Raw genomic sequence first — 144179 nt, 5'->3', positions numbered from 1 at the left:
AAGGTTGCCAAATACTTTAACATTTGTTGAGAGAAAAACGATATTTAACCCTTACATACTGTCCATATTCTGACTCATAATGAGTCTCCACAACAATCCACATTCATAAATTCCCCATCAGTCATTAATAAACGTTAGATTAATCCGTCTGTTTAATTAATCTTATGGAAAAAAGACATTTTCATAATCACAGGTCAAACTTGTACATTTGCATATATATAAAAATGTGTATCAGCTTCACAAAACATTTAAAAAATGCATTTTATCTCCATGTTTGAGGGTCATATAGGATGAGTTTGGTTAAAATAAATGTGTATAGGGTGTTTTTACATCTTTTAAATGTAAAAAATGGGTCTAATTTGACCCTGAACAGTATGTATGGGTTAAAGATGTTACATTTTCTGCAAAATATACTTGCCATTGTAATTTAAAACTATTTAAACATCTAGGAGAAAGGGTTGACATGCCTTAACTTTGAACAAAGAGTGGATTAGATTTAAACAATATGAATCACTTTAAAACTCTCAACAATAATGAAACATTTTGAAGATAAGAAGCATCGCCCTTCATGTGTCAGGTGTCGGTTTGCTCCGTCAGCTCACAACAAACTCAACATCTACTCACTGAAACATGAGACTGGATATGAAAAGCAGATATGGACACTGGAATGAAGTGTCCCCGATATCAGAGATGAGATTTGAGGTCAGGATTTGGTCAAAGCACATGTCAGATCCACACAGGAGATCGCTCTTTGCTTCTTTTGCCGTGTGACAGATGGAGAGGAGGCAGCAGAGGGTGCGGGTTCACGAAACAAGGGGAAATAAGGATCAAATCAACTAAGTGAGCTGAGAAAGAGGACGGGACTGGGATAAAAGGAACTGGGGAGGGGATGACAAGGTGCATGCAGAGGAAGAGCGTGTGGGGAGATAAGATAGTGCAGATGTAAAGAGAAGGGAGGACAGAGAGGGAAGAAAGGTAATTTGAGAGAGCAGCAGAGGAGGTTGAGGCAGGGCTGACAGTGGGCCATTCATCCTCCATGCTAGAAGAGACAAACTGCTGGCAGAGGAAGACAGGCCCCATAAATCACTTGGCGGCACACACACACACACACATACCAACACACACATACTGACACACACATATATGCATGCAAGTGGGAGTCACACAGACACAAACGTGGCCACACACACGCACAGAAATCCACATGTGAACAGAAAACATACATCTCCAACAGCTTATTTCATCGAGGTCTGCCTGTCGTTTATTCATTCTGGGCATCCGGGTGTCTCAACCCCCCCAGACCCTAAAAACTTATTTTCTCTTCCTTTTTTCCCTTTGGTACAGTGCAGGAAAGTAACTAAGTACATTAACCCCAGAATTATTACAAAGTACATTTCTGAACATCTTGTACTTTAACTGAATATTTCCATTTTATACTACTTTATATAAATCTCCACAGTATCTGACAGCTGAGGTTACTAGTTATTTTTCTGATTTAATTTATTGTTACTTTACTTTCTTTAACTTACTTAACTACTGACATTTTTTAGCTTGAACTCTTTTTTTTAAGTTCGAGCCAAAATCTTCCAATATTTTACAAAAAGAGAGAAAAGTCAAAAAATAAATGCAACTTCATTTTGCACAACTGCTTCTTCTTCGCAGCACCCCGTTAATCAACTCACAACCCCTCAGGTTTATCTGAGAGGTCACGAGGCCAGACCTCCTGGGAATCAGTGAGCTAAACTACTTGTAACTATATATATATAAAGTAGATTAAAGTAGCTCCACCTCAACCAGCTACTGCAGGAAAACGCTGCTAATGCATTGATGCATCGGTATTAACAATCTAATAATGTTTATATGATATGATATATATGATATATGATAACAAATATCATTCACGGAGGCAGATGGCAATGTTGGTCTGTCTGTTGCTCCACCACTTTGGTCCAGACTGAAATATCTCAACACCTTTTCTATAGATATTTATGATCGATTGAGAATGAATTCCAATGACTTTAGTGAACCTTTGATGTTTCCTCTAGTGCTACCATCAGGTCAAATATCTCTACATGTACTCAATAGATTGGCACAAATATTTGTACATGTTCATGCTCCTCAGATGATGAACTTTCCCTCTTTGTCAGATGTGCTTCAAAGTGCTTCACAGTTGATTGACAAGATGATAATAGGACGGAACAAGTGTAGACCGAAGACAACGTAAAGAAAAGGAACCAAAAGGATGAAAGAACAAATTACAAAGAAAAAACTGAGACTAATGACCACTGTCATTATCAGGTCAAATATTTTAACTTATCCAATACTCTGATTTATGACCACTTACCTGCAAAACAAATGGCATTGTCTCAAGTGTTTAGTGCTAATTAACAAATACTAACATGCTAAACTAAGACAGTGCACATAGTAAAGATTACACCTGCTAAACATTAACATGATATCATTATGTAGACTCACAGAGCTTACTTTTCATATGTATTTTTACTTAGAAATGATTTTGAATGAAGGGCTTTAACTTTAATTACAGTTTTTGACACAGTTTTATTAGTGCTTATACGCAAGTGAAGGATCTTAATACTCCCTCCTCTGCTTTGGTAGCTCTATTTCTGTTGTTGTTGAAAAGAAGAGCATGTGGTGACGGGAAAAAGCAGCAAAACATTCCTCTAACCTTTTGGATTTTCCGCTCACAGTCCAGTAATACTTAGCTGGCGGTGATGCGGCCAGGGTGTTCTTCCCCTCTGCCAAGGCCGGCCGCTCCGTGACTGATCGACTCTCTCTCTGCGGCTTCTGTCAGTCACAAACCTCCCACTTTCCTCCCCCGCCCAGAGAGGGTGAGGAGTGCCAGTTCCTCTTCGCCCAGCCCTGACCTCTGTGCTGACATGCATGGCGTGTTTTGACAGCGGGCCACATGCTGACCACGGCTGCCGGGCGAGTTGGGGAGTGGCTGCGCTCGTGTTTTCACTGGAGGATGTTCTTTTTTATTGTTATTTCAGTGAATAATAAGGTTACGGACCCTTTGTGAAACAATTAATTAAATGGGGTGAGGATATTATTCACTCAACAGCTTCATGTGTGACAAGCTGCACAAAAAAACCTGCTTTTAAAGAGCTGCTAATCAAAATTGAATTGGTTCACTATCATGGATATTAATGGAGACGTTTAGTGCTGGTTTAGGCTTTGCAAACCTGCCAAAGATTTAGTTTCTGGAGAACTACTGAATCCTGTGAGAGTTTCATATAAACCTCAAGTAAAGCACCAAAAGATTGATTTGAAACACATCTGTCACTCAGTGTTGTGAATACTGTTTTTTTTCCTTCTGTTACTTTGGACACGCTTTCACTGTTTATATAGTAACTCCAGCTATAAATGATTATGAATATACAGTATCTACAAACATAGATATTCACATATATGATAATTTAAACATCTGAAAATATCCCTGTAATTGTATATCATTGTTCTCCACGTCAGTCGGACTAAAATATCCTCAAAGTGTTCATGTTCTTGCTATTATCAAAATTTTAAGGTAGAATAAAAGCTTCAAATTAAAGCAAGGATTGGTCCTACTGTCAGAGCTGTGGCCCAGCAAACAGCACCTGTTTCTTTAGAGGTATTTAAATTATTTATGATTCAATTTATCTTAGTGAAAATCATCTTAAAAAAACTAAATTTGGAAAACCTTTGTATCCCCTCTGCAAAATCAAAACATGACATGCATGATGGTTAAAAAAGATTCAATGAAAACTTTTCCCCCCAACTTTTGGACAACACAGCATTAGTCATGGACTTGTGACAACATGTAAATGGATATTCCAGTTTATTTCAACTTGGGGTTATTATTTAGAGTTTTGGTCATCACCCCTTTCAGTAATAATAACATTGAACTCTGGGAATGCAGTAATATTGTTAAAAACACATTCAATGGAGCAAGAAACCAAACAATCATGCTGGTTTTTAACCTCTGCAACATTAGCCAAGTTTATGTAGAAGAAAAAGTAAAATGAAGACCAATCCTGTCCGTTGTAAACATCACAGTTTACCGACTTCATGGTTCAACTTTGACCTTTACTTACTGTAGTTTTGTCTCAGTCTACAGACAGTTCAGGTGCTCATTGGAGGTTTTAATGAATAAAGTGGTTCAGATAATCCACGTATCCTCTTGGCTTGTTTACACCTATGATCTTCTGATTGTTCATTTCTAGTTTTGTAGGACTTTTGTTGCCTTAGTGACTTACTTACTTTAGTTAGTATGACATTATCATAACAGAATAAAATGGCCAAAGCTATTAAAATTTAGTTTAGTTTAGTTTGGTTTAGTTTATTTGGATCCCCATTAGCTGTTACCCAGGCAGCAGCTACTGTTGTCCATGTTAAAATAAATACAACCAATTACAATACTCATATATAAATAAAACCTAAGTTGTATAAAACTTAGGTTTTTTTACTTTTTCTATCCAAACATTGCTTAAAAGTACACAGGTGTTCTTTTGGGTGTACGTAACAAGCATTTATGTACGTTTTAAAGTAATTCTAATCAATATCTTTTATATATAGTGGATTAAATGTGAAATGTGTAGCTTATAAAGGAGCGTTTGGCCATTAAAGAGCTTGGTATTTCTCTCATGACTTGTTGGAGACCAAACCAGAGCCAAAAAGAGAGTGTATATTACATAAACATAACTCCAAATAAAGGCCAATGCGGTTCTGCATCAGCTCGATTTCTAATGGTTTCCCAACTTTTTCACCATATAAACTTTATAAGATGGTAATTCACACTGCCCCCTGGTGGCCAACAAAATCACTCATCGCAGCTTTACGTATATATGAGTCCCTACATACTATAAGTCTTGCATAGAAAAGAGTACCGTGACATTATGTGCAAGACCATCTACTGTATATATACACTAACTGAGTGACTTTATTAGGACCACCTGTGCAATATGGTGCAGTCCGATTCAACAGCTCTGCCATAAATTATACTTTTACGAAGCTTATACATTGTCAGATTCTGTTGACATTGTCAGAAAGGCGATAATTCTACTTTATGTTTATTATTTAGGTCATAGTGGGTGGTGGTGGTGTACTTGGAGTGTTCCTAATATTTTGTCCACACCATTAACATACATGTCAGTGTAGATTAATCTTCATTGACCCCCTTTAGATAAACTTTGGTAGTACTGAACTGTATATAAACCTAATTTCTAGGAGACAGGGTTGATAAATATATACAGTAAGGTTTGTTTGCTTCACATATACAGAAACATGAAGTGATGATTTATGTCCATATACTGACTACTTCACATTACGACTCACAGCATGTTAATGTAAACACATACTATACATGTGTGTTACTTGTGTGTCTGAGTGTGTCCTATGTGCACACTGAGTAATCCTATTATGTGTAATGAATGCAGACAGCACTGCAACAGCTGGTGTTTTAATAGTGTACAATATGACAGGGCCTCTGTATGTGTGTATGTGTGTGTGCACAGTATGGTGGCTCTCATTCATTGTGTTTACAGCTAAAACAGGATATAAATCATTAGTGTGACCTAGGTCTTAACCCGAGCCATGTGTAACCTTAACACAACAGCTCTATAGGCAGCAGCGAAGAGCGTGAATGTGACTCACATTAGTAATGCTGCAAACTGTGGAAGACTATGTGGTGTTTTTGCGTTAAGTGTGTCTTCTCTGTACATGGCGATAAAGGCAAAAAAAAAAAAAAAAAAAATGAAAGCTGGAAGTTAGGAAGGCTGTAAAATATATTTCCATGTAATTAAAATAAAGAAACGGCATCTCAAGAGACCAAAGAACAAACAGCATAATTGTACAGAACATATAAATCCCATTTGGGCCTCAGAGTCTTAAGATAGAATCTCATAAATTGTGTTGCATGTGATCTATCTCTGCTCTTCAACTACATGTGTGCCTATTTTTAAAAGTGCGCTGAGGAAATACCATTATGTGGATATATGCGGTATATAAAAAGCTTTAAAATGAGGACAAATGAAATCGTTTTGGACCAGACGTCATATTACTGCCAGATATTCAATTTCCCCTTTTGTGCTTCTTCTTCTTCTGTCTCTTATTTCTTCCTCGTTCCTTCTCTGTCCGTCTTTAAAATGGGTCAATGATTCCCTTCTTGACCTCTCCTCCGTTGCCTTCGACCATATGTGAACCAGCGGGGTCGGGTCAGGGGTGGTGGGTGAGCACGAGGTCAAATCTCATTAGAGTCGAATTTTCCCAACTTCACCTTCCCTGTCCTCCTCCTCCTCCTTTTTTCTCTACTCCGCCCTCCTCTCCACGCTCCAGGATTCAACCATAAGGGTGACGAAGACAGACGCTGTGATCTCTAGTCTCTCTAATCAGTCTATGCTTTGATGATCCCTCACACATGGATAGGAGAAAAAGTTTAAAGACGGGAGTAAAATGGGAAAAGGAAGTAGAGCTCCTGTTGAATAATGGTAGCCTTCCCGTTGTCTTCAGTCATTGTCCTGCCCTGCCTTGAATCTTTATGTTTGAGTTTTAATATTTAAATAAGGGATACTTGCACTTTGTGCTCCTTTTATGGCAGAAATACTGATAATTATAACTTCAGCAAGCTCATTTTAAGCTTTCTGTCCAGGCATATATGCAGGTTACAATGATAACGGTGGAGGATTACCACTTAAAGTATTCATAATAAGTTTTGAAACAATGGGTCCTTGATATAAGACAGAAGTAGACAAAAGCAACTTTCTTTAAATCTCTCTGTCAGCTGTTAATTTTTGCTAATTGAACTCACTCTAATACTGTTTAATTTGTTTAACCTGCATAATTTAGGTTTGTATGGCAGAGATACAATTTAAGCTTTCCTTTCAGGCATATATGCAGGTTACAGTGATAATGATGAGAGAAACAACGAGTCCTTCATTTAAGACAGAGGTAGACATAAGCAGGTTTCTTAAATCTAGCTGGCAGCTGTTGAGTTTTGCGAGTTGATTATTGTATTACAACCTACATAATTCAGGTGTATATGCGTCACCGAGGGTCTCACAGTTCAAACTAACTGTTGAACGGAGGATGAAAGATCAGTTCATGCAAATGTGTCAAACTGAACCCAAAAGTATGACAGCGTGAGAACTTTGAACTTAAAATGTTAAAGTATGAAAACCCAAAGTACAGACAGGCTACTTGTACGTTGGAAAATAACCAGAATTCCTGAGACCTTTTATAATGACAACCACCTGCGAGACGAACATCATGTTTTGTTTGAATGTAAGTATAACGAATTGTAGAGAAAAGTGCATACCAAAATATTATTTAAAAACTGCCCATCTATGTTTAAATTCATTTTGTTATTAATATATCAGATACGACAAAAGTTATGTTTTTTTAAAGTAACATTTGTTGTTATATCATTTTTTTTGTTATTATATTCTAAGTTCTGTTCATGATCTTGAGTCAAAATGAATGAAAATAAATTAAAATGAAAAGATAACTGTCACTGAGCAGATTTTTATCAGCTGAAGCTAGCAAGCGAATGAAGCTTATGCAATCTTTAGCATGAGTATACTGTAAAATATGCATTTGGTGGCCACATTTATCAATCAATATGTATTTATATAGCGCCAAATCACAACAAAAGTCATCTCAAGTCACTTTTTATATAGAGCAAGATTAGACCGTAGCCTACTACTTAAAAATGTAAAGCTAAAGCTAAACATGCTAGGCAAACAGTTAGCATCTTCACCAGTTGATGGTACACATGGAAATAAAGAAACATCATTGTTCTTGTATTGCAGTGTAGCGATTATTAGTCTTAGCATTATAAATATGATACAGAAATATAAGAAAACAATAAACCGGACATTGAGATATGTCTAGCAGCAAGCATTTCTTTATTTTTCTCTCATATTTGCTAAAAGCTGAAGCTCACCAACAGCTCATGCTGGCATTCAAAAACGCAGCAAAACACAGGACAATCTGTTAAAGTACGGTTCACTTTTAATTAGAGTAAGGACTAACCAATGTAGTTGGCAACCCAACACTATCAAGGGTAACGATGCCTTTGGTTGCTGGAGTATAAAGTTCCTTCAATCCAGTAAAGAGCTGCTAATGTTAACCTAAACTTGGATAGCGTCCAGAACTTCAACACAGCGGGGAGATACTACACAATGAATGTATGAGTCATGAACAGAGCTTAACTGTGCCTGTAACCCCATGAACTAAGGTAGTTACTTAAAAAAAAAAAAAGCGTCTTAAGTCTTGGAAGTAATGTTTGTTTACTACTGTCGGTATTAAGCTAGTTAGCCGCACATGCTAGCGATTGCTACTCATGTTAGAGCTAAAGCAATAAATTACATGTTTGCTCTTGTGTTTATTGTTCTGGGAAAAAAACGTCAAAAAGGCGACAAATTAAGCTCTTTTTGATATTCTACAATGTATTTACTGATATAATGTCGGACTGTCATGTTACAGGATTCAAGGTTGACATGTGCTAAGAGCTACAAGCTGACATCTGCTTGTCAAACATGCCCAAAAAAGGCCATCTGTACCATAACCTTTGTTTGCTAAGGTTTTTTCATTTGTTGTTTGTATTATTATATTATATTTCTCACATATTCTCACACTGGACGGTCACTGTTTGGGTAGAAGTTTAAAGACCAGTTTATTCAACGTACAGCAAATAGTCTTGTGGTTTCATTTCACGTTTTATAAGTTAAATAAAGCTTGTGTTTTGTTAGTTTTCACCTTGCCAGTCAATGGCAGGCAGAAAAGACTTTGCAATTGTTTGGCAGTGCAGTCACAGCCAATTACATGACTCAAAAGGAGAGGCATTAATCAAATCTTTAGTACAGTGGCAGACATCAGATTGCAGAAGGCTCCAAAACAAATATGTCACTGTCAGTGAGGCCATACAGGAGGCATTTAGGAGATTGCATTAAGTCGATGGCTCAGCTGAATAGCAAGCTAAGCTAATGTGGAACAGGGGCCTCTGGAAACTATTTGCTTGACATGGTGGGAGGCGATGGGAAGAGAGTTGTGGAGTGAAGCTGCCCTTATTCTCCCATCCCTCATTTTCTATCTCTTCCTAATTCTTTTCGTCTATTTTTCCACCTTTTGTCTTTTATATTTAAGCCGACAGGCTGAACTGGAGGGCGTGGGATGGCCAGTGGGGGAATAAGGATGAGAGAACAGAGGGAAAAGGGAGGAGACAGATGAAATTAGATAAAGACAAGCAGCAGGGTGAGCTGCAATGAAAGAAACAATAATAGGGAATGTTTAGTGGAGGCGAGAAGAGACAGCAGTTCAGTGTTAAGTCAGAAACAAAGGTATGGAGTATTTAGTCAGTGCACAGAGGGAGAGAGATGGGAAAGGTGGCTTTTTCATGTGCTTTTTAATAAAGTAATATTTGTTTTTCACTAGGATAAAGTTGAGATTTGTAGCAAAACATCTATGAATCATTGATATCGCTGGAAAGCCTCCCATCTTACTGCCTCTTTGGTCTTTTACTGAGAATGTGTCTCTCTGCACATCTTTGTAGTGTCGTACAAATTAGGATAACCATGTACACTATCGGACAGCCTCTACTCAAAGGTATTCATGGTGTTGCACTCGGTTGTATATACAAAAAGTTGTATGTCATCGTTGTGTAAAGAAGGAAAAAGAGAGCACCTGCCTACGTTCATAGCTCTTGTACACCCGGCCAATTGCTGCATTAAGGTGGGCGTAATTATCCAATTGTCTGTTACAGACAGTTAGAAACATTGTCAGACAGGCCCGAAGGGGTTTACTGATGTTGTTAGGTGATCTAACAAGCACTTCAGACAGTACGAACCAGCTCAGAGTCCACAACAAAACAGGGAAGCACACATGAATAAAGCATCCAAAATAACATTCATTATGATTTAAGTTAAAATAGAATAATGTTAGTTAGCTAAATCAGTAATAAATGCAATGTGTGGGTGAAATGGAGGCTCTGGAGGCCTGGAAGGAAGAGTAGAGAGAGATTGATTAGCCAGCTAAATAGGCTGAGGCTCAAACCACCCAGGTGCAGGTAGTTTCCTAACGTCCTCTCCAGTCCCGCCCTCAGGCTCCTAGGCCAGGAAGCTGAAGCAAAAGGGAGACGGAGAAGTCACAGTATGTCAAAGCCAAGGTGTTTATAGCTCTTTCAAATAATCTAAATAAATTAGAAATGAAAGTATTTCCTTAAGGGCATTTTGAGATGTGTTTAGTCAGGTTGAATCTGACTCTGTTTCATTTTCTACCTTCATAAGACTCATTTTGGCAGATCTGAACACAGCATTCGTACTTTGTAGTGGACCAAAACAACCTTACTTGGACCTTTTTAGGATGTGGTCTAGTCCAAAACTAACTCTTTAACAGTTGGTCTGACCTCAATCTGACCCAACTACAAGGTTTAATCTACAAGTTTGAGCTAAACGGCTCCCGTAGCCAAGTGTACTTTGCATATTGGATGCTGATGGAGGAGTGAAATTGAATTAAGGTCTGACCTGGCCTAGTGCAACAAAGTTTGATGCGTTTTTGATATTTCAAAGCTTCTTCAGGACCTTTTTCCTGTTCCTGTGTTTATGTTTTTGCTCTGGCTCCAGATACAACCAACCATTAAACAGTGACCGTTATCATGTGGTTTTTGGTGATACATTTTAGTTCACTTGGATTTTTCTGTGTAAAAAGAAACCAAAAAGAGAAGATAATCTATAGGTTTGAAAAAGCTCTAAATCTAACTTGGCCTCTCTGAGAGTATATCAGGTCCTGCTGTACACTGTGGAGGATGAAGAGTTGGTTTGGACCGGTAACAAAGATGTCAAACTAGCAGTTTAACCTGTGCTGTGTAGGCCTGACTGAGCTAAAAAGAGATGAAATGTAAGTGTAAGCATTGAATGAAGCCTACACAAGTGGTTTCACCTTGATGACATACAGTAGGGACAGCATGGAATGAGTCAAACAGGGAGTTTATGGATCAATAGCTGTCACAGCTCAGGAGTCCTGTGATCTGTAAAGCTGCCTGCTTAAAAAGATTATGACTACACTGTGGGTGTTGTGCTTCTGTGGTTACGCAGTGTGAGTGTGTGTGTGTGTGTGTGTGTGTATGTGCACGAAACAGAATAAATTACAGGGTAATGATATTAAAAGCACAAAGTCGTTAAGATGCCAAGTTAAGACACAATAAATCCAGTCATGGCTTCTACAGCCTGTCCCCACACTGGGTAATTAAATTAGATTTATAAGCCATATTACATCAGTGCTAGATACTTCATCCACCCTCAGCTCCTGCACTGTTCCTCCATTTTGCCCCGCTTTATTAGACGGCCTGACAGTCGGAGAAAAAATATGGAGGAATGTTCAGGTCCTGGGCTGCGAGAGTGGTGCACCGGGCACTCTGTCTTCGGCGGTGTCAGTCGTGTCCACTGATAATATATTAAGCGCTCCACTTCTCGGCGGAGCAGGGCAGTAGCAGGGCTGCCTATGACACAGTCAAACAGCTTTATCATCATCCATAGTCCCTGCTGCTACCACCTTATCCCAGACACCTTCACCAACTACATCAGACTCTGGAGGTTTTTTTAGCACAAAGAGACCTTAGACAGCCGGTAAAATGATACAGAGAGGGTTAAAGATGACTCTCCTTCCATTAAAATAATGGCAGTGTCAGTCTTTTTAAAGGAAAACAAGATTTGTTAAAGCTCTCTGGCAAACAAAAGACTTCTGACTTTTGTTTGGCGGGAGCAAAGGAGGACGTTTCAGAGCTATTAAAGTCTGCAAAGGGAGGAGGTCGAGTGGTTGGATGAGTCAATGAAAAGGGGGAGTTTGAATGGGATGTTTCCCGTTTTCTTTCTCATTCTCAATGTCAGATTTTTGTAACCATGACCCCAAACTTTCTCTAACTGTAACTAAAGCAGCATGTTAGCAGACAGGCATTCAGACAAAGTACTGAGTGTACTGTAAGTCACCCTCAACACACAAACACTGAAGTTGAACCCAATAAACAGAAGAAAAATTGACTTGTAGCGTGAAAAATATGCTTCGGGTCGTGGTAACATGTGTACAGCTTGAGTTAAATGCAAGCTGACACGCGGCTGTATTGATTGAAATAAAAGCTGTCTTTCATCAGAATCAGGCACAAGATAGACGGAAAATGCTGTGTCTGTGTCTAAGCTGCAAACTGAATCGAACCTACAAAGCTACAGCTATTAATTAAGGTTGTGCTATAGATTAAAGGTTCAGGTCATACAATACTTAGATTGCCGTTTAGTTTGTTGGATTTGTTGGATTAAAGCTACAATATGCAAGTTCTGGGAAATAGGCTATCTTGGAGCCTCAGTACATTCACATTTTGATTGGTAGTAGTTAGATCCCACCCCTGATTTTGGGCTCCTTTGATTGGTTAGTATGAGTGAGGCCCACTTAAAAAGTTAAGAAAGGTTATAGCTCTGTACTGCAGCCAGGCTGTTCAATGAACCTGAATCACAGAAGCCTTGGATAACATCCCTCCTTGTTAAAATAAACTTTGGGGCATACTTTAAACTGATAAATAGACTTGTGGCCTAAAAATGCACTTCGGTTGCAAGGAAACGGAAAATATTACAAATTATATATCTTGTTAAATGTTTTGGATTTCTTGGGTTAAGTCAGGAGTGTCAAATATATGGCCCGCACCCCACAACTGGCCCGCCAAGGGGTCTAATCAGGCCCACTGGGGAGCTTTGCAAAGTATGAGCAGGTTAAACTGTGAGGAGCCTACTTCATTCAAAATGCTGCTTCATAAGTTTTGTCCATCCTTACTAATAATACAATGCTCTGAAAAAACACATAAATACATATTGTGGTCATATTTAAAACATTCAAATATAAACATTGTGCAAAATATTGTCAATCAGCAGCTTCTGTGCAAAATAATCTATAATAGACTGAGATATTGTTGAACATCTTTTAAGACATTTCAGGCTGTTTATCTGTTTTGTGAATAGATGACTTATTATAGTAAAGATATAATATACATTATTCATCATACATTATTTTATAGGTTTTACTTACTGGCCCATTTGAGATCAAATTGGGCTGTATCTGGCCCTTGAACTAAAATGAGTTTGACACCCCTGGGTTAAGAGTTGGTTTTCCCAAGCTTTTAAATCGAGCAGATGTTTTTCTGTTTTATGTTCCCTTGTATTTGTGTCTGAGATTTCTGGCTCTGCTATCCAGATAAATCAAAGACACAGTGGAAAAGAAGTGTTGCTATCGAGACAAATGCTTCAAAATTTGAGGCCTTAAAATAAAATAAAAATCTGAATGATTTCATACCATTAGAGATACAATAAGTGGGGAAACTTATAATTTGTTTGAGTCGAACCTTTTAAGTTGAGGCACAGAGCAAAGAATGCCAATCATTTTGAAAAAACATGTAATGAGATAAAAGGATTAATATATGCCAATCAGAGGAATGATTGTGGGGAGAAAATAGCAAACGCATTATTATTATTATTATTATTATGGATGGGGGAGTGTGTGTGGGCGGACACTTATCTGCCAGCATCAGAGTGAATTAGTAAAGACAATAGAAGGTATAATAACAAGTGCAAGATTAATATTATTATATTTGATGTTTTGGGTGTCAGCTGGAAACGTTAACTGGATCTGATGTTAAAACAAGTGGAACAGTATATAAAGAAAAACACAAAACCCCCCCCACTAAAGCACAAAGGAGGAAAAGCCAGATGAAGTGAAAGCAACAGAGAGGGTAGAAGGGACCGAGTTCAGCTATGTGTGGTTGATTTTAATGAGCTGTGGCACTTTTATTATCATTATTAATTAGCAGTTTTCAACCAGCGGAGGGTGATCAATAAGGTGGAGTGAAACAAATTTCAATGGGCCATTGGAATCAATCAGAAAGACTTTTTATCTACATAACTGCCATTAAGCCCCGCTCGTTAGGGCTAACATTAGGAGATGAGAGATTTGCAGCATTTTTAATTGGAACGACATAACTGTGCAGCCATTTTTCTTCCTCTTCTTCTTCTTCTTGCTTTTTTTGCTCTCTTTTTGTTGCTACCTATTATTATTTTTATTATTAGTATATTTTTTCCTTTCCCACCACCAATCTTCCACAAATGTTATTGAGGATGTTTATGCATGCATGCAACACATCACACATGTTACACAAACAGTACGCTCACACCCTAATCCTCCTCACCTCTTAATCAGACAACCATTAAAATGGGATTACAGTCTATCTGTTGAAATTCCAAATTTCCAAGCGGGAGATGTTGTCCTCGTCTACTAAGCTATGATTTTCCCTCTTCAGAAAATGACACAATCCGCTTGACGTGATGAGAGCTTCACCCCCATAGATGGTACATGATTCAAGTGTTTTTCACTATGAACTGAGTGTCTAAATGTAAAGCATGAAGAACTAAAGCTTTTTTACTATCCAAACATCCAAACAATCTCTCTCTTTAGCTTCTCAACTGAAACTGGTAGTCTCCTTTCTTTCTGTTGAAGGAAATATAAATTATAATTATAATGATATGTGTCAAATCTCTAGGTGGGTTGTTTAAAGGCCAGTGTTGCTAAAAGATGTCAACTTCCATGGCACGCTACTGACTGGAGAATGTCATAAAGCTATACACTATATATGTATTTAGTCACACTGGCTCAAGGAATGTCATGTATTACTATCACCACTTTGGTCTAGAGACTGAAATATCTCAATTATCAGATGGATTGCCATTAACGTTTATTAAAACATTGTAATAATTGAGCCCACATGATGTGTTTTAATGACTTTGCTGATCCCCTGATTTTTTTTTCTCTGGTGCCACCAAGAAGTGATTGTAGTTTTTAGTGACATACCTTGTAGGTCTGGGTATCATTTAGAAACTTACAACACCAGTACCAATCTAAGTACCTTTAAAGTGATACTGATACCAACTGAGTACTTCATTCGATACCCATTACACATTTTGTGCCCTTGCTTTTATCCGGTGTAACAGGCGTTTAGTGTAGCCACACTTTAGAGCGTTTAGGTGGCATGTTGGCTGATGAACTGCTAAGAGCGCTAACTCAAATTCACCACAACTTCACCACCACGACAGGTTGTAGCTGCTGTGGCAGTGGGCCAATATTTCGGTATGGAGTACTGATACCCAACCCTATTACTATTCAACAAAGCCAAGCTTGCAGTTTCCCTGTCTCCAGTCTTAATGCTGCTGAGCTATGACAGAATAAGCTCAGCTAAGCTAAAATAACTGTAGCTGTATTTAAGTTCAGATATCCAGCCTTAGTACCTGCACACTGCTAAAAATGTTCAGAAACCTTTAATTTCACATTGATATGACAACTTTTACTATTACTTTTACCCTGACAAAGACTTAGACCAGACATGGTGGTCAAAAAAGGCGGCTTAAATGTTGTCATGTCCATGTGGAATTAAGTAAGACTCGGTACTCTTTAAGGTATCACGTACCGATACCCAACCCTTCTACCATTCAACAAAGCCAAGCTTGCAGTTTCCCTGTCTCCAGTCTTAATCCTGAGTTACGATAAAATAAGCTACGCAAAGCTAAAATAACTGTAGCAGTGTTCTCATATTTAACGGTACAGATTCGAGAGTCTCCTAGTCCTATTGTTCGTCAGCAAAATGTCGAACTATTCCTTTAAACTTAACATAATAACGTTATCTCACTCTTGTCTTGGGTCTCTTTTCTTTTACTCAGTTTCACCTCCTTCGTTCTCTCTCTTTCTTCCACTCCTCTCCGTAGCAGTGAGCAGTGGAGGGCTACTTAGCACACAACAGTTAATACCTGTCTAATTTATTAGCCTCCAGCCCCAGCCCTGAAGGGCCATTAGCAACACACACTGACACAGCACACCGGTCTGTGTCGTAATTTATTGTCTTATTACAGTGCTGCAGCGGCATCAATTAATTATCCATTAAAGCGCTGCTGTCCCAGGATTTATGGAGGGGACTGTGGGGGCTGAGGGAGATACAGTAGGAGAGAGATGAAGGAGAAAATGCGTAGATATGAGGAAGAGGAGGAGGAGGGGGGTGAGCTGATGTACTGGAGAGGATGAAGGATGGATGGTTGTTTTTTTGGGGTGCGCCCTGCTTTGAAAGTTGGGATAAAAATATAGTTTACTAAAAAAAAAAAAGGCTTTAAATATAAGCAGCAGCAGCAGCAGCAGCCACAGAGTCTGCTGATCATAGTTGTTGTTCTTGTAAACAAATTATAAGTCACATTCTCTGCTGAAATATAATCTTTGCTAACACTTTAATTTCCAAGAGGTAACGCATCATTTACTGGACATACCGCAGCCTGGTCTGCACTCTCACAGCTCAAATGTTGTCATAAAGAAGGGAGAAGAAGAAAAAAAAAAAGGGAAAAGGTCTGATATTTGTGAAAAGAGCTATGAGGACGAGGCTGCTGCAGGCATTAACATCATTACAGTTATTGCTCATGCTAAATGAATACGTTCACAGATATTAATAAACACGGCCGTAATATCGAGTCTGTGGGCAGTTTAATAAAGTCAGTGTTACAATCAACTGCACCAGACACCAGAAGATCATATCGACGTGCATGAATGAATACCGGTGGTGTTTAGAGGCATTGAGATCCTTGAGTGACATAGTCAAAATTACTCCTTTAGTAAAGCAGGTAGGTGGACAGGCAGCTAGCCCACTCCAGCTATTTCATTCAAGCCCAATGAGATGAATGGAGAGACTTATTACAGGCCTGAGCCATTGATGCTGGATTTATTTAGCATTTTGTTGGGAACAAATATAATATAAATTGCTTCTAAAATATATAACCTATACTAGCTTTAAAGCTGCAATACAAAAGTATTACTAGATCTGACAAAGTTTTAGAACTAAAACACAGTTGTTTTAATTGTCTTTCATTCTGTAAAGTGTCTTTGAGTATTGTTAAAAGCACTAAAATGTATTATTTTCTATTATTGTCGACTTATCGACTTACAGTAACGTAATTATCGACACCATCATATCTATACAGTATATGGACTTATCATATACATGGACATAACATTGATCATTTTTTTAGCTCCGTATTGCCACACTAAGAGGCTATTCATGTCACATTGGCTAAGCGAGTAGTTGATTTTGAGATTTTTTCTGAGACAGTATATCGTCAAACAAATGTAGTTATTGTGACAGGCCTACGTATTACCTTTTAGTAATGAATTGTCAACTGATCCTACTATTGTCGTTAGCTTTACAAAGTGTTTTAACATCTTTCAGCTCATTGTTTTAGTTCACGGAAGCTGTTAAAACATATGTTAAAAAAGATACAAAAAAGCTCTAAAAAGCCACTTCATACTGACTATTTAGTGGCAAATGGGAAACAGACAATGTTAGTAACTAGCCTGTGAACACAGCAGAGCATTTAGCTACTCTAGAGCCAGAATTTGTTTTCTTCGGGTGGTGGAGACCAAAACAAAGCTAAAAGGAGAGTGACTATTGGACAAAATACATCTCTAAATGAATGCTAATATTTCTGTGTCTCTTATATTAGCAATTATTAGCCAACACGTTCATCATACAAACTTCATAAGATGAAACATATGTCAGTATTTTGTTTAAAGCTTGTTCCACTGACCCAAAAATAAATAGTAAAAAAAATATCCAATGCAACTTTAAGTATACCAAGTAATACTATATGTCATGTTAATAGATAGATAGTCTTATTGTCATTGTATATGCATACAACAAAATTAAAATTTCTCTGTAGTGTAAACATAAAAACACAGGACATTGAATTAAAAATATGACAAAATAAAACACAATATATAATGTATATAAATAATATATATTATGTATGTATGTAAGATCAGTAAAAGTTAATTATAGCTTTTAGATACATTTACTAGAGTTAAATGTACAATATTTGTGCATTAAATGTAGTGAATTAAAAGAATAAGTGTATTTACCTTATTTGAATATCCACTATGAATGCAGTTGTTTTTTCTCTAAATAAGTCATAATATTCATCTTCACATAAGCAGAATACAGTATATAGAGCAGACTTGGTGTGTAGACATCCTCTGAGTACAAAAATAGAAACACTCTTGTCCTAAAAACCTGCCTGTATGAAACATAATCATAGCAAAATATCCTGTCCTCCTCCCTCCTCCTCCTCCTCCCCATCCCCACCCCAACCCAGCATCTTTCACCTAAACACAATTTGTACAGAAAACAAAGTGTTTTTCAGCGCTGACAGGGAGAATGGATTGCTTCCATTATACTCTACAAGAAACACATTCTGTTGAGATGAAAGGGTTGTAAATTATTGCAGAAGGTGCTGCTGCTAACAAGTCTGCTGATCCAGGGCTAATGGGGTTCACATTCACTAACTGCAATCCCGGCAGTGTGACAAATCAAACGCACCCAAATGAGCATCATCATCATCATCATCATCACTGAGGTCCTGGGCAGCAGCATGGTGGCTACGCAATATCTACAGTATCAATCTGAGAAGGTGAGCAGAGGGGAAATTACATCATAATTAAATTAAACACATATATAATACCAGTTGTGCATTTTAGAGGCGAAAGATTATTATTTTATTTTTATTTTAGGCGAAGCAGCTTTATTTATATAGCGCAGTTCTTACACAGGGGCAACTCACATGTGCTTTACATAAAAACTAAATATCAGATGATTTAACAGTAAGAATTGGAAGAATAAAAAAATACAGTTAAAATAGATAAATAAAATCAAAATATAATTAAAAGATAAAAAAGTACAAGCATGAAATATGAGTGTAGCATAAAAAATGATTTGTATTAAAATGAATAAAAGACCATACAGTGCAAATGATAGATTAATAGTTAAAGTGCTCAATCATGAGCTCATGAAACGAGAAATATTTTTAACCTGGATTTAATACCGACACGTTACCTGTTACCTTCTTTTTCACTTTCTGAGTGAGAAGAGGTGAATGATGGACGAGGCAAATCACCGCAGGCCTCTGGGAGACAGGTGAGCATACAGTAGTAGCGCGACTCCAACTGTGTCACATCACTCATGTCGGGATGTGTCAACTCGCCACGGCAACTGCTGAGTGACAGGCGGAGCAGGTGAGACTCACATTATGGGTGCAGGTGAATCAGGGCAGTGAAGGCAGGGATGTTTGAGTTAATCAGGATCTACAGAGGAAGGCAGTCTGTGTGAATGTGGAAGTTGTTCAACCTTTTATTTTTCTTTATTGAACAATATCAAGCTATGGTTGGGAAGGCTGGATCTCGAGGACATTGGTCAATCAACCTGTCAATCACGGTGTAGCCACGCCCTAATGCATACCCTGCTTTATTGTCAAATATAAAATCAGGGAGGCCAAAATGTCCCAAATGAACATCATACTGTATTGAAGAAGGCTTTAAACTAGCGATTGAGACCATAAACACATTTTGAAAACGTTTACTGAGGTTAGAAATCAAGTGAGAAGTTGGTGAATTCTCCATTGACTTGTATAGAGACGGAGGTCCTTTTGACACCAAATCGGTCGCCCCCTGGTGGCCTTTTGATAGAATGCAGTTCTAAGTTACTTCTGTGTTTGCCTCATTTCAGAGGACCAGAACTCCCTGCCTGGTTGCAGCTTCCCTAAAATGAACACATGATGCTTTCCTGTGTCATGCATTAAAGTTAGCTGAGTATCTTCTGAAGGCATCAACATGAGCACTAAAAAAACTATAACTGGCAGTTTCTGACATTTATAAACAAAATCGAGAAAATAATTGATCATGAAAATAATCATTACTTGTAGCCCACGAATTTATGATTTAAATAATCAGATTTCTTGGGTTTTTTTTGTATGGCTATTGGAAGAATTTGCATTGCACAGGGTCGGCTGTGGCTCAAGAGGTACAGCGGTCGTCCACTAATCGAAGATTGGCGGTTTGATTCCTGGCTCCTCCAATCCACATGTTGATGTGTCCTTGGGCAAGATACTTAACCCCAAATTTCTCCCGATGTCTGCACCAACAGTTTGTGAATGTGGGTGAATGTTAGTCTCTGTGTGGTAAACCAGCTCCTGCTATCAATGTATGAATGTGTGTGTAAATGGGTGTAAAAGAGCTTTGAGTGGTCAAAAAAAAAAAAAAAAGCTCTATGTAAGCACAGTCCATTTACCACTAATAAAAATCCGAAACGTGATGGTATAAAAGTGGGATTTGAGCCAGGAAACGTAGCACCAAGCTAACAATAGAAAAGCAGCGTGGCGGCTCATAAGCCCTGTGTAGGCAGATAGCTCGGTCTCCAGCGGGTTCTGGTCAGTGTTTTGTTGGCACGCTGAATGTGACTGAAACATGAAGATTTAATGAATGTTTTTGAAAGAAAAATCGATTTCATGGTGCAGAGGCTTTTGGATTTTACTTTGCTTTTTTTCCCACAAAGTCTCAGTTTCATATTTGAGCAGCTGATAAAAGCACAGAAGAACTAAATTTAGTTTAAAAAGTTTACATTTTGTGGGTTATAACATGGTATATGGTATATGATGACTATATTTTCAACAAGCAGTTGTATGGGCTCAACTGGACATATTTATTCACAAAAGTGCTTACAAATGAAATCCATCAGTGTTTATATAAGTTTACAACACACAAACTATAATGGTACTGCTGCAGAAACACACACGTTCATGTTTTCATCACAAGCGGGGTCCATAACTTCAGCAGCATCTTCTACCGTTTCCCAAAGTCTCCAATTAATTGCAGAATGTTTAAAACTCTGCTGAGACCACATCTCTCCAAGTTCTTCATGACCTATACTATAAAACTAACTATAAAATCTTCCCCACTACCTACGAGACCCTCAATAATTTAGCTCCTCTCTACCTGACTTATCTCCTCTAACGGCCTGCCTCGGGTCCAGCGATGCTTAGACTCTCCACATAATTAAGGGCCGAACCTTGAGGCTTTTCCGGCTTTTTGGCCCCCTTTTTTTACTACCTTTCTATTAATTTCACCCTTATTTTTTATGTTCTTATATTGTAAAACCTCTCCCAGTACTGAACAGTGCTATATAAAACGGCTGTATTAATATTATTATAACTAATATTATTACACACACACGCTTAAATACTGTGTTTGCACAATCTATATAAGTCAACACACACAAACAAGCGCCCACACAGATGACAGAAGGGGGTGTTTATAGTTTGGAAAAAAGCCCTTTGTCTTCCTTTGTTTAACTTTCAACCAAACCAACCCTGACACCAACAAACCCATCATCAGTGTTTCCACGACAACAGCTTTATCATGGTCAGAGTTCACATTCATACAGACGTGATTCCTGTGCCATTGTGATGTCTTTTCATCAGCTTGGAGAAACGCTCATGAGCGCCAATCACAATGGATTCACACGTCCTTGGGAGGAAGAATATATCCAAACATGAAAAAAAAAAAAAAGAGTGATTTTCCTTCACACCTCAGTTGCGCTGACGTTCCCCCCCTGGGTTGCGCAGACAGGAAATGGGAATGACTGCTTCCTGCCTGTGTGAGCTTTGAAGCCAAGCTACGCGGGACGATGTCACGGCGAAGCAATGTTCCTGTGCTTTCACCAGGCTCTTTGTAATGTGTGATTTACAGCTTCCCCCCTTGCTGTTTCATCTGTGATTTAGTGTTTCCCGGTCAGATGGCTATCAGCTGCCTCACTGAGTCTCGCTCTGTTCCTGCAGGACGCGACATGGAAACAACACTGACACCACAGAGAGCTTTAGGCCATGATCAGGACTTTGCATAACAGCATTTTTAAATAGACAGCTATGTAAACATTGATCTACCTCGAGGTAATAAAGTTAAAATAATACAATTTCATACACAGTAATTATAAGTGATGGAACATGTGTGCATAAGTCAAAATACTAAGACAACAGTTTAAAAGTACTCCATTGCATTTCAAATTAAAGTAAATAAAAGGACAGATGTACTGTCAGCAATATACTATAAATATATACTTAAATGTCAAATGTTCTGCAGAAAAATGGCACTTTTAACTGATGTATTATATATGATATTATTGGATGCATCAGTGTGTACTGCAAGTAGCATTTTCCTGTTATTATTGAGGTGGAGCTGGTTTAAACTGGGTTTCTGTTAATGTTAGATCTCTGGTCCATTCATTACTTCATATGTTGGACTTTTCTCTCATACTACTATTGTACTATTGTATTGTAAAAGTACTCCATTGCATTAAATAAAAGGACAGATGTATTATCAGCAATATACTGTATATATATATATATATATATATACTTAAATGTCAAATGTAAAAGTCCTTATTCTGCAGAAAAATGGCTCTTGTGATTGATATTGTTGTGTATTTATATGTGATGTTATTGGCTGCATCAGTGTGTACTATAAGTAGCATTACACTGTTGATGCTGGTTGAGGTGGAGCTAGTCTAACTGGGTTTCTGTTAATATTAGAGCTCAGGTAGAGTGGGTTATCTACTAATCAGAAGGTCGGTGGTTTGATCCCCGACTCCTCCTGTCCCATACTGTATATCGAAGTGTCGTCGGGTGAGATACTGAATTCCACATTGCTCCCGTTGGGTTGTGCCTCGCATCCTGTGCTGTAGCTTTCTGTCATCAGGGTGTCAGTATGAATGGTATGAATGTGTGAAGTAAGATTTATTTATAACATACATATTATTCAAGACAATGACAAGTGATGGCAATGTTTCCCCACTGTTACATTTTTTAATGTGACATCTTAATCTGTAAAGTAGCTCCGAACTATAGCTGTCAAATAAATGAGGTTGAAGAAAGATTATATTTTTTATCCCAAAGTGCAGTGAAGTGGAAGTATAAAGGAAATTAACATATAGTACTTTCCTCTACTCTTTTTTGTTTTTAAAACATATTTTATTGGCTTTTTTTGAGAATATAAAACAGCCACACTAAAATAGCAAGAAATAACTGAAGAAAGCTGTCAGATTACAAAATAAAAGTCTTATTCCACTGAGATAGATAAAGGACATTACATGTTACTTATATCACATGGAGTTACATTAAGAAAGGCAGTGTTGGGTCTAACTAGTTACATTACAGTCATTTAAATTACTGTTTTACAAAGTGGGTTACATCTGAAGTCAGACCTTTAAGATTTTGCTCAGGAGGGTTTTTTCCCCTCATTATAAAATATTTAACATGTTACTGAATACATATATTGCTGTTTTTAATTCTTTGAAATCAATATTTTTTTGAATAATTACTAAATAAATCATGATGTGGGCTTATTTGGAGCACACATGGGTTTAAATGGAGTACCAATTAAGCTCCATGCCAGACTTTATTTTATATTCCAAAAACCTACATGAACTAATGAATACACTTTTATAAATGAGAGGTAAATGTTGCTTTATAAGAAATGATCTATCTTATAAATCATGTCAGTATCCATGACAACACAGCTGAACGTAGATTTTGGTGCTTAACGGGAACATTTACCCCAGGGATGTCAAACATGCAGCCCGTGGGCCAGAACCGGCCCGCCGAGGGGTCCATTCCGGCCCACCTTCCTTCCTTCCTTCCTGCCTTCCTTCCTTCCTTCCTTCCTTCCTTCCCTCCTCCCTTTTGTCCTTCCTTCTTTTGGTCCCTCCTTCCTTTCTTCTGTCCTTCCTTCCTTCCTTCCTTCCCTCCTCTCTTCTGTCCATCTGTCCTTCCTTCTTTTCATCCCTCCTTCCTTCCTTCTGTCCTTCCTTCCATATTTCCTTCCTCCCTTTCTTTCCTTCCTGTTTTCTTTTCGTTCCTTTTATCCTTTCTTTCATCGTTCCTTACTTCCTTTCTTCTGTCCTTCCTCCCTTTCTTCCTTCCATCATTCTGTCCGTCCATCATATCTTTCTTCCCTCCCTCCCTCCTTCCTTCCATCTTTCTTTCCTGTCTCCTTTTCATTCCTTCCTTCCTTCCTTCCTTCCTTCCTTCCTTCTTTTCATCCCTCCTTCCTTCCTTCTGTCCTTCCTTCCATATTTCCTTCCTCCCTTTCTTTAATTCCTGTCTCCTTTTCGTTCGTTCCTTCCTTCCTTCTTTTCATCCCTCCTTCCTTCCTTCTGTCCTTTCTTCCATATTTCCTTCCTCCCTTTCTTTCCTTCCTGTCTTCTTTTCGTTCCTTTTATCCTTTCTTTCATCTTTCCTTACTTCCTTTCTTCTGTCCTTCCTCCCTTTCTTCCTTCCATCATTCTGTCCGTCCATCAAATCTTTCTTCCCTCCCTCCCCTTCCATCTTTCTTTCCTGTCTCCTTTTCGTTCGTTCGTTCCTTTTTTTCTTCCCTCCATCTTTTTAATGATCCGGCCCACATGAGATCAAATTGGGCTGTATGTGGCCCTTGAATGAAAATGAGTTTGACACGCCTGATTTACCCTAACAGCTGAAAACATTGGTTAGAAAATTAGAAAAGTAATCAAATATAATAAGTTACATTACTTTTTAAATAGGGTAACTAGTAATATGTAACCTATTACATTTCCAAAGTAGGCTTGGCTGAAATGTCGTCTATAAATAGTTGCCAGATTCTCTCAAATGTATCCGAGGAGCCGCATATTGTGAATCTCAGTTGCTCAAGTTCATTCATCCACTCTGAATCACTCTGTGTTATAGTTACATCTTTGTGTGTTACAAACATCTCTTTTCCAAAACTAAAGCAGACAATGAAGTTTCTGCTCTGTAGTGTCAGTAAAAGGCCTCGATGATATGATTTGGAAGATTGTTTGACTTTATAAGCTATGAATCATAAAACTTTCTGCACTATTTCAGTGTCCAAAAAGTTAGTTTATTTAGTTTCACATCCAGTTGAGTGTACCAGGATAAATATAAAGTGTTTCTTCTCTTGTTTCTCACTCAGAAATCTAAACAAATCTGTCAACAATCGCATAAATGGCATAATTTAACATGTGGTTTAAGGTTTATTTTACCTTTAGTGTGTCATGCTGCAGTCCAAGCCCCATTTAGCTTGAGAGAAAACATACAATACATAAAAATTCAATTATTTTTACTCCAATAATTTTGTTTTTTTCCATCTCTTTGCATGCCATACTTGCATTTCTCAATATTATTGTTATTTTCTGGCAACTTTACCCTGCTTGACACCGCCTCCACCCTCCGCAAGACACACACACACACACACACACACACACACACACACTCAGCACTTTCCCCTGCCTTAACCTTTGACCTTGTCCCTCTCCTTACCTTCACCTTTTACCCCGAACCCTAACCTGACCATATTTCTTAAAAAACCTATAAATCCTAAACCAACCTTCAATTAAAGCTTGAGGTGATTTAGAGTTCAGACCAACAGCTGTCAACATCTAGTTTCCATTTAATCCAATTAAGACTGCTATGGTTTTTAAATCCTTTTTTTTTTTACCAGTTACTTGTTTTTAACATCTAAAACTTCTTTATGTCTCAGAATTAGTTTGACAGGAAGAAATACTTTAATTAAGATATGACAAGATGCTTTTGAGCGATACTTTCCTCCCTGCTTCTTTGTGAAAGTACGCAGAGTGTAGACATTAAACTCATAATGAAGAAATGATCAAATAAAAAAAGTCCTTGGAAGTTGTTTTTCTCACAGTTTAATTTTTTTTTTTTTTGCTATGAAGTGTCAAACCAACCTAACCTGTATTTAAAGTGTAAACAGAATAATAAATGGATGTTTTACCTCTAAAATATAATGTTGTGCAGCTTCTTAATAATAAAAAAGAATAAATAGTTATCACAACCACACATGTTTAACCCTCCTGTTGTCCTCAGGTCCAGGAAGGAAGGAAGGAAGGAAGGAAAGGAAGGAATGAGGAAGGAAGGGAGGAAGTATGAAAGGAGGAGAGAGCAAAGAAAGAGGTAAGGAGGGGAAGAACAAAGGAAAAATTAAAGAAAGAGGAAGGAAGGAACAGTCAAAAGAGATGGGGTCAGTTTGACCCGGGAGGACGACGAGGAGGGTTAAATGATCCTAGTCGAATTCATTTTATTAAATCATTAATTTAACAGGCATAATGCTCATTAAACAACAGAAAAAGAACTGTAAATTAGTCTAAAAGTATATTTTTTTATATGTTAAAAAACGACACCCAAAATTTGAATAAAATGTTATCTCTTCTAATACAAAATATAATTAATATATGCACAAAGTAATACAGTTCACATCCACCAATCAAAGAACATCACAACACAATGCAGAGACGTTAACAGCGATATAATAATCATAATAAACTTTACTTATAGAGCATGATACAATAAAATAACAACATCCACAAAGTTAGGTTAAAGGACCAGTGTGTAGAATTTAGTGGCATCTAGTGGTGAGGCTGCATATTGCTGCAAAAAATGCAAAAGTCCGTCTCTAGAGGACTCGTTCCCTACGATGATATAGTTCCCTATGATGATATAAAGGACTCATCTTTAGGTAAAGCCATTCTTATTTTCAGGTGATTATACACTAATTAAAACACACTTATAAATATTATATTCCATTTCTGCCAAGTCTGTTCTGCTAGATGCCGTTAAATTCTACACACTGCACCTTTTAAAGGACTAGTATGGATATAGGATAGTATAGGATATAATGGCATCTAGCATTGAGGAACTGAATACCCTTCCCTAGCATGTAGGGGAACCTGCACTGGACATAAAACTCATAAAAAAACACAAAAGTCCCTCTCCAGAACCAGTTGGTTTTGTCTATTCTGGGCTATTGTAGAAAAATGGCGGAGCAGAATGGTGGACCCGCTTTTCATTTCTCATTTTTAGGTGATTACACACTAATTAAAACACACTTATGCATATCATATTCTGTTTCAGCCAACAGATCCCACACAATCTTACAAACTGGTGCTTTAAGTTAAAGAATAAATGCAAAGGAATGTATATAAAAGGATCCATAAAGACAGACAGCTGCTGTGTTAATGCACCATGGTTCCACTCGTAACTTGAATTCTGCAGTATTATGTAAAACTTTAAAAATTAAGGTTAAGATAAACATATTTTACTAAGTTTTCTTAACTCAGGACTTTTAGGTTGATTCAAAAGCTGCTGGGTTTTTGATTGAGAAATTAAAGTTAAGATAAAGTGGTTTCAGTGTAAATCTTGTAGCCTGTTTCCAGCTCATCATGCAAAATCTTGTATTTGTATGTATATATCTCAGGTATATAGGAATAAAGATGGTTTGTAAATAACTGTTTTTATTCTAATAGTTGACTATAATCGAGATTACATCCACATGAAGTGCAAATTTTAACCAAATTTTGAGGAAAATATGCAGAAGAAGAAAATCTTGTTAGTGGGGCTAATTCTTCAGTCTGGTGCCATGTAACCTTTACAGAAAAAGAAAGTTCAATAAGATTTAATTTTTAAAAAGTCCCTAACCTCAAATAATGGAAAACCCTGAGGACATTATGATGTGTTTTTTTGTTCTTGTATCCCTTTGAAGAGCTCAAACTTTTCCACTTCCGCTAAGCATAAAGACTTTTATTCTCTCTATATATATTCTCTAAACTCTTTAAACTTGTAAAGAGTATATTTTTCTTTATTCATTCATTCATTATGTTTTCAATGAATTCTAAAAAGTGTTTGAAAGTTGAAAGCCGAGTTTGTCCTTGTCTACATTAGGTGCTTGCGCTGCGATGTCTTTTAATGTCAGCTAATTAACTTGTGTTCCCATCGAGCTGAATGGTTGATGATCTGTGAAAATACCAGAGAGACAACAGTGGAAATATGTCGAGGATTTTATCGTCCGACCCCTGACAAAGTCTTGACATGTTGCATTTTTAAAACACAGTATATTAGAGTGTTTTCAATAGCTCTAAACCTTGAGGCAGACGCTAATTTAGTTGGAGAAAAAAAACAACCTGAATAAGCCTCAGAAAACCCAACATGTGTAATTTATAATCACTGAATGCAAACACCTCTTGATGTCATTAATTCTTCCACGTTTTCAGAAATACTACGTGACCTCAGTGTCCTTAATGGACTCTTTTTAGATGGAGAGGCTGTTTTCATGTTTCAGGAATTCATCTGCCTTGAGGATATTTGGTCCTTATAAGTATAGAGCTGTACACACCTTGTTCTGAGGCTATGCTGGACAGCTCTTAATGAAACCCTGAATCAGAGGAGACCAAAGTTTGCCTCCTGGGCGTCTGTCCTGTCTCCCAAAAAACTAACACAAACACAGTCACAGTGGCTTTTCTTTCTCTCTTTTTCCCCTCACATACCCCCCTGTTTTTTTCCCTCTCTTTTCATCTTTCACATGTCCTTGTTGTCATTCTTTCAACTCCTTGTCGTTCCCTCTTGTCAGTCCTCTCCTCCCACTCCTTCCTTCGCTGAGTGAGGTGCTGTAGGGATAGAGAGCAGATGGTGTGGCCGCCATACATTTACGAGGCCACTGCTGCTGAGTAAGTTTACTGTTAACTGTTCAAACAGCTCTTGTAAAACCTCAACAACAAATATACTTTTGAAATATTACTCGTACCAAGCAAAAATGCAATCTCTAAAAAAACAGATGGTTGAAAATCCTCCAACAACAGAAAAAATAGAGTGGATTGCAATTGTAAAAGAAATGTATGAAATGGAGAAATGTACTTCTTTGCAGCTCTGTACTGATATACAGACATATCATGCACATTTCAAGCTGTGTTTTTTATATTCTGGGGCTCTACAGGAATATCTTTGCATGATATACTCTATATTTACCTTATTCTGGCCCTTTATGCGGCCCCTCAGTTCAGCCTCTGTCTGAAACAGGCCGTTTTAGCTCCTGTCTCTTTAAGGCCCCCCCTCCTGATGAGCCCACTATGTCCTGATTGGTTAGCTTCAGGAAGCTGCCCCTTGGACAGGGATCCTGAATCTACGTCAACAAACAATCCTAGATATTTGATAGCTCTCTTTATTGATTTTTTCCTTGACAATAGACAGATACAATCAAAATGTTGGTCATCGAAATTAACCCACCCCTCCTCCCCCACCCTCTAGCCCCTCCCTTAACCTCTGGCACCTAGACTAAAAAGAACAAATAATATAAAAGTTAGAAGTTGACTGAAGATAACAGCCCTTGCCTATCGTTTACATACGCATTAAACATAGTAGCAATTGTGAAAAATAATAACTTCCTTTTGTCATGCTTTACTCAAAATGGAAATATCTCAAATGTAACTGCACATATTCGAGCCCATACGTAGTTGCTGTGGGCCGATAAAAAAAACAACTTATAAAAAGTGCACCTTTTTTAAAAAAAATGGACCTTGCATCACCAGCAACTCCACCCCCGCCCCCCCAATCCCCCAACCCTCCACCACCATCTACTGGCCAAAAACACCTATGTTCGAGCCTGAATCCGATCCATAACATTGTAAACTAACTATGCAGAAGCTGGAGCGCTGAAATCCTGCCGTTTGATGTGCACGGACAACTTTTCCAGACGTTCACCTCATGTTTTGGAACTTGGACCATTTTTATAAATATAGACATCCAATTCTATAATAGTATAGAAATAACAGAAGATCACAGAAAGCATGATATGTCCTCTTTAAGAACAAAATGGATATTGCATGTGAATGTGGACATGGTACAATGAGCAAGTATAATGTATAATTTGGTTTACCTCGCCCCTCGAATTATATTTCACCGTTCTGACAAGTCTTCTGAGAGATTTCTTGTACTAGGACTGTGTTACTATTATCATGTATTATTAATGCTTGACTTTCATCCTCCTTCTCTTTGGAATAAATGCAGGAACTGTACGCATAATGATGTGTTTTTCTACAAGGCCAATCCTCTTACTTTTGAATTCTTGTTGAGGAATATGAGAAACTTTAAGTGACTTGAAAGTGGCCATAATTTAATCTTGTGATGGTATATAAGGTGAGATATTTCATCTATTGATTATCTGCTGAATTTAGGATGAAATTTGTATGTGTTAAATAAACATGTGGACTTGTTTTCCATGTGATATTTCATCAAGTAACCCATTGAGATAAAGTAAACCCAGCAAATCTCTGTATGAACTTGTATTATTCTACTAAAATAAAGAAAATAAAGTTGTTATAGAAAAATAAACAGCTGAGCTAACTAGTGATGATATCATTAAAGTATTTGTTAGCCCATTAAAAAAATGATCTGTACACAAAAACATTCATATAAACATTAAAAAACATCCTTTTCCTACATATACTCAGCTGTACTTGTGCAGGAGAGGAAGAAAACTCCCCTAGAAATTCAAGCCAAGATAAACAGAATTGCATTAAATTTTAATAAAAGACGACTATTATATATATATATATATAAAAAGACCTAAAGGAAAGAACCAGGGAGTAGCTATATGAGGACCCAGTAATGAAAACGTATATTTTAGGTATTAAAGTGTGCGTAAATGTCCTGTATGTGGATGAACGAGTGCTTTTGTGTGAGAAAGTCCAGGGCCAGCCTCGTCCTGATCCCTCCCTCTCATCACGGCAGTGTCTGTTTTTAATCTGGGCCTGTGATTTATGAAGGAGCCCGGACTGTGTATATCTCCTCACTTCCTTTCATTTCTCAAATGGTTTGTGCACCGCGGGATGATAGATTTATCTACACACAACCCCTGCATGACTAATTAACTCTGAAATATCAGGGCCAGATGTTGAACTGAAAGACGGACCCCAGAGTGCTTTCTCTCTCTCTCTCTCCATCTTGCTTTTTCAGTTTTCTAACTGTTGCTTGTAATTTTTCTTCTTCGCTCTTTGTCCCTTCTCAACATTCAGCCATAACTCTGCTGATAATATGACAGGCTGTTTTCTGTGAATGTAAATGTTGTACTGACTGAGACAGCAAATCGACACCGTTGGTAGTTTTGATTAGGAAGCCAAATAAATGTCTTTGCCTTAGAGCAGCACTTTTTTTCCTCTTTTTTTTTTTCTTCTTCTTTTTACGACTTGGATTCTCGACACAAAGCTTTACGATAAAACACACCTGGCACTCACATAAATAACTGCACAATGATTACACAAGTTATACATACATAAATCCACATTTTACCTATAATACCTCACTGTAACTACACATTTAATGGACAAGAGTGTAAACGAAGCCAAATATCCATTAGATCTTAAAGAACCACTTTCTTGTTCACATTTGACCTGCAACACTTTTATAATTGTAGTAGCCTGATAATCACTCTGAAATGCCACTTTGTTTCAGTACTTTGGAAGAAATATACGTATTTAATTTGGTATATAAAACAAAATGTATAGTGGCATCAATCTAATCCAGGTTTTTTTGCTGTAAGACTTACAGTAAACCAGCCATATGCCCTTGTGTATGATTACCAACTATTAGATAAGTTGCCATAACATTTTGACAAGGTATCCTACAGACTTTGGTGATCCACTGACTTTCCCTGTAGCGCCACCATGAGGCTAACATTTGTGATTTTTGAATGAAATGTCTCAACAACTATTGGATCAATTTCCATCATTAGATCAGAATTTCTTTGCTTAACAACCAAATATCTGTAAAACTATTAACTTTCCCTTCTTAATTTATACCTTAATTCCATCATTCTTTATGATTAATTTAATAGAATTGGTAAAATAAATAAATAAAATAAAAATTAAGTGATAAGGTCTCATAGTAAGCTGAATTTTGTGTTTAGTGCTAATTAGCAAATGTTAGCACAGTAGATTAAGACGACAAAGCGGCTAAACATCAACGTGGTGTTACTGTGATCTTGTTAGCATGTTGACTTGAGTACACACTCAGAGAGCCACTAGCATGGCCTTAGACTCTTACTGTGTGCTCAAATATTACATAAAACAAATTGTAGAGGTGGTGTGATCACATATGAAGTAGACGCTGTAGGCAGGCTGAATTAAAAAGTGTTTAAACTTGAGCAAAAGATGTGTGCATATCCTGGAGCTTTATGAATGCACTTCAGATAAGGAGAGAAACGTGCAGGTATGCTAGCTAGCTTACAGCTAAGGTGAAATTGATACATTTCAGTCAAACTTCTGCAAATTAAGAAATAAATTGCTTTGCTTACTGTCTTAAAGCGATGGTTTGGCTGGAATTTCGACCTAGCGTCATATGCACCATGACGTTTATCTAATCACCGCCTCAGCCCTTTTTTTTTTCATTTGGTCGTAAATTAGTGGAGTTAGATGCATTGGAAAGTTTGTAAGTACACCAGGAGTTTATTAAAATAACACTTACCTGATGGCTTTTACTCTGTTGCTACTGCTAAAGCTATAAACGTCATCGAAATCTTCCCAATGAATCGATTTATGAGTAAAGACCCTCTTTGTACTACTGTAGAAGTTTGATAACAATCCAGGCATTATTAGTGGGGTAATTTACGAGATACACTGGTGGTCCCGTTAGCGCCTGTACTAAGCTATTCGGCTGATGGCTCTAACTCCACTGATTTGCAGCCAAATGAAAATAAACAGCTGAGGCGCTGATTAGATAGACGTCATGGTGCATATGACGCTAGGTCGAAATTATGCCGAACCATCGCTTTAACACACTTGAAGTCTCTTTAATGGCTGTAGCTAGTTAGGATTCAAGTCGGAGGTCAGAGATTTCCAGGTTGACGCGTTCAATTCAAGAAGCAGCGCGGCTGATCGTGAGAAACTCGTCCTCTCATGTCAGGCAGCATACGAATATCTGCAACATGAGCAGAGCTTAATTGAATACATCAAAGAAATAGAGGAGGATAAGGTAAGAGAGCTGTCACAAAATATTTCACATCAATTTAGTCAGAGTATTACACACAATAGCCGACCAAGCACCCGTAACATTACGTGTTTCTGATTGCTTAGATTCTTTGAGAGTTTTATGCATTCGACACCATTTGAAACCTGCTTTTCTTGGACGCTGCCGTATTGAGTGACGTCAGAGCATCTGCTTCTCTGTGAAGTCGGGGTGCATGAAATTGGCCTGAGCTTCGACTTCGAAAACTGTTCCATCATAATTTTTAGTGTAAGAAGCAAGTTGGAGCTTCTCCAGTCTCAAGTTCTCTGGAACGCGGCATTAATCCTGCATACTCCTTACTGTTCGGCCTTTCCAACCATAAGAAGCACCTCAATAGCCGACTTCAACTCTGAACGAATTGGAGATGGATGATAACCGACATTTCAGCGTGTGTTTACATTTCTACTGTTGCTTTTACAAGGATTTGTTTAAAAATCTTTGCTATCTGTTCATCTTCATTGTGGAATCTGTAGGAGAGCGTTTTGGTTACCGGTATCACTGTGAGATTTCAGCACTGAAGCTGAAATGATGAATGTTATAATAAAGTACACAAGCCAAATGTTTTGGTGATTTCCTTAAACATGGTCAACAGGGCCAAAATTTGAGCAATAACTGGGAAGTTGCTTAGCAGTGAGTGTCCGACAATCTTAGGCTGGATAGAAATAATAAAAGAAATTCATAACATGGAAAGATTAACATTTTCCCTAAGAATTGGAGATGATACTTGGTTTTGATATGACTGTATTACAGTATGTTTGCTGCGGTTGGAGTTCCACGCTGAGACTTTTAAAGTGGACTTACTGAATATATGGAGGAGCACTCATCTCAAAGGACAGCTATGGACATAATGGACCCCCCTCCAACCCCCCCACAACTCAATCTACTAACCCATTTCCTTCCTATTTTTATTGTGAATGATATCCAGCATCTCACATTGTAGTGTCTGTTGTTCGTTTTGTGTGTATATTTGTGCTTGTATAAGTATCGCCAAAAACAAAAAGGTCCAAAAGTTGAGGTGAATGTCTGTAAAGATTCTCAATAAAAGTCAAATGTCAGGGTTTCAGCCTGTTCTGAAGGCTTAGTTAGCTCTACTTTCTCCTCATGGTTACATCAGATTCGCCCATTCGTTCCTTTTTTGTTGCTAAGGTTGTTTCACGAGTTGGTCACGTTGTCCACTCGCGTATTTCAGATCGGACATGTAGGGACATATTCAAGAAATTTTCATTTCAAGTAAAAAAGAAGTAAAATAGTACAACTGTTTCTTTAAGTAGCCTCCGGAGCTGCTACGATGAAGCTTTCTGACCAATCAGGACAGAGTGGGCTCATCAGGAGGGGGGCCTTAAAGAGACAGGAGCCTGTTTCAGAGGCTGAACTGAGGGGCTGCATAAAGGATCAGTATTAAATAAATAAAATGTTTTTTAAAACTGTAAATCATGCAAAGATATTCCAGTAGAACTCCAGATGTGAATGATACGCCCCCTTTAAGATTCAAAGGTCCAGTATTGTAACATGGGTCAACGCTTTTTTTCCACATTCCTCATTTCTCTTATCAGTTAAAATGACAACTCTTGTTTTCCTTTTTCAAAAAGACAGATGGCAAATTTAAGTCTCTTATTTCCTCTTTTCTGTTTAAAACGGGTGGATATGAATTGAGTATGTTAAGTGTCAGGAAAGAGGGAGGGAGCTGCTGGGTAAACCTCTTCCGGGCAGATCCACCTTTAAAAAATGTTTAAAAAGCCTGAGGGGTCTTTCTGACATGCTGACAGTTTGCCATGAGTGACATGTGATATGTACAAATTTCAGGACTAATAAATCTACCTGTCAGAGGAAGGAGACTTGAAAGGGCTGCTGCCCCGCGGCACAGCTTAAATGCAACCGCTGTTGATGAAATTCTGTAGGCTGGAGAATTACAGCTGTCAGGAAAAAACGCCTACATCAGATGTGACGGCTCGCCTGGCTCCTTTTTTCTAACCTGTTCTCTGTCTCACACAGTCGTTTGCCTTTCCTCTCTCGCTCTCTCTCTCTCCCTTTTCTGCAGTCTTTTTTGCACTCATTTCCTCTCTGTTATCACTAATCCAAAATATGTGAGATGAACTTTTAAAAGGAGGGAGAAAAAAAAACTGGCGTGGGAAATATTATCTCTACGATGTGCAGTGGGAAGATTTTTCTTGTTTGTTCTTTCTCACAACAAAACACACACATTCTCTCTCTCTCTATCTAAAAAAAATGAACAAATCTAAATCATATCTTGCACAGCTGTTTTCCTTTTCTATTACTTTCAGCGGCTCTGTTTTTCTTACTGCTTTGAAGTTCAGCTGGACTATAGCCAGTAAGAGACATATTCACTGCTGGTCTATGACAGCTATAAACATCAGCTCACCCATTCCATCATTTGAAGAGAGAGGCATAAACCAGCTGAGCGTGTTGCTGTATTTATGGGTAAACGAGTGGAAAAGCCATTGCTCTCTCTAATCTGTCATAAAGGGGATTTATGGGTGTGTTATGTGAGGACCTTGTTGAGACTGTGTATTGACTCATCTCATGCAGACAGACTCCATGAGGCATGCAAGCTCGCCATATTCCACATCAATGGATGCTTAATTCAATACGAAAAGGCCAAGACAGTATATCGTCAGGTGAAATTAATGACTGAGCATTTGACCTGTGTTCTTTTTATAGAAGGAAAAGATGCTTTTTTAAAAAGATATTATATAACTAATGGTGATTCATTTTGGGTTTTAAAAAGGAAAAGAAAAAAAATGTCATGGGGCTTATAAAAAGAGCTTGTGCATCTCTGTTACCCCCTCTTTAACCCCTCTGTCACCTCGCTGTTGCTCTGCTGCCCATCTCGGTGACCCCTCGGCCCCCTGCTTTAACTCCCAGCATGCCCCGGGGGCTCGGGGTTCACGCCTGGGTCTAGACCAACAAACACAGCCAAAGGTCAGCTTTACTGAGGAGCCCTGTTTTCACCTTTTTCAATTCCCTAAACACTCAGCTGGAAGCAAAGAGAAACTGAAAACTCCTGCGTCCACCTGGATGTCATTTTCTAGTGTGTGTTAATGTGTTGGGGCGACTGTTTGAACATGTGCACGCTGCTGTACTGTATGTGCATGCATGTAGGTGGTTTAAGAGTTATACGTGTTTGTAAAAGTGACTGCATGTGTTTATTTATCTCTGTATTGTAAAGAGTCCTAAAAACTAGCTGCATAAGACGATCTTAGGGTGTTTTTTTAAACCTGTGTTTTATAGGAGCCTTACTTGGGTGTGGATCAAACAAAACAACCACACCAAGACTCTTTTTAGGGGAAGTGGCCTCGGTCTTGTCACAAACAAATTCTGGAGACGCTCATTTTGTGGTGGGAGCGTGATGCAGGCTCAACAACAAGAACTACTTCAGAAGTTTGAGCTACTGGGATGCAAATCAGCACAAATCAGTAGAAGTTGAAGCAGAAGCAGCTTTTCAAGGCGGAGAATGAATCAAGATCCGACCTGGACGAACAATGAAGTACGCTGCTTTCTTGATATTTAGGCCTTCTTTAGGACTTTCTATCTGTGTTTAAATTCTCACTCCTGCCCCAGTTTATATCCGAATAATGAATTAGTGGAAACGCTGATTAAATGCTTTTGGTTCGTTTTGTTTTTTTGGTGTGAAAAGAACTTTTTTTACCATCATGGAAACTGCAATCTTTCTAATTACGTTTTAGTATTTCAGTAAAGCCAATTTCAAGTTCACATTATCACAGTTACCGTAAGTAGGACTCCACATCAACATCCAAGTCATAATTGCGACTGGGAAACTGGGATTCTCCAGTAAGCTCTGATATATTCGAATAATACGGAAATGCCTGAAAACCCAAGAAAACCAAGCATTTTATATTTTTGTTTTATTTTTTTCATGTGAAAAGAATCTGAACCACAGGGGAAATCACAAGTTTACCGACTCATTCACTGACTCAGACCAGAGCAAACACATTATAGTGTTGAAAACATCCTTAGACCACATCTATACTAATCTAATTCCTAAAATGGCATTTTCATGTCCACACTGTTCTTGCAGCCACACTTTTCCAGGTTGTTTTCATAGATACTTTGGTCTAACAGTGAGTCCCTTTTTCTTTGTTCTCTTTTCAGCTGACAACAAAGAAAAACAAAAAAAGTTAGAGGGGAAACTTTGCAGCCATACAGCTACTGGGAGCGTGTCTATGTTCCCCCAGTTTAATAATAAAATAAAGAATTTCACCTGTCTTTCAAGCATTTATGCACATTAGGAAATGGCCATACATGTGCTGTGGGAATGTAGGCCTGAGGGAACATAGGGATGACCCCCAGCTACTTACTGCGCAGCTTTACAGTACCTACAAGAATTTATAAAAGCTCAGTTGTCTTCATACAAAGCGAAACACCAAGCTACAGTTTTAGGTTTACATGCTGGAGCTCAAAACTTTGGGTAATCGTTTGCCTTTTTCACCTTTACCAGCTTTGCCCATTACAGAAATTGTCATCTTTCTAATTACATTTTAGTGTTTCAGTAAAGCCGAATCACACGTTCACATATCAGAGTTATCGTAATTAGGAGTGTACATCTTCAAAATAGCATCCATGTCAATTTCCAAGTCATAATTACGACCGGGAAACTGTGATTCATCTGAAAGCTCCAATATGTCTGACTTGGTACTTTTATATGGAAGTTAAAAACCAAACAACCAACTTTAATATTAGCCAAATTTTGATTTTGTAGTTTTGGTGACAATTAAAGGTGTATTTTAAACCAGAGCAATTTAAAATAAATTAGAAACAGAAAACATGTCTGGATGCGTGGTTGTGGTTGTTATATTTTTGCCAACTACCATTAAACCAAATGACAAACACATTTACAGTTTTTTTAAATGTTGTTCTGGTGTTTCAAAAACAGCTATAATGTTGCTGCCGTATTTTTGCCAATTTCCATTAAACCAAATGACAGACATTTACAGGTTTTTACTTTTTCTGGTGTTTCAAAACAGCTGTAATCTAATTGCCAAGTATGGACGGGAAAAACTGCAGAGATGTAAACGGTGAGTTAATCTGAATTCCTCTTGATCTCACCGCCTTGTCTGTCAATCACGAGGGAGAGGCTGCAAAACAAGACAGGTATAATTTAGCATGACAGCCTTCTGGTGGCAGCTGGGGTGAAGAGTTCACTAAGAGAAAGAAGTGCTGTGTGTGTGTGTGTGTGTGTAAATGTGTGTGTGTGTGTGTGTGTGTGTGTGTTTGAAAGAGACAAAAACAAGAGGATAGTTAGATTTACTTATGAACATTTATGTATAGTCGCACAACTTAACTATAGTAATGGAAGCATCTGACAGTTTGACAGTTTGTAAAACACAGCGGCGATTGTTCGGAAACTTGGGCACGGAGAGGTCAAGTAACTGTAGCACAAGCACATCTATTCAAAGCCTTGAAAAATCAAGTGTGGCTACCCAACAAAACTTCTTTTATTTAGATTCCAGCCCATTACATTGAACGTACTGTCTCTTATTCTGTGTACTGACACTAAGAGAATGTCTTTTGACAAGGGTGAACAGGACTTAAAGCAGGGGATGACCTCAAACTGGGGCAGCACTAGACCATACAGGGTGCTGGGGACCCCCGGAGGCATAACGCTGTGGGTCTATGACAGTCGACGGGAGTGAAGAAAGAACAGAGCGAAGCCGCAAAGAGGATGGGAGTGATAATGCATTCCCACATTTGGTCCATCAAGGTCTGACGAGAAATGGGATATGGCAGCACCTTGGCACGGGGAGTAGAAAATCTGGTTTGAAGCGAGGCGTGGAGCGGGGCCGGTGACTCTACCCTTAGTGGCAGCCGCTTGGGGCTTGTGCTGGGGATTTTGGAGACTTCCCCCAGGTCGCAGAGTAGAGTGGAAACACATGGTTTCAATGTTCGAGAGTGTGACAGCGGTGTCCACAATGTTTCTTATGGTCAGTGAAGAGTTTCAGTATTAGTATCTCAAATGGAAAACCCAAAGTTTCACCAATATTGCCAGTCCCTTTTTACTTTCTGTGCATGTGTGTGTGGGTGTGTGCTGAATTCCTGCAGAGTTCATGGGTAACACTGGCCGAGTGCATGCAAGGTTGAAAACCATAAATTACCTGAGATGTACATGAAGACACCAGCAACCACAGGAGCTTTACAGAGAGCTTCAGATCAGCAGGGTGCAGCTTCATAGAGGGGTCACTGCTCAGTCATTGAGACCAGAGGGGGTAAAACACACACACACACACACACTAACCCTAACCCTACCATATATTTTTAAATAAGTGACCTATTCTGTATCCCTTTAATATAAAAATAAAGGCAACATGAGACAATTTGAAGGCCAATTTACACAGAGGTCAACCTTGACATAAAACGTCATACTGTATATATATATAATATTTAAATATACAGTAGTTAGTTTAATAGTTAGGAACTTTATTATCCACAACTTCACATTTAAGGATAATTACAGTGTTTTTCAACGTGGTTATATTACTCATGTAACGGATAGCAGTGGCAGGACACCAGTGAGCAGTTTGAAAAAGTCTTTATTACAACCTGGTTATTACTCATGTTTTTGTACGTCATGATGATTCATATAACATTTGAATCACCACTGCTGATGTACACATTTTGGAAATGCAGCATGAACACTGATCACAGAAAGGAGTGCAAACCCCCCTTACAGCTTTTTCTCAAGCAGTAATAATAATAAACATAAATAAGAGAATAAGTCCTATGCCGGTTAACAAATCCTGGGTCTGGATTTGTGTGGACATGGTGCAAGATGAAGTTCCCACATCTGCTTCATTTGCACTAAAGCAACACCTGCTGACTAGCTGTCAGGTCTCTTGGATTTCGTCCCATCTATGACCAACTCAAAGAAGCGTAGTAAACTGTGTGAACTGCTCCTTTGTCAAAGCGTCCAGTGCACTAGTCAGTGATTTATGGCAAACCCACATCTTTTATATACTGTAATTTATTGGGATCTGCCCAGAAAAGCATGACAAGCTGATTAAAGTAGAGCAGCGCAGTACATCCTCTGCTCGATCTACTGTAGATCAATGCTTTGTTGTATTTTGATGCTAATGCAGACCCAAATGAATATTGAAGAAGTTATTATTCAGGACTGATTTAATGTGCTCACTCCTTTGAGCGTGAGCAAGCGTGCTAACACGCTACTGTCAAGGAGCAAAATTTGTATTGTGCTGTTTGGCTTTCAGTTTCCAACAGCGACAAAACTGAGACAAAAGTTGACATATGGTAACATAAGGCGGTGGTGCTAGCGTCAGCATACGAGCGTGATCTCAGTAACAATGAAGGTGTAAAGTTTGCTCTGTTCACGTTCTTAGCTCAGCGTGTTAAGGTGCCTTAAGACAATGATTTTTCTCTTCAGCTTTATTAAAACAATGAACATAATATATCCTGCTGGCCAATGTATTTTGCTACATTACATAATGTTTTCTGATTGAAGGCTGGACATCAACAGACTGAGCTCACCATGATCAGAGCAAAGCTGCCATCATTACTAATAAAATGAAGTTACATTTTACTTTAACTCCCCTTATTTAGCATTTATTAGTAGTATATAAGCTAATAAATGTTTTAGAACACACTATTATATAGTTATATGGCAGATACAAGTGTTTATTTGTTAATTACGTCTTTGTTAACAACTATAATAACTATATACTGGTATGGTAGGTTTAGTAAAGTCAGCGACAGCATGATCTGCTGCACTGTTTTGAGCTGAACTTTCGGAAGACGTCATGTTTTTTTAAACTTCCCGTTGCTTGTGTTGAAAGCGCTGTAGGACACTGAGTCACAGGCGGGGAATGGCTGATTCATTAAGCTGCCAAAACCTATAAAAAACCTGGAATATGAAGGTAGTATTAACAAGATAAGTGACCGTCACTACTACTACCTACGTACTATTGGCTATTTTATTTGTCTATTCCATTAAAGAAACATATCACAATATAAAACATCTGTTTTCTGTTAGCACAAGCTCACTCTTCTTTTACTAAGCGGTAACGCCTCCAGTCTGTTCTCTCGTGCACAGCTGATATGTACGTGATGTGTTTACATTACGCAACAAAAGTGCGTATTTAACAGATTCCGTGTGGACAGAAGCCATTTGATGTTATGCAATAGTTTGGCGCTGGCTTGCTGTTGGGACACAATGTCAGACTAATCAGACAGGTGTTTTATTACTGACAGGTCTGGCAGAGTTTCTACAGTCTGTAGTTTGCGTTGGCTCGATCTCCCTTTGCGAAGGTGTGAGAGCGGCCTTGTGAAGCCTTCCTTGAGTTGAGAGACAGGCCATAGTCTCTAATTCGCTCGCTTCACCCCTCAGGGCATGTTGATGTGAGGATTCAGTTTAGGGTGTGACAATGAGGATCATCTGACTCCAATCTGCCAAACAATCATGGTTCAGTACTCTCAGACAGATAGGTAGACAAGTTGGCCCAGACATGCCACAGAGAGACACCGACAATGCCATGGAGGACTGTCACTGTCTGAATTATCGGAATTAATTACGCTACGGGAACCTCTCAGACGCTGGTTAGCTTAATGCCTCTCACGTCACGGAGGTGCTGACAGAGAGATGTTCCTCCTTGTTGTCCTCATCGTGGCGCTCCTCTTCAAAGGTTATCAAACTGAAATTCCAAGGAGAGACGAGGAGGATGAAATAGATTTGAAGAGCTTTGATGAGAGAGGCTTGCGATGAAAGAAGCTTTCAAAGCACAATAGGCTTCTTCACTCCAGTTCTTTTTGCTTTCTGTCCCCGTTGTCACTCCTCAAGATTTGTCAGACTCACACTCTGCTGCTGCAAAAGTCATACTTTTAGCTTTGAGCTATGAAACCGAACTGGTGTAGCAGATTTCACATACGCCGCTATGCCGCATTGCGTGTCTCTTTCTATCTCGCTGTCTTTTTCCCTTCTTTTCTCGCCGCCTTTCGAAACATCTGCCACTGGACCAGCACCAACTCCAGCAGCAGATACCCTGCCAGCCTTTTAATATCGGGAATATGAGAGATGTGAGAAGTGATGAAAGGAGAAAGAAAATAAGTAAGATGTCATCTTTAATGTCAAACACCAAATGTGAGCTTTCATTATGTTCACCCCACCTTGTCTGGCTCCTAAGCAGCCCTATAACACTCCGACACCCTGTCAGGTAGAGTTTAGAGGCTCTGACACGGTATCCAGTAACCCCCCTCGCCAGAGTTGAGTGTGAGCCAGAGGAAAAACAGCAAAGAGAGACAGACAGAAACAGAGAGAGACGCGTTGAAAGAGGAGAAGGGATTGATTGTGACAATGTGGAGCTGCTGTTGTCTCATGTGACATGCTGCTGCCAAGGAGGCCAGATTTGAGATGTTTGAAGGTTACTCCATTGACGGATTCACAATACAGAAACCAGGCTACAGCTTTAAAGTTATATCCTCCATATTAATGCTTTTAAACATTTTTTAAAGCCGCCCACATTTTTTCTCACAGCACTAATTTCTCTGTTTCCAAGTGTGGCAGATAATATAACTGCCTCGAGTGAATGAGAGGTGAATTTTAGATCCGTTTCAAGCCAGTAGAAACACACCAGGGGGCATGAATAGTGGTGAAATTGCTCTAGGTGACACAAATTGAGACGCTATTAAATATCAGCTGGTTTCATGCTCAATTCATGTATAAAAACCTAAGTGGAAAAACCCATATTTTTGAATTTTACTTTATTGATTTAGCCTTTAATAATAGGCCAAAAAAAACAAGCAGCATGAAAAAATACATTCAAAAACATGAAAAGAGAGAAAAAATATCCTCAAAACCATTCACTTACTCACTTCATACTAACACATATACAGTCTATTCCTATATTTGTACACAATACATGTCATAAACTATCCATAACTCAATCTCTGGGATGAGAACATAACGGGAGGAGAAAGAAAAATACACAAATTCATCTGTTTCTGATCACCATTGTGCTCGAGATTATTACCTACAGCCACCACGCTCTTCAAAACAAACAAACTTCAACTCATCATAATGCTCACAGCTATAAATACTGTATATTTAAACAATACACAAACATAGATCAAACATATGATGTTAAAGGGAAACCGCACTTGGCTGTTTTCCGTTAACATCGACTAACGCTCTTCTTCTGCCGTGGTTTAATGTCACTGACTTGGAGAGTTAGCGCCCCCAAATGGTTGTTTTTATGAGGCCAACTCCTAATAATAGCATAAAGGAAACTGTATTTATTCTCATTTCTAGTGAGTTATTTAAAATTTGTGTCACACTTGAAACTTGGCTAATGACATACATAGCTTAGGTATATTTGTGTTGTTTTGCAGTATATACAAGTACTTTATGTGTGGTTAAAAAAAACAACAAGCTTGTAATGTTATATTTGGCACAGATGAACCTCTATGTAAGTAAAACTGCCAGCTCCAGCTCCTGCACATGAGATAAATAAAAGTGTTAGCTTAGTTTACCTTAGACAGACAGACAGACAGACAGACATTTAACAAACTATCAGAAATTATTATCAAAAATTAAAAAGAATATTACACAGAAATAAAACCTTCATTGTGAGGACATAGATGAAGGTAACCATATCATTATATCATTATCATGCCATTGATTTTTGATTGTAATTTGAAGGCAAAGGCAAATATATTTGTACATCACCAACCATCATTTCAACGACAAGACAATTCAAAGTGCTTTACAACATAAAATGCATCAAAACAGAATATAAAAGCAACACATGGCAAAATAAGACCACATTTAAATATGATTAAAAGTGTTAAATTGGAATTCAAATTAAGCTAAAGTGGAGTAAGACAGTTAAAAAACAAGAGAATAAAAAGTTAGAGTAAAGAGGTTATTGTGTGACAGTGTGAGGCACCTGATGACACCACACTCCACATATGTCACACTTTTTAAGGCGTGTTCGGACGGAAAGGGAGGGGATGTCTTTTTGTCATTCGCACAAATTCGACCGTGACACTTTCTGTTTATGCAGCTTGTTTATCTGGCCCAATACAACCTTAATTAATTAACATATGTTAGCTGTAAGCTGATTAGACGCACTGACCCTGCATGTGTGTGTGTTTATATTCAGCTCAACCTCTGACTGAACTTGGTTCCTTTCTTTTCTAAAAGGGTTTACCATTTCCTTCCACTTCTTCTTTTTCCATCTCATCTCATTAATCCCTCGCATAAGCGTCTCCGCCTTGTTTTGGAAACTATACCACTATTGTTTTGTTAAATAGTTGCATTAATAAATGACGGAAATCCACTTTAGCAAAGTGTCAGCCAGATAAAAATGACAGATTTCTAAACAAGTTGGAGGATCACTCTTATTTTGAGATGGTGGCTGTTTCACCTATGACATCCTGACTCTGGATCTCTTATCTCAGAATACTATCCCTCTCTTTTGAAACAGTTTTTCCTCTATCTCGGTGTAGATATTAGCCGCCTGTTTTGCACTTTTCCTCCCTCTCCTCTCTCTTCTCTCTCTTTGTTTTCTGTTCATTTTGCTGCCTGTGCACAAACATGTCTGCTGTCTGCCTGCCTGGCAGCGAGCAGGTTTGAGGCCTATATTTAATCACCACAAGGCTTAACTCCCTCCGTCAGTGACGGCTCATTTGACGTGGCGGCCCTGGGCTCTCTCTTCCCGATTTTGTGCCAAATACAATAACTCCTCTCTTTCGTTACCCTGCTGTATTTTATAATTTCGCTATTTTTCAATGTCAGGGCCAGGCCTTTTGAAGAGTTTTTATTGAATTTCCTGCTGGACCCTGCTGCTGGGGCCATTTTTTCCCAGCCTTCACCGTCACTTTGCTTTTTCCCCTGAAACCATCGCTTCTTTCCTTCTTTTTTCTCTGTTTCCTCTTTTCTATTTCAAGACAAATAAAAAAGAAATTAGGGCGTCATTTAATCACAAATTATGTTTTAAGTGCAGCGTTTCATTGTTACCACCACGTATGTAATAAACTAAAAAACCCTGCGCCCAGCATCAGTAATCCCCCTGCATATTTACTATTAAAGGTTCTTGTTACCCATCTATCTCCTCTGGGTAATATTATCTAACCCTCCTCAGTTACATGTGTTCACAATTCTTAAGCATTATAAATCTTCTGCGGAGCTGTCATGAGTGTCTTGAAAGCATTAAAATGCCTGTTGTTTGACCAAATGGAAAGAGAGTAGATTCAAACAATACTTCACTCTTCCTGTCTCGCAGTTCACAGAAGTTAATGCATTTGGCAGTAGCAGATGCTGTTCTCCCTTCTGAGTTGTGTGAAAGAATGTCACCCAAGTCTAATCAAATTATGGCTGTTATAGCGTACGTCAAACCTTCACTTTAAATTTTAGCCTTTTACCGCTGACGGTTTGTGCACTTTCTTGCTCCCTTTCGGATCTTTTTTGTTGTGATAAAGCAGAGATAAGATCTCAATGAGAGCATGTATGGGGGAGTGTGCTCTTTAATAATGTGGCTATGGATCATATGGTTAAAATCAGCGTGTGGAAAGAAAGGCCTCGGGTTTGTCTGTGTGTGTGTGTGTGTGTGTGTGTGTGTGTATGCGCGTCAGCTCTTGTGACCTCTTAATATCGCATCACATGTCTGATCTTATTCTTGTCTGCCATCTGAACTCCTGTCATGTGCTCCTTTTGCCAATCTGTCACACTTAATCTGAGCGGAAAGAAAAACTTAAGAGGAGAGCCTCCAAGTGCCCCGGGAACGCTTGGGGTTGGGAGAAAAAAAGAAAACGGAGAAACAAAGGAGAAAGAAGGAGAAGAAAATCACAACGGCGTAGCATTTCAGGGGCATGAATGGCATCAATGATTCGCTGAGGGGGATAAATAGGGTGAGGGAAAAAAGGGAGAAAGATGAGAGAACAATGTGTCTGTTGTTCTTTAATCTGAAGTAAATCATCTGTCTCTCTCTCTCTCTGTCAGGTGTTGAGCTCAGATCTCATCGTACAATGCTTCAAGGGTTTGCCCAGCACAGTGCTGCCGTAATGATTTAGTCAGGTTTTTCCCTTCATCTCATCTTCCCTTTTTTCTGAAGCTAAATATTTATCTCTCCGTACACCGGTTACACATCTTTTTTTTTTGCTCTAATCATCCTCAGCATTTCCTGTGAAGAAAAACATTCCTGGCATCAGCGAATTAGTCCAAATAATTTCTCCACGTCCATATTTCTCACTGGTTTAGATTTGTGTCCTTGGAAGATCATGAGAGCGCGGTGGTGAAAGTCAAACGTGTTAAGATTTAAGTCGTTTCAGACATCAGTTCCCTAACGCAAACCATGAGCTCGCTTTGTGTTCGTCTGCCAGATGGGACAGCTGCTCTGGGCGCAGCTGAGCTCAACTGTGCTTCTCTTCTGGGTGAAAAGTTCATTTCCAAAAAAGTGCCACAAATCCACGTGGGAAAGCAGCGTTACCTGAAGTTCCTCAGCCAAAAAAATCAAACGAAAAAACATGTACACAACAGGTGTTTCATCAACTCTGAAACCAAAAAAAATCTTCTTTGTAAGCATCACAAGATTAGTTTAATCAATATTTGTGCAAATGATTCACTTCAAAAACTTGAAATCCAAACACTAATTTACTTACCTTTCATAGGAAGTTCGATATAATCTGAATTCATGAGCTCAGAAACTTTTATTTACTCCAAAAGTCAACTTACCTTTGAATCCAGATGAGTCATAGTCGTGTCTGTTAGGTATTACTGCTGTGTTCACATAGCCTACTTGGTCTGCAGTAAATTAGCAGCTCAATTTCATTTAATTAATAGTTAGACGTTTTGAGAAATACATATACTTGCTGTTTCAGCCGAGAGTTGACTTAGCTGGTTAGCTTAGCTTAGTATAAAGACTGGAAATGGATAAACAGCTAGTCTGGCTCAGTCTAAAGGTAAGAAAATTTAAGGCTGTGTTCAGACCGACATGAGCTCTACATGAAAAAATGCAGCTCGCTCATTTATTTCAGTGGAAGTGCCAACATAGAAAAACCTCCGGAAAAACAACACAGGGTCATCCAAAACAAAAAAAGGCTTCCTGGATCATTTTTAATTGTCTCAAAATACCTTAAACACCTCACAGGACTTTTTTTTGGGTCTGAATGCAGCCAAAAAAACTGACGCTGTGTCTTAAATTTTGTACTCAATGCATAAGTGAGAGTGAGAGGAGTATGGAAAAATGCAGTGTACTACGAATACTCAACACGGTCAAAAAGTTGAGTGTGTAACTAAGGACACTTCTCTCCCTCAACCGTTGCCATCTTGGCAACGTAGCAGTAGGGGAGGGACCACTTTTCAAACAGGAAATGGCAGCTGAGGACGACGTAACAACAATGAACATTGCCACGTTAAACAAATGTAAATTCTACATGTGTTTTTTAGCACTAAGCACCACTATACTGTTGTCCCATATAAGCCATCAGTAGGTTTATTGGTTTAATTTAGCAGTCTGTAATGATTTGGTACCACAAATGCTAACACTAGCTTGCTAACTAGCTAATAGTCATTTCCGGTAAGTGTGCAACAGCCATGTTTGATTTGAGACAACACTAACCTGTCAAAATTTGCGCATTACACAAGTACATAGTGCACTACATAGAAGTGTACTAAGAGAAGTATGTGATTTGAGACGCAGCATGAGAGTTAAAGAAGTCTCCTGGTCAAGAAAGAGTCCTGCACAAAGCACCTTTTTTAGTTAGCTTAGCTTTAGAGATGCTTATAGGCATATTTTGTTGCCATTGGGCAGAGCCAGGCTAGCTGTTTCCATCTGTTTCCAGTCTTTATGCTAAGCTAAGCTAAGTGTCTCCTGGCTCCTGCTTCATATTGACCAGACAGACCTGAGAGTATTATCAATCTTCTTATCTAACTCTTGGCAAGAAAGTGGAGAAGTTTATTTCCCGAAATGCTGAACTACTTCTTTAATGCAGAGTATTTACAACTGCACATAAAGAAGCATTGTAGCGTTTACAAGATTAATCTAAGAGGCTGAAATAGCAAAACGTAGCTGAGAAGTCGTTTCAGTGACGGTGCAAGTAACTCTCTTCCCGTCAACGATGTCATTCACAACTTTACAAGGAGATGAAAATGGACTGAATGGTGCTTTCATTTATAAACACTCTCGGTGTTGCTCCATTCAAAGCCAAATTAAATGTTTTATGAGAGGAGTAGAAGTTATGAACTCCTACAAAAACTGAAAACATGTGGCAGCGTGTGGAGCTGCTCTGTTTGACCTGAGCTATTGGCACCAGCAGCTTGCATTAATACATCCAATTAAACCAACATGTTGACAGAGCTGTATTGACCTCTGCCAGAGGAACTGTTCCTCTCTTGTACCCTCCATCTTCTCCTTCCTGTCAGACTGAGTTGAGGGCACGCCACAAATTGTCCATTTTCAATCCACCTTTGCTGTATTTTATGGCATAATTTTCCCTCCCTGACAATTTTCTTGCACTATAGAGGCTTAAAATGTCCATCACTTTTACATCTCATGACCAGATAATGGTTTTCTCGTGAAAAGAAGTCGTTCATTAATGGCAGCTCAGACAGCAATCAGATAAATGTCGTCAGCGTTTTGTCACTGAGGACTATTATTGTTCTACACGGCACTTTATCTAATGGCCGCCGCAGCTCAATCTGTCACGTATCATTCATCACATGGATTGATATACATTGTAGGGTTGTGCTTTTTAACTTAAACACACATATACTGTACAAAACACCATTGTATAGATTGCCCACTGTATCAGATCCTTTACCCAACGGGAATGTTTGACTACAGTTTGTTTGCTGATTATATGCTTACAATGCTGTTTGATTGCCATTTTATGTCTGTCCATTACACAACTTATATAGGCCATGTAGTAGCAGCTCTGTTGAAAAGTAGATTGATTAGTGGACCAACAGGAAATTATTGCTGACCTTAGTCAAATGATAGTCTCAGTCAAATGGTTTGAGTCATTTTTTAAGAGAAAAAAATATGTTCCAGCTTCTTAAGTTAAAATATTTTCTGGTTTCAATGAAAAAAATTGACTAGGATACACATTTTAAGTTGTATTTTGAGTTTTATGGATTGCTGAGCTATATTTTTCACCATTTTTTGACATTTAATTGATTAAATGGTACAATAAGCAACAGATTAATACAGTAGATGTAGAAAAAATCATTAGTTGCTGCCTTAGTTGAAAGGCAACTCAATGTCATAACGTACTGCATTGGCCAGTCAGTTTAGCATAATTTACACGTTCCTGGTAAATTAATTTGTAATGTGAATGTTATTGTACTGTTTACATTGTGATTCTCATGATGTGAACCGCTGCTGTGATAATTTAACCGCTGTGCTGTGTTTTGGTGTCTCAAAACGTATCTATGTCTCGCTCAGACTGGATTTTCTGGATTTTATTTCATCGTTTCACCTGTAACTGGAGCTATTTAGCCATACCAACGCCTCTACTCGTGCCGGTTTTCATTTTCAGCCCAAATACCGCAGTCTCGGCTGTGTGGATTAAAGAATTTGAGCTGGCTCTCTGGCCGATTAGGCTAGGTTTAGGAGGAGCACTTTGATTCCCTGTGACTCACAATTCAACCTGTGTACTTGTTGGACCAATGCCAAGTATTAAAATGGTGAAATCTTTTGCATCAAATCCAACTTTGCTTAATTGTGACATGCAATTTTGTGAGAGATAACAAGCTGTTTTGACCCTGCAGACCTTTGAGGAAATAGAAAGCTATAGAGTCGTAGCCTATTAGCCGTGCATCCACTTTTCTGCACCCCTGTTCTACTAACTAGAGTATTAACTGCTTCACAAAAGAGGTATGGTTTTAACACTACTATGAGACAGGAGCTGAAATGCATCATTTGAATAAGCCATTTTGGCTATGTAGCTGTAGGGGACGGACCCATTTTTCAAACAGGAAATGGCAGCCGAGGAGAACATCACCGCATTATACAAATGTTAATTACACGTGTTTTTTGCACTAAGCACCACTGTACTGTTGCCAGATATAAGCCAGCACTCTGGTCCCATGAATGCTAACACTAGCTTGCCTACTAGCTAATCATCATTTCCGGTAAGTGCACAACGGCCATGTTTGATTTGAGACAACACTAACCTGCACAAGTAAGTACCCATTGTACTAACAGAAGTATGTCATTTGAGATACAGTGCATGATTTTGGCTAGAAGTAGCAATTCCTGACTGGCTAGCTTTATAGCTGTTAGCTACAGTATAGCCCCTATGTCTCCCAGCTTCTAGGATGCCTTTTTTGTGAGGTATGAACTTAAACTTGAACTTAAAAGATGTTTTTTTGTTTACTTGCAGACAGCCATGTTTGATTCATCTATCCATTAAAAGCTATCAAAGAGCATTGTCCACTGTAGCAAGAAGGAAACTATGTGGAGAGGGAAAACAAGTTAAGTTGTGCAGGTGTGTCCTGAAATGTGTGTGGCTAGTGTAGGACTGTACGCTGTGTGTGTGTGTGTGTGTGTGTGTGTTTGTCTCCCCTCCTCTCCTGTGTGGGTGTTGATATGTCGGCCTCCTGTCGCTGAAGAACACTTCACAGAACTCCATCAAAGGGAAAACAGAAGAACAGAAGAGCTGAGAGGGAGAACGAAGTGGGGGAGGCATCAAAGGCCAATTCTCCCCACTGTTTCCACATGCTGCAACATCCCAGTGGTAACAGCTGACAAGCCCCTCTCTAAACAGCCTGCTCAGATCCTGCCAGCAGGATGCACCCATTCAAAAGCATTTTGCTCCCTGGGCTTTGTTTATTGAAGTGCTGCTTGGACAGCAGGGCAGCATGAAGAGGGGAAATGGGCGGGTAGTCAAAATAAAGAAGGCAACAAGAACAAATGAAGGAAAGAAAGACGGGTCTCCTCTTGTGTTCCCTTTAAATGTGACGATTTACATTTAAGATTTTTGTATTTTTTTGTGGTTTTTGTGTATGTGTGTGTGTGAGCTTCCTCTCATCACCCCCCCCCCCCCCTCCCCTCCTCCATCTCCTCCTATCTAAACCATCTACCAAACACAAGTTGTGATTCTTTTCTGTCGTCACTTCTTGTCACGCTGCTTGAAGTTGCCTATTTGCAAGAATCCCAGCTGAGGAGGGCCCTGAGAGATATTTGAGGTAAATATTTGCTGTCAGCCTTCCAATCATCTCCGGCGAGACAGAAAATGTTTTCTCGTCAAAGACCAAAGCGAGTGCAAGACAACTTTTCCAGATGTCTCTACGATGAGTGAAAACAGAACTCAGAGTCTGTGCTTCATTTCACCTCAGTGAGTGAAAGGTGTGACTTAACATACGCGTCTTCCTCTCATCCTTTCCACATCAAAGGTGTTGCTCAAAGACGGGCTTTCCAGTTAAGCAATACCTCCACTCAGTGTGTCAACAGGTTCTAGCTTCTCAGATTTATTTTCACTTCTTAACCTCCTCCTCCTCTTCTACCCCTCTCTATCCTTCCTTTTGTTGGGGCTTGCTCTGTGTTACTGCGTTGCCTCAGGATGCTTGGTTAAGCGAGAGGAAGACGATGAGCATGTGTTATCTCACGAGCAAGAACGAAAGGTTGAGAAGCACGAAAACAAATAAATGGGTGCGCTCTTATTTCTTATCAAAACTCCCCCCCCCCCCCCCCTTGTTTTCCTTCATCATAGATCCAGTATTGAGTGTCCACTACTACTACCTGTGCGTCCCCTGTCAGACTTTTAAAGATCAAAAATGGCGAGCGTGACAGAATGAGACTGGGTTGCATTCCTCTCAGGTGATGACAGCGATAATCCACAGGCAGTCTGGATGCAGCCGAGCGTAGATGACAAGGTTGGAGTGACACACTGACACACACACACTAGCGCACATTACCTGAAACCCTCCCATTTGCCTCAGGGCCCTGTGTTGGGGGAAGAAGAAGAAGAAGAAGAAAGAAAAAAATGTGGGTCATGGGTGAAGAAAACTACAAAGTCTGTCTTACCGCAGCTTCGACACACACATTCACACTATAAGAACACACATGTGCACAAATAGCTCTGCGTCTTACAACTCTAATCCTCCCTGTCAGACTTTGTGACAACGTGATGGACACATAGAGGGAGGGGGAAGTAGCATTCAATGTTAAGTGGCAGGGTGACAGCAAAATGACAGTCCTTAGGCAACACACACACACACACACACACACACACACACACACACATAAAGCAGAGGCAAAACAATAATCACACAATCCTGTCAACGCTTCACACCCTTTACTGGTAGCATCTCACTAGAGTCGACTGTATCATAGTAGTTTCTTATGTAAAAATAAATAAATAAATACACTTTTTTGGGAAATTGTGGCATGTCTGCAACTTCCTCCAGGAAACGAAACCAAACAAAAGTTTTTAAATATAGATGGTGAATCAGAATTATAATGCTGTAAATCAAAATTATGATATTTGACTTGGACTACCTCATAATTTTGACTTCCTAAGTTGCAATATTGACATATCTCATAATGTTTATTTAGTGTCTTATTTTTGTCTTAGTATCTGATACGTTTAAGTTGAACATCATCTCATAAGTTTGATATATTATCTCATAAGTTTGATTTAAAATCTTGTCATTATCTTCTATTTTGTGCTTTATACTCTCATAGTTTACATTTAGCATCCCCTTTTCTTTTTTTTTCTTTTTTTCATATCTCATAAGTTTAGCTGATAATGATCTCATATTTTCTACTTATTGTCTCATAAAGTTGCAACTTGGACTTATCTCATTGTTTATACTTCATAATGATTTAGTATGTCATTTTTTACTTAATATCTGATACATTTAACTTGAACGTTATCTCAGAAGTTTGACTTAATATCCAAAATGTTGTCATTATATCATACTTTGTACTTATTATGGCATAATTTACATTTATTATCCCATATTTTTTAGATACGACCACATAATTTTGACTTATTATCTCATAAGTTTGATTAACTACCTCGTAATCTTGTCTTATGTCATACTCTTAAGTTTTGTTTTTATCAGCAATTTAGATTTTCTATTATAATTGTGACTACATTTTTGACTGTTATTATAAGTTTGGTTTATTGTCATAATTTTGATTCATTGCCTCATTATTTTTATATTTCATAGATGTCTCTTATCTATGAGTATTTTTATATATATTTTAAATTTCTCCTGGCAGACCTGGGCTTCCATATATACCTCAACTTTCTTCAACAGCTCATTTTGAGGATTGCTATCGTCCTCACCTGATTGCAAGTCATTTCCTGCAACCGGTAGCCAACTGGGACGGATAAAAACCTTTAACGATTGCAATAATGCACCAGTGCTGGGAGTCACAGCTCCCTAATATCTCGTGTACTCTCCACAGGGGCTGATGTGCCAGAGGCTACACCCACATTTGTCACCCTGTCAGGAAGATGGCTGCAGCAGGGATGCTGGTGGGTTCATAAAAGAAGAAGGCTAGATCCCTGGATAGAGCAATCTGAAACAAACAGCTCCTCTGTTGGAGGGTCGAACACAAAAATGGCTTTGATTTATCCTCAGCTCATAAGTTTGGCAGAATTTAAATTCACAAGATCAGAGTTCAAATCAAGGGTGCATGGTTGGTAGTTACAGTCTGAGAGGTTAACAGTAAAATGAGGTGGAATGTGAGTTTCCACAGTCGGCTTTTGTGTCTTCTTTCTCAATGATAGGCATAGAGCACAACTGGAAGTGGCATCGTGTATTTCTTCTTGCTGTTCACATGTTTCTGTGAATGTAATTTTTGCAATAATGAGATTATTGTCAAGACAGGGGAGGAGGAAAAAAAAAACCAGGAAAGGAGCAATTTGAATAGTCAAATAGGACACACACACAGACACCACACACTGCACAGCCCTCTCTTGTTGTATCTTGCCTACTACCACCACCACCCGCCCTGCCCCCCCTCCCCTCCCCTCCCCTCCCTCCTTCCCATCATCGCTACTCTTCCTGCCAAATCATTTCCACCAAATCCGTTTTGATACGACATCACAGCACCCCGCAAAGTGAAGATAATCCTTGACATTTTTATCATTCACCCCCCTTTTATTTAGTCTGTGCTCTGCTTGCCTGTCTTGTTTGCTGATAAAATCTGCCAGCCGATGCAAGCCTTGGCGGATCACACATCAAAAAGGTCCATTTCTCCCCGGAGGGTGACGAAGTGTCAGAATAATATTTCTCTGTGTGCTCTGGGTGGCAGCCTCATTTAAAAAAAAAAAAACTTTATTTCATGGTTATAGCCATTTACATGTTGTTCCTGGCATGTCTGAAACTCCTCCTATTTGATTTATGACAAAATAACTGTAATACAAATAATAATTATAAAATAATAAATAATGAAAGATAAAAGGTTGTTAGGTTGACAGTGATATGGATCAACAAGAGCAATCCAAAAGCAAGGTGGAGTAGGTATTGTGCTCATGTTGGGGGTTATTAAATAACTGTGGAAACCCATTTCTGCCAAGAAGATAAAAAAATAAAATAAAATAAAAAGAACATCATAAAAAGAGAAAGAAAGGATACTAACACTACTGGAGCTGTATGGAGATCCACAGGTGTCAAGTATATAATTGAATCATTATATTAATTAATATGTAATTGTACAATAAAAACATAAATTGATAAAATAGTTAACAGATGAATGCATTAATGAATGATTTAATTAATAAAGAGAATAAATGATTAGATATTTTATTAATTGATATTTAAATGGTCAGTGAAAACATTTTTTATTAGAATTTACTAATTAAAATGTTTAAAAATGTACCAAAAAATACAAACACTGTCGAATAAATTACAAAAAATTGGGGTTACAAACAACATAAAACAACCAATAACTAAAAAAAATTAAGATGTATTTATTGATTGATATTTAAATGGTCAATAAAAACATTTATTAGTAGAATTTACTCAATTAAATGTACAAAAAATGTAGAAAAAATTAAAAAGAAATTACAAAATAATGGGAATGTGTTCATTAATACATTGAATTTCACTATTAATTTGAAAATTCAAAATCTTAGTGATAGTATAGGCTTTAATCTTGAAATTGGAAGGTCATTTCTTTGTCCTTTTCCTTTTTTTTTACCAATTATCAACTGAAAAATGGTAAAATGATACAAGTTCGAGATGTTACAAGCCCTCTGATTGGCTAGAGAGGTAAAATATTGGTCTTCCCATGTGTATTTTTATTTTTTATCATGCATAACTTTTCATCTTTTTTCTTTTTCCTGGCGCGAATTGGCCTCCATAAGTAACAGATGAGAGATTTAATAAAGTGGAAATCGTTGGACTCTTTGATGCATATTATGTTGTTGAGTACATTTCAGTGTGTGAAGAACTGCGTGACTTACTCTACGTTGCACTACTGTGATCCTTTGAGAAAGACGAGATTTACACAACAATAATTCTCCTTGGCTCAAGCCTCGATAAAATATATGGGAGCGTCCAAATAGACTCTAACACTGTGTGACAAAGCTTACAGTGAGATATGGCACAGAGATGAGCTGGGGGGTAAAAAAGCCAAAGATATGTGGCCAAAAAGCCACTCAGAGTCTCAGTTATGACAGTCTGACTTTATGATTAATCTCATCTGTCCATGTTAATACAAAAAACTCCCCTTTATCTTTGAAAGCATTATAGTTTTTTCCTGTGGTCACTGTTTTCCAACATTCGGGGCTTTCCTGTAATAAGGCACAAATTTTTCCCAACTGGTTCAGAGGAATGAGCTGCCCTGGCCAGGCCATGGTTTTGATTTTAACTGCAGCGAGCACAAACACTATAAATTTACAGTCACAAGAGAGAGTTTTTTAATAGGCACTCAACTTTGCAAAGACAATAACTCTCTCAGTCTTACTTTCTCTCCCTGAAATGCTCCCAGTGTTTGCTGAGGTAGCTGAGGCAGCTGGCAGTGCTCAGTACTCGGTCTGACAAGGTGCTTTGAAATACCAATCACCGAGTTTATACAACAGGGAGGACTCGTAAATGTGTCGAGCGGGGAAATATACAATGCCATACTTCAATTTTTTCTGGTAAAGAAGGAGAGTTATGGTCTCAGCAGTGTGTACATCATACAGGTGATATAATATACGCTCAGTCTTGTTCTGAAACCCATTTATCATTACGACAGTAGAGGAAAGTGCTTTTTGTTCTGTTATCCTCATGACAATCCCCTCTAACACCACCCACATGTATGCACGAACACACATACATGTACATGGATACATGACACGCTGCAAACTCACACAGCCTGAATGTGGACACGCTGTGGGTAATTTACAGCACCATTTGGCAGGACCTGAGGAGAAAAAGAGCACTTTTACCCACTAAATAACACCGTAAAGTGTAGTCTTTTTTATCAGATGTGTCAGGCCTCTCATTTCTAGCCAGTTGGCTTTCTCAATGGAAATGACAAGCAGTTATTTTCAGCTAGCTAATTAGCATAAGTTCTGTGAGCTGGTTGATAACAATGATTTTAAAATGATAACCTCATGAAATAGTCTTAAATATGGACTTGAAGCATGTATAATATAATACTAAAAAAACAGAGGCTAAATCTAATCGTCTTAGGCAAGATGTCAACATCCTGTATGTATGCTTCCCTTAGGAATACCAGTGAGTGGACAGAAACTCAACATTTCCTTTCTAGCTTATGGAGTTTTACAATTTTGGAGACAATGGCTTTGGCTAAGCACTGAAGTCACTCCCTATTTACTCTACAGTTCTCTACATTTAACCTCCGCCATTTTATTTGAGTGTCCAAATGCTGATTGTGTAAATATATCCACTATGTAGAGTCCTCAAATATTCAACAATGGAACTGATCCTCCCTCCCTCCTTCTTTCTTTCTTTCCTTCCTTCCTTCCTCCCTCCTTTCCTTTTTCCTTCCTCCTACCTTCCTTCCTCCCTTCCTTTCCTTCCTCCATCCCTCTTTCTTTCCTCCCCCCTACCTTCCTTCCTCCTTCTTTCCTCCCTCCCTCCTTTCCTTCCTTCCTCCCTTCCTTTCCTTCCTCCATCCCTCTTTCTTTCCTCCCCCCTACCTTCCTTCCTCCTTCTTTCCTCCCTCCCTCCTTTCCTTCCTTCCTCCCTTCCTTTCCTTCCTCCATCCCTCTTTCTTTCCTCCCCCCTACCTTCCTTCCTCCCTTCCATCCTTCCTTCCTCCCTCCTTTCCTTCCTCCTTCCTCCCTTCCATCCTTCCTTTCCTTCCTTCTTCTTCCCTTCCATCCTTCCTACCTCCCTTCCTTCCTTGACTCGAGGACAACAGGAGGGTTAAGTGAAAAAGTCTTGAGAATGAGGACTATAGTTTTGTAAATTTAACACTATCTTGTAAGACGAGTTTAGTTAAGGCTGCCACGTCATAAACCTCCCAACTCCAATTCAGAGAAGAGATGCTAACGTTCCCCGAAAACTCGATGTAAATCTTCGCTTCCACACGGTTGGGAAATTCATGACTAGATATGCTGCTCGGCCTTGGTAGCTATAGTTTACAGTAGCTACTTAGGACTGCGAAGCTAGTTAGATGCTAACATGCTAACATTAATAGCTCGTACTTAAAGTCAAGATTAAATGAAAAATGTGTTTTTTTTAACCCTTTTAAATCACATTTCTGGTCATATTGTGTGCATATTTTTAACAATACATGCTCAAAAATGTATATCAAAATCTAATTATGTTTTCTTTCTGTAAAACAAGTAAGACACGTGTTTATATTGGCTTGAAACAACCAACTAATAATATCATTACATCCAACCATCAATCAAATCTTCAACTTTTAGCAACACAGAGCTAAAGATTTATTACGACGCTCCCATTTTTCAACGTTAAAATTGCTCCCAATGTTAAATTTCGCCTGTTTATCCTGTTTCACTTGGAAATATGTCAAGATAATGAAGTCTAAATACCAGACTTGAAGTTTGTAGCTTATACTTAAAGTTGACATGTAATGAAAAATGTCATTTAAACCCTTTTAAATCACATCTCCCGTCACATTTTGCACATATTTAACAATATATGCCCCCCAAAAAAGTCAATTTCTTTGTATTCTGTGCTTATGTTGTCATGTTATAATATCATTACATCCACCCATCAATCAATCTTCCAACTTTTAGCAGCACAGAGCTAAAGATTTATTACAACACGCCCGTTTTTTCAACATAGAAATTCCTCCCGATGTTATGTCTCACCTGTTTATCCTGTTTCACTTGGAAATATGTCACGTTACGCAAGTTTAGATACTGTTTCATCTGCACTCACACAATGTTGGGAAAAAACCTCCTGTTATTCCCATTTTGGAAGCATTCACACATTATTCCAAGATGGTTACCCACATAATTTAAATAGCCTAAATTAGGTTTACTTGCTGTTTTATGCATTTAGAGCGTCGTTGTTAACAAGGGGAAACCAGAGAGACAAACAAACTCTGTATAGTTCCCTTTAAATAAGATTGGATTGTTTTATTGTTAGTCATTATTTGGATGTAACTGCCAGGTGTTAGTCACCCACTAAATAACACCTTAAAGTGGTAATATTTTTACCAGATGTGTCCCAAAGCACAAGTTATCAATGTCTTTGCCAATGAGTAGAGGAAGAAAATAACTGAGTCAACATCCCATACGGATATGAGGAACAGAGAGAGTGGAGTGGGAGTGAAAAAGCAGGATAGTGAAGCACTGACAAGAAGAAAAAAAAGGGAAAAAAAAAGAGTAATCCATACTTCAAAGATATCAGAAGTAATCTGTATTTATGATTCTGTGGAAAAATCATGACATTATCTCACCCTCTTAAAGTTCGTTGTACATTTTGAAGCCGGAGGGGAAACTGTCCTACTTCAGCAGAAATCTGAGGTCAGCGCAGAAAATATTTCACGGCTTGTCAGACCGCTCTGCACAACGGTGAGTAATGTTCAACATGACACCGTAATGCTTGTTCAGGTGAAAAACGGTTCCCTCCTCAACTTTCTAGGGCAGCGGTAATAATATTCCATCCAGGGTGTGTATGTGTCTGTGTGTGTGTGTGTGAGTGTGTGTGAAATATAGCGCTACTTCACATTCATGTATTCATCCTGGAGAGATAAATTAGACCCCAGACATTTCAATCTAACTTCCTAAATAGAGCACTTTGTCATCACAAACTAAAGGGGAGGTGTGCTCGGGTGATCAACAGAATAATTCATGACCCTTTACATTTCGCGTGCATATTAGGAAAAGCGTTGCACCGCCTTGACATGGATACACATGATCATCAAAATTAGCTGGTAAAACAAACTGTAAATAATAACCAAGAAGATGAAATGTAATATGAAATAATATCCTCTCCCTCTTTACTGCAGCTGAGCAATAACATGAACTCCATCCTTTATCTCGATCTCCCCACAAGTCAAATATGGTGCATAAAATAAAGTGGATTGGTGCAACTGGGTGAGGATCATTTGTTTGAGGTGACACAGCTGATGGGCGTTGATTTACTTACACAATAATGGCCTTTTAATTGAGCTCTTCCGTCCTTTGTAACATCAAAGCCTGACAAGTGGTTTGACAACAGTGTTTTTTTTCTTCCGCCTGTGTGACTGACAGGCATAATATGGCCTCCCCCCCTTATCCTTCTCCGCTTCCTTCAGCTGTCACACGAGCTGGAAACCGGACACCTTTTGCCTCAGGGACGTACTGTAAAGTATGTCCCAGCAGAATTTGAAATTAAAGTGGTTATCCCTTTTAGAAAAGCCAGTCTGCTTTAGAGGGCGAAATGTGCAACATGCATGCTCTCGGGCTGATTTATTTGCAAAGACAGAAATACAAATAAAGAAGGCAATCTCATTTACCACCTTCCAGTGTTGCCATAGTCTGTTAAACCACAAGTCAAGTGTTGTGACAGACTTTGTCTGCTTTGCTGGCATGTCTTGAGGGAGAGCAGAGGAGGCGTGCGGTGTGTGCTGAGCGATGACAGATGTGGGACGAACGCTGAAATGCATCTTCCGTTCTGTAATGGTGTGTTTTGGGTTGAAATGGTCGCTGCTGACCGGTGATTTTGTGGCTCCGTGCACGCACAACGCAGCCTATGTTTGGTGTAGTTCACATTTGGTTTTCTAAATGGTGCGTGGATTCATTCCTGACATTTATGAATGAGGGGTTGTGCGGAGGTTAAATAAATAAAGCCATCAAAGTGAGGAGCATGTCACAGTTCCCACTCTTATTCTTTAATTTTCTTTCCTTCTGTTGCTCTGTCGGAATAACCCACAAGGTTTTCTATCAAAGTAACTTATTGAACAGGATGAATCAATGCGTGACATGGATCCTGGTCCAGTGCTCTGTAACAGCTAACTGCTTCTTCTTTGATTTTATAGACAGGTTCAGGATTAATGGGGATCCTGTGTGAAAGCAATTGACTCCTGTGTCGCCCCCTTTCTCATTATTAATACACTGAATCTGTACGGAATACAAAATGGATCCGAGAGGACACTTTTAACACTAAACAGACTTTGATTTCACAGTATGTGTGACATTGAAGGTATTCCTTTATTCATATGGGACCGTGCTGTCTAATGAAAACCAATTAAGTTGCATTTGTGCTACCAGTATATATTCTTGCTGGTGACGGGTAATAAAACAACAGCAATGAAAGAACAAAAGAGTAACTGTACACTGTTAAATTACAAATCTTACTTAATTTAACATGGACGTGACAACATTTAAACCACTTTTTTCAACCTTTATGTCGTGTCTAAGTCTTCTTAGGGTAAAAAGAATAGTAATAGTCAACACGTCAATGTGAAATTAAAGAAGCTTTGGGACCAATTTTACTACTGGGGCTGTGTATCGATACTTGATACCTTTAGGTTATTGACCGAAATAAATCGATACCAAGTAGTATCGAAACGTCTATAAACGTCTCGACTATTTGTACAGACTCGCTCACAGCCAATCAACGCTAGCATTTCTTCGATTTAATGCAACATGTGATTGGCCCACTGCCACATCAGCTACAACCTGTCTGTGGTGGTGAAGTCGTGGTGAATTTGAGTTAGCGCGCTTAGCAGTTCAGCAGTCAAGACGCTCTAAAGTGCGTGAAATGTGTAATGGGTAACGAATGAAGAACTCAATTCCTATCGGTATTACTCTAAGGCTGCGTTCACACTGCAGGCAAATCTGATTCCTTCTCAAATCTGATTTTTAGGCCTGACTGTCCACACTGTTTTTAGCAAGTGTCCAAATCGGATTTGGCTCTGTTCAGACTGGGCCACATTAATGACCGATCTGACAGGTTGCCGTGGCAACGTCGTCGGAGCGGAGGCGTCATCTAACATGTATTGTGTGATTTCATACAATTGCGACAGCGACAACATACCCCCAGAGTTTCACTTGAACAGAGCCATCTCCCCAAAGATTAAGACTTTGGTTTCGTCCTCTGTCCTAGCAACAACAACGGGAATGAGCGTGGGTCTGGTGTCGCATAGAGTGACGTAGCGTAGAGACGTAGAGAGACGTCACGGACAGTCAAAACCGATATGAGTGTTTGGACTGTTCAGACTCAGACACATCTGTCCAAATGAAATTTGAAACTTCAAAGAGATTTGAGACTGTTCAGACTTCATAAGAGCATCTGGTTCCAATCTAGATGGGCTAAAAATCGTATTTTGGCTTGCAGTGTGAACGCGGCCTAAGGGTTCTTGGATTGGTACTGGTATCATAATTTTTTTAAACAATACCCAACCCTAGCAGGTACCTTTTTGGTCTTTCGTATATCATGTGCTGCACTTTTATATCATGTGCTGCAGGGTTCATTAGTCTGTGCTTGCTGTAATTTTTTATTATGTGTCTGTTGTTTCCTCTTGCAGTAGCTTGTGAAAATGCTTTAATACACCTTTACAGATCTTAATGGCAGTGTAGTTCCCTTAGTTAGTTGTACTACTGAATTTTTAATGTCTGCAGTTCTGCTTTGGGGGGTTTGCTGTTCTCCTCCTAGACTATTTATTTAATTTATTCTGAATAAACTCACTGTTATAATGTGTGTCACATGAAGAAATGCCACTTGTGATTCATCTTTTCCTTAATTTTGTTATGTTCAGCAACACAAAGGCATCTAAAGGCTCACTACCCTTAATGATAATCAAAAGGAAACAGTGTTGGATCAATGGGCATTCCTCAACGTCTAAAATTATTGAATTTCCTCAAATTTCAGTCAATGTCATAATTATCTTAATGAGCACATACGTAAGAGGGGCAGTCCATCTTACCTGCTAACGTTGACCTTTGACTTCAAAACCTCCTCGGATTAAGTCTTTATGGGGTTGTGAGCTTGACCATCTCTCGAATATAGACAGTCAAGTAAAAATGATCTGGATTTTGTCAATCCTTACCAGAAAACCGTTTTATTTTATTAGTTTCATGTGCTCAGTAAAGATTTGCTGTCATATGTACAAATCTGTTATCGTAACCCTTTCAAAACGTCTTTTTAAAGTGATTCGACCAGATCATGTGAGTAAGACAGACGTCACTTTTTCGATAAATCGGTGGCATAAGTCCTGACAGATGTGATAAGCCTGGCTTCTTTGCATCTGTTTAAGTGTTTCAAACAGATGGGGGATCAATGGTAAATGATTGCCTAGCTACTGTTTGGAGTGAAGGCAACGGGGAGCAATAGAAAGGTTTGTTTAGTGCCTCCGGGGCTGTGCAGTCGCAATCAATTTCCCTGCACCTTTGCTTGGCTGCAGCAGATTTCTCAAATACCCTGCTAAGTAGTTAAACATACTTTTTGCACTTTTGCAAACAGTGGATACAACGTTTTTATAGACAGTGTTTTTGATGGTGGGTCATAAATGATTGTGTTTATGATAGAAGAGAATTGAACTGACCAATCGCTCAGCTATGCCTCCCTTAGATAGTGTTGCTACTCCTGCCAAGCTTCCCATTTTAGCACACCACATATCACATATGCAGTTTACAATAACAATGGAAGATTTGTTGCTCAAAATTCAAAGTAGTTATTTGAAACCATGGATCTTTGATTTCAGGCAGTGGTCGACAAAAACAGGCCTTTCATTTCTAGCCAGCAACTGTCCACTTTAGTTGATCCGAAATGACATCTAGCTAGCAGCCTAATTAACATTACTTGGTTGATAACGAAAATATGCACTTGATGGTTACATAAATGAAATAACCCTAAAAGCCTGAGGCTAAAGCTAAGATGACAGCATCTTGTTTGAAAAATCAGTTTGAGAAGCAACTCATAGATTAATTTAGAGGAATAGATTCATGGTTTATTACTCCTAATTACAAATAGTAGGTTATGTTTCAACTTTATGGGTTTGGCAAATATAGCACTAATTTGCAAAAGGAGTTTGGCTGGTATTGCCAGAGTGTAAATGTCCCCAAATCCAATACCGAGCAGTACATGCTACCGTTCCCCTGATCTGTAAAATAGTGGCATCTAGGCTCCACAACTAGGCCTATAAGACTTTTTCTAACATATACAATAACATGCCTACACTTGCAGTAAGGGCACATTACCCCAAGATAACTGCTGCTAGTCTTAATCATAACATGATTTAAGTAGTCTAAATTAGTTTATAAGTAAGCTGTATTGACTGTATTAGTGTTAATATTAATGAGCTTATGAGTATATTTAGGTGTATATTACTGTACACAACCCAAGGTGTATGTTTTTGGACAAAGCTTACATCATGTAAAACTAAAATGTTACTAAATCTTGCCCTGGAGACCACACATGTCTTGCAGGAGAGTCTTTATTCTCACAATATTAGGAAGGTAGATTTTTAATTCCAATGAGAAAGCTGCATTAACGCATTGTACATATAGCCTTAAAGACTGAGTAATCACAGTAGCCAGCAGGCAGCTCTGAGTTTTTGGAATAAGATCCTCCACAAAAAGCCAAATCTAGAGGGGTGTGAAAAAAACATCTTTGATGTCAGATGAAATTTCACTGAACAGCAATGTACAATCTGATTGCAGGCTGGCGTCCTCTGGCAGCCTGATCTCTCTGGATCATTCCACCCACAGGACATGCAAAATGCATCTGTGCTGCTGAGAGAGTGTGTGGTTGTGTGTGTCTGTGTGTGTCTGTTTTTGTCTGTGTGTGTAGAAAAGAGCTGAAAAAAAACTTTACTTAAATATTTGAGGGAAAATTGATGAGACAGGTGGATAGATTTGACTGTTAAACAAATGTTAGTCATTTAGAAGATGGATGGAAATGCAGACTAATGCATCAGTATGAATGAAATAAGCAGATGTTTAACAGACTGCAATTAAATCACAATGTTTCATTTCATACTTATGTGAGCTAGCATGTGCATTATATTTTTTCCATTATCATCATATGTCTGCTTGTGTTTCTCTTCATCACGTGTAAGAACTTTGGAAATGTGAGATACACAAATTGTGTAATTGTGTTAATTCACACTAAAAATCACTAGGTTCAAATTTTACTCAGTTTGGGTAAATATAGCAGCAACACTACTAGTCAATGTTACCCAAAAAGTTATATTTTTAGTGTGTAATCATGCTAAAGTTGTGTACATGAGGCTTGGTATACAATGCATTTGGAGCCTGATATCTGTATTTTTAACCATTCAAAACCAAAATAATGAGATTAGCTCCCACTTCCAACTGTGATCTTTATGCAAAGCTAACCAAGTGGGAGTTTCACAAATCTAGAGCTATCATCAAGTTGTATTGGATGTTTGGAAAAGGGCAAGTACTTTCAAACAGTATTTGGCAGGTTATTGGATGAACCATCTATCTATCACTGTCTTACCTCGCAAAGAAACTAGACTCATGAGATCACACGAGAATCGGCATAGGACGCTAATGTGATTCTCAGCAGTGGTCGCATTATGTTCGGATTTCTTAGTCAGGCGGAGCTGGCGTGACTTGTCAAGAAACCTGCTGCATCCCAGGTCAAGGAAACTGCTGCGACGAATGGACGTCATTCACCTTTTTGGGAGGGGAGACTTTAGCTATTGCTACTATTTGTAGATTTTACAGAGTTTTCTTTGCATTGGCGTTTTTTAAGGAGCGTTTTTCCTTTCTACAGATTGCATGTTAATACCAGGTGGGGGTACTAATACCAATGGGGTACTAGAGTCAGACTTTACATGTATAATTCTGCACAGTTAATATCCAAGAACAACAAGAAAAACACATCTCAAAGCTTTACGTAGTTAGTTTAATTTTAGAATGAAATTACATAGTACTGTTAGGACGCAGCTGGTGTTTGAAATCCTATAGATGTCTCATTAAGTGTTTCCGCAGGTTGATTAAATACAACTTCAAAGTAGGAAATAAACACACTATCAGTCAGATTCTTCTCCTTTTAGCAGAGCACAAACACCATTAATGGAACTGTTGTACTGGGAGTCTTTAAAAGCCGTTTTAGTCCATCTCAGACTGGTTCCATTGTTTTGCCATGTGTGTGCCACTTTGATTATGTCTTTTAAGATAAGAGGACATGAGGAAACCCGTCTCGAATTAAGCAACAACAGGAAATAGTAATCACTCACAGACACTGTGCCACAGCCTGTTACTGACCAACTTCAAGGCAAGTAATGAAAAGTTTAAGAGAAGAGTCCTTTTGTTTATTGTAGTCTCATTCTCAGTATTTGACCTCCGCTGACTTCTCTTTCACTCTCCCTCCATTGTGCTCTTTCATCTCTCATATATCTTACTCCTGCTAATACTCCCCACCCTAAGTAAGATGTACATTTGCACACTGAGTCGCTTTGAGCTTTGTAAACCAAGAACCTACTGTAGGAAAAATGTTTGTTTATAGTCAGTGTAAATGGGTTAACACAGCTAATCCAACCATGTCCCAGTCCATGTTCAACACTTCTCAACTTTGGGATAAAAAGAATGAACATATGAATACAAAAGCAACTGTAACAATCATACACAAAAGCATATTAGATATTGTTTTATTTGTGTTACTGGATACAGAAAATAAAACTACTGTGTACTCACTGTATGAATCTGTGGTTGAGCAGAGATAAGAACCACTGATATCTGATAATTTGATACAAACAGTAGTTCAACATGTTGAAATCACTCCTGGATTAGTTGTAAAAGAGATTTAAGAGATCAAGATTTTAACCTGCCTCTACACAGTGATGAAGCCATACCTCATTCTTTTGGTTTTAAAGCTCTGATAACTCCACTCACTTTCCCAGCACCAAACTGCAGACAGATAAAGGTAGAAACTAGCTGGTGAACACAGTGGACCTTTTAGCTACTAAAGGGCCAGATTTTTACCTCCAGAGTTGGTGGAGACCATAGAATGTATAAAAGAAATGGATGTAACATTTGTGAACTGCTGCTCGGAAGCCATTAGTTTCGAATCTAGGCAGCGCCATCTTGAAAATTTCAGGTGCATGCTGGAAAAAATAAAAACACAGATTCTACTTATATGGGCATGAGGCGGGGCCATGGGCGGAGGCAACGGCGGACCGGGGAGGTTGCTATGGTTGCGAGGTCTGGACCTCGAGGACATTGGTCAATCAACCTGTCAATCAGCACATAGCCACGCCCTAATGCATACCCTGCTTTATCGTCAAATATAAAATCAGGGAGGCCAAAATTTCACAAATGAACATCATACTGCATTGAAGAAGGCTTTAAACTAGCGATTGAGACCATAAACACATTTTGAAAACGTTTACTGAGGTTAGAAATCAAGTGAGAAGTTGGTGAATTCTCCATTGACTTGTATAGAGACGGAAGTCCTTTAGACACCAAAACGGTCGCCCCCTGGTGGCCTTTTGATAGAATACAGTTCTAAGTTACTTTCACGTTGGCCTCATTTCAGAGGACAGGAACTCCCCGCCTGGTGGAGACCAAATCGGAGCTTAAAGAAGAGTGAATATCGAACTTGCATTCACCAGATGTCCAAAAATACAACTCCCATGCTCTGAATGTTAATGCTGCTCAGTATCTGTTGGATGTGTACAAAGGCAACTGCTTAAGATTACCCCAATGACATCGGTTAGCAGAGGTACTGTAATAAACACTTTAAACAGTTGTCTCATTGATTAAATGCGGTTGACTTAGGTGGGATGCCTCGACTATAAAGTCCTTTGTTTGGAAAGACGTTTGCTGTCTCTGCTTTATAAGGTGATAATACTTTGGTGTTGTATTTACAGTTTGTTGCACTGCTCCAACGTGGCCAAAACATAAATTCTTGCTGGTTTAAAGATTTATAGTTACTGAACATCGCCACTAAACCAGCATCAATGATCAGTATCTCAACTGGATGGTATCTTTAAGATGGTTTTATACGTTGCCTGCTGCATTTACCAAAAACAAATGACTGTACCCATGTTAGACAATTTCACTTTTATTGACTTTATTCATTTCATCTGGGGGAGAATTTAATAAACCTTATCAGCGACCTTTTTCTCTTTGCGACCGCATGTTACAGGATGATACATTCTTAAGCGTTTTCGCAGTGTGACTTTCTCCTGAGCTGGCTGCTTGGTCCCATTGAGACTATTGAGGATTTCATACAAATACTAATGCTTTTAGATACACATCTACATTTCCGTGTAAGAAAAGAAAGCAATTTAACTTTACACGCCTGCTGAAGAAGCATCTGTAAATGATTTGCAGAGGCAGATGCATTTATTTATTTATTTTCTTGTTGTTTTTTCTTATTCTTTATCTACTTTCTAGATCTGTGTCCATACTGTGGTGGAGCAACACCTGATAAGGCAAACCACCGCTCCGGCTGTTTCTGTCTCCTCGACAGCGGTGCAGGCTATGACCTTGTTTCCTGATGAGACGGCTCTCCCACTCCCTGCTTCTTATCACAAATGGGACATTGATGGATGGCTGTGAGTAGCTGCTCTGCTGTTTAGGGCATGAGGTCAAGGCGACAGTTACTTTAAACAAATGTGTTTTTTTTAAAACAGTGACCTAATGCTGATTTCAGATAGTTAACAAGGGCAATAAAATAAAAAAGAGAGTCCTCAAAATAACCTGCGTGTAGGTTGATTTTGGAGCTATGATTTTTTTTAAAAAGTGTTTTACATAAGTATTAATTCATTACCCTTTCTTTATATTTCTTATTTAGCCATTGCTTTTGAAGATTAAGGTGCCCCCGGAAAGATATGTACAAATATCCGTCAGCTAATTCACATTATGCAGCCTTTTGCCCACAGGTTATGAGGGATTAGGAATGATTTTGCACTCAATTGAGGCTGCAAAAGGATTCAAAGAATCAAAGCCCCTCAGACTCAGACTATTTTGGGCTGCTCCTAATAGTCCTTGTCAGCCATAATTTTTAAGTACTTTAACCAATTCATTGTATAATTAGGTTAACAAAATTAGCTCATTGCAAAGTCAGTCAGCAGGCGGTAATGCAATAAAGTTATTAACATTCCAGATTTATAGAACCATTAATATAGAGGCGATCTGTCTTTATCACATTTTTCTTTCCTGGTAAAAATGGCATAAGTGAATAAAGGAGAATAGACTCTAGTGTGACTAATATGTGACATCTATACTTTATTGATTTTTTTGTGTGTGTGTGCTCACATATGCTCCAAACAAAAGCAAGACGACAAATAAACTGCCGCTGCACATGTCAAATTTAAAAGACCACCTGAATGTTTTAAAGGTGCAGTGTGTAAAAAATTTAGTGGCATTGAGTGGAACAAATTTGTCAGAATCATATTTTTTGTGTGTAATCACCTGAAAATATGAACCGTATTTTTATTAGCTTTGAAGGAATCCTTTATATCTACATAAGAAGAAGAAGAAGTGAGACAAACCCACCGATTTTCTACAGTAGCCTGGAAGGGACAAACCAAACACTGACCCTAGAGAGGCACTTTTGGTCACTACTTGCCACTAAATCCAGCACACTGGTCCTTTAACTAACAAGAATAAAAAAGGTGATTTCTTAATACTTACAATAATCATGAATAACATTCAGCATTTCTACATCTCCAGATAATTGTACAGCTGCATGTGAATAACCTGCCTAACATTTCGTTATTTGACACATGATTATTCAATATGACACAATGTTGGGGAAACCTTGCAAACACATGCGGGAACTTTAGACTGAAGTATTTAGGAAATGTGTGACCCATCTGGTTTGTGCATCTGTCAACTACTTTTATGTCCTTTTCAGTTTTCTCTGAGACTTTCACAGTGCAAAAGAACATACTGTACATTTTCATGCATGTAATGTGTTAATGGAATGGTGAAAGAAGTACGTTGCATAACATATAAACATGCCATTGCAGTGAGAGTTCAATATTTGCCTAATTGCTGTGTTAGCATGAATCATCCACTTGGCTGTACATCAGAAAAATATGGTTAGATGGACTGTCTGGTAACAAAGAGGTGTTGGCACTCATTTGGAAATTCTCACCCTGTTTAAAAAGATGACATCTGTGATAAAGGAATGGTTTATTGAAAAATGATTAAAACAGATGGAAGAAATCCTCTTTTTTTAAATTCAAGGGCAGAGTACTGAGTTTGTTTGGTAATTTGCTTTTGGCACATGCGCTAGTAATGATAGTTATCAATACCAAACTGATTAGTACTGGCACCTTTGTAGATATATAAATAGAAAGAGAGTCAAGACCATTCTTCTAGACAGGATTATGGTATTTTAGCCACTCTAGCGGTGTCTGTCAGTCTATTGGCCTACCACTTTGGTTCAGGCTGAAATATCTCAACACCTATTGGTTGGATTATCATGAATTTTTGTAGATACATTCATAGTACCCAGAGGATAAGACCTACTGATAGCGGTGATCTCCTGAATTTTCTTCTAGTGCCACCATGAGGTTGAAATTTTTCTTTTTTAGTGAAATGTCTAAGCAACTATTGGATGGATTGCTATTAATATTCGGTGCCGATATTCAGGGTCCCCTCAGGATGGATCCCAGTGACTTTGGAGATTACCTGGCTTTTTTATCCAGTGCTCTCATCAGGTAAAGATTTCAGTTTGTCCAATATTTTAGTTTATGACCGAATACCTGTAGAAAAGGTTGTGTAGTAGACATGCACATCCAGAATAAGAAAGCAGGTGTTGGACCAAATAACTAAATCTGTAACAGCAGAAAATGCAGGTATGATTTACTTAGGGCTGGGTGATATGAATATGGAAAGTTTGCACACTGCAGCTCCCAATGCTCTTCTTCACACTTCAGAAAGCAAACACTGGTAGAACAATGACAATTTACTTTAAGCCAAATTATTTAGCATTTATACTGTAAGTAGTATATAAACTATTGTGGCTCAGGAGGTAGAGCAGTTGTCCTACAATCGGAAGATAAGAGGTTTGATTCCTGGCTCCTCCAATCCACATGTCGATGTGTCCTTGGGCAAGATACTTAACCCCAAATTGCTCCGGATGGCTGCAGCAATGGTGTATGAATGTATGTGAATGTTAGCTTCCTCCTGATGAGCGGGTTGCTATGGGTGACCGCTTTGAGTGGTCAAAAAACTAGACAACAGTATATAAGTACAGTCCATTTACCATTTAATAAGTTGTTCATAACACACTGTAACATTGTTGTAAGCAGATATATGTGTCTATAAAAAGACATATTTCATATTATTACAACCGTGTATTACTATATTACTATGTATTATATACTAGCATCCACTAATGGGTGAAGCAGGAGTTAGTTGATAGTTAGATACAGATACAACACTCGTATCTATTAACAGCTACATTATAGTGTGTTATAAACCAAGTATTAGCTGCTCATATACTGCTTATGAATGCTAAATAGGAGAACCAGTGTGTTTAGTGGCGTTGAGCAAATATAAGCAAGCTAACACACTAAGCTAAGATGGTGACTATGCTAATGGGTGCCAGCAGGAGTTAGTTGATAGTTAGATACAGATACAATACTCATATCTACTAACAGCCACATTATAGTGTGTTATAAACCAAGTATTAGCTGCTCATATACTGCTTATGAATGCTAAATAGGAGAACCAGTGTGTTTAGTGGCGTTGAGCAAATATAAGCAAGCTTAACACACTAAACTAAGATGGTGACTATGGGGAATGTTACACCTGCTAAACATCAGCATGTTAACATTGTGATTGTGAATATGTTGATGTTGGCATTTATCTCGAAGCACATCTGTCCCTCAGAGCAGCTTCGCAGAGCTGCTAGCATGGCTGTGGGCTGTTAATCTTGGTATTTACACAGTCCCAAGCACCACTCCAAAATATTTCATGAGTGCTGGGATTTAGTAACTTCAACAACCAAAGTTGAAAGAGGCCATGCCTGAAGATGCATGGACCCATCATCGAGATCAAACCATATCTAACCAAAAGAACACAAACTACTAATTAGATAAATACAGTTGCAATCATCAGTGTATAAACTGTCCCATCATGGTTAAAATTGTGTATACATGGAAACAGCTGCATAGAGAGGAGTTTGAATTCCTCCAGAACTACACCCCGAGCCATGACAGAGCCACCATGACCCTTCACTGTGAAAAACAAGCAGCTGGACTAGTGGATTGTTTGCCCTGCATGTACTCGTCTGCTTGTTGACAGCAAAGCGAAGGGGTGACTCATGTGACCATTTTTCCGCCGCTCACTAGACCACTGACTTTGCTCTACGCACCATTACACTCACAAAAGAGCATTTTTAGCTTTAATAAGGAGTTTATGCACCGCATGCCTTAGTTTCATGAGCTCAAAATTACCCAATTCCCCATCTGACTTTTTTTTTTTGTATTTTAACAAAGTTAGTTTACCACATATTCATGAGTGTGTGGTTTCATTTAGATTCGCCTTTTTAGGTTTTAAAAGGTTGGATTACCTTTAGGTTTAAATAGGAATATAAAACATTGTCATATGTCCAAATATTTAATGTTCGACATCTTAAAACTGCGCTCTGAGATTTAACCTTTTGACTTAATGCTCATGATATAACCATCTGGACAGTAAAACTTTGGCTTACAGATAAATTTAACCAGAATTTTAAGGCGTATAATTTTCTAGTTTGTGAAACTCATTCAACCTGATAAATTTGCTCACTAAAATAAATGCATTATTTGTTTGAATGTTTTTGCCGTGTGGTGTGTAAAGTTGAATTAAATTAAACCACTTTGCAATGTTTGGTTGTTCTATAAAGGTTAAGTAAGCAGGTTTGGTTCTGTGTGAGTGTATCAAAGAGATTTGGGGACAATCATTTACGATTTTGGCCAAAATGCTCAATGACCACACTGTTACCGGTTGACCTTTTCTCCGTGGCTGTGCAAGATGTAAAAAACTCATGACTCGTCCGAAACTCCATACCAACACACTATTTAATACGTTAAAACAGTATGTGAGATTTTTTTTTAGTATGCCCGAAACCATTATTATGTGAAGTGCGAACCATTTCCAGGGAAATATTACAGTATGCAAACAGCGGACCGTATGTTGGCATAAATATCCCATGATTCCAGTCATTTTAAAATTAGTTCTGACTTTATGGTTGGCACGGGTTACTATGGTTACGGGACTCCAACCGGGAAGGGGACTCTCAGGAAGTGATATAACACAAAAATATGTTGAATGATAGTACGCATATTGAGTATGTAATTCATAGTCTGTGATTTTAGACGGAGCATTTGGAAAATACCAGTGATTAGTCTCGATGATGACATGGCTATAAAACTTGCCTTCCCTTCATCTCTGATTTGGTGAATGTTTTTGCTCAAGCAGTGAGTGAGCAAGTGTTTTTCATGAGGTTTATTTAATCGGACTAAATAGTCGAAATACTTTCTGCCAAATTTTTCACGATTGTTTATGAGCAGAAATTAGGAGATTCTATGAAGCCCATTTCGGCCAATTTAAAAAGAGACTGTTTCCCATTTTGAAGTGTTCAAAGTGTTCAAAGTGCTCTTATGATTTAGTATCAACAGTGTAATTATAAGATTGTAGTTTTGTACTTCTCATAATTATAAGAATTAGATCATAAACCTTCTTATAATAATGACGTGTAATTACGAGACTATATATCATTGTTGTTTCTCATGATTATGAAAAGGATATACTCTTAATTATAAACACTTTTTAATGATGATAAAATGGTATACAATCTTATAATAGTGCTATTATCTAATTACGCAGTATAATGATAACAAACTTATTTTGTCATGATTATGAAAATTAGACTATCTCATTATTATGCGATTGTATATCTCATTGTATATTTCTTATAATTATGAGAGGCTTTCTAATAATTGAGGTGTACAATCTTACAATCTATATCAATAAACAATCTAATTACACTATCTATAATGTTGTATAATCATAAGACACATACTGTCACATAATTATGAAAAGTATACTATCTCATTATCTCATTATGTGTACAGTATATCATTGTATATTTCAAATAATGATGAAAAACTATAATAATTGAGCTATTCAGTCTTATAATAACACGACCTGTCTCATAATTATGAAAAGTATACTGTGTCATAATTATGAAAAGTATACTGTCTCATAATTATACTATCACATGGAATAGTGTATTTGAGATTATATATAGTATGTTTCTCATAATTATGGGAAATATGCACTTTCTAATAATTACAATATACATTTTTTATATAATTATCTCAATAGTGTGTAGTATAATTATTAAAATTATTATCTCTATAATGATATATGTCATAAATGTGATATAATAGTAAAGGATTCGTAGGGGGGAAATATAGAGCATAATAATAATATTATAAAATATAAAAATTTAAAACTTAAACTGACTGATTTTTTTAGGTGGCGGTTTTGAGCTTCCATACATAGTGAGCAGCTATTGCAGTAAAACTATAACTCAGAGACATAACCATATATCATCTGTTTTTTTTTTCAGTATGTTTTTTACGCCAAACCACGATGACACTTTAACCTCATATAAAAGGGATGTTTTTTAAATGAAGCATCTACATTAAAAGGAAAAAAAAAAAAAGTTGAGGTTCTTCCTAAATTACACATACATTACTTCTCTTACAAACATACTTTCAAAGGGTTCAGTGGCAGAAAGTAGCGCTCTTATTATTATATATTATGGTGGAATAAGTTAAAAGGAGTGGAGGCTCGGAGAAGGAGGAGGAGGATGGTGTCGCTGCGCCTTTTACGCACGTCGACCCTCCCATCTCATTACCAATGTGGCCACCCAGCGGTCGGCGGCTGCTTCACTTTGAAGTCTGCCTGTTGTGATCAGAGAGCTGCTGAAGTCCGGACGGAAGACACGCAGAGAGAAACCTCCCCTAAAAACGCTTGGACTCTTACAAAGTGCACTCTTGTCTTTTTCTTTTCCTCTTTTTATCAATAGAAGAGCCACTATTCCAAATTTACGCACTCAAAATTTACACGGTGGACTTTCTTTCTTTTTTTTCTTTTTTTTTTACATTTTGGACACATTTGACATTATTTATATGGAGTAAGAGCTGCGGGAGATGATGATGATGAAGATGCTTTTAACTGGCTTTTCCGTCCTTCGGGACATGTAAGGACGTCTAGCTCAGTGTGTGTATGTGTGTTTTTTGGGGGGTGAACTTTACATATCTACATGGATTACAACATTTAAACATTGAACTCCTCATTTTGGACGTAAAGTAAAACGCACATCCAAAAAAAAAAGAAGAAGAAAAAAAAAAGAAAAAAGCGCTGCGCCCACTCCAATGAAATATCTCCCCACGGAGTCAGCTGCAGATCGGATCGAGCACAGTGAGACCAGTGCCAGTAAGAAACCTCGTCCCGGTGCTGTGGTCTCTTTGTTGACCCCTCTGGACCCAATTCGCCAGGCAAAGCGGCTTCCTCTCCGAGTGATCAAGATGTTGACTGCGCACACTGGACACTTGCTACACCCGGAGTATTTACAGCCTTTGACGTCCGTGCCAGTGAGCATCGAGGTATTTATTGTCTTTTACAACATTTTGTACTAATAAAATATACACAGTACCAGCTGCGAGATAGATTTTAATATGCTGCACTTTAATTAGTTAAAGCAGACAACAACAACCCCCCCTATTTATATTCCTCTGTTGTGGAGAAATATGCGCAATAAAATAGCTATAAATGTTCCCATCTGATGTGTTTGACCTCACATTTAACTTCAACCTTAAGAACAAAGTGATGAGATGTGTGTTTGCTGAGACAACAAACAAAAGCATGAATCATGATAAGTCGCCCAAGTGATGACAACTTAATTATGTGTTCAAACTAGAGCTGAAATGATTAATCTCTTCTCTTTCTATTCATCGACAACTGTCCTGATGGTCGATTCATTGTTTCAAGCAAACATTAACAGATGTGAGCTGCGTTAAATGTGATGATTTGTCGCTGTTTGTTGTCCAATATGACACTTATTTTTTTTGGAGGTTAAAAACTTGATGAGACAGGACAAGTCATTTGGAGACGCCTCCTTGAGTGCTGAGAAAGTGAATTGAGCATTTTTCACTACTTTAAGATTTATTAAGAAAAGGAAAATCATCTTTAAATTAGCATATAATGAGAATAATTGTTAGTAGCAGCTCTAGATTAAATACTGTTAATATAAACAGTTCACAGGCCGTCTGATGGCCACAAAGGACTTCTGTGTTTACTTGTTTTTGTCAGGGACCTTGCTCATTTTTCTGCATGAAAGCTAAACTGTCTCTCTGCACAACACAGAGCTCATCACAATCTATATTTCTTTGTAGCTGGATGCCAAGAAGAGTCCGCTGGCCCTGCTGGCGCAGACCTGCTCTCAGATTGGTAAACCGGACCCTCCGTCCTCCTCCAAGCTGGGCTCCTCCTGTAGTCAGGGGGACAAGGAGTCTAGCAGTCGCTCGTCCATCTCCAGCCTGAAGCTCGGGGAGCACCGCCCCTCCCTGGAGGACAAATCTAGCTTTAAGCCCTACAACAAAGGCAGCGGAGACTGCCGCAGAGACGGAGTCACCAGCAGCAGCTCTAACGGCAGCAGTGATAAAGTCGGGTTCAGGGTGCCCAGCAATAATGTCATCACTAATGGAAATTCAACAAATGGGCAGCAGTCTTATCCGCCCCATGCTGCCTCACCCAGCTCCAGAGCCAGCAGCAGCACCCCACCAGGACACACGCAGCAGCAGCAGCAGCAGCAGCCTCACAAACAGAGCCAGTCCTCCCCTGGTGGACAGGGCACGTCACACTCCCAGACACCTAATGGAGAAAGCGCTCACGAGCAGGGCAGCCCCACCAGCACGAGCAGTGGCAGCAATAACAGCCATTCCAAAAAAGACACTGAAGTGAGCAAAGTGAACTCAGACAGCCCGCGCCACGCTAACTCCAGCCACGTTCGAGCCAGCACAAACTGCAGTAACGGCAGCTCTGACGGTGGCTCCAACCACGACGGAGGTAAAGCGGAGTCTGCCCAGCCCAACCTCGGCCATGGACATATTACACCCCTCTCTCCTTATAAAACAAGCCAACCACTCTTCCCCCTGCCTTCATCTAACATGGGCTACCACGGGTCTGTAGTGGGGGCCTACGCCGGCTACCCATCTCAGTTTGTTCCTGGGCTGGACCCGACCAAGTCCAGCCTCAGCGTGGGAAGCATGGGAGTTCCAGGAAAGCACCCGAGCTCCAGCCCTCTCACGGGCGCCTCCCCTCCCTCCTTCATGCAGGGTTTATGCAGGGACCCATACTGTCTCAGCTATCCGAGCGTATCCCACCTCGGCGGGAGCAACTGCAACTCCTGCATCCACGACCCTTCCTCCAACCTCAAATCCAGCTTCCCGTTGGTGTACCCCTCCCACCCGCTCCACTCCCTCCACCCCAGTTCTCTGCCATCCACCGCATCCTCCTCCCTTTCCCATCCCCTCTACTCGTACGGCTTCATGCTCCCGAGCGACCCCCTGCCTCACGCTTGCAACTGGGTGTCAGCCGGGGGACCGTGCGACAAACGCTTCGCCACCTCAGATGAGCTCCTGGCTCACCTGCGCACACACACGGCCCTGCCTGTAGGCATGGACAGTAAGCTGCTCTCTGTTTCCTCCTCCGGACCTGCCTCCTGTCACCTTCACCTCCCCCACCAGAGCAGCCCGGGCTCCATGGCCAGCTCGCTCTCCCTCAGAGCTCCCCACAGCCTGGGTTTAGCTCGCTATCACCCCTACAGTAAGGTCCACCTGCCCCCTGGACCCTCCTCCATCTCCCTGCACTCTCTGCCCACCACAGGCCCGTATTACCCTCATTACGCTCTCTACAGTCAAAGACTTGGATCTGCATCTGCTCTGGGCTACCAGTGATACACCGTCTACTTACATGTTTAAAGGAATAGTTTGACATTTTGGGAAATATGCTTATTTTCTTTCTGGTGGAGAGTTAGAGGAGAAGATTGTTACCACTCTGTTAGATATTAGCTTAGCTTAGCATAAAGACTTGAATCAGGTGGAAACTGCTAGCCTGGCACTGAATGAAGGTAGCAAAAAGTCACCTACAAGCACCTCTAAAGCTCACAAATGAACACATTATATCTTGTTTGTTTAATGAACAAAAAAGAGCATAAAAACAACAAAAAGCAATTTTTTGAGGGATCAGTTGCCAGGCAACCTGTGGAGACTCAAAGCCAAGATATAATGCAGTACATTACCCCTTAAAACGGTGTAAAGGCCTTTTGTTGATGTATTTGTTTGGCTTGAAGAGATGAAAGAGGTGCAAGTAGGCAGATTTTGTTACCACAGGGCAAAGCAAGGCTAGCCTTATGCTAAACTAAGCTAACCAGTTTCTGACAGATGTGAGATTAGTATTAAACCTCTCATCTAATATTTGCTAGAAAGTGAGTAAGCATATTCCCCAAAATGTCAAACTACACCTTTAAGTTAGTACTTAATTACAGCAAGTTGCTGGTTTTTCTGACTTTAAGACTGGATTCAGGTGGAACTGGGATGGGAGCGCAAGTCCTGGATTTTGCCTTTTTGAGCGCGTCTTCACACTTGCTTTACACATTATAAATGAGATTTGATGTTTCTCTTCAGGCTGAGGACCTCTCCTAACGATCAGAGGACACATGTGGCTCTTGCATGTCTGCACACACGCTCGGATACTTCTGCAACAGACGCGACCGCCCTCAGATGACTTTTGTCGCCCCATGGGTTTTTGGCAAATTGATGGTTGGATGCAGTGTAATAGCTCTTTGTTGTTCGGGGCTTTTGCTGCAAATGATGATGATTTAGAGCAGGAAAATGTAGTGTGGCACGGAAGGCAATAAGCTGAAGTCATGGGGCTGATGTAAGTCTGGCCACCGTCGCTTTTTCTTCCCTGCAAGAGATGCATGTTAGCTTTGACACTGCATACACACTTACAGTTTATTCTGCCCCATGGTTTGTGATGATTTGTTTTGGTTCCTTATGTTTTGTTTATTCCTACTGAGAAGATGTATTTATTTTATACTGGGAATCTGGCTTTCATGTTTACCATATAAATCTATTCTCATTTTACAGTCCTCTGAGCAGACATGTGGAAAGCCAGATGACACATGTTGAATATGTTGAATGTTAAAATCACATCTCTCTCTCTCTCTTTCCCTCTCTCTCTCTCTCTATTTCTCTCTGAACTCCTCAGCGTTCTGATTTTTCTTCTTTTTTTTTAATTTTCACAGCAAATCAATTAAAAAAAAACATGAGATGTGATATTTTTTGTAAAATTGGGACACCTCGTGGTGCTTTCCAGTGAAAGGGGAGGTCATATTTTGTTAAATAAATCAAAGTGAAGATGTATATTCTGTTCTGTCTTCTTTTATATCAGCAAAGCTTGAATGTTAATATGATAGCAACATATCTATTTGCAGTCTCTGTTCAGGTGACTGCTTGTAGTGCCACATTGAAGACATTCATTTTCTTGAAAAGGTCATCGAGTTATTGTTCATTCTCTTTCATCTTTATTAGTTTCTACACAGCTTTATGAGTCTCCGAGAAACCATCAAAAAACATGATTTTGAGTGTAATTGCTTTATATACTCTCCCAGTCAGATTTTAACTATTATCTCAAGTTAATTTAAATCAATCTGTTAAAATTCTCCACACTATTTTGCCCTTCTCTCATTTTAATCTAGCATAGAGAGGATAGATGACAAACTGTTCCTTGATTTATAGTAAAAACAACAGCAGAGAAAATATCGTAGATCTTTATCTCATGTCTGGAAAAGTAAATCTTTATAAATGTGCCTTTTTTACAGTAGGTAAACATGTAATATTTCCTAAAAGTAACAAAACTTTAAAGAACATTTTCATAATTTTTCAAGCCTGTCCTAAAACAGCAGTCAGCAGACGCCCAAATAAACATAATAGACGTGTTTTTCTTCTTGTAATCATTCCTCCTGTTCATACTGACCATTAAAATAAAGTTAGTCTTTTTTTAGTGCCAAAATCCCTCTTTTTTTGTTCCTATACTTCCACTCTGGCTCAACAAGAAAAACACTGTCCGCTGTGGGACAATTATTTTGACTTAAAACACTACGACTGGGGAAGATATCCACTTCATTTGATTAACTCAGACGGCTGAAGCCTCATATTAACTTCAGATACACTTTTAAACATATTTTTTGCTCAAAACGAGGACTCTGGATTTCATCTCCCATCACTTACATTGTAATTGCATTATGGAGGGATCTTCTAATGGTCACTATGAACAGGAGGAATGATTACAGCAAAGAAAAATCTTGTTAAATGTTCATTTGAGCTCCTGATGGTTGTTTTAAGGCAGACTTTGTGAGCTTAATCTTTTAAAGGGAGGTGGGGGAGGGGGGGGGGAGTAAATCTGTGAAAGGAAGATGTTTACTACTGTCAGTAAACGTGTTAGTTAATGATGAGTGAATTTGTACCAGCAGCTATTTTTACTGTGAAAGAGTCACATGATTGATGACTTTGGGTGTGCTTTACTTCCGCTAATTTTTCACTGTGTCGACAGTGGCTTGTAAGCAGACCACAGGGATACATTCCTCCGTCCTGTAGTGAATGCAGAGTCACCTTAAAGCAACAGCATCTTTATTTAATGCTCTTGTAGTTCAGTGTAACCTTATGTTGCATGAAAACTGTGACATCAGTGGAGGCGGTATGGAAAAAACTCAAGCTTATCAGGATGTAATTTATATATATTCTATAGGTCAGATCATGATAAGCACCCTGATAAGCGCCGCTTCCCGTTTGTCTTCAAGATTACAGCCCTGACAGTCACTCAGGTTACCTTGGCTGCTGCATGATTGGCAGCGGTAATATGCCATTTCCTTGCAACATGACACTCTGACACCCTTGGCAAAGTATAGATGACCCACACTGGTCACTCACGACTCTGACAAGGGGAGCCACTGGGGGTCAAAACAGGCCCGTCTTCGCTGTAACAAGAGAAAGCGCTCCAGTTTCAGTGGTCCGAGATGCCGTTATTGTGGGGGTGTATGAGTTCGGCAGGAGGGCATGAGATCCTGCAGGCTCGCTCTTGCAGGTGTCACGTTGCCAGATTTGGCCCAGAAAAAACAGACACACTTTGTTCATTAAGTCTAAGAATGCAGTTGGCTGCTCACACTACAATGTAAGAGTTGTTGAAGTGAAGCTGTCACATGTTTTCACTTCCTACAGTCACTGACAGTCTCAGAGCAGATTAGCTCAGGTATAAAACGTCTGGATTTGGAGAGTATTTAGTGACAGATGGTTTTGCTATTTGTTGGATTTCGGTGCACTTTTGCTTTTCAAGTATGTGCTGTCATCTGTGTTTACTGTAACGCAGGTAGGGGAAAGTGTAGTGTTGGATTGGGATGCCACCTATTGGTGATCAATGATACCTGTTTGTCAAGTTTAATGACAGAGGAAACATCATCTGGTATGCCTTGTTTTGTATAACACAGGAACTGAATAGATGCTAATCAGCCTTTTTGTTAAATTTCACACATTTACATCACACTAATGCTAATTAATTCGTGTTGTCTTTGATAAATAAATGAAGTAAATTGAATAAAAGTGATGTTTAGGGATACTATGAAAGCTAAGCAGGAAATGGGGATCAAAAAAGAGGGAGGGTTATGTATTTTCTTCTCTTTGCTAGGTCATTTAATTTGAATTAAATGTCTCCTTCAATGTCCTAAAGTCTTAAAGCTGTGTTTTGACATTTGCAAAGGACAAAAGTATCATCTACATTCTTAACTGCACGTTAAATTAAATTGAATCAGCATGCATTTTGTTTTCCAGCAAATGCTTGATATTAGCTAAACACCTCAGAGAGTCTCAGCACAACCAATAAAGAAGTTTTGGGGGACAAGCGTCTTCCTCAAGGGCGACTCAGCAGTTGTTGAGGGAGTGGCGGAGGTCACCACTTCACTTTTTCCACCCACATTTCCCCCGTCAACCAGAGGATTCAAACTTCATCCTTCACATAACAACCCTGCGTCCCTAATCTTTTGGTTACCACAGCCCATTTTAAATTAAACCCAGACTGAAAAAGGACATATTTTTCTGTAATATATAAAAAGTCTCAGGATATTGTTCTTGGAGGTGAGGGCTGCCTGCCTGGTGGGTCTGAGTGAGTCCTGGGTGCAGCTTGACAGCCCCTGTGATTGATGATGACAGACTGTGGAGCTGCTCCTTCATTGCATGACAAGCCTTTAACCTCTCTATCAGCTAAACCAAAGAGACCAAAAGAAAAGAGGAGAGAAAGGGAGGAAGCCAGTGACGTTGGAAGTTGAAAATATCCCCATTTATTACTATTTTCTAGCCTGTAAAAAGAAAAGAATTTAGCATTTTTGTGCTCTTTCCCTCTTGCCCTCAGAGATACTGAAATTGTTTTGTGCATTAAAATCGCTAAGCGTAGTCGCAAATTACGAACATCTGCTTAGATGCTTTTCCTCTGTATTGTCTGTGAGTTACAGATCGCAGACTGCTTCCCAGAAATGGACTCCTCTGCTTTCATTTTGTCTTCTCTCCAACTTTATCACTTCATCCATCATCCTACTATGAGGGCTTTTCAAGTGGTCCAAAAATAAAGAGGACACAGATGTCAGCCATGCTATACTGATGTTTCTAAACCGCCATAAACCCATCACTTACATCCACCCACAGACTGGGAGAAATGTTGAAAATACACTTTTCTCGCTTACAGAAAAACCACTGTCAAACCGTGCTACACACAGTATGTTGATGCACTACAGGGCTTCATGTTAAATTACCCACATCCAGTAATAAATGAGCTCACGCTTGAGCAGGTATTTTCATTTCTATAAAGGGCACTACTCTGATCCAGTGATGGAAAAAGTAGTGAGACTATTTAGTTGAGTAAAAGTACCAATAAAGCTATGTTAAAGTACTCCATTACAAGTTAAATCCCTGCATGAAAAGGCCTACTTAAGTAAAAGTACTGCAGTATTATGAGTGATGTAGTATGCAGTATTACAGTAAAAGTACTTCAGTATTATGAGTAATGTAGTATGCAGTATTACAGTAAAAGTACTGCAGTATTATGAGTGATGTAGTATGCAGTATTACAGTAAAAGTACTGCAGTATTATGAGTAATGTAGTATGCAGTATTACAGTAAAAGTACTGCAGTATTATTGACATCATTAGATTATTAATAGTGAAGCATCAGTGTTAGAGCAGCATGTTACTGTTGTAGCTGCTGGAGGTGGAGCTAGTTTATACTACTTTATATACAGTTAGCTAGTTTACACTACTTTATATACAGTTAGCTAGTTTATACTACTTTATATACAGTTAGCTAGTTTACACTAATTTATATACAGTTAGCTAGTTTATACTACTTTATATACAGTTAGCTAGTTTATACTACTTTATATACAGTTAGTTAGTTTATACTACTTTATATACAGTTAGCTAGTTTACACTACTTTATATACAGTTAGCTAGTTTATACTACTTTATATACAGTTGGCTAGTTTATACTACTTTATATACAGTTAGCTAGTTTACACTACTTTATATACAGTTGGCTAGTTTACTACTTTATATACAGTTAGCTAGTTTATACTACTTTATACAGTTAGCTAGTTTATACTGCTTTATATACAGTTAGCTAGTTTACACTACTTTATATACAGTTAGCTAGTTTACACTACTTTATATACAGTTAGCAAGTTTAGTCCAGTGGTTCCCAACCTAGGGTCCAGGCCCCTCAAAAGGGCCACCAGATAAATGTGAGGGCTGGTGAGATGATTAATGGGAAAGAAAAGAAGAAAAAACAAAGTTCTGATACACAAATCTGTTTTTAATTTTTGAACTTTTTCTCTAATCTTTGATTTTTAGTGAAAAATTGGATCATTTGCACATTTATTGAAATGAAACCATGTGAGAAGTTTAGAGGGAAAAATCACATTTGGTGGAGCTGTTAACAACTCATAGACAGTCTGAATTGTGACACTGACAACAGACAGCTTTTTTTTTTAAAGATATCAAAAACCAAAAAAAGAAAATCACTTGGAAGTCATGGTTTCAACTTTTTATATTATCCATTGTGTCAAATAAATGTAGTGGAGTAGAAAGTATAAAGTAGTATAAAATGGAACGACTCAATTAAAGCTCAAGTACCTCAAAACTGTATTTAAATAAAGTACTTGAATAAATGTACTTAGTTACTTTCCACCGCTGCTGAGATCCCACCGCTCTCTCCTCATGCTTGTTGTAAAAAGACATAGACAGAGAGAGTTTAGTGGTGTACAAGAGGGCAAACGCAATTATGGTTTCCCTGCTAATGTGCATGGCCCCAGCTGGTTTTGATCTGGCTGTGCTCTAAGGGCTCCTCGCTCAGTTGTCAGCTCTCATGCATCACAGACCCAGTGCTTAGCGGAAAAACGTGCTTTGGCAGTGACCAGCGGAGGCCTGGAGGCCAGCGGGTGCTAGTGGGTTAGCCGCATGCGGGAGGGGTGACACCATCCTCTGCCTTCCGCATCTGGATCCTCATGGTCACATTCTCCCATTCCTCATGGTTTCTCAGCCTCTTCATGAATGCAAGCCGCTGTAATAGGCCGGCGTGACCCGGAGCAGACGCCACGCCACAGACTTGGGAGGTCAGAGAGAGGCTCCAAAATACACACACATGATGGCAACAGAACGAAGGAGAGTACAAAGCAGAGCGAAAACGAGATGCTTGCATGGAAATAAGCAGACATGATTGCTCAAATACAGTCATTAAGGAGGAAATGTTGTTTTTCAGTCTGTCAGGATGATTAATGAGCGAGAGTAAATCCACTCAAATGCTGTTGTTTAGTCTAACCAGCAGCCCTGATCTGTGCCACTAACATAGAACAGACAGGATGTGTGTGTGTGTGTGTTCAGTGTGTGTTCAGTGTGTATGTTGAATCAGTTAAAAAATATGTTGAAAAAAAGAAAAAGAAAAAAAGGTTACAGAGAAAAGCAGGAGAAACAAAACTGCTATTAGACATTTCTGTGATTATGTCACACAAAATTAAGCCTGATTTGCTCTGTTTACTGTATGTCATTGTAATACTAATTAATACTAATTGCATTTAAAGAAAACAGAACATATTTCAACCCAGAAATCACAGCTAACTCTTTGCTAAACCCAAACAGAGAATGTCCAGTCATAGATGTGTAACTAGGATAGAGAAACCTGTCAACTTGTGTTAAAGTAATGTTTATATGGATTTAGTGTAGCTATAAGAGTTATTGTCATTGTTGGAATTTGAAGGGTCTTTTTGTCACATCTTCTTAAAAACACAAAAACAAAAGTGCAAAAGCTAACTAGCCTTCTACCTGCTGTAAAATAACCGAGCTTTACTTGTTAGCAGGTATATGTCTTTTCTTCGGATTTGGGGAACTTTACAATCCAGAAACTACAGCCAAACCCATGAAACACAATGTGTCATCCTAAAAGCTGTAAGGTTAAAATTGAAACATAAGCTACTGTTGGAAAATACTAACAGTAAAGCAATAGACATTACATCTCAGCTGAAGAGAGTGCTACTTTTTTGCCATGGAAATGCAGCTTTAGCCTTAGTCTTTTAGCATGATAGCATAGCCAACTTGTGAATCTTTAAGACACATTTTTACAAGATTCTCTTTTTAAAGCAAATCAGTCTCAAACATTTTAAAAAGCTGATTCATTCTAGGTCACTTTGACACCTGAAATTAGGCAGAAATTAAAGACTTGCATGACGTTTTCAATTTACGCTTCGGTGCGCTAGCTAAACTAATTAAACAAGTCCTGTCTAAAGTTGCAGACTAAAATATCAATAAGGAAGTTCAGTGAAAACTACAAACTCCATTTAGACATTAGTAAGGCTACCTTATCACGTTGCCTGTTTAAGTTGTCCTGGTGTACGACATGAAAGGAAAATATTGGTCATTTCTGTTTAACGACACTTATCAAAACTGTTGAGTGACCTGCCAAAAGTCAGCTGGAGACAGCGACTCATGGAGCTAGTCTTAGCTTCATTAGCTAATAAAACATCTATCAGCTGAGTCTACATCTGTCTGAAATTAAGGACCCACTGTTTCAAATATTACTGGGAATTACGAGTGTTTAATTAGGTAAAAATAGAAACATAGCATTGCAATCTGCATTGTTTAACAGTCATGACAGAAGTAGGAGGGCTATTAGGGCTTAGCAGCTGTCATTCTTAACAAATAATTTAATTTACATGCTCAATTTATGTTAATAATGAATCCTGTAATTTTAAACATGTCAGTTTCCATGTGCACCACATTTATTCACAATGCATTCTGTGCAGTAATAGATCACCTGGTCTGAGTGTAAAGTGTCAACACATTCATGAAAATCAGCCTTCTTTGTGTATTTTCCAGGCTGTGCTGTGCCAAAGTCCTCAGAAACTCCAGATGTTCCCCAAATCATGCTGGAAGGCTGATAAGGAATCAGCTTTCAACGGATGTCTTGTGCTTGGACTCAGCGATTTAGTAGCTGTGAATGATGAAACACTGTTTCAGTGTCTCAGAGCTTGACTGGCTTTTATCATTAGGAAAGCAGCTGCGAGTCCGGGGTGACGTCATGTCAGCGGATGGGAACGAGGATGAGATGGCACATTAGTTCTTCACATTTTTGTGTGTTTTGAGTATTTGATCTATTTGGATGCGAGGAACAGCGGTATGCTAACAAACAGATGATGTCTCTGTCTGTTAGTAAGAAGTATGACTGCAACTAATTATAAGTTTGAGGGCGAAAGTTCATTCTCGACGATGGAATTTGTAGTTTGACAAAATAAGCTTAACTCAAGGTCCGTTTACTAGCTTTAATCTCACCGGCCAACCTCACTGTGAATACTTTAGCTAATAAATACCTTATGATGCACTTAAAAGCTCTGTGAAAGGTTAGGCAGTTAAGCTATGGTTATTTTGTAAAACTGCTATTTTGATTATTGATTAATACATAAAGTAATTTCCTCCCGATTCTTAATTAAGTCAATGTGGTATAAAGTGCCCATTCAGTTTCCAGAGCCCAAAGTGATTGTTTGGACCAATGAACTGTCAAAAACTCAAAATATATTAGCAATGAATATAAATAATTATACAATTAAATAAAACAGCAAATCCTCACATTTGAGAAGCTTGGGCCAGAGACTGTTTGGATTTTTTAACAGGTATTAAGTCTAATAGTCTGCAGCCACATTTGCTGCTCTGTGAAGCTAAATGCTAATGTGACAATGCTAAACTACCAAGCAGGTGTGTAGTGTACCATGTTTACCATCTTAATTTAGCCTCTTAGCATGCTCATATTCCCTAATTAGCAATAAACACAAATTGTAGCAGATTGCTGACAGGAATGTCATCACTTTTGCCGGTTTGCAGTCATACCAGGCACATTTAAAATCGGTCCAATGATAAAATTTAGTGAAATCCAAAGGAATTCAGCCTGAGGTGGTCATAAATGAACAGTATGTGCTAAATTTCATGACACTAGATCTGTTAGTTCTCAAGATATTTCAATCTGAACCACAAGTGTGGAAGAAAAGTCCAAAGATGACCAAAGTCTATAGGATTCATTGTTTGGGGACCATGAATGACTGTTAAGAATGTCATGGTAATCCACACAAGAGTTGTTGAGATATTTCAGTCTGACCTACAAAAATGTTCTTGACATTTTTAGCCACATTTTTAGTCCCACGTGGCTTAAAACGTTCTGAATATCAGAACAGTATTCACTATAATCAAGACTAAATGAAAAGTAAAGACCACAGCGGTAGGAGCAGTCGACATGAGGAGTATTGCGGCCGGTCAGGAGGTGGAGTGTCTGACAGCACAAATGACTGACACGAACAGTGAGGGAGTTGGACAGATGAGAGCCACAGGCGCTGGGAGTGGGGGCGTATGAGGGTCAGCACATCGCCTGTGCACACTGAGTGTGGCCCAGCAGCTGTATGCATAGGGGAGCCTTGGCCTCCTGCTCTGCATGTCAGGGGCCGTGATTAATGACCTGCAGGCCTTGCTCTTTACACCCCCCTCGCCCACCCCACAGAAGTCACTGCAGCCACTGCTCATTTAGCTAATGGACAGAGCTAAGGACAGACAAGCGTAGGAGACGAGGTTTACAATATGAGCGCACATACATGTATGAAGGCAGAAACAAAATGAAAGCAATTTCCCTCTCACAAAATACCACAAAACCTTTTCCAGGCTCTATGTAATTTCAGGGTGAGAGCGATGATTTCTTAGATTACTGTGTGCACATGCTGTGTTTGCACGGCTATGTGCCTGTGCAGTGTCAAGGCTGAGAGGGTGCCCATGCCTGTGTACTGGTTCCCAGCTTGTCAGGCAGCTGTCGAGGAGTGATTTATGACCACTAGACTCCAACCTGTCTTCACTGCCAGTTCAGTATTGTTACAACTGACAGCTAATGAGGCCAGACATGCTTTCAAGCAGAGCACTTAACAGGACTTCAATCTTCCCCCGTCACAAGTACCATTTTTGCACTCTCTCTCTCTCTCTCTCTCTCTCTCTCTCTCTCTCTCTCTCTCTCTCTCCCTCTCTCTCTCTCCCTCACACACACACACACACACACACACACCCTCCTTTCTCTATGCCTTCCTTGTTCTCTGTCTTTCTGTGGTGGAATATCTGACAGGCACTGAAAAGGTTTCTGCCTACGGAAGGACATGTTTCTCAGAAGGCAATGGCAGCAGAAAGAGTCCCACTCTTTCACACATACACACTGGCGCAGTAGGCATCAGCTAATGCTTGATTTAATCTAATAATGAACCCTTTTTTACCGGGCTTTTAAAGGAATACTTACAGAAATGTGCTTACTGGCTTCCTTGCCAAGAATTAGATGAGGAGATTGATACCGCTATAACGGAAATACGAAGCTACAGACAGGAGAGTGCCAGGTTTTTCCCTTATGTATTTGTTCTGAATAAACTAACAAGATATAACGTGTTAATTTTACCTTTGGGCATAGCCAGGCTTGCTGTTTATGCTAATGCTGTTAAACCAATCACCTCCTGGCTTTAGCTTAACATTAAGAATACAAACCAGAGAGCAGTGTCGATCTTCTCATCTAACTCTTGGCAAAAAGAAAATAACTGAATTTCCAAAAATGTTGAACTATTCCTTAAAGAGGACATATCTGGGACATTTATAGGTCTATATTTTTATTCCTGGGCTCTACTGGAATATCTTTGCATGTTCAGTTCAACCTCTGTATCAAACAGGCCGTTTTAGGTCCTGTCTCTTTAAGGCCCCTCCTCCCGATGAGCTCGTTCTGGTCTATTTGGCCAGCTCTTGGAGTTTGGGAAACTTCACTTTAACAAACCATGAAACAATAAGTAGTGTGATTTTACTACTTTTTCTTGTTCTTTACTTTTAACGTCAACTTCTTTAATACATCATTGCATGTTCAAACTGAAATCAGATCTGAAATATGCTAGTGAGCAACACATGGAAAGATCTTAGTAACAACTTTAGCAATAAAAACTATGGAAAGGACGACCATTCATGGGCAAGACACAAAAAAAACATCACTAATGAAGTCTTTAGAGGAGGCTTAAGCCATGGTCTTTGACTTGCAAGGAACATTTCTACATATGTTAACCTCAAGTTTTGTTTAACAGACATCCAATATTGTAACAGTACATAAATGCCATATCCCCATTTAATCCTGAAGTTTGGAAACCACTTTGGTCCAGCTGGACATGGTAATTTAAGACAAAATACTGCGGCGAATGACTTGTAATTTTACATTTATAATTATCGAGTAAAAAATCTCTGTTGGACATTTATATGCGGTTGAAATAGTAATGGAAATAACTTGTTTTGGCTGTAATTATAGCTGGTGAATTACCGTAATTAAGAAGATCTGTTTTGTTACTGTAAATCAACCCTGAGTATTTAGAGATATGATCCAGTAAACAGACTAAATTCTCCAGCTCTCCCAGCTCTCCTTTTTTTCTGTGAATAAACAGGCAGCAGCACATAAAATCACTCACAGGGTCTCTGGCAGCGTTCCCACCTTTAACCCTTGTTCCTTGTCAGCCATGATTAATGGCAGGCTAACTAGCTTTAGCTTGCATTGCCGTCTGTTCCATTGTCTCCTGGATACTTAATGAACTCTGACAAGTCTTTTGCCCCCCTTACTTTGACTTTTCCTTTAAATGCTGCAACAGTGACTCCTGCAGGTCAAAGGCAGGAAATGCAGAGAGTCACTGTACAGTATTGTATAATGACGTACATGTGTTTCATGACATTTTCAGGCAGTCTCTAGGCATATCAGACATGGAAAATTTCAAGTTTCACTTATTTAGGGTGCAGGTATCCGGTATTAATTTCTTCAATCTGCCAGTTTTAGACATTTAATACTTTATATTCAGTCTGACTTCCCTTCTTGCGGCTGTAAAAGTCAAAGTAAAGGTTTCCAAACAGACGTCAGAGTTTGTGCTGTACGAGGATTGACTTTCATTACGTGCTGGAAAACCAAAGCTAAGCTGGAAGAAATAGTTACAGAGCTCTGTTTCAAACTAAAGCTGTCCAGATTGAATCATATTTTTTTAGATTTATTAAGTATGACTGTCTGTACCAAAATATATCAGTCCATCCAATAGATGCCTTACACTGTGTATACTTAGCAAATAACATCTAGTTGTGGTTTTTGTTCTATTTTTATAGTTGTTATTATATTTAGCTATTGAATAATTATGTATTTAAAGTTAAAAAAGCTCCAACTCAACCAGCTGCAACAGATGTTTATATATTAGTAATAGTAACCTAGTAATACAATATGTTATAACATAACATTGACAAGGGCTATTCTGCTACATGTGGAGTAGACTTTTACTTTTGCTACCTCAATATATTTTGTTGATACTTTCATACTTTTACTTAATCATCCAGATACATTTATGACATACAAATATGGGTTTGAATAATAATTTGTGTATGAAATGTTTTTTAAAAATCAAATAGTTCAATAACCTCAGCTCCCTTTTGCTTATTGACTGCAAAATACACAAATGTACAAATATTGGTTATTTTAAAAGTTTAACAGCTAGACACTGGATGACTTTTAGTGCAGGAATTTTACCTGTTAACTGAGTATTTAATTAAAAGATTGTTGTAATTCAGTACAGGATGCAAATTCCTGTCGGCAGGGTCAGCTGAGGGTAAGATCAGATAAGATGACTTTATTGTCACTGTACTTAAAATACAATGAAATTGATTGTGCCCATCACAGTGGTATTTTGACATACTACTGCATACATATATTCAGCAACAACACACCCAATCAATCACGACCCTTTAAAACCTATACAGCAAAAAAACAAAAAACAAAGGCAGGTAAGTAAAAAATAAAGTGCTGTGAGTCCAAGAGCCTGTGGAATATTGCACTAGTAGTAAATATTACACAGGTATAGGCCTATAATGAACTTCTAAAGTAGTTTAAATGCAGATATTATTATTCACTTGACTCTGCTGCCCCCTGCTGGAAGTTTCTAGCAACCACACTCTGTTGTGACTTGCACGTCTAAAGTTTTGTGAGTCTGAAAACAGATTCAGACTTGCAGGAACTGGTGGTGACTAAGAACATTCATGCTCGCCGAAGCGTTGCAAGTGAATAAAACACAAACAGGTTTTATGCAACGTTCAACCTTGTGCATGCTTTCTTTTTAATATAAATAAACCCTTGTATATTTAATCGAAGTGTAACATTTTCTCTCTCCAACAACTTTCATTCTTGTGCAGCTCCAGCAGGAGTCGGCTTCCCCCCCCCCCCCCCCTATTGTTCCTGATGTTGTTCCCTGCTGCTCCCTCCCCTTTCCCGGCTCCTCCTCTGTCGGGCTTCGCGGTCCATCGAGCGATCTTCCCAAAATATTTTCCATTTCAAGGCTTCCTGGAGTTATTCTATGTGTCGCAGGGGTCGAAAGTAAGAAACAAATGGGGGAGACGTGAGGTGAGAAACAGTAAATGAACTATGGTACTCATGACCGAGCAGGGAGACAGACCTTTGACCCCGTTATCCACACCAGAAGTTTTCAACAAGGACTCCCGAGGGAATCGATCGACGTAAGTCTGGATAAGATGGAGATGAAGGGGCAGGGCGTGCTTTCCAGTTTTAGTCTAGGCCCGATGCATTATATTATTTTATCCTGCTTCTACCACTGTTTGAATTAAAAGGGCTGTGCTGACTTTTTACGCATGAATATGGTGCGTACGTGGCACCAGAGTGGCATCAGATATGGGGTTAAAATGTCTTTGCAGTCATTTCAGATGGCATAACCTGTAATGCATGTTCTAGTTATGAATGATAATTAATGACATGCGGTTTAAAATGTGTCTGCTTTGTGCATTACCTGCAGAGATTTGTGTTTTGTGTGTGTGTGTGTGTTTGTGGGTTTTCTCTGCCAACCGCTCCTTCAAAATGAAAGTGTAATGACTTGTTTTATAGTCATGTTATTCATGTAAATAACAGTGCAGCAGGTTCATCTTGTCTAATGTGTTTTTTCAGATCTGAAGTGGAGAATGGAAGTGAAAGAACACAGAGGAGGCGAGGATTGTCACCTGCAGACCTCCAGCTGTGCCTGGATACAGAGTCAGAGCCCACCGAGAACCGGAAGAAACCGACCGGCCTGAGGTGAAGAAAGTTATGCTGTCCTCTGTGTGACTGCTCATGAAGTAAACCTAATTAAACCACTATAGCTGAAAGGGTTTATTTAAGTAATTGATTGCAAATGAATCACAGTCAAAAATCTAAGAGTCTCAGCTTCTCAATTGGGAGGATTTGTTGCTTTTCTCTGCTTTATACCACTTTACATTGAATATCTTGTGTGTGATGGACATTTTTCACTATTTTCTGACATTTCTAAGACCAACCAATTGATAAGTTAATATAAAATAATCCACAGATTTACCAATAAAGAATATTTTAGTTAGTTGCAACCATAATTACGACAAAATCTAAATATATTGAAGTATTAATGCAGCTGGACTTGCTGCAGATTCCAACTAAAGCTTAAATATCTAGTGTTTGGATTATACTTTAGATTGGTATCAACTGGGTTATCGCTGACAGAGAAAATATGCCGTTTATGGCAACAACAACAAAAAGTGTTGTAGAATCAGATACAGCTTTGTTTTTGGCCAAGTATGTTTATGCACACAAAGAATTTGACTCCCGAGTCCTCGAGGCTCCCAATGTACTCACACGCAACAGTATTCAGGAAGATAAATGTGGTCATACTGTACCAGCCCAAACAAAGGCATCAAAGCTGAGCAAACGTAATTAATCACCGTTGTGTTGTATAAAAGCAAGCAGGAGAACAAATGGATATATACATATAGAAATAACAAATAGACTACAGCAAATAGTGTCTGTATACAGTTTAAAACAGTTTTTATGAATTATAAACAGGATACAAATGTGTATAAGAGTGCATAGAGTGAATGAATAGTATTATGTAATAACTTTATATACATACAGTAGGTAGTTATGCAGAGTATATACAACCAGCTTAAATATATATTTAACAGTAATGGATGATATATACACGTTATTGCACATGTGATGCTTAAGAATAGAATAAGAATATGTTCTTGAAACGTTAGTTATATAATAGTTTAATCTACTTTTCTGAGGTTGTCAGTCGAATGAACGTCAACAGTTTTTCTTCACTCTCCAGCACTCTACTCGCACCTCACTACCGTACACCTGCATGAAGTGCTGTTTACAGGTTCTGCTGTTGCCGTGTAAGCAGACTTTACATAAGCACAGCTGACGTCATGCAGAACCAAATGAAGGACGTTTGCTTTTGTCCACTGGTGGAAGAAATATTCAGATCCTTTACTTAATTAAATGTAACAATTCAGCTGTAAAAAAGTACTCATTTACAACTTAAAGTCCTGCATGTAAAGCCCTTACATAAGTATAAGTACATAAGTATTATTAGCTTGATCTTGCTTAAGTATTACAGCATGTTACTGTTGTAGCTGCTGGAGGTGGAGCTAGTTTACACCACTTTATATATAGTTAGCTTGTTTAGTCCAGTGGTTCCCAACCTAGGGGTGGGGCTCCTCCAAAGGGTCAGCAAATAAATGTGAGGGGTCATGGGAGAGGAAAGAAGAAAAAACCAAGTTCTAGTACACAAATCTGTTTTCAGTTTTTGGACCTTTCTCTAATTTTTGATTGTTGCTGAAATATTGGACCAATTGAACGTTTAGTGTGAGAAGTTTAGAGGGAAAAATCAGTATTTGGTGGAGCTGTTAACAACTCATAGACACCTGAAATGTGAGCTGACTACACACTGCTTTTTGGTTTCATCTTTAACAATGTGTTGTATTTTAAAAGCTTGTTATATTATCCATTGTGTCAAATCTTCATCTTGAAAAGTAACTAAAGCTGTCAGGTAAATGTAGTGGAGTAGAAAGTACAATATTTCCCTCTGAAATGAAGAAAGTAGCATCACATGGAAATACTCTAGGTACTTGTACTAGTAAAGTACAAGTACCTTAAAGTTGTACTTAAAGGACCAATATTTAATATAATAACCCAAAATACAACTATGACATTTTACCAGAGATTAAGTAGTAATGTTAAGTTGAAATACTGGATTCTACTGGACTATAATACTACAGCCAGTATTTTCCCCTTTTGAAATTTCCAGTCCGGTGCAGAATGTCTGTTTTTGTTTTGGTCTGTGTGATTCAGCTGGCTGCCCATTCAACCCGATCGTGGTGCTGGCACGTCATTTTAACACATTACATCCCACCACCACGTAATGCTGTGCTAAGAGGTCGTGGTCATTTCACATATTTCTGTGAGATTGGGTTGACGCCTATTTCAACACCCCGGGTTGCCAGAGATGAAACACTGGCACACAAGCACAGCATGCTGCAGCCATGGAAGCAAGAAAACAAACTGGATGAACTGAGATAGATTCCACCTGACCTGAGAGCCCGCGTGATGTTTGAGTGGGGAGGAGGGGACAGGGGAAAGAAAAGCTCTCCAATATTTTGAGTTTGGAAAGCAGTACCCATTTTAAACCCTTGCTGACAGTGTTACATATTTCTCCTTTAAGTGCAGTACTTAAATAATAAAAAGTTTTTTGTATAGACCCTTTTATACAAGAAATGCAGCTCAAAGTGTTTAACAACAAGAGGAAATACATAGGCCAATGCTTCACATAAAAGGGACATAAATGGAGCAGAGAGCAATGTTAAAAAAGAACAAAAAAGAAAGAGGAAAGATAAAAACAAATGTAATGTAAGATGGAAACTAAAAATAGTAATATTCTTAAAATAGCAGAAATAGTACATAGTAAAAGTAGCTAAAATAGAATAGATGCCATAAATCAAATAAAAATAAAATACAGCATTTTAAAAGAAGTTTGGCAGTGCTTCAGTGTAAAGATGACTAATAGAAAAGTGAGTTAAAAGCAAAAGTGAAGAGATAAGATTTTAGCTTTCTCTTGCTGTAGTTAATTACTTTCCAACCACAGCTTCTGACAGATAATAAATTCTGAGTGGATCAGTAGAAACAAGTTTATGAATCATGTTTGAGTAATATTGCATGTAACACTCTTAACTGTGGCTACTCAACCATGAACGCTGACTTTTCTCTCTTCCAGGCTGAAACCTGTGGAGCAGCTTTCACCCATGCCGAGTCCAAGTGACGGAGAAACAAAGTTTGAAAGGAAGAAATCCCAACACAGTCGGGTAGACACCAAACAAATCTCAACAAGAGTTTTTACACATACTTTTAAAATAAATTCTTATAACTAAATCTACCCTGTTCCTTTCAGTTATCAAAGACAAACGTCCAGTATCATAAGATATTCAAGGAAGTGTGCAAAGACGAAGTACTCAAACAAAGTAAGTTCTCTTTTCAGCTGAAAGTGAGAAAAGAAAAGAAAAAGTTTGACTCTTTACCTGAAAGTGAAACTGTCTGTGTGTGCCGACAGGTTACACTTGTGCCCTGCAGAAAGACATTTTATATCAGGGCAAAATGTTCGTCTCCGATAACTGGATCTGCTTCCACTCCAAAGTCTTTGGCAAAGATACTAAGGTATGATACTGTAACTGTAAGAAAGATATATTTCACTTCCTGTTCATGTTTTACGGCTAATTTCAGTGTTTTAAATGGTCTTTTTTTTAATTTCCAGATTGCAATTCCAGTGATTTCAGTGACATTTATCAAAAAAACTAAAACTGCATTATTAGTGCCAAACGCCCTCGTGATTGAAACGACAAGCGAGCAGGTAAGAAGACTGCAGTGATATTTAACTTTTCCCCTCCATTAGACGTAAACATGAAAGTGACTCTAAAACTCTAAACTGTTTTCCAGCATGTGTTTGTGTCCTTCCTGTCTCGTAACACCACCTACAAACTTCTCAAGTCCATCTGCGTTCATTTGGAGGTAAATAACATTTTTCTATAATACATTTATTCGTCCTAAGGGCCCATTTATGCTCAACGGACGTACGAAAATGTATACGTCCTTTTCAAACGATGTTACCGTCACTGCTCACATACTTCCATGCGTCCTTTACGTTGCCATGGATACACCAATACATCCACCAGGGGGCAGTGCAGAGGCAAACGTTTATAACAACAACAAACTCACAAACAAACATGGCGACTGTGGAGGAGATATTGATAATGTTTCTCTTGCATAAAAGACAAAAACGATATGTTTAAAGTTTCTAACCAACTCGCAAAACCTTTCCTCAAAAAGTTCCGCCATTGTTATTTCTTCTTCGCGTCTCACTAGAGCTACGTGACAGCAACACTGCCCCCACATGGTTTCCGGTGGTACTGCTCCGTTTGGTCCGTATCTGTAAGCTTTATGGAAACATGCGGAAATACGGACGAAATGAACGCAGAGCACGGACAGGCTCCGTCTGTATCCGTATCCGTATTTAACGTTGAGCATAAATGGGCCTTAAATGTTTCTATTTGAATTTTTCATTATTGTGCAGAGTTTATGTCTGTTTATAACCATTTATTACTCAGTGCTTTATGCTATTTGACACTTGATTAACTCTTCATTTCTTTAGTAATGTAATCAAGTTTGAAGTATAAAATTAAAGTATGAAGTCACATTTAGATTTGAAAACTGATTGTTTTGACTGATACCGTTTTTAAACACACTTGTATAAAACCAAAGCTGCACTAATTCATCTTTTATTAATGTCAAATGACACAATGATCACCCAGCTCTGCAGTTCCTCTCAGCATTATGGATCTTTTTTTAGGCTTTTTTTTTTTTTAGGAAAACAGATCAAAGTCCCACACACGGTTTATCATTATGTTCTCTTACATGAGCATTTTAGAAATTCACATGTAAAATAATGAGATAACACTCAATTACAAATGTCAAATTAAAGAAAGAAACAAAAATGAAGTGTCTTGGTATGAAACGAGGCCACCACGAGTCTTCAGAACAGCTTCAGTGCTCTTTGCCAAGTCTCTATTGAAAGAGAGGAACACCATTCCTTCTTTTATATATAAAAAACCCTTTATTTAATCAGGTCATCCAGATTATGTAAGAGAGACCTGAGGACAGCAAATATAGAAAGAAAGACAAATATAGTCAGACATAACAGAACGTCATATCGCATTACTAAATAAATAAAGGTGAATGTTCATATTTTGTCATTTGGTGTGACGGAGAGTGTTAGTGTTGATCTGGTTTGAGAACTGGTGATGTGCATTTTATCCACATCATTTTCATATTCACCCAACCTGTCAGTGAACCCTGGTGCACAGGAGCATTTGCATTTGTTTTCCCCCTCTTTAATTCAGGTTGTTCCTTTAAATGTTTTCCCCTGTCTGTATTTGAACAAAGATACACAGAAAGTACGGAAAGTAAGACAATTAAATAAATACTACTGTCATTTCTAGACTTAAATATGCAGTATATACTTTCGGATTTTGTCTAGATTTATAATACTTATTTATTTATATAATTACTACAAAGGTCCCTTTATATAAGTATCCATTTCAGGTTACACGCTATCTATAATATTTTCTATCCAGTTTTCCTCTTTAAACCTTTGCTTCTGTTGCTCCAGAGTTGGTTGCAGTTGGTTATGCTTCAGCCAATTAAATGACACCTGATCTCTGAGCATGCAAATTTTATTTTTTTCCCACACAGTCGGTACAAAATTTCCATAACATTGAGTTACACAACTTAAAAGTACAGGAGCAGTCTACAATCACTTTATAGTTTTGCTTTGTAGTTTTGGCCCCATAATAATGAGCAAAATTACCTGTTTGATGCTTTCCGAGACCTTTATCATAAGTTGAGATAACTCATGTAGTTTTATAAGATCTCAACCTTATCTGGCATCAGCTCTACAGATCTTTCAGCTCATTGTTTTGGTTTTACAGCACAAACTTAACACTGTAGTTTTCACCTCAAAAAAACTCTGATGAACTCACTTTCCACCTCCTGCCTGGCTCCAAACAGCACACAGGCAAAGTTAGTGACTAGCCGGTGAACACAATGGAGCATTTAGCAGCCAGATATTTCCCTCAGGAGGTGGCAGAGAGCAAAAACAGAGCTAAAAGGAGAGTTAATATTAGATTAGACAGATCGAGAGCAGCTCTGCCAACACTTATTAGAGACTGTGACACACATCGTTTATTTAAAATTAATCTAAAATCATAAAATGAGTAACTATGTCATATGATCAGGTGTATGTGTCATAATCTGCTGATTGAGTGAACGTCATGTATGTTATAATCTACTGACTAACCATTGTCCTGATTGTACACACATTATGACGTGACTATTGTGCTTATATTGTTCTGATGGTAGAACAAGGTCATCCTTTTCACAAGATAATGTATTGTATATAATCTGACTATTTCCTCTGCTCTGGGCTCATTCATGCCGTCTCGCACTTGAGACAGCAAAGAGTCCGTCAGCAGGCGACCGAATAAACTCTCAGAAGGACACTGAACAAACGACTTTGTGCTTCTTAATACAAAATTGCCAGAACACATGTTTAAAAGACAATCAATTGTGTGGCCATACTCTGTAACTTATTTAAAGAACCTGAAACATACTTTGTTTTATGTTTTATAATCATTTATTATCCTTTTTTCAATGTATTCATGTGTTCTTATGAATTGTGCTCTTCTATGGATAGTATTCCCATTAAATGTCACTACACCTGCACTGGTACTGCAGTTGAAAATGAGCCAAGATGGATAAACTGGTCTATTAATGTGCCTCTGTGTCCCTGTAAGGCAAGGCAAGGCAGTTTTATTTATATAGCACATTTCATACACAATGGCAACTCAATGTGCTTTACATAAAACACAAAAACATGTAATTTGAGAAACATTAAAACATACAATTAACCCCCCTCCCACCCCACACACACACACACACACACACACTAATAATAAAAACAAATTACAGAAAAATAGAAAGAGGGAAATAAAATGTTAGAATAGAGCATTAAATATAAGATTAGCTTTAAAATCATTAAAAGTACATAGAGTGCAAATGAAAGATTAAAATGTAAAGTGCTTTAAAAGAGCTCAATCATAAGCACACTGTCACTTTAAACTCTATAAATAAATAACATTTGCATTCATCACATGACTGGAAACTTAACTCCAGATGTTTGTCTGTATCTGACTGATGAGTAAACAGGAAACTGTTCTCTAACACGTTTGCCATAACAACTTTTTTATGTTTGTAATAAGTCAGTGTTGTGTTTACAGCTTGCTCTGCAGCACTGAACTGGTCTGAAAATATATATAGAACTATAACTTCTGCTTTAAAACGACAGCAAATCAATTTTATTCTATTGTGTGTACACTTTGATTCCAGTTGGATAAGACGTGCAGCAGCCCCATTCCTTCCTCCTGTGAAAACAGCTTCAGAGTGACCTGCCCGTCGTCACTTCCTCTGGTCAGTCAGGGGTCCGTCCGTCCACTTCATGGGATGTTATTACACAGGATGAATTGAATGGATGCACAAGGAGATTCTTTTTGTTTAAATACTGTATTTTCCATTGTTATGAGAGATTTATAGAAATGCCTTGTTCTCATGTTATACAATACTCACTCTGTGTGTGGTTTCCTTTGTGTATTTTCCTGTGTGTGTGTGTGTGTGTGTGTGCGCTGCAGGACTTTTCTGGAGACTTCTCTGACCTCCAAGGGGTGGTGCAGCAGAGACGGCAGGAGATGATGGAAAGCAGCAGCTCCGGCTCTCAAACTCCAGATTATGAGAAAATGCCTGGTGTGTGCTCCGTCTTCATCCTATGATAAAGAGCTTTACTCTTCGCAAAGCTACAATATACTTATACTTATCTACTGTACACATTTTGTAGAGGTTTATTTGACTCTAAATGTGCTTGGGGTGTCAGATGCCACTGTGGTTCTTAGTTTCGGTCTTAAGTTTGCAGATAGCTGGAGTGAAACCAAGTGAAATTTGAAACTCTGAAGCTTTGCTTTTTGTCATCACAAAGACTGGTGGCATGAAAACAAAGTGACGTCCCGACTGAATATCCTAATGAATAATGAATGTAACTTTATGCGTACACACTCCAGCTTGTTCTTTATGTCAGCTTTTTTTTTAAACCATCTTGAAAGCTAACACAGCACACACCTTGATCTTGATCTGGAAGGATGTTTTTTTGATTCTATTAATATTTACTCAGACTCACAGGCAGCAGGGAGTCACAAGCTCTTTCTCTCTCTCTCTCTCTCTCTCTCTCTCTCTCTCTCTCTCTCTCTCTCTCTCTCTCTCTCTCTCTTTCTCTCTCTCTCTCTCTCTCTCTCTCTTTCTCTCTCTCTCTCTCTCTCTCTCTCTCTTTCTCTCTCTGTCTCTCTCTCTGTCTCTCTCTCTCTCTCTCTCTCTCTCTCTCTCTCTCTCTCTCTCTCTGTCTCTCTCTCTCTCTCTCTCCTCTCCCTCTCTCTCTCTCTCTCTGTTTGTTTAAGCAGACTTCGCCGGCCTCCCGGACACATTTCTAAGTGCAGTGAAGAGTGGAGAGGTTTCGGTCCATGCAGACATTCACCTCCAGACTCCCAGCCCAAAACATGGAGCTGCACTTAAGAACGGTAGCTTGATGTTAGATCTCTCTGAGTACAGAGACGCTTTGTTAATTATTGTGTAGTCTTGGGGTTTTGAGTTTCCCAGACAAGAGTCGGTGTCAGTGGAGGTATAAATCATGGATAATCTTGCATATTCTCTCTCCAATGGTGCATAACCACATACAGTATAAAGACACAACCTTTCATTTTAACACTTTGGTTTTTGTAAGGATTAAACAAATCAGACAGAGAGTTTACATTAGTGGGCTTTAAATGTGATAATAGCTGGATTTTGTCATGTTTTTACAGATATGAGAGTGGTATAAATGTTCTCATTTAAGTGTTTTTCCCAAAATGTTGGAGCCTATTTATTTATAACTTTATAACATATATAACTACTACTACTAATAATAATAATAATAATAATAATAATAATCATAATAATAATAATTATTATATCTTTATAATACAGAAGGAAGGAAGGAAGAGAGGGAAGAAAGAAGGAAGGAAGGAAAGGTGGAAGGAAGGGAGGAAAAAAGGAAGGAAGGAAGGGAGGAAAGAAAGAAAGAAGGAAGGAAGGCAGGAAGGAAGGAAAGGTGGAAAGAAGGGAAAAAAGGAAGTAAAGAAGGAAAGGTGGAAGGAAGGAAGTGAGGAAAGAAGTATGGAAGGAGGATGGAGCAAAGAAAGAGGGAAGGAGGGGAAGAACCAAGGAAAAATTAAAGAAAGAGGGAAGAAGGAAGGAAGGAAGGAACAGTTAAAAGAGATGAGGTCAATTTGACCACGGAGGACGACAGGAGGGTTAAAAAAAAAAGGAAAAGAGAAATGAATGTAATATAAGATGCAAAATAAAGATAGTCATTATCGGAAAATAGTAAAAATAGCACAAATTAACAGTAGCTAAAACATAGAATAAATTGAATATATAAAATTAAATTCAGTGTGAAGATGATATTAAAAGGCTAAAATAGGGAGATAATCTATTTTTTCTTTTAAAAATAGATTAAAAAATAGGAGAATTAAAGGTGATACTAATACTGATACTAATAATACAGTGCTAATTTCATCTAATTCATTGTTAAAATTTGTATTTGTAGGGTCACCCAAGCCAGCCCGAGGAGTCACGCTCAAGGACAAACCCTCGCAGCCCGTGTCGTTAAACGTCATCCTCCTCATCTACTTGTTTCTGTGAGTAAGCTTTCATTAGCTTTCATTAGGTGGAACATGAGACACCAGAGCTCTTTGACAGGACAATCATTACTAAGGCTTCTCTGACATGTTCATTTCCATCATTAAGGTGTGTTAGCACAACGGAAACTGATGAGAGTCATTGTTCTGTCTTGTCTCGTGTCGGGATTTGAACGCTCATCACTCGTCACTTTGTGTGTCTTTGACAGAGTTAGTGTTCTTGTCTTGTCCTCCTGTTACATGGCTTTCAAGATTGTGGCTCTTGAGCATCGTTTGAACTCGTTGGTGTCCATGGGGGAAAACGTTCGGAATGAGTAAGAGACAGATCCACTTACTTACTGAGGGAATTTAAAGGATAATTACTGTTTTTTACAACATGGACCTTATTTCTAGCATAAAATACGATCATTTACTCACCCAGACAACTTTGGTGTTATTTGGAGTCGTTCGGATGAAATTAGCTCCAGTGGAGCGCCGCGTATATCCGTATAATGCGAGCACACGGGGCACCGAAGCGCAGCCTCTATATAACGCATTATCTGCCACGACAGATGTGCTATTCACCTCCGAGCCCGTGGTGGCATGTGAGGCCAGGAGATACACGTCTGGATGTGTCAATAAACGTCTGTATCACAACACTGGAGGATTTCCGCTCAATGATAAACCGGGCTGTGGTAGAGACGTTCGGAAATGACATCATCCTGATCAGAGGTCAGTAGGTCGACCTACAGACCCCGGATGTTGATAACATGCCACCACGGGCTCAGAGGGGAATAGCACTAACGTATCATAACTAAATATTGGTGAAATGAACTAGTTTGGTAGCAGATAATGTGTTATATAGAGGCTGAGCTTCGGTGCCCCGTGTACTCGCATTGTAAGGATAAACGCGGTGCTCCAATGGAGCTAATTTCGTCCGAATGACTCCAAATGACACCAAAGTTGTCTGGGTGAGTAAATGATCGTATTTTATGCTAGAAATAAGGTCCAGGTTGTAAAAAACAGTAATTATCCTTTAAATGTTAAGTGCTTTTGTGCAAGAATTATTACAGGATATGGATTGTAATTTTTATTATAGTCAAAAAATCTCAAGTGCAAAAGTCAAACCAAAGCCTTATAAATATCTTATTATATTATTCTGAGCCTCTGTGATCGCTGTTATTAGACTTTGGAGCCATTTCTAAACAAACTAAGGTCAACTTTCATGGTGAAGGAACATGTCGCCCACTGCAGCAGTTTGGCTCATTAACATGTTTTTTTTATAGATTTTAGACAACAATGGACGTCTGAAGCCTAGAGGAATAACATGTATCAGACTTTGGATACACACACACACACACACACACACACACACACACACACACACACACACACACACACACACACACACACACACACACACACACACACACACACACTTGTCAGTAGATCAATTCATTGTTGGTTTGGCTCTGCACATGAGATTCATTTACAATAAAAAAAAACACATGTAGAAAATCACCTTCCATATCCTTTAAGGCTGTTTTTTTTGTCCCATTTATCAAAGAGTGAACATTTCTCCTGCATGTGTTTCCAAATTCACTCATAAATGTTGCAGTATTGCTTTGCATAGTTTGATTTGTTCAAACTCGAACCTCGTTGCAGAAATGCTGTGAGCCACAGGTCTCAGGATGAAGTGAATGCTGAGATTTATGGAGAACTGTCTACCAACCTGTTCAAGCTCGAAAAGGTTCGTCCACTTTTTATCATCACTGACATATATCAAACACAGCAAATCAGTAGACGCAAGATTAATCAGTAACTATTTTGTTAATTGTTTAAAAAGTGTTGATTTAGGCAAAAATGGCAAACACTCTGAATACCATTGGATGCAGGACTGCTGGTATACCAATATTAGGGAGTAAAACAATTCCACTATTGATATATGAATCAATAATCTCATATATACACAGAATATATACATAAACACACATTTTCATATTGTTATCAAACACTTGTGTAATAGAGGCCATGATATTTTTTACAGCTTAACAATAAACTTTATTGTATAAAATGACACCAGTGCACTGAAACAGTAAACTTCACTAGAAAGTTTATTAAATATGATTATTCATCAATTTAAAAACAGAACAAAAAACATATGTACATATATTAAACTTGAATTAAGGAAAAGGATCAAATATACATAAAAAAATATCAGCACATATCCGACCATATATACACCAATACTGATATCAGCTGATGATATTGGCTAATAAAAGCGATTTATCCATCAGGCTCTAATTTTAAGATGGTTCTGGGAACTTTTAATGGACATTTTTCCTGACAGTGTTTAAACCAAACTATTAGAAAACAGTCATTAGATTAATCAATAATGAAAATAATAGTTAGTTGCAGGCCTACACTTGTTCAGTAGACTGTCCGCTGTCTACTGAACATCAGTGTGTTGAATATCAGATTAGAGTCAGCAGATGTTCAGCTTAGCTTTGCATGAAGATGGTTAACAGTTAGTAACTCTTAGCCTGACTCTGTCCAAAGATAATAAAAGGTAATGACCTCTAAAGCTCATTTAATATGCATAAAAAATCCAGGAATTTATTGCATGTGGGTAAGAAATAGTCCAGCATATATAACCACAACTTCCTGTTATTACACTTCAGTTTTTATGTCAGTATGAATGAAACAAACAAGATATAACATGTTTATTAATGAGCTTTAAAGATGTTGCTAGGAGATTTTTTGAGCTTTGGAGACTGCCATGCTGCAGTTCACTAAATATTTTTTTCCTAGGATGGTGAAGTCATGCCTTACTCTGCCACTCATTGGCTAGTACTGGGTTCATTCTCAATAATAAAGTGAACTCATGCATGTAACTATTCTTTTCTAAAATAAGTCCTCCCAGTTATGTAACATTAGTGAAGGTAGTTAATAGTTAATATGGTCTCATGGTGCATGTTTCCAGATGTCCTACTTTCTTCTTTTCTTTTTTTTTTCTGCCTTCCTAGATTCAAAGAAACCTCCGGAAGCTACTTGAAGAGACTTAAAAAGAAGACTGTTGTCTGTTTGTCTGTCTGGACAGAAGCTTTACTTTTATTAGAAATGCTGTTTGATCACTTGCAGAGCGGCAGTGATCCCATTTGGTAAAAGATGTGTTGCCAAAATGTAGAAAATCTTTCTTAAAATTGTGTGAACTTTAGATGAAATTGTGCAATAATAGCTTCTTTTTTTTCCTCCCTTTATTTTCTCTCCACTCAGGACTATTTTATCACTCTTTTGAAAGAAAATGTTGTGCTGGAAGGTTGAAAAAGTAGTGTGCCAGACTTAGTGTTACTAAAGTGATCTTTTTTAAAGCATAGATGTAGTATTTATCTAAGAACACTATTTTGCATTTGACAGTAGTGCGATTTTTTTTTGTTTTTGTTTATTAGTTTTTTTTATCAGGTCCAAAGGTCCTCTTGCAATGTTTTCCAAATATTTCAGAAAAGGTCAACGTGTGCTGTTCATGTGTTTTTGTGTTAAGAGTGAAACTGACAGTAAATAATATTTATGTCATGTATATAAAAACACTCGGCTAGCGATGTTTCTATGCTGTTAGGGTGTAAATGAGAAGTGGTTGCTTAGTGATAATATGTTGAAATCAAAAAGAGTTAAATTGGTATTTTTTATTGTAAATGTGGACTTGTTACTAAAAAGCTTTAACATAATTTATTAAAGGTCAAATCTGTAATTTTTCTAACCATATCAAGTTTATTAGCGTGTTTTATCTAATCATAACTTTAAATTTGTTACCATAAAACATTTCCACTGAGACTTTGCTGTTGAGTTCTTGTGTTTTAAATGAACGGTCAATACTTTCAGGATCAATAGACGGTTTGGAGCTTTTCAACTATGGTGGTTTTGTGACCCTTTTGTTTACATTCAGTGTAGATCACAGACTGTGCCTTTAAATATTGTTTGTACAGCAGCCCTGAAATAAATGGCTCTAATACATTGTCTGTTGGTTCATCGCTTTGGTCCAAACTGAAATATCTCATCAACAAGTTTATACTGTTGGACACTAGCTAGCGTTGGATTCAGAAGTAACAGTTAACCCTCCTGTTGTCCTCGAGTCAAGGAAGGGAGGATGGAAGGGAGGAAGAAGGAAGGAAAGGAAGAAGAAGGAAGGGAGAAGGGAAGGAGGGAGAAAGGAAAAGAGGAAGGGTTAGGAGGGAGGAAGGAAGGCAGGAAAGAAAAGACGTTAGGGGCAAGGGAAGAAAGAGAGAAGGATGAAGGAAGGGAGGAAAGAGGGAAGGAAGGCAGGAAAGAAAGGACGGAAGGACGGAGGGAGAAAGGAAAAGAGGAAGGGTTAGGAGGGAGGAAGGAAGGCAGCGAAGAAAAGAAGGGAGGAAGCTAGGGGGAAGCAAAGAAAGAGAAGGGTGGAAGGAAACGAGGGAAGGAAGGGGGGAAAGAGGGAGGGGGGTAGGGGGAAGGAAAGAAAGAAGGGTGAAGGGAGGAAGGACAGATGGAAGGAAGGAAGGGAGGAAAGAAGGAACAGTTAAAACAGACGGGGTCAATTTGACCCGGGAGGACGACACAAAGGTTAAATGCATTTCTCTGTTTCATGTGGTATCTTCAGGCTAATGGCAGAAAACTACAAATACATCTTATAAAACTTTTTCTTCATTGTCTCTGATTAAGTATAACCTTCCATCAACACAGATTTTTTTAAAAACTTGTCTCTTAGTATAAAAAGGAGACACATGGTATTATAATATTAATCTGCAAACCAAATAAAAAGTTGCTGACACAATGTTATCAGATGAAACACAACGGCAGACAGAACAGTTAGACCGTACGCTGCCGTCAGATAAGACACGGCTGTGCTGAATAACATGATTACGTAATGATCACAGAGGACATGAGGCAGTGTTGAAAGGGTTATCACACACATAGAAATAGAAAAGCAAATATTAAAACGAGGCTCATTTATTGTGTTTTTATTCGTTTTTTGGACAACAACGGAGATCTACGGCACCGAGCAATAAGATATATCAGGCTTTAGATACACACACAAACTTAATACTTGTAAGTTGGCTCTATTAATTCATTTGTTGCCACTAAGACAAATATATAAAATTGCCTTTTATGTAATGTACAAATCATCAAAGTAGGAGAAAGATGGGAGGAAGGAAGGATGGGAGGAAGAAGGAAGGAAAGGAGGAAGGAAGGAAAAGAAAGAAAGAAAGAAAGGAAGGAAGGGGAGGAAGGAAGGAAGGCAGGACAGAGGAAAGAAGGAAGGAAGGAAGGTAGGGGGGAGGGAGGTAGAAAGGAAAAGAGGAAAGAAGGAAGGGAGGATGGACGGAGGAAAGAAGGAAGGGAGGAAGGTGGGGGGAGAAAAGAAAGAGAAGGAGGGAGGGAGGAAGGAAAGGAAGGAAGGAAGGAAGAAAGGGTGATGGAGGAAGGAAAGAAAGAAAGAAGAAAGGAGGGAGGAAGGAAAGGAAGGAAGGAAGGAAGGAAGGAAAGGAAGGAAGGAAGGAAGGATTGAAGGAACAGTGAAAACAGATGACAGGAAGGATAACATTCTCCCACACCTGGGTTTGTTTTAAACCAGGTTTCAGTTTGCTTTTAACAGACATTTGAATAATCTTCTATCTATCTGTTCGTCTGCCTGTTAGGAGAAGTATGTAAATCAGTCAGTGAGAAGGATCGTGATATCACATTGACTCGCTGCCAAGGATCATGATATCACATGACTCCTCAGTCTTCAGCTTGCCGGCTCTTTGTGGTATCTGAATGGTTTAAAGTGTTTGGTTTTAAATAGTATTAATGCTGTAATGAATGAATGAATAGTCTTTAATAATCATTATACACAAGTACAATGAGACACTGTTTGGCCTCTGTGGTAATTAAATGAGAAAAAGCAAAACAATTAACTAAAAGTAACAAGATTAAATAGATTAAAAACAATTAAATAAGTAAAGAAATACATGAAATACAAAGATTCAAGCTACTACTTCCATCTTGTTCTACCTGTTTATAATGTTTATAATGTTTGGACATAGACAGCAGTTTTCTAATCTTTAAATCTTTTCCATTTTATCAATAAATGACATTTAGCAGAATCCATTATTTTCCCCAATAATTCATAATTTAAGGTATTATTCAACATATATTTACAGTTATTGTCACATCATTTAATAGTTTGATACCTTTTGGCTTACTTTATACTCAAAAAACAAACAATTATTGACCTTAATTTAATTTATCCTATGTATATGATTGATATTTAATAATAATAATAATAATAATAATAATAAATAATAATAATAATAAATAAATGTAATTTGTATTGCACAACACAACAATCTCAAAGTGCTACAGAGCAGAAAATAAAAATAAAATACAAAATACAAAATACAAAATACAAAATACAAAAATAAAAATAAAAATAATAAATAACAATTAAAAAAGAGCATATAAATTATACTTAGCAAAATGCTTTTGTAAAAATATAAGTTTTTAGGTCTCTTTTAAACACATCTGCAGTCTATATATATTTTATTATCACAAAATTAACATATAAACATGCTTTACACTCAGCCGCCAATTTATTAATTACACTTATCTAATATTAATACAGTCAAATACAACACATCAGTTTAGGTTGAACCTATTATACAGAGATATTCATTTAGAGTTTTATTATATATATTTTTTGCAGTATTTATTCTCCAGATCAGAGTTTAGATCTTGGCTGTTTGTGCTCTTCTCTCTGTTTGCTTAATGTCAGACAGGATGTTTCTAATCTTTCAGTATTTCACCTTTTTTTTTTCTTCAGCTTCCAAACATAAACACGATGATCTTTCTTCTCCTCATCTCCACATCTGACTGCGTCTATCGGCTCTTCTGCCTCTCGCTCCTCTTCACTCCCACTCTGCTGTGACTCATTCTCGTCTTTCTTTTCTTTTTTCAGCCTCTGATTTGATTCTTTTTGGCGTTTGTGTTAAAATGATTTCTGTGGCTAATGTCAGCACATGTGGTGCGTTTAAAACAATCTGGAATAAAAATAACTCATACTCTTCTGTGTTATGTAGTTTTCTATCAAGAGTTCACAGTTATATACTTTTAAATATATATGTGAAATACAGTTTATATACTGGCTTTAATATGTACAGTACAGGAGAAACTAAAAATCCAATTTAATCCAAAATAAAAGCTGCACTTAAAACAGATCATGTGTTTCATATTTCTTATATTTGTAATGAATGTAGATCATTTAGTAACAGACTGTATCATATTCAGGGAGGGAGGAAGGGGGAGGAGAGAAACGAGGGAGGAAGGAAGCAAAGGAGGGAGGAGGGAGGAATGAAAGGAGGAAGGAAGGAAGGAAGGAAACGAGGGAGGGGGAAACGAGGGAGGAAAGAAGGAAGGGAGGAAGGAAGGAAGGAAGAGAGGAAGGAAGGAAAGGAGAGAGGAGGGAGGGAAGGAAGGACACGAGGGAGGAAGGAAGGAAGAGAGGAAAGGAAAGAAGGAAGGGAGGAAAGAAAGAAGGAGGGAGAAGGAAGGAAGGAAGGACACGATGAAGGAAGGAAGAGAGGAAAGGAAAGAAGGAAGGGAGGAAGGAAGGAAGGAAGAGAGGAAAGAAAGAAGGAGGGAGGGAGGGAGAAGGACAGAGGAAAGAAGGAAGTGAGGAAGGTAGGGGGGAGGAAAGAAAGAGAGAAGGAGGGGGGGGGGGGAGAAGGAACAGTCAAAACAGACAGGGTCAAACACAAAGGTTAAAGTCTCCCTTAACTCTAAAATGTGTTTTTCTTATCGCGGCATCACTTGGATGTTTGAGCTTCACTGTGAACAATGATGAATGTGATGCATTTTTTTCACATTTATAATGTTTAAAGTTTCTCTGTACCAACAAAAATGATAGTTTGGAGCATTGCCTGTACATAAAGATGGAAGTAGCAAGGTGTGATATCACCTGTTGGTTTGCATAAGAGTTGATTTGAAGCTCGGAGATGCAGATGATCTTTTCTGTTTGGAGCCATGACCTTCCAAATAAGGAGTGCAGGGTGTCGCCTTTCACACTCTGGAAACACACTTTGCTACCTCAGATCTAAGCTAATACTGGCTAACTGGGGCACAACGCAACTCTACACTGGAGCTAATGTTAGCTACTTTAGCTAAATTGTGCTAAAAGGTCAGGTGTCATTATCAAGTAACTTTAAATTTAGTGAAATATAACAATAATCAGACTCGGTGCAAGCAGCTCGTGAACCAGCTGTCAATCAGCGTCACCATGGCAACATCAAAGCTGCTAAAAGTCTTCAGATCTTATTAACAGACCAATAATTTCCTAAATGACCCCCAGCACACTTATTAGAGGGCCCAGATTTAATGATTAAGATCGCGACGACTCATTGAGACAAATGGGTGACTTAGTATTTCTATATTTCTATAAATAAGTTATATTAATGAGCATCTAGCTGCTGTCGGTGACACTTTAAGATATTTCCAGATTGACTTCGGCCTCAAGATAAGAACCAACAGGATGCAACTTAAACAAGTGTGATGTGCAAACTTTCTTTTCAGTGGAAGAGAAATATTGCATTTTTTCCAGCAGTTACACATTTGATATGAAAAATATTTGCACATTCAAACTCCCCTCCTCTCTGTTTCTTGTTGCTTCAGTTGGATGTTTGAGCTTCACTGTGCAGAATGACTTACAGGTGCAGAGTTTAACACCACTGATCTGCTGAAGGAGGAACGTTTCTCTGTGCTCACCAGAAATCTGAGTTTAAAGGCGTGAACGTACGAGCATGATTTGTGACATGATAACTAGTTTGGATCCAACTGAGGTCCATAATTCAACTGTGTGATGTTGAAATTTGAAACCTTCAGAGCACACACACTGAGAAAAGGACTTTTCAGTGAAATAGGAGACATCTTGTGTCCAGCTGTTAAACTTTGTAAGGATTTTAAGCAGGTAAACAAACTTGTTTTGTGCAAAAGTATTAGGACAAACTTAGTTATTATCCAAAGTAGAGCATTTTTACACCTCTTAAAACATCTGGAGGTGATATTTAAGGATTTTAACAAGATTACTGAACTAGCAGAAACAAATCACTGTTCAAAACACGTCTTATAACATGTGAAAGGGGATTTCTCAGTTTTAAAAAAAAGAACCCAATTCTTCCTCCAGCTCCACAAAATAAAAGCACAGATGCAATAAAAAAAAAAAAAAAAAAAAAAAGAAGCATTAAAAACAAACGTAAGTAATGAGCTTTTAATATACATAAAAACATGTTAAATGAATGTGGATTGTGTGTGTGTGTGTGTGTGTGTGTGTGTGTGTGTGTGTGTGTGTGTGTGTGTGTGTGTGTGTAAGTGTGTGCGTGTCTCTCTCTGTGTGTCTCTCTCTCTCTGTGTGTGCGCGTGTGTGTGTTTGCACATTAATGCGTCCGCCTACTCCTGCAGCTCGACCAATGGCTCGCACGCCTCCACATCTCTCCTGCCTATCAGCCCCTGTTCATCCCCCCCTCTCTCTCCCCCCTCCTGCATGACGTAACACCCAGTCTGAAAGTGCAATGGCGATATTGGACAATAACAGCCATCGCTTTTGGGGACCACATCTATATTATGTGGCTAACGCTGAAGAAAACACAACCAGCCGGCTGCAGAAACACAAACGCATCTAATAATCGGCACAAGGTGCAACCAGGACAGGTGATTTCACTGCCTCTGCGAGAGATGACAGTTTAGACCCAAAACGCTGGTGAGTGCAAACTCTGTGCTGATTGCAACAGCATTTTTTTTTTTTTTTTTTTTTGCAAAGGCTTTTTTTTTTTTCTTTCTTTCTTCCTTCTCCTCCAGCACCAGTAAATGGTCTCTTGCAGCCAGTCTCAAAGCTTCACATCTCAAAGGGGCGTGGCGGCGTGCTGGGTACCACTTCTGACTAAAAGGATGCTGATAGCTTAGCAACAGCGACAAGGAAGGGGGAAAAAAGGAAGGAGAGGAGAGAGACAATGGATGTGCGATTTGTCAGCAGCGTTACTGGGTAGGCTGAGCAGTGTGGTAGAAGAGAGAGAGAGAGAGAGAGGGAGAGAGAGAAAGAGAGGAAGAGAGAAAGAGAGAAAGAGGCAGCCGGTGATCACCAGTTTGTGCCAAGTCAACTACAAGGAGCCATGAATGCAGAGTGGAAATGTAAACAAAGGGTGTGGGCCTTTCAGCTGGCCTGTGATGCTCCACCAGTGAGAGAGAGAGAGAGAGAGAGAGAGAGAGAGAGAGAGAGAAAGAAAGAAAGAGAGAGAGGAACCATTACTGGTGTTGATTAAAGCAGGATAAGATTTTACACAGTCATGTTTGATGGCTGACAGTTGAAATATTCAGCTAATTTATCACTCTGTGCTTCTTTTTAAACTACAGGATTTCTTTTGTCTTCAGATTTAGTAAAAGGTTTCTTTTTGCTTTCTCTTTCTTTTTCTTTTCTTCCCTTCCAGGTGTGACGTGTGAACAGACACCATGGCCACACAGGAACCGTCCCCTCCCTCGTCCATGGAGAGCAATAAACCCGGCTTCCCCAAGAAGATCCTGGGCAATAAGCTGGAGGACAAACACCTGTGCAACTGCTGTCACAATATACTGAGACGACCGTTTCAAGCCCAGTGTGGACATCGCTTCTGTTCCTACTGCTTCAACAGGACTGTGAGGTGAGAAAGTAAAGAAGGCGTTACTTTGGCTGATTAACAATGGGAGAGTCTGCCTGTGTGTGTGTGTGTGTGTGTGTGGGGGGGGGTGTCTGATGGATGCATGTTTTAGATTTGCTGTATATCAGTGTGTATTATTGTTGCTTTGCAGTAATGGACCCCAGAAATGCAACGCTTGCATTAAAGAGGATATTTTTGAGGACCCCACGTCGATTTTGAAACAAGGATGTGTGAGTATAAATGTTTTTTATCCACTATAAAGAACAAGAAAAGAAAAAAATGTAACTTTTTCAGCACTTGTGAATCCATATTATTTGTATCATGACAGATTTAGTAGCTTTTCCATCAAAACACTTTGAAATATAGCTGCAAAATATGATTATTTACACTATTGATTATGTTCTTGATTAATTCATCCAGGCTATGGTTCTATTAAATATTATAAAATGGTGAAAAAGTTTCCCAGAGCCCAATGAGATGTCTTAAAATGACTTATTTTGTCTGACCAACACTCTACTCTCTTACGTAGAAAAGTAAAGTAGCAGATCTCGCAATTAAAAAGACAGAAGTAGGAAATGTTTGGCATTTTTGCTTAAACATGGACTCTAACACTAGTTAGAATGATGCATTTGAGTAATAATAATAACTTTATTTATGTTGCACCTTTCAAAAACAGATGTACAAAGTGCGTTTTAGTGACACAAGGAATTTAAAAGCAAAAAAAAAGATAAAACAATACGAAAAAATTAAAAACAGTTAAAACAAATTAATCATTTGCTGTTTTTAAAATGAAGTACATATATTTCTCAGACCTGCTGTTGTTTTTAAGCTGCTCAGTGATGTTATAACTTTCTACTGATGCTCTCTGATGGTTATAGATATTCTCTTGATCACCAAAATGCTGCAACACAGACATTAATGACATTAATAAAGAAGCACATGCAAAGACAACAACTACACTTAGTAGTTAAAAATGTCTTCAGTGCGTAAATGCAAACATGACTGTTCATTTTTTACAGCAGCAGTGAAAACGTGTTTTAACTTGCTTCACTTTCATTTTGACGCCAAACTTACATGACCTGTAAATCCAGATATAACCTCAGTCCCACTGGTGCTGAGAGTTGTCTGTGCATGAAAAGTGTTGCATGTATGTACACAGACTTAAACTTAAAACTTAACTGACACTGTTCGGCTGGCAGTGATACTTGTATCCAAAGCCTGATATGTCTTATTCGTCTGTGCCGTAGACTCTGCAGACTTGTTTTTGGACTCCATTGTTGTCCAAAAACACATTAAAAACACATCAGTGAGCCACACCGCTGCACTGGGTAACATGTTTCTTCACCACATAGATTACAGTCACGTTAGTTGGTTAAGAGACGGCTCCACAAACGAACAACAGCGATGACGTTTCATTCATTTACAGAGCTTTGTTAGCTTGTTGTGCAACATATCACAACCTTTTGACTTTGTGCTGAAGTTCTTGGAGAAGTTCTTCAATGTTGTGCAAAGTCAAGAAGTTGTGATATGTAGCACAACAAGCTAGTGAAGCTCTCTAAACTGCATCACATTCCTGCACATGCTCAGTAGCATCTGTCTTACACTGAACTGCTCTCCAGAGACTTAAAATGTGATGTTATTAGTCTTTGGAGCCATTTCTAAACAAACTACGATGACATTTCATTCATTTACAGAGCTTTGTTAGCTTGTTGCGCAACATATCACAACCTTTTGACTTTGTGCTGAAGTTCTTGGAGAAATTCTTCAATGTTGTGCAAAGTCATGAAGTTGTGATATGTAGCACAACAAGCTAGTGAAGCTTTATAAACTGCATCACATTCCTGCACATGCTCAGTAGCATCTGCCTTACACTGAACTGCTCTCCAGAGACTGAAAATGTGATCACTGTTATTAGTCTTCGGAGCCATTTCTAAACAAACTACTATAAACATAATTTTCGGGGTGAAGGAAGATGACATACAGTGCAGCGGTGCAGCTCATTGACTTGTTTTTAATCGTTTTTGAACAACAGTGGAAGTCTACAGCACAAAGGAATAAGATATATCAGGCTTTGTTGAGATTTGTTGCCATGCACAGTACTTGTAAGTAGATCAGTTGATTGTTGCTTTAGCTTGGTACTTTGGTTTTTGAGATTTGTTGACAATAACAAGCATGTAAAAGATCATCAGCCAAATTCTTCAACTTCAGATATAACATAGATTTGATCTTTAAAATCATAAGTAGCCTCAAGTAGAGACATTTTAAGCAATCTCAACACAATGTACAGTTTATCCAAAACTCCTTTAGATCTCTGTTAGGACTCATTTTCATTATCAATTCATTCATTTATTCATTGTTCAGTCTATGAAACACACACAAGGTGAAAAAATGGTATTCGGAGGCCACAATACTGTCTTCACTTGCATGTTTTCTCTGACTAACAGTCTCAAATGTTAAGATATTTAATTTAATGTCATATATGATGTAAAAGCAGCTTATGGTCATATTTAAGAAGCTTTAGAGCAAATATTTGCAGGTACTGAGGAGCCACAGACACTAAAAAGGACTAAAATAGAAAATAAATGTACCTTTTTTCCATCTGAGGAGCCATTACACTCACAGATTTTAAGCTAGGCAGGTATGTTAAAACCTCACGATGTTCTCGATAAACATGTGCAAACTGGACAAGAATTTAATTTCTCTCAATGATCTCTCTACAACACAACCTTAACAGACCTGCTGCTCTTGTTTAGTCTTCGAGGGCTTGTTCAGACCAGAAGTGTAAAACACAGCCTCACGCTTCATTTGTGGACAGATAAGTACAGTACAGTGAGATCTGAAAGAATCATGATGTGGCAGAGTTTTTATTTCTCCTCTCAAGCATCATGTAGACAGAAATTCTGATCATCATACAACCCCGGCAAAAAGGAGAAGAAGCAAAATAAACAAACAAAAAGAAATGTTTGTCGATCTGGCACCGCTGAATTCACATCTTTTTCCCTCACGTAGATATTCTGTGATGGAAAAGGACAGCTGGAGCAACACTGCACAGACACAATGAGACAGCAAATCCCTTTGTTTTCTCTTTGTTTTTTCAGGCTTTTCCTGACAATGCAGTTCGAAGGGAAGTTGAAAACCTCTCAGCTGTTTGTATCAATGAAAGTTGCACTTGGAAAGGCAGCATTAAAGAGTATGAGGTGAATTTCTTTTACATGTTTGTACAAATTTCAAAATAAAAGAGGCAGTATTTCCTGATATCCATGCTCACATTTTTTCTACAAATTGCTAGCTGAGCTCAACCTTTTCCGTGCATGTGTTTAAACAGTTAAAGTCAATTCTGCACAGGCATCATCTTAAGCTTTACTTTTTTTTCACTAGCTGAACCACGAGGGGAAGTGCGAGTTCATGATCATCCCCTGCCCCTCCTGTAAAGAACGAATTCGCTTCAATGAACAGGAGCGCCATAATGAGCGCGAGTGCCCTGAGCGTACACTCAACTGCAAGTACTGCAAGGAGCCATTTCACTTCAAAAATATCAAGGTTAGAAATTATTTATAAAAACTTCAGATGCTCGGCTTGTCTGGGCCTGTGCGGCAGATCACAGCAGCTGTTTGTATGTCATTAAAAGAAGCACTGTCTCTTTTTCTTTTTCTTTTTTTTTTGTCTTTCTTTCTTTCAGGCACATGATGAGATCTGTCCCAAGTACCCGATGATCTGTGAAGGCTGTGCCAAGAAGAAAATACCCAGAGAAAAGGTAGATTTGTAAACAACATGCAGACAAGAAGGACACACATATTGTAAAATAGATCATAATCATTACTAGCTGTAGATACTTATCTCAAGTTTGTGCCTCTCATGTATTGTTATGCAGCTAATCCTCAGTTTGTACCTGGAAATCCTTGAAAACCCAGAATGTTGTTAAAAGGGGGCAAATTGTGCTCATTTATAGCTTTATATTTATATTCTGGGGCTTTACTGGAATATCTTTGCATCATTTACAATAAAGAAAAACATATTTATCCTAAACTGGCCCTTTATGAAGCCCCTTCAGTTCAGCCTCCGTCTGAAACAGGCTGTTTAACAAGCAATATGTAAATAACAGAACATACTCACAGAATACTTTCCGAATCATCTTGGTGGTAAAAGTAGTTGTGACTCTGTTTTCTATCCAGGTAGAAACTGCTTACTGTATGTTCTCACTCCTTTTGTAAGACACAAGGACAAACATGTAAAGTGATATCTTTTCATTTTGAATGAAAACATAAAATAATAAAAAACTGTTCACATCATAAAAAGTCAAACCTTGGATTAGGAATAGTTGCAAAACTTGGAAAAATGGAGTTCAAAATGAGTTGTATAATGTATCAGGTAGAATATATTTATCTGGATGGTTGCTGGAGTCTTTGAGGATTATGGAAATAGCTTCAGAGTTAAATAAATGTCTGAGTTTTTGAAAGATCTCCAGGTTTATATTCTTTCTGAAAAACTGATGTTGTGTGTTGAATGTAATGATGAAACATGAAAAGCGCAAATAATGGCTAGTAGCTCCTGTGCTAACTTTGCTAATTTATTAATTGTTCAGAAAAATATGTTTAATTGCTTTTTTTTTGTTTTCTTTTCTAGTATGTGGACCATATTAAATTCTGCAGCAAATTCAGAACTCCGTGTCGGTTTCATGTCGTGGGATGTGATATGTCTGTAAGTAGCCTGATTGTATTCTCATTTATTTTATATATCCACTTAAACATTCATATTAGGGACTGTATGGAAGTTATTAGTGGTGTAGAGGGTAGACTGAATTTGGAGTCCCAGATTAATTATTCCTTTTAAAGATTAATTTTAAAAAAGAAAATTTGATATGTAATACTGCACTCTATGGAAACTGTGTGAAAGAAGCGTCTCAAACACACCCAACATTGTGACTCATGCATCATGTGATCAAGCTGTTGGATAGTCAGATATCTGATCTCAAACATATCAGGCTAAATCATCATCTGAACTAATCCATATATACATTTATTAAGTGGAATCAGGAAGTGGAGCTAGAGTCTGTGTTTCACTCATTCTGTTGCCAGAAAACTACTTTAAAAAAGCTCTTTATTAAAAAATAGCACTCTGAGTTTTGTCAAGTTTTCCATAATTTATTATTTTGAGATATTGAGAGGAAGGGTATTGTGATTTGTGAGTATTATGATTATATAACCTAAGAAACCAAAGAAAATATGATTTGAAAAAATTAATAAAGCTGGTTTCAACTCCCCCCCTCCCCACCCCAATAATTTCCTTATAGTCCCTTATACAGCTGATCAGAGTGCAGGCATGTATTCTTGTCTGTGTCACTTTTTGGATTCCTTTTTGTAGGTGGAGAAGGAAAAGATTCATGACCACGAGCGCGCCTTTGCCTACGAGCACCTCAACCTGCTGCTGCACTACATCATGGGCATGAAAGTGAGCATGGAGGGCCTGCAGCCCCAGGGACTGGAACTAGCTGGGCACAAACTGGTGGAGCTCCAGCAGTCCCTCCGAGAGCTCGAGGCCAGAGTCTCCCAGCTCAGCACCACCTCCTCTGGGCCTCCCGTGCAGGGAGCGGCCGCCTCCTCATCTTCCAGCTCCGGTCCCCCTGGTCCTACCACATCAGCTCCTCTCCCACCACCTCCCACTCTGGCTCCCACTCTCACCGTTTCTACCTCCTTTACACCTCTGCCCAGCTCAGTGGGTGCGGCGTTGGAGCTCCAGCTCCACAGCGAGAAGACGAAGGTGGCCGAGTTGGGCCGCAGGTGCACAGAACTTGAAGTTAAAGCCGGCACGTTTGAAAATGTGGTGTGTGTCCTGAACAGAGAGGTGGAGAGGTTTGCCACCACCATGGAGGCCAGTAACCGTCAGCACAAACTGGACCAGGATAAGATCGAGGCTCTGAGTAATAAGGTAGTTAAATGGATGAAGTCTGCAGCTGTTAAAGTGGAGTTGAACTGAGCTGGATTAGCATGCAAATATCATCATTTCAGATAATATTCTCACCCAAATCTGTTCTTGAGTAGCAAATTCTCACCTCCTTTAGACTTAAAAGGTGGCTGTAAAATGTGTGTAGTTTCTCTTGTTTATGGTGAACTGAAGCTTGAAGAACTACAAACTCTTTACAGCCATTTTTCTCACACACAGTACAGGAGTAAGTACTCGAAGTGAACTGTAACTGAAAAGAGTTTGTGATCTTGTGAAGGTCAGTGTATGTTTGTTTTCTAGGTGCGACAGCTGGAGAGGACGGTGGGGCTAAAGGACCTGACAGTTGCTGAGATGGAGGGCCGGCTGAGAGAAATGTCTGCCACAACCTTCGACGGCGTCTTTGTCTGGAGGATTTCTGACTTTGCTAAAAAGAGACAGGATGCCATCGCAGGTCGAGCCCCTGCCATGTTCTCACCAGGTGACTTTTCTGCACATCATCTATTATTGCAGAACAGAGTGTCCCATATGCTCGTAAGTCAAACATTTTGGACCAAATCGTAGACAGACCTGTAGGAATCCTGCCAGACTCACACCTGTATAAATAATTATTCAAAAAATAAAGAGATCCAATCCAAAAAGAAAGCAAGCAACCATCAATTTTCACATTTTTCATAGGTCACACTCTCCATTTTTCTCTTGCAATGATTATGACGCCCCATGTCCTCAGATCACCTCACGTATTAGACATATTAACACACAAACTCAAGACCTGAGGCCATGCATTAGGGCCCTACCCAACCTTAAATTGTATTTTAAGCAAGCCCTACTCAGTTGTCAGGTCAGATCATGGTTACTAGAAACTACTTGTCTTGCAGATGCCTCGTTATCTGCAGATGACTAAAGCTGAATTTCTCTTTCAGCTTTCTACACGAGTAAGTACGGCTACAAGATGTGTCTGCGGATCTATCTGAATGGAGATGGGACGGGGCGTGGCAGCCACTTGTCCTTGTTCTTTGTGGTGATGAGGGGACTAAGTGACGCTCTACTCAAATGGCCCTTCAACCAGAAGGTAAAAGTCACACAGGCAATAGAGGACATTAACTAAGGATGTCTTGTTGTACTTTACTAAAGGACAGTAAGGACATGGAAGAATGTGTCACGGCTGAAAATTGCGTATTTGGTTTACATGCAATATATATATTTTAAGGCAGCAAATTAAAGTTGCTTTGTAAAGTTAGTCTTCCAGTATTTTTACTGTTCAGAACCATATGACCAGATGCCTGTTATTTCTCATGATTTTACCTTTCTGATTCCAGCTGTGGCCTCCTGCTAGAATATAGTATTTTCCAGACTTTTAAATGGTCATATCCAGTGTGTTATGATTGAAACAGCCAGAAATACTTGTTAAGTAGTACTACCGAATTCATCTTAACAAGGGGTTTAAATGATTGTCCAAAAATCTAGAGTTTGTTGAATACTGAATAATCATTTTTCCTTTTTATATAAGCAAAAAAAACCCCCACATTTGTTGGTTGCAGCTTTTCTCTGATGGTAAACTGAATATCTTTAGGCTGTTGATTGAAAACAAGATATTTGAAGAGCTTTAAGAAATTATAACAGATTTACTAGATGTACTAAATTGTGGCTTACCAAATATCCCCCCAAAATGTCCCCAAACAGTGGATAATGCTGTTTTCTCTCTCTCAGGTGACTCTGATGCTGCTGGACCAGAGCAACAGGGAGCACATCATCGACGCCTTTCGTCCCGATGTCACTTCCTCCTCCTTCCAGAGACCCGTGAGCGAGATGAACATCGCTAGCGGCTGTCCTCTCTTCTGCCCGCTCTCCAAGCTCGACGCCAAGAACTCTTACATCCGTGACGACACCATCTTCATCAAGGCGATCGTGGACCTCACCGGCCTCTAGATGGTTTCCACAGGGCGGTACAGTTTGGCAACCAGGCAGCTCTTTGACCATTACGGCTTCATTCTTGGCTCAATTGTGGTCCCTTTAGGGCTCTGATCAGGCATCTTACTGTCCCCTGCAGCTTTAGGGAGACAAACATGCTTGCAACTGTATGCTGCATGTGGCTGCAGTTTGCTCAGTCCAGACGGCGCTGGCATTGTCATAACGGGTGGTCTCTATAAGCGAGAACCACCGTCAACCATCGCTGTACATTTAAGGGTGCACAACTTTCAGGATTTTCTTTTTAACATCACAGCACCACTCTCACGGTGATTTTTTTAAAACAAAAAAGTCACTTCAGTTCTGCACATAAAGTTTTCAGTTTAAAAGGACACAGAAGCGAGCACCGGTGCAGCGCGATCAGTGCAGTGTTGAGTAGAAGCAGAGATGTCGAAGTGAACAGTCGGAGTGAATAGTGTCTATTTTTATCTCCTGCTTTTTGAAGATCGTGGCGTTACAGCACATGCGGACTGTGTTAGAACAGGCTTGTAGATAACCAGATAGTTAATGTGATCATTCTGATGTCACCGTAAAGCTGGCAGTAGACTTAATAATAGAGTTAGAGCGTGGCTTAATGCAGTTTTTGCTTTTTTCCTTGCAGATTGTGGATATTGTGAGCTTCTCAATTCCAGTGTCGAGTGAATTTGCATAGACAAACGTGGAGTTATGTTATGAATAAGATTACAGGCAATATTTTAGTTTTTAATTTTATTTTTTTGCCTTTTTTGCGCAAAGTGCATGCCGCCGGCGTTTTTAAGTATAAAACCGCGCCTTATTTTGATTGAGCTTTACGAAGGTTCCTCGTTTGTTGTTGAACTTGTTAGTGAATTAGCCATCCGTGATGGTGGACATTGCCTGCATGTCTTTGGAACCAGGCTATCTACATGTAAAGTTACTGTTGCGTATTTGTTCCTATTAGGGGTTGGTGGTTCTGATTGGTGGTTTGGTACATCTGTGGAAGATACAGTGGAGTTACCAAGGAGTCAGGGCAGCTTGCCAGTCAAGCCTGAGGCATAAAACTTACATGTGTTTTTGTCTCTGACAAACATACATCGCTGGAGTTTTCCCCAGGATATGCTCACTAGCTCATATCTCAACACATAGTACTGTGCCCCACCACAGATTGAGGTTAACACAGATTCCACGAAATGAGGGAATTGTTCGTTCCTTGTTTTCTGTCCATATACAGTGCATACGTGTTTCTGCTGCTCTAAGATAGAAATACTGGTGTGATTCTAATATATATGTTGGTGCAAATATACATGAGGTAAAATGTGTGTGGAGAGGTTGAGAGGCTGAAACAAGGAGGAAATGAAAACAAGAGATTGTAGTACTTTGTTGTAGGTCACAGGCTGTTTGTTGACATTATTTATTGCAGATTGATGTTCAGTGCTGCCCCAGATTAAACCTTTAAACTTTTGGTGTTTTTAGCTATACCGGCTCACTGATTTCTGACGAGGCACCACAAATCGAACACACAATCTCCTGAGTATATCCGATTCAACTGTTCCTGTAATTTTTCTATGTGTCCACCAGAGATTGCTGTTCTACTTACTTAGCATGCATGCTGAGGTTTTAAGGTTCACGCTGGCCTGTTTGAAAACCAGTCTCGACCTGTATTGAAACCTCTCTGTGCATGGGAGGCTTCAATTCATATTCACTATGGAGTTTCACATTGGTTTCCCCTGTGAGCCACGTGTGAAAGCATTTATTTGTATTTGTTTGGATGAAAATACGTAATCATAGAATAGCTATTATGTTATATCTGGCTCTGCCTCTGTTCAACAGAAGCACTGGCCTATATTCATAGCAATTTATAAATATGTATCTTTCATATCATAATGTTGAAATAATCTATATATCAATGTTAATATACACAAGATGTTATAATAAACATAGTATTACTGAATACCTTATTAATTCTATAGCTATATACCAACTTTTTGTTTGTCAAGATGGTTTGAACAGGCCAGGACAACCCCTTTTGTGCAGTAAGGACTTATGATTCCTTCTAGAGTGCAATATATGATTACGTCTGTTTAGATTTTGATGACATTTTGACATTTTAAGGGTTTACAGAGGTCATACTCGACTTATTTGTTTACATTACTCATTATGGGGCTGAAGAACTGCAACCAATTTTGAACTTTCCAAGGAAATACAGTGCTTTCCTTGCCATACTCTACTTGATATCACTACCATGGGAGTCTCTGGTCAGTAGCTGTTTATGAAGCTCACTGACGAGATAAGTGAAAAGCGGGAGGATTTTTAGGAAGACCATTTTAATGTTGAGAAATTTAAGCTATGTACAGTAAGTGGGTTTCTATTCTTAACTTAAAAAAACCTTTCAATGAAGACTGAGCATGTAATAACTAGAATTACATGAACTTTTTAAACCTTGAGTGTTCTTGTAATGTGCCAAAATCAAATATTACCTCCAATATACTAACATTTTGTTGTATTGCAAGGTGTATTTTATGTTCTATGCTAAAATATGGTGCCAAATATGTTTTATATTTAAGTTTGCTGCGTGCTCTGTATGTATAAGTGTGCGCGCGCGTGTGTGTGTGTGTGTGTGTGTGTGTGTGTCTGTGAGTGCGTGCATGTGTGCAACTTTAAAATGATGCATGGGTCACTACTTCTGTCGGCACCGGAGGAGATAATTAATACTGTCCCATGAAACTGTCCTTAAATTACAGATCCTCCCAAGGTTTTTTGAATGTAAGCTTTAATTCAGTTGGGGTTTATTTTCTGATTGACACATAAGCAGTTCTGTAATGTGATGCAGTTGACTTAAACCAACTTTATTTGTGCACTTTGTATCAGTTGTTTGTCCAAACAGGGTATTTTGTTGAGTGACTTATGTACCTTGAAATCAGAGCCATATATATATATATCTATATATATATAAATATATATATTCTGATGTTGATAATTGATGTATTATGCTAAAATAACTTGCAGTATGTAATAAAGTTTGTTGGTTTCAGCTTGTTGGTTATGTTAAACTCTATTTTAGTTGAAGGTTTTCACTAACAGTGGGCAGAAGAAGAAGTACTCAGATCCTTTACTTAAGTAAAAGTACCAACACATCAATCTAAAAATGCTTAATTACAAGTCCTGTATTCAAAATCTGAGTTTATAAAAAGAGCAAAGGTATGAGCAAGCTGTACTTACTGTATCAAAAGTACTCATTATGCTGTGACTGATATATTTTTATATATGACATTAGTAGATTGTTAATAATGATGCAGTAATGTGAAAGTAGCATTGTTAATGTTGTAGGTTGAGCTATTTTAAACTACTTTATCAACAGTTTAACCTGAAGTAAGGCCCCCTCAAGAGGTCGTAAGATAACATCTCATTTCTGCTGCGCAAATCTGTATTTATTTTTAGACTGTTCTCTGATCTTTGCTTTTTTCTGTGGGGGATAATTTGACCTCATTAAGCCTTAAACAATTATTTAAATAAAACCATATGAGGGGTTTACAATGGAAATCTTTGTTGGGTGTAACTGCTAAAAACGTATAGACATCTGAAATGAGGCAGGAGACCCATATTTGGCTTTATTATAAGGAGTCAGAAGCCAAAAACAGTTAGAAACCACTGATTTAAACCTCTTAAAGTCATTTATTTTATCCTATAAGATGTGAAAACTGAATAACGCAAAACTTGTCACTTGTTAAATCTATGCTTACATATGCTGCGAACACTACACACACAATACCAAAAATACCCTACATGTTAAATTATACACAATCATAAATAATACATACATGCATATACACACAGACACATGCATATATACATGTATGCAGTCTTTAAGCTTCAGTTCAATTCATTTGTTTGAACCTGGTTTTAATAGCCTAACCTGGGACAGAGGCTGCAACTTAGCTTCTGTTGGATGCAATATATTCTGTATATTACATCTGTTGCATTGTTTGTCTTTAGTTGTCTGCATGATTTCTATTAAATTATCAAAAAAATCAATAGAAAATAGGTTATTATGAGTTTTTTTTTAATGCAATGACAATTATAACTCAATTATTGTGCAGCTGTCAGATTAATATTATGGTGCAAAAAGTATAATATCTCCCTCTGAAATGCAGTGGAGTATAATAGAAAGTATCATAAAATGAAAATACTCAAGTGAAGTACCTAAAAAATGTCCAGAAGTACAACAATTGAGTGAATGCATTTAGTTACTTTCCATTATTGCTCACTAGAGGGCACTATGGGTCCCTTGGTGAATGGCCTAAGTGTAGTGGAGCATTATACTATGTTAAAAAAATACAGACTAAGAAAAGAGGGGTGATTGTACTTTTATGGGCAGTAAAATATGAAGTCTACTTGCATTTTCCAACAAATGCAATACAGAGCTTTCATTACTGGAAGTGAACAGCTGAGATATCTTAAGAAGAATAAAATGAACATGCAGGGCAGTTTGACCTTCAACACAACACTGAGCATTGTACATAACTGAGTGCTGTCCAGATGCAAAATTAGAAAGAATCATGACTATGTTCTCCTCAACTTCTTCAATGCACAAAAGACAGAGATAATGCTGCTTCTTTCAGGGCTTGTTGTATAATACATGAGCAGAGCTTTTTCTGTCAATTTCCCTTTCACATCATTTGATTTAATGACACTTATTCAGTGACACAGTTCTCACTCTTAGCATGATCTTAAACGGATGGTTGGTCGGCTTGTGAGTCACAGACACGACGTACGGAGGAAGTGATGTGATGGAAAAGTGGTTACCTTTACAGGATGTGGTGGAGTGATGCGATGGGGACAGTGATTCACAATGCACTTTTCTCATGAACCCTTCCTTTTGACAATGGAAAGAAAACATGTGTCTCTTTTTTGCAGCCATGTGCAGCCCAAAAGCTCTTCTGCAGACTATTTAGCTCATCAAAATTATTCATAATATTTAGTAAGATTTAACACACTGCAATGCACTTTAATGTGCAATGATATATAATGAACAAGGGTAAAGAAATCACAGGAATGAGTCGTGATTTATAACTAAGTATTCAACTTGTACTTGAGCACAATTTTAGGTTATGTGCTTGAGTATTTTATGCAACTTCAACATCTACCTATCTATCTATCTATCTATCTATCTATCTAATAGGCTAGTATAAAATGCCAAACACTCACAGAGGACTTTTTTCTGCATAAAAAAGTACTAGCAGAAGTAAAAAGCAGATATACAATGATACATGATCCACTCTTGCTTACAATGAAGCATGCTTACATTGCTGTAAAGCTATGACTACTTCTTCCTCCACTTTAAATACGATTAAAACACATTTTTATACAAATTCAGTGATAAATAGTCCATGTGTTTTAATAATAATATTATATATATATAAATATATAACTATAATCTATTTTAAGTCAATATGCAATTTACTTAACACATTTAGTATTGCTGTGCTCTCTGTAAGTGAAAAAATTGGAGGAAGCTACAAGTAGTCAAGCAATTAACTCATGCGGTGCTATACACTCGGTCACCTGACTACCGGGACACGCTGTGACTTAAATTCAACGCACCCTTCTCAATGGCGCCGCCTATTTAAAGCTGGAGTCCTGCTGCTTGTTGTTAGTCACCTGGCACCACTAAATGGATAACTCCCTTGTAAACTGTTGGGATAAATTGTCCCTAATCTTCTTATATAAATTAACACTTCAGTATCTTTGTAGGACGTTGTTTTAAGGTGGAAATAACCGGGTTATTTCCACCTTAAAGCAACGTCCTACATCCTGCAGTGTTGCTGCTAAATGACCATTGTTGACTCTTCAGGAACGTATTCTCCACTAATGTGAGGACCATTGCTTCACTTCACAAAGCTAAGTATTTGCTGCTTGTGCTAACATAAGATATATTAGTTGTTTTTAGTTTTTTAAATAAACAATAATAGTAGCTAATACCTTAACACATCTTAATCAGGGGCTACACTGACATAATATATTGTGTGTTTTTGGCTCTATGGGTTTACATGCTGTTGCTAACTTAGCATACAGGCTGTGTGTGCTGGTTGTTTGCTGTTGTGCTACTATATTGTGTGTTATGTTTTAGCTGAATAGTTTCTGTTTAAATCCACTGCTGTGGTCTTTTCAACACCAATCTACCACTTTGTTATCTTTAATTTGTCATTTTTATTTAGTTTAGACAAGGACACTGCACAATAAAATGTTAACCTTGTATGAAACAAGGAGAAATGCATTGCAACAAGGTTGAGCAAACTTGCTATTTTCCACTCATAGTCTCTGGTTCAGGTAGATGGAACAATAAATATATAAATGACAGAAATCAACATAATTGGAGTACAAAACACCAGTTAATGACATTTTACTAACATGGTGATCCCCATATCCCACCCGACTTAATCACGATAAATCACAAATGTGTGCAAAGCTGCAGCAATAAAATCATCAGGACACATCTTGTCATTCCCACATCCTAAAACCAGTTTGCCCCCCATCCCCAAAACTTTCATAAATATGTGCAAAGTATAAATGTAGTTTCTTGGGAACACCTGTGCAATCTATTATAATAAAATGCAACAGCTCTGTTGTAAATTCCACTTTTACGAAGCTTATATATCATCAGTTTTTGTTGGCATTGTCAGAAAGATGATAATTCTGCTTTATGTTTATTATTGAGGTCATAGTGGGTGGTCATGGTGTACTGAAGTGCATTATATTTAAGTGTTCCCTCTATTTTGGATTGGACAAAATAATAGGAACACTTTTCATTGGCATACATGACTGCAAACTAAATATCTTTGATTTTGCACTGTAGTTTGGTGAAAACATGACATTCAAAATCCAATTTTCTTGATTTTAATTGTGAAAAGGATAATGAAAATGATTGTTAATTGCAGCCCTACTCCGACATCAATAAGAATAACAATATAAAATTCCATCTTCTCATTTACAGACATAAATCCACCATGATGACACATTGAAACACTGCCACCAATTTAAAAAGAGAGAGAGAGAGGCATAAATCAACATTTCCTCGCTAAGCAAAAGTCCAGCATTCCTCACTGTTGAGAAGTCAATCACTGGGAAGTGACGTTGCTGGGAAGAAGATGTTCCTAAGCTTTGACAGGACAGCAGGCGTGAGATAAACATTTGCATTTTCTTTCCAACACTCAAGGATCGCCTCTGAGTGGAACAGATGACACACTCCTGTACTCGCAGATCTGTTTCGGCTCCTCTGTTGGCTTCGCACCGCATGAATCTCCACAGAGATGTTCCAGTGTTGTCTTGTTGTTTGCCTCCGCTCGGTTCCAGCGCTGCTCTTTTGTGTTACTCTTGGTAGATAATCACTTACACTTACTGTACTTCTTGGAACATCTGGACCATATACAGCATGTGTGTTTTTCTTATTTGGCGTAGTAGTTTTGGTGAAGGAGGCGGACCGCACACAGACTCGCTCATGTCATCGCCTTCTTATTTGTTTATATTTCCAACGTTTAAGCTAACGCCTTCGTCGGGTGGCAAACAGCAATAATGATCTGAAAACCACTTTTTAAACATTTTCATACATCAGAAAAGACCTCCTGTATGATAATTACGTCACCTGTATCACCTGTATTGCTACCTGTGTGCTTTACACACTATGGCGCCATCTGGTGGTGAAATCAAAGCATCAACACAACCAAATGGACAAACAACACCTCAAATTCCAGTATAATTACCAATAAAGAGTTACAAGGCTACCAGCTCCAGTACATATTTAATGGTGTTGAGGTGCTTCTTCATTGGATACTTAGTTTTATGGTGCACGAACGGTGGAAAAAAAGAAGTAAAAAACGATCTCTGGGTCTACGTGTGTGGAGTTTGGACTACTGACAAGAACAGAGAACGGAAATGTTTCTCCAACACTCAACCTGTGATACAACTTGTTCTAGAGTACTTCTGGGAGAGAGAGAAAGAGAGAGAGGGTGTGGGTGTGGGGAGATACTGCAAACAGGAAAGCAGACTGAAAATTAATAAACTTTTCTGACAGAAAAAAATTCCAGCTTTCCTCTCTCAGGTGAAACTACGGAAATGGATTGCAGATGGGGTAACAGTGCTGTCCACAGCAAAATATTTGATAGAGTCAAGACTCAAGTTGATGTCAATGGCCTTCTATATTTTAGGGTAACTGATTTGAGTTCAGTCAGTAATAATTAACTATACATTAAAGTCGATAACCGTGATCACTGACAATTGAAATACTACTTAAATTTTGTTTTTTTTTTCTCCAATGTAATGTCTGAAAACCTGACATTTGCAAACTGTCTGTTGGGGGAAGAGTCGTATACTGTATATGTAATCATTGATAGATTTAAGTGGTAAATCATTAAAGGGATTCCTCGTAAATGTTCTTTAAGATTCAAGAGCAGCCCTAAAGTGTCCTAGTTTCAAGAGTCCTTAGATATGAGTCTTAATGCCACGTGACTGTATAGTAGGGGTGAACGATTCTGGAAAAATCTTCTCAAATGTGAGGACTTGAAGCTTTTATTTGTCATACATGATAGTAAACTGAACATGTTTGGATTTTGAACTCTTTATCAGACAAAACAAGACATTTAAATACATCACTGTGCACTCTACAAAGATTTATTGATATTTGAAATAATCGTTAGTTGCAGCCCTAGTTTGATTCTTAATCTTTTCCAAATGTAAGATGTTAATTAAGTCATCTTCATGCTACTTGTTTAAGTCTGTGTCTGTTTAGTAACTGTGGTTTGTCGTACCTTCAGTACATGAAAGTAATTCAGGTTCACAGTCAGGCCATCGCTCACAGTGGTAGTTTGAGCACCTGGATGTATATAGGGGTTTACGAGTGGAGTCAGTGAAAACTGCTTTAATAATACAGTGTGTAAATGGGCCGATGCTGCAGTGACCTGTTATTTGTGAAATTGTAACAACAGGTAAAGAAAGCAGCTGTTTGTTGTTGTTGGTGAAGTACACATGGTCAGCATTTATGTGGGAAAAAACCTGTTGTTAAAGTAAGTTGCTTAAAACTTTCTTTTTTGTGCTTTTAAATGTTCTCGGAAAGGTCTGAAACTTTGATTTCTTTATTTAAAATGTGTTGTCCATTAAGTTAAATATGTTAGACTGTGATAGATATGCATGAAACGTGACTATGTTGGAGAGTTGAAACTGAACAGTTGAGAGAGATGGACGTCGGTGAATCACCACGCTCTGTTTTGGACTTGGGAACGAAACAAACAGGAATGACAAAGCAGTAATAAGTACATAAGCCAGACATTGAGGGTGACAACAGTGTATTAATAAGCCAGAACTAGTCACCACTTTAGGATTGCTCTCTTTAAGTCTGACATGAAGCACCGATGCCAGCAAGCATTGCTCAGACTAAACAACCAGAGTAATAAATGTGTTATTTGGCTTCATGGAACATACCACAGCTTTGACCCCATGTGGAGCTGCAGACCTTTTTGATCATGATTCAGAGTGAACACAGCGGTATTTATTCAACTATTTACTTCAGACTTAGATTGCGCATCTGTTATCTCTTTTGGAGGTTAAAGATCAACTATTACACATTCATAGGGGTTTTCCTGGTAGGGTTCAGGATATCTTCTCACTGAAGTTAATGGAGACATGTCAAGCTTTTTGTGTTATTTTTATACTGTTATAATGTCAGATTTCCCAGACATAGTCAAATCTCTAAAACTTGAGTTTACATGAATTTAAGGAAATATACTACCTGCAAGTCAAAAATCAGGGCTTTAACCTGCTATGAATGCTTTGTTGGCAGTGTTACCTCTACTTCCTTCCTGTGATGACATCAGATTGTATGAATATGCCCACAAATGAGCGTCTGTTCATAGTCTTAGTTTGTTGCGAAGGTTGTTCATGTTGTCCACTCACATATTTCAGATCCAGATTGGTATTCAGACTCGAAACATGTACAGATGTATTTGAAAAGTTTCCATTTAAAGAAGGAAGAAAAAGAAATGAAACTCTACTACTACTGTTTCTTGAAGTATCTTCAGGAAATCGCAAAGGTGTAAATCAAGAAAACAGTACAGCCCCAGAATATAGACATAGACCTTGTTAAAAAAATGTCCTTTGTTGAAGAAATGCAAAAGTAGTTATCTGTAATTGTCTCTTATCTGACATTAAAAAAAGAGGATTTGGGCCATTAATAGTGATTAAAATCTGATTATATTCTTTTGACTTGCAGTGGTTTAGTTACCTTGTGAAGGAGCTGGATCCAAACATCACAAGATCATGAGAGAATCCATCTTCTCATGCTTCAAATTATGTGCTTGTGTCCAAACCACCTGTTCTGAATCCAGCTGCCTCGCAAGCAAAGGTGATGATAGACAGATAGAGGTGATAGAGGTTCATCCCGTAACCTGCCAAATATTTTTTTAAAGTGCCTGCCCTTTTCCAAACAGTTGTCAAAGATGACTTCTTAGATGGTTCTGTGTAACAAACCATAAGGCGGGTCAGGTTAGTTGATTTATTATTTGTCTTTTTTTTCTTTTTTAAGGAAAAATGCCAAAAATTCACTGTTTATATTGTGTGCAATGTGAATATCTGGTCTCTAAATTTAGGGTCTGAATATGTCGGTGTCATCATACAATGTTGCAGCTAAATAGATTTTTACATGATTTCTAAATGGCAGCATGATTTAATGGTTTAATCTAGTATCAGAAAATATGTTAATTGAACAATGCTCAACAAAGACACTTGTGACTAAGAGTTCAATAATGTAATTATGAGTAATTAGACCCAAGGTCACTCAACAATAAAATAATCACTGATCCGGGTGAAGTTTGTAGCATGACTAATTTTCATGTGCATAATGCTCAGAAATTGAAATTGCAATCATCAATCATCCAATGAGAGAACTTGAAAGATCACTAATGACTAATTGATGACCACTTTGAGTTAATACAAATAGTATACAGAATATGAGAATTAGAAATAATAGAATATTATTAAAATAGTAAAGTACAATAGATTAATAGTACAACTGAGGTACATACAGTGTTTCCACCACAAACAGTAGTAGAAAATACAACATATGAGCTACAACAAGCTAATGCTAATGATCACTAGGCTACTCATACATAATAACACAGACTCGTAAAAAAGTAAGAAAAAGACACTCTATCACAAGAAAGTACATTCCAAAAATAACTTTTCTATGTCAAGATTATTATTACTTTGTCCAAACATCTACCAGCTGTGATATAAAAAGTGGCAGTAGGTTTCTAGTTGCACTGTCAGACTCCTCAGACCGGATTAATGCCACATGGCGTAAGACATAGTTGTCATTCTGGGTCATTGTTTGTGGTTTTGGTGGCTGGAGTTTCTTGGATTAAGCTTCCTGGCATTGTCCTTAATGTTAAAACTCACCTCCAAGTCTTTCTCTGGACCTTTTTTTTCTCCACACCGTCTTCTTGTTCCCATAGATTCAAGTCAAGCAGGACGTAAAGCAGGAGTTAGTTTACTCACAGTCATATATACAATACAGTGGCAACAGCTGATGTCTGATGATATAACCAGATTAAAGTACTCTGCCTAATGCAACTTTAATTAGACCAGAAGCCTGAAACACTCAACTCATTTCCTGTATATGTGGCTGTTTGAAAGTTTGTGGTCAGAGTGGATTGGTGAAATTAATGAAGTGCATTGAACGAAAATGGATTGTTCATCTGCTTTTATGCGAAGAATTTGGATGATGTGTCAAATGTGATTTAACAGATGTAGTCCTGCAATCATTTTTTGTCTCTACTAATGGCAAACATTGATGAACTTTCCTGTTGACAGTATTATATATCTCCTGTAATCTAAACATTTACTCGTGCTGTCATGGCTGACGTACGCTGCCCTTGTCCTCCCTGAAATGATGACATGTTTTCATGATGGCGACCGTCATGGCACGTTTGGTCTCCAGTGTTTGTTGGAAGTTAGTCAAAGGGATTATAGGGGACACCTGCAGATTCTCTGTTTATTTAGTCCTCATACTTTTTGAAAGTCATATTCCAAGATCTTGGCTTTTAAAGCACAGGACACTTGAGTTGCCAGAAAGTGCTGCAGGCAACTGAAAACAGGTTGAAACTGGATCACAATCAACCACCGAGCATATAGAGAGATAAATCTGTAAGTATAAAATATTAGAAAATACATTATGTCACATCTCGAGCTGGGTATTGTTTTAAAAAAAGACGATACCAGTGCCAATCCAACTACCCTTAAAGTGACTCCACATCCTCCTTCACATCTAAGTGATTTGACTTTTACACAAATGCATTTAAGTTATAACTCAAATTCACCACGACCTCGTCACCACAGACAGGTTGTAGCTGCTGTGGCAGTAGGCCAATCACATGTCGTTAAATCCAGGCGGGGGAGTTCCGGTCCTCTGTAATGAGGCCAACGTGGAAGTAACTTAGAACTGCATTCTAGCAAAAGGACACCAGGGGGCAACCGTTTTGGTGTCAAAAGGACTTTCGTCTCAATACAAGTCAATGGAGAGTTCATCAACTTCTCACTTGATTTCTAACCTCATAAGTAGAATCCGTGTTTTTATTTTTCCCAGCATGCACCTGAAATTTTCAAGATGGTGCTGCCCACATTCGAAACTATTGGCTTCCGAGCAGAAGTCCACAAACCAATGGGTGATGTCACAGATGTCACCTCCATTTTTCCTTTTATACAGTCTATGGTTAAATCGACACTTGCACTGCTCGGTTGTGAGCAAGTCCATAAAATTAGTCATATTTCCTAGCTCTGGTTGCAAAAAGGATATGCCAAGGAGCTGAAATAAAAATAATAATAATATAAATAATTGTGCTGTAATTAGGGCAGGGTCTCTTTACTTCATACCTTTTTAAAGATATTGACCGAAATAAATCAATACCAAGTAGTATTGAAACCGATGAGCTAGAAGATATGACTATTTGTATGGACCTGCTCACAGCCAGTCAGCGTTCATCGATTTAAGGCAACATGTGATGATTGGCTCACTGCCACAGCAGCTACAGCATGACTTGAGTTAGCACTAAATGTGTAATGGGTATCGAATGAAGTAGTCAATTGGTATCAGTGTCACTTTAAGGGTACATAGATTGGTATTAGTATCATAATTTTTTAAATGATGCCCTACTGCTAGGTATTGAAATTTCTTTTTTGCTATGCAATTCAGTCAGTATCATAAAAGTATTGAAGTTTAATACCCTAACCCTGCAAATACAAGTCAAATAGTGATATTTTTGGGAGTTCAATCTGTAAACAAGTGGAGCAATATGTTGATTCCACGGATTTTACAGGAGCCACAGTTTCCATTTCCGAGTCCCGGCTGCTGTTTTACTGCTTGAGCTTTAGCCAAATAAGCTGTGGCAGGATTTTTAGTAGCACGATTAAGGCCAATGAAAAAGCTTTAACTGTTGTGTGCTATTTGTGTCTGTCTAAAAAATCAAGTAAATATGTTTCATCAGTCTCTCATAATTCATTGATGCCATATGATATTATAGAGTCTGGTACCACTATAAATCAATATTCATGGATTATAATAGCAGTCCCTTTCAATATGAAAGAATCAGGAGGATAGTCATGAACAAATGGACTTTTATTGGGTCTGTTTTTAGGCCGGTTTAATTCAGACTGAAATATCTCAACAACTACTGTATTTGATAGAGAATAAAAGAGTATTACAAACAAGTTTACAATAAACATATTTTTATTCTATAGAGGTGAAAGCTCTCTAAGCTCTCTGTGTTGTATTAGAAAAATTAAGCTGTCTATGGGTCAATGACGTGATGCAACTCAGTGTCCATTGGTGTAACCAGTATTCTTTCATAAAAAAACTGATTATATACAGGAATGTGAACTAAAATGTGGAATAGATATAATCCACTTTTGCAATTTTACAAAAACTTATTTAGAAAAAATGGTTGCTTTTAGGATTTGTCCTGTTCAGTATTGACAAAATGATTTTAAAAATTAAATGTAGACATACTCTACTTTTCATTTGATATTTTAAAATGAAGTTGTTGTTTTTATATGTGCACTTAAATACACTGTAGGTGGATAAAATATTTAATAGTTATCATTATTTTGTGGTTACACCATTTGACATAAAACCAACAAAAATACAAAATGTATATTTTAATAAACCTGCTGTTTTTAAGACAATTTTTAAAGATATTTTTGAATTGCTTATCTTGCCAACCCTTATTTGTCACTGACATATGTTAAAAATATAGCCTTGTCTATAATCTTAACCCTAACCCTGACCCTGATATTCCGAATTGTTCCTCTCCAAGGTCGACATTTGTACAAACAGTTGATGAAATTGACGGAAAATGAATCGCCAACTATTCTGACAATCGATTCATTGTTTTATTTTTCAACCAAAAAGGACAAATAGTCATTGTTTCCAGCTTCTTAAATGTGGGGATTTGTGTACTGAGTGCTGTCTTAGGTATTTATAAACTGCAAATTATAACAGTCAGTCTGCAGAAAGTCCACTCGAACCCCCTGAGGACTGAGGATTTGGACAGCCATCGACACTCAGTGCACCTGCTAGTCTGCTAGAGTCTGCAAATGTGGTGAAGTCTGGACATTTGGATTCAGCCTTAGTCATGTGATTCTTTTAAACAATATTAGTATAATTTTACATGAGCACTCAAGACAAGCAGGCAGTGAAAGGTTCAGCTGCTTTGCACCGGTTAACTCTCGCCATCGCCCACGTTACAGCCCATGTAATAAACCTGCTTTTATTAATTGCTGTTTATGTCACTGACACAAGCTGTTGTACATTAGATCATTTTTGTCCTCAGGAAAGTTTACACTTCCTAATTTAGTTTTTCCTATTGCCTACACTTTCAGTTTTTACTGAGACTGTGACAAACCATTTCTGTGGAAGACTTTTATTAGCCTATCTGTTATTGAGTGGCTTTAAATAACTCACCCTTGCTTCTTCTTCTAATGGCAGTGTCCCTTTCATGATTAGTTAGTACTGTTTAAAAATATATATCTGCAGCTCTTCTGTGTTGATGAAAGAAGATTAATGTTATTTAGAGAAGTTTGCTACAACTGATAAAACACAGAAGATTAAGAAAACTCTTATTTTGACGGCAGTATCTTCATTAAAGTGAATTAGTGGTGAATCACCCTCATCCATGAATCATACATCAATAACAACTTAGTTTATGCACGATCCATGGTGATGAAGATACAGGAAAAGTAGAAATACATGCATACCGTCAATATTTTAGAGAACCCCAACCCTCCAAAATTTCATAAATCATGTTATCAGGGGAGCTCAATCTTATTAAGAGGAGCCAAGCACACACTGTGGCTCCCCTGTAGTCCACATTACCATGTCCCACATTGGCTGACTAAATGCTTGTTAGTGATGAAATCAGGTCACTCCCTGGGGTCTCGTCAATACATAATTAAAAAGACAGGATACAGATATACTTCCATGGCACTCCCTGATTGTACTGAATGAACCACTGTGGTCTGTCATGGGGGGCATAGTATAGTATAGTTAATAATATGTGGAAAATATATGTTATAATGTATCTTTGGGGAATTTCAGAGGTAAAATTGTGAACCCTGGTAAGTTATATAACCAGAAAACATTCAAGACACTCAAATGAATCAAATAATTATTACTCTTGAAATGAAACATATAAAGGTTTAAGTGATGAAAAGGCCTGCTGGTGTTTCACAGACAGTCATGATGTCAGTGGCTCCACTGATGAGAGCGTTGGGTTTACATGACTAGTGTGTAACTCATCTGCAGCTGATTCATCCTCCACTTAGACAACAATGAGCTCATTCACAGTGTTAACACTCGTTTGGTGAGTCTGTCTGCATCTCTCTCTCTCGCTCTCACTTCATGTATCATTTAAGAAACTCAAAAATCGACATGCTTGTTAAGCTTGGATATTTAATACTACAAGCTCAGACATGTTTGAGCATCATTTGATCACATTCTTAATTTTTATTGTGGATATTTTCCCATTTCATGTATTTAGAAGTGCAATTAAACAGAAAATCATTTATGAACCTAGAACTAAAAGGATTAGTGGATTAATCAAGTAGTTAGTCAACAGAATAATAACAGGAAATGAATCAGGAAATGCTTGATGAACCTCATTTTAGTTATTTTTATGCAAAAAAATTGCTTCTCAAATGTGGGGATTTAATGCTTCTCTTTGTCAAATATGATATTAACCCTCCTGTTGTCCTCGAGTCAAGGAGGGAGGAAGGAAGGATGGAAGGAAGGAAAGGAAGGAGGGAGGGAGGAAGGAGGGAGGGAGGAAGGATGGAAGTGAGGAAGAAGAAAGGAAGGAAAGGAGGGAGGAAGAAGGGAGGGAGGAAGAAGGAAGGAAGGAAAGGAGGGAGGGAGGAAGGATGGAAGGGAGGGAGGAAGGAGAGGAAGAAAGGTAGGAGGGAGGAAAGAAGGAATGAAGAAGGAAAGGAGGGAGGAAGGGAGGAAGAAAGAAGGAGGCAGGAAGGGAGAGAGGAAGAAGGAAGGAAAGGAGGGGAGGAAAGATGGAAGGTAGGAGGGAAGGAAGGAAGGATGGACAAAACCAGGAAGGAAGGAAGGTAGGAGGGAGGGAGGAAAGAAGGAAGGAGGGAGGGAGGGAAGGAGAAAGGAAGGGAGGAAAGAAAGAAGGAACAGTCAAAACAGACGGGTCAATTTGACCTGGGAGGACGACACGAAGGTTAAACTGAAAATCTTTTTTTTTAGACTGTAGTTCAAACAAAATAAGACATATAGGGACGCAACCTTTGACTCTGGGAAATTAAGAAAGGCATTTTTCTCTTTTTCTGACCTTTCTACAGACAAGATCAATAAAGAAAATAATAGTTAGTTGCAGCTTTAAAACAGTTTTAATTGCCACAGTTCACTTATTAAACCATCTGGTTTATCTTATTAAGCCATGATTGTGATGTGACATAATGTATTTTCCACTATTTCTGTATTTCTGTAGACACATTTATGCTCAGTGGTTGATTGTGATCCAGTTTCAGCCTGTTTTCAGATGACTGCAGCACTTTCTGGCAACTTCAAAGGTAGATTTATTTGTATGGCGTCTTTCACCAACACGCTAAGTCAAAGTGCTGGAAAAATAGAACAAAAAACACTTGTATTCATTAATTAAGATATATGTCTGATGACTGGTTTAAAGGTGCAGTCTGTTAATCTGATAATCAAACTGAATTTATATCAGCAGCACTGTTTATGTTCGCTGATTTCTTGTTGAGAAGGGAATATTTTTTACTTTATTTTGCCTGTAACCAATCAGCAAGTGACGAATTTGTCCCACCAGCAATTATCAGTTGTCATGGAAGCTGCAGCAGTATAGTTGCCAAGAGCAGTTAAAGTTTTTCTCACTTATCAAAGAAATGATCACTTAAATTAAGAGTTATTATCTCTCTATGGACACATAACAACTTAGACAGCTGCATTAATCTCATCCACACTTTTTTGTCGCTATTTTTTGACCTTTTCCGGGAGTAGTTCGGTAGCAATGTAAAAAAAAAAAAAAAGATGATGTCCCCATTATTAATTCCAGCTATAAACTTCTGATTGGTGGTTTCTCCGTCCAGTGGAAACAGACGTCAATGGGAATAACTCTTCACCAATATAAAACACTGAACAAACTGGAAATGTTTATGATTCAGAGGTCTCTCACCAGTCTAGTAGTCTGCATAGTTTTTTTTTTTAGTTTTTTTTTTATAGTGTACACACACAGCTTTGGTTAGTGCCCGCAAATATAGCAGCAACAGGAAGAGGGCAACAATGTCATTGATACTGGTTGTTTGCCAGTGGTGGTAGTTTTATTCAGTGCAATGAGCCATATCTCTCTATCATGTCTCCTCCTCCCGTCCTCCAGTGAACCTATTGACACTGCAGCATGCTCGTTTCCTCTTTTCCACTCTGTGAGCTGTCACCTGGCAACTAATGTGGTAACTGCATGCTGGATCACACGAGCCTCTCATCAGTGGATAGTAGATGTGCTGAAATCAAATAAAAGAGCAATTTAAATATCAGCTATTTTCCAGAAATGACTGGTTTTACTTCAGTGCATTGTAGATTAATTATTAATGCTGAATTTACTGAGTTAACCTAAGTGTTGTGACCTCCTGACCTCTACAATACCAATAGTTGTGATGTCTATAAGTATATTTTGGCCGTCAATCAGCCATCATGTTGTAGCTTCCAAAATAGCAGCGTTCCACTAAAATAAATTGATTGTCAGTTTCCAGGATCGGAGCGTGTTTTATTGTTGGTTTTTGGATCAAGTAGCCTTGTTCAGCAACTTCCTGACTCGAGTTTGACATCTTCCAGGGCCTCCTGGGACCTTGTTCGTTTTGGAAAGACTCCTGGAGAAAAGAAAAGAATGTTTATAGTTGGAGCTTTTATATCCATTACACAATTAATGAGGTCGCCACAGGACATCTAGAGAGGGAGAGCCTGATGAATGTCTGTAGTGGCCTTAAAACCTTTTTAACTCGTGGTTTTGTAGCAGACAAACTATACAAACCAATAGAATGACATCATTTAATATCTGAGTTTGTTAAAGTGTTTTTAGAGATAACATTCATTACAAGCAATCACCCACTAGAGATCATGGGTGTCAAACTCATTTTCATTCAAGCGCCGCATAATTCCCAGTTTAATCTCACGAAGGAAGGAAGGAAGGAAGGAAGGAAGGAAGGAAGGAAGGAAGGAAGGAAGGAAGGAGAGATGGAAGGAAGGAAGGAAGGAAGGAAAAGGAGGAGAAGGAAGAGTAGACGGGAATGAAAGACGGCAGGAAGGAAGGAAGGAAGGAAAATAAGACAGGAAGGAAGGAAGAAAAAGAAGATATGAAGGAAGGAAGGGAGGAATAAGGAAAGTGGATTAGACACCTCAGCGGGCCGGATCTGGCCCACGGGTCGCATGTTTGACATCCCTGCACTAGATCTTTTCATTTCTTTTTCAAGTAGTACTTATGTATCTTACAGCTTTATCCTTGATCTTTTTAGGGCTCACTTATAAAAAGACGTTGTAACTAAAGGCCTTAATATCAATACATCACTTATTAATAACTATAAATATGTCCGGTATGAGCCTTTCGTTTTTGGGTTACTAAACTGTGAAAAATCCCTTTTGGTTATGTTATTACCGAGAACACACTGAAGAGAGGCGGAAAGCCACACAAGGGACCTGACCTTTCATTTCTGTCATTCTGTGTGACCCAGTAATTAACTACAGATGTGAACCAAAAACATTGCTGTCATATCTGATGTTCTCCGAAATGATATAAGTTGCCAAAAAGATGTCATCCTGCTAAACTTTATTTTTTCAATGGGAGAGAGATTCTTATAAATAGTCTAAATCCTTGATAAGAGATGGAGAGTCACGTCACCCCTTGCTGTTGCTCTGGTGTATTTAAGGAGGAAAAAGTGTTGCTCTGCCCATCTGTGGGTGCATCACACCCTCCAGACGCGGGAGTGATCATGATGTCACCTACGTGCCCGCCAAACATAAACAGTCTATTTCATCAGTTGTGTGCGAGGAAGGGAAGCTAATGATCCAAATACTGACCCACATGCAACTATAACATCTTAACCTTCCTGTCGTCCTCCCGGGTCAGATTGACCCGTTTGTTTTGACTGTTCCTTCCTTCCTTCCTTCCCTCTGTCCTTCCTCCCTCCTTCTTTCCTTCCTCCCTCCTTCTTTCCTTCCTCCCTCCTTCTTTGCTTCCTCCCTCCTTCCTTCCTCTCTTCCTCTCTCCTTCCTTCCTTCCTTCCTCCCTTCTTTCCTTTGTCCTTCTTTCCTTCCTTCCTCCCTACCTCTTTTCCTTTCTCCCTCCCTCCATCCTTCCTTCCTCCGTCCTTCCTTCCTTCGTTCCTTCTTTTCTCTCTTTCTTTCCTTCCTTCCTCCCTACCTCCTTTTCCTCCCTATTTTCCTTCCTTCCTTCCTCCCTACCTCTTTTCCTTTCTCCCTCCCACCATCCTTCCTTCCCCCATCCTTTCCTTCCTTCCTTCCTTCCTTCCTTCCTTCCTTCCTTCCTTCCTTCCTTCCTTCCTTCCTCCGTCCTTTACTCCCTTCCTTCCTTGACTCGAGGACAACAGGAGGGTTAAAGTTCAAAACTCACCAGTAGCACCAACCAGACTGATGATCTCTGTCCATACAACCTTCTTTTTGTCTGCATCTCTATAACTCTACAGTACGTTGACTTACAGCATGCGGAAACAGGTAGAATAAGTTTATATTACATCGTTTAATGAGTTCGGGCGAGAAGAAATGATTTGATACATCGGGGTCAACACATCAGACGACCCTGTGTATTGATTGGCATGTCAGTATCAGCATGTAGATGGTGTTTGATAAAAAGGAAGGAGCTTTTAGTGGCATTTTGGAGGACCCATAGTGAAAAGATAAAATACTTTATGACTGCAGTGCTTTGATGTCTTATGTGAAAAACTCATGAATTGAAATGAATTACCAACATTTGGAGCATTATTGCGAATAAGAAAGTAGAAACACCAGCCAGAATGTTTTTTCACAACCTCATATTAATTGATTATTCCTGCTATATAAAGCATTAGCACATTATTTAACAACCTTTCATAAAGCATTAGTTACAATAAACCACTGTAAAAGATCACCTGTTACTATCATTAGTCATGTCCAGCACAAAAGCCTAGTTTGGTTGCATAGTGCTTCTTGGTTGTTCTGATTCATGTTAATTATCCATCAGATTTGTGTCACAGATAACATAAACAGTCGTCTTGGTTTCCTTCAGCGATGATCTGACCACCACCTGATCCATCTGTGTGTTTTTATCAAGGGCTTAGGTTTGCTTTGGTTTCCATTTTAAAAAACGCGCTTACACTTTGGCTGTGTCTTACTTTATTTTATTGCCACTGAAACAAAAAGTCTGGTGTTGCGTCTAAAGCTATAAATTTCGGCCCCTTCGATTCAAGAGCCAGAATACACATCTGCAAAACAATACCGAAGAATCCTGCATGTTGGACGGTAAACTCTGCTACTGCTGGCACTCGTCCATAGATGACTTATTTGAAACAATGAGACACAGCGCTCAGGATCGTCTGCTGCAGCATTGCTAATCTCATCCAAAACAGGTGGCATTGTTATTGTTTGACTCAAAGTTTCGAGATTAGTCCCCCACCCACTCCAAAAAAAAAAAAAAAAAAAACCCAGTATGAAGTAAGAATCTTCTTGTCAGCTAGTTTTAAAAAACATTTGTGCTGATGCGATCTTTCCCTGGAAACCAAATATTTAGGCTATTGCACTCCAAAAAAGCCTGCAGAGATTTCTGATGGACTAAGTCAACAAAAAGGGGGTATTGATCACAATCTGGATTACTTCAAGGAAAGTGAGAACTATCTTGTTAGTTCTTTATTGCTGCCAAATTTAGATTTATAGACAAAGATAAAAATCAGAATAAATTGCACATTCAGAGTCTCCCAGTGTTTGACAGTATTTGGGCTGAAAGTCCAACACAACCTACTGAGATGTTTCCATGATTTTACTCTTGAGTCTCGAAGTGTTCGATAGCAGCGTGCTCTGCCATCTTGGTTTGGTGTTGAAGTTGAAGTTGAAGTTGAGTTACACAATGCAAATAAATCATAGGTTGTAATAAGGTTTTTTAAGTTTGGTGTCTGACATCATGCAGCAAGAAAACTTACTGTATGCTGTCAATAAATCATCAATATCAGCAGTTATTTATGTCTACTTTGAGTTTCTACATGCCATACACTCATATGGAAGTTATCAACACCATCTAAACACCTAAAAGTGACAGCAGTGGTAATTATGTGTAAAAAGCAATAACTAAATACTTTTCTTCAAGTGTTATACTCTTTTTAAACATAGTGTACTTGACTGTTTTTTACATATTGTGAGCATTTGGTTGATTTTTGACTCAGTACCCAGACGCTGACATTTTCATATTGCTTATTTTGTGTAACTAACAGTTTAATTATCTTAATAAATATTTGATAGATGGGTAGAAAATTCTGTACAGACATTAATGGCTCCCAGATGATGTGTATCCTACTGATTTTTAGTGATCATCCAACTTTTCCTCTGGTGACTCAGTGAGGTTCACATTTGTGGTTTTGAGTGAAGTGTTGAGGACTATTGGATGGGTTGTATGGATTATATGATCTTCAGGACTGTTCATATAGTGCCATCACTGGATCTGAATATTTATTTTTTGTCCTATAGTTAAGTTTATCACCAAATCTACAAACCTATAAAACTCCAACCATTAGTCATTACTGTACTTCCACTCCACTGACTGGGACTAGGATTAAGACTCGAACCATACACCACTCACTTCTGCACATTGTATATTTTTATCTGTATGAGTGTATACATATAGTCTGTATATAAATCTCAGGAACATTTACATGTATATAATCTCAGGAACTTCTGCATATTGCACATTTATATATTGCAGACCCTTACGCTGCTACTTTTTCCCACTGTCCTGCTGTGTCAATTTGACTTTCTCCCAAAGGAGGATCAATAAAGATAAATCTTATCTTATCTTAGCATGTATCATTAGCATGTATTTAGCGCGGTTGCCCCGCCCTCGTGGCCCATTTGTTTAAAAAAAACTCACGCTAAAGTGCCCTCTATGGAGCCAAAAAGTGTGCTAAGGTGCCCTCTTGGTTGGCAAAACACACTAAACTGCCCTCTTGGAAGCCAAAACGCGTGCAAAGGTGCCCTTCTGGGAGCCAAAATGTGTGCTAACTGCCCTCTTGGGTGGCAAAAACAGTGTGAGAACGTGCTGTATGTGCCCTTTTTTTTCTTTTCGCCCCTGCCCTTCAAAAAGTCTGTGCACGCCACTGCTCAAAGCATCTCTGTGGCTAACACAGACTCACAGAGCTGCTAGCATGGCTGTACACTTTTGTCTTGTTTCTTGAAAAAACAACAGGTAAATTACACAGTAGAGTAACTGGTCAGTTTCAAACACTAATATGATTTACACACAGTTATATGTAAAAGTTTGGACTATACATTAATGTTTCCTATATCCTTGAGAGGCCGTTGTTTGTCAAGGATTGTCCAAACTATTGCTTACAACAGTTTGTACAGAGATGTGATTTTGGCTCTTTAAAATATGACTCATCTGGTAGTTGACTCGGTTGTTAGTCCACTGTAAGCTGTTCCAGCAAGCAGTGATAGAGAGATCACTGGAAAGTACAATGGGTGTAGCACGGTCGACAGTCTCATAACAAATGCATGGAAATAAGACAAGGCAATTAGCCAAGTGCTCCTTTTTTTTAGGAACATGAGATAAACTGATGATACTCAAAGGTAACATTTGACATTTTGGGATTCCTCAAGAGGAAACATGGAAGAAACGCGTGATAAAGTCTAATTTTCTCCCTACTTCTCTGTGACCAGCTAACCTCCCCCCAGAGGTAAACTATCATCCAGCGTTTACAGTGAAATAGGGAAACTCTGGTTTTGTTCCCAGAAATTACATAAGTATTACCATTGGCAAAACAAGCACAGAGGATTTCCCAATGCTTTTTTTTTTGTTTTGTTTGTCATGACAAGCATAAATCACCAGGCCCACGGTTCATTTTCCACAGATTCCTTCAGGATAACCTCCTCAGCAACGAGATAAAAACAAGCCAAAAAAGTGTCAATGCCAACTTTACCTCTGAGCTTACTAACAGCTTGAACCCAGAATATTTACAACAGATTTAACACTCAGCCTTATAAACGTATATTTCAGTGCCTTGACATGACAGCTATGTGTTTTAATGCTATAGCGGCTGTAAGTTAACCCAAAGGTCAAGCTGGGTTGTAAAAGTATTTTTTTCTTAGGGGCTTTTTAAGGCTGTAAAAACAAAAATCTCATATTGACTGGCTGAAATAACTGACATTTTTGACATTAATGGCCTAAATTATACAAATAAATAATAGGTTGAAGTTTATAGGACAATGACTAACTACATGAGCTATTACTTTTTAATGTAGAAGATGCATTTCACCAAATTTATGGTCAAATCCCTTTGAAATATGTTCCTTTCTTACATAGATCATGTCATATAGTCTACTGTTTATTGAATGGCAGCATTTTTCTGCTACTAAGGCAAAAAAAAAAGGAAGGAAGGAAGGAAGGAAAG

At 38.5% G+C, this 144179-nt stretch overlaps 3 protein-coding genes across 5 annotated transcripts; all 3 read left to right on the top strand.

The window, feature by feature from the left end:
* The first annotated feature begins 74425 nt into the window (after positions 1-74425).
* On the top strand, positions 74426-77298 carry LOC128380738 (zinc finger protein 703-like). The gene is made up of 2 exons (XM_053340621.1): positions 74426-74695; positions 75485-77298. The coding sequence occupies exons 1-2, from the start codon at positions 74465-74467 to the stop codon at positions 77045-77047; spliced, it is 1794 nt and encodes a 597-aa protein (XP_053196596.1). The 5' UTR covers positions 74426-74464; the 3' UTR covers positions 77048-77298.
* Positions 77299-91044: 13746 nt separating this feature from the next.
* LOC128380739 (GRAM domain-containing protein 2B-like) lies at positions 91045-105439 on the top strand. 2 transcript variants are annotated; one of them, XM_053340622.1, is made up of 14 exons: positions 91045-91263; positions 91706-91831; positions 94821-94908; positions 94995-95064; positions 95154-95257; positions 95355-95450; positions 95537-95608; positions 99041-99121; positions 99340-99451; positions 100156-100272; positions 101340-101430; positions 101640-101744; positions 103075-103159; positions 104436-105439. In XM_053340622.1, the coding sequence occupies exons 1-14, from the start codon at positions 91172-91174 to the stop codon at positions 104472-104474; spliced, it is 1278 nt and encodes a 425-aa protein (XP_053196597.1). In that variant the 5' UTR covers positions 91045-91171; the 3' UTR covers positions 104475-105439. The 2 variants fall into 2 exon arrangements, with proteins under 2 accessions (XP_053196597.1, XP_053196598.1); XM_053340623.1 differs by lacking the exon at positions 101640-101744.
* A 977-nt stretch (positions 105440-106416) lies between these two features.
* LOC128380737 (TNF receptor-associated factor 2-like) lies at positions 106417-122994 on the top strand. 2 transcript variants are annotated; one of them, XM_053340620.1, is made up of 12 exons: positions 106440-106494; positions 110976-111175; positions 111900-112109; positions 112258-112336; positions 115205-115303; positions 115485-115646; positions 115786-115860; positions 116730-116804; positions 117468-118031; positions 118347-118524; positions 118967-119115; positions 119754-122994. In XM_053340620.1, exons 3-12 carry the CDS (start codon positions 111922-111924, stop codon positions 119970-119972), a joined length of 1788 nt encoding a protein of 595 aa, XP_053196595.1. In that variant the 5' UTR covers positions 106440-106494; positions 110976-111175; positions 111900-111921; the 3' UTR covers positions 119973-122994. The 2 variants fall into 2 exon arrangements, with proteins under 2 accessions (XP_053196594.1, XP_053196595.1); XM_053340619.1 differs by lacking the exon at positions 110976-111175 and having other exon boundaries at positions 106417-106494.
* The last annotated feature ends 21185 nt before the right edge of the window (positions 122995-144179 follow it).

This window comes from Scomber japonicus, chromosome 19, assembly GCF_027409825.1.
Source record: "Scomber japonicus isolate fScoJap1 chromosome 19, fScoJap1.pri, whole genome shotgun sequence".
Lineage (NCBI taxonomy): Eukaryota > Metazoa > Chordata > Actinopteri > Scombriformes > Scombridae > Scomber > Scomber japonicus.
This window is presented reverse-complemented; position numbering and strand designations above follow the sequence as displayed.

Excerpts from the sequence above, each read along its gene's own strand:
- LOC128380739 (XM_053340622.1), top strand. The coding sequence starts at position 91,172 with ATGGTACTCATGACCGAGCAGGGAGACAGACCTTTGACCCCGTTATCC. Across the intron at positions 95,258-95,354 it reads TCTTTGGCAAAGATACTAAG|ATTGCAATTCCAGTGATTTC; the intron begins GTATGATACTGT and ends TTTAATTTCCAG. Across the intron at positions 100,273-101,339 it reads TGGAGCTGCACTTAAGAACG|GGTCACCCAAGCCAGCCCGA; the intron begins GTAGCTTGATGT and ends TTGTATTTGTAG.
- LOC128380738 (XM_053340621.1), top strand. The coding sequence starts at position 74,465 with ATGAAATATCTCCCCACGGAGTCAGCTGCAGATCGGATCGAGCACAGT. Across the intron at positions 74,696-75,484 it reads CCGTGCCAGTGAGCATCGAG|CTGGATGCCAAGAAGAGTCC; the intron begins GTATTTATTGTC and ends ATTTCTTTGTAG.
- LOC128380737 (XM_053340619.1), top strand. The coding sequence starts at position 111,922 with ATGGCCACACAGGAACCGTCCCCTCCCTCGTCCATGGAGAGCAATAAA. Across the intron at positions 115,304-115,484 it reads GCAGCATTAAAGAGTATGAG|CTGAACCACGAGGGGAAGTG; the intron begins GTGAATTTCTTT and ends TTTTTTCACTAG. Across the intron at positions 116,805-117,467 it reads TCGTGGGATGTGATATGTCT|GTGGAGAAGGAAAAGATTCA; the intron begins GTAAGTAGCCTG and ends TCCTTTTTGTAG.